General features: G+C 42.5%; 4 protein-coding genes and 4 long non-coding RNA genes across 13 annotated transcripts; 5 read left to right on the top strand and 3 right to left on the bottom strand.

Moving 5' to 3' along the window:
* Positions 1 to 31188: 31188 nt before the first annotated feature.
* LOC120726637 lies at positions 31189 to 39580 on the top strand. The gene is made up of 3 exons (XR_005694354.1): positions 31189 to 31216; positions 33129 to 33130; positions 39126 to 39580. It is a non-coding gene; the product is annotated as an uncharacterized LOC120726637 (long non-coding RNA).
* Positions 39581 to 65591: 26011 nt separating this feature from the next.
* LOC120726632 lies at positions 65592 to 66250 on the bottom strand. 2 transcript variants are annotated; one of them, XR_005694351.1, is made up of 3 exons: positions 66048 to 66249; positions 65837 to 65954; positions 65592 to 65747 (listed from the first exon to the last, which is right to left on the bottom strand). It is a non-coding gene; the product is annotated as an uncharacterized LOC120726632 (long non-coding RNA). The 2 variants fall into 2 exon arrangements; XR_005694350.1 differs by having other exon boundaries at positions 65837 to 66250.
* Positions 66251 to 81061: 14811 nt separating this feature from the next.
* Positions 81062 to 85369, bottom strand: LOC120726628. Of its 2 annotated transcripts, XM_040020346.1 has the most exons (6): positions 84740 to 85369; positions 83691 to 83755; positions 82563 to 83555; positions 82319 to 82480; positions 82073 to 82168; positions 81062 to 81786 (listed from the first exon to the last, which is right to left on the bottom strand). In XM_040020346.1, the coding sequence occupies exons 3-6, from the start codon at positions 83538 to 83540 to the stop codon at positions 81553 to 81555; spliced, it is 1470 nt and encodes a 489-aa protein (XP_039876280.1). In that variant the 5' UTR covers positions 83541 to 83555; positions 83691 to 83755; positions 84740 to 85369; the 3' UTR covers positions 81062 to 81552. The 2 variants fall into 2 exon arrangements, with proteins under 2 accessions (XP_039876280.1, XP_039876281.1); XM_040020347.1 differs by lacking the exons at positions 83691 to 83755; positions 84740 to 85369 and having other exon boundaries at positions 82563 to 83649.
* Positions 85370 to 86125: 756 nt separating this feature from the next.
* LOC120726635 lies at positions 86126 to 110278 on the bottom strand. Its single transcript, XR_005694352.1, has 4 exons — positions 110268 to 110278; positions 102954 to 102960; positions 95544 to 95552; positions 86126 to 87553 (listed from the first exon to the last, which is right to left on the bottom strand). It is a non-coding gene; the product is annotated as an uncharacterized LOC120726635 (long non-coding RNA).
* On the top strand, positions 88004 to 112286 carry LOC120726631 (CMP-N-acetylneuraminate-beta-galactosamide-alpha-2,3-sialyltransferase 1-like). 2 transcript variants are annotated; one of them, XM_040020351.1, is made up of 8 exons: positions 88004 to 88171; positions 95262 to 95325; positions 95706 to 95974; positions 97712 to 97911; positions 98073 to 98240; positions 98588 to 98633; positions 99079 to 99198; positions 111713 to 112286. In XM_040020351.1, exons 3-8 carry the CDS (start codon positions 95723 to 95725, stop codon positions 111878 to 111880), a joined length of 954 nt encoding a protein of 317 aa, XP_039876285.1. In that variant the 5' UTR covers positions 88004 to 88171; positions 95262 to 95325; positions 95706 to 95722; the 3' UTR covers positions 111881 to 112286. The 2 variants fall into 2 exon arrangements, with proteins under 2 accessions (XP_039876285.1, XP_039876286.1); XM_040020352.1 differs by lacking the exon at positions 95262 to 95325.
* On the top strand, positions 107955 to 111156 carry LOC120726636. The gene is made up of 2 exons (XR_005694353.1): positions 107955 to 109645; positions 109691 to 111156. It is a non-coding gene; the product is annotated as an uncharacterized LOC120726636 (long non-coding RNA).
* A 9577-nt stretch (positions 112287 to 121863) lies between the features above and the next one.
* LOC120726627 lies at positions 121864 to 124757 on the top strand. Its single transcript, XM_040020345.1, has 2 exons — positions 121864 to 121920; positions 122584 to 124757. The coding sequence occupies exon 2, from the start codon at positions 122592 to 122594 to the stop codon at positions 124734 to 124736; it is 2145 nt and encodes a 714-aa protein (XP_039876279.1). The 5' UTR covers positions 121864 to 121920; positions 122584 to 122591; the 3' UTR covers positions 124737 to 124757.
* LOC120726630 lies at positions 122601 to 126815 on the top strand. 3 transcript variants are annotated; one of them, XM_040020349.1, is made up of 2 exons: positions 122601 to 122656; positions 125496 to 126584. In XM_040020349.1, the coding sequence occupies exon 2, from the start codon at positions 125525 to 125527 to the stop codon at positions 126554 to 126556; it is 1032 nt and encodes a 343-aa protein (XP_039876283.1). In that variant the 5' UTR covers positions 122601 to 122656; positions 125496 to 125524; the 3' UTR covers positions 126557 to 126584. The 3 variants fall into 3 exon arrangements, with proteins under 3 accessions (XP_039876283.1, XP_039876284.1, XP_039876282.1); XM_040020350.1 differs by lacking the exon at positions 122601 to 122656 and adding an exon at positions 125154 to 125245; XM_040020348.1 differs by lacking the exon at positions 122601 to 122656 and adding an exon at positions 126640 to 126815 and having other exon boundaries at positions 125172 to 126557.
* The last annotated feature ends 17364 nt before the right edge of the window (positions 126816 to 144179 follow it).

Raw genomic sequence — 144179 nt, 5'->3', positions numbered from 1 at the left:
AATTGTCAGGGGTTGTGTGTGGAGGCGAGGAAGAAAGAACCCAAACGCAGGTGTAGGTTTCCTGCGAATGGAGCCTTAGCTTGACGCTCCACTTAGTCCCTCTTTCCATATTCAAAAAAAAAAAAAACAACAGTCCTTGATAGTTTCTCAATAGTGACTTCAAAGGTCCAAACAGGTAGACAGCAACAAAATTCCAAATTATGAAAACTTATAAAGCTCAATTCAAAATGGATGAAGAGAGATTGCGAGGTCTTCCTGTTTTTTCTGAACTATCAAAATAAAAGCATACATTTCAAATTAAAACTACACGTAGGCTCCTACATTACCGGCCCCTAATTGTTATTAACTCATTAACTGCCAGCCATTGGCAGTGAATGAGTTAAACCCATTGACTCATTCACTGCCATTGACGGCTATAGCCGTCAATGGCAGTGAATGAGTTAATGTCTTTGAAACAATTACTCCAATATCTTTAACTTAAATTAGAGGTCTATGGCTACATTACTTAATTGAACTTCAACTATCTTAAAGAAATCTTCTTTCACTTTCCTCCACTCAGAGGAAACTAGTTCTTGACCTTTGAAGAGTGCATCAATTATCTTCAGCTTCTTGCAAAAGGCACAGCTTTGTAACTGGTCGACAAAGCTCATTGGTCTTGGTCTTTACTTTCACGTGACGCACCAGACCTTTCTGCTCTGGAAAGATCTCTACAACTCTTCCTAGTGGCCATGAATTTCTGGCTGCTGTATCATCTACGATCAGCACAACATCACCAACATGGAAATTTCTCTTAGGTGTAGTCCATCGTTGACGTTCTTGGGGCTGCATGAGGTATTCCTTACACCAGCGTTTCCAAAAAATGTCTGCAAGATATTGGATTTGTCTCCACCTGCGATTTACATACTGGGCATCCTTGTTGAAGATTCCTGGGGGTAATTCTGGCTTAACCTTTAGCAACAGGAGATGGTTGGGTGTTAAAGCCTCCAGGTCATTGGGATCTGAAGATTCCTTTGTAATAGGCCTGCTGTTTATAATAGCCTCAGCTTCACACAGCAAGGTGTGGAGACCTTCTTCATCCAACAGTTGTTCTTTTACTGTGACATTCAAAGTTTTTCTCACTGAGTGGATGAGTCTCTCCCAGCTTCCTCCATGGTGAGATCCCGCTGGTGGATTGAAATGCCATTGGATCCCCCTTTGCTGCAATGATTTTATGATCATACTGGAGTTCCATTCTTTAATTGCTTTCTTTAACTCACTGTTAGCTGATCGGAAGTTGGTTCCATTATCCGAGTACATCTCTTTAACTTGTCCTCCTCTGGCAAGGAATCTTCTGATGGCGTTGAGACACGCATCAGTGTCAAGCGAAGATGCAACCTCCAGATGTACAGCTCTTCTGGTAAGACATGTGAAAATGACACCATATCTCTTTACTTGACTTCTTCCCCTTTTTACCAGGAATGGACCAAAGTAGTCAACACCTACTTTGGTGAACGGAGGGTCATCAGGCAGGATCCTGCATTTTGGTAAATCTGCCATTATCTGTTTGCCAGTACTTCTGTGTAGCCTTTTACAGGTGACACATTTTGACAAGAACCTTCTAATGGCTCCATTTGCTCCAGGGATCCAGAATTTTTGACGCAGGTGAGCCAACATGTGATTCTGTCCAGCGTGAGCTGTAACATCATGGATATGTCTTAACACAAGTTGTGTGATATGTGACTCCTTTGGCAAGATGACTTGCTGCTTAGCATCATCTGGCATCGCTGCTCGACTCAACCTTCCTCCAACTCTTATGACTCCATCTTGCAGTACTGGAGTCAACCTGTAGAGAGAGCTGCTTTTCTTCACCCTTTGATGTTCTTTCAGCATTGCCAAGTCCTGTTCAAAACTTTGCTTCTGACAGTACGTCACAATTTCCATTTCTGCTTCAGGCAAATCATCACAGGTTAGATTTTTTTCCCTTGAAAGTTTTCTTGAATTGGCTCATCCTGATTTCCTCACTAATTGTGCTTGCTTCCTTTCTCTTTGCTATTAATTCCTTAAGCAAACTCTTAAGTTTCATGAACCAGGCTACAGCACGCTTTAGCTTTGTCCAGGATGAGTAGAGATTCCTCAGCTGGTCTACTGAGTCTTTGAGCCCTTGCATCTGAATGACATATGTCTGAGCTTCTCTTTTGACCTCTAAGTCATCAAAATCCAGCATTCTGGGATCTGGATTCTTGGGCCAATGATCTTCTGAGCAGAATAGGAAACTTGGTCCCGAAAGCCAATTGCCACATTTTAAGAATGCTGCAACAGTCTGTCCTCTAGAGACATGATCTGCTGGATTGAAAGTGGTATTGACATATCTCCACTGCCGAATGTGAGAATGGCTCAAGATTACTGAGATCCTATTAGAAACAAAGGTCTTGAATCTTGTGCCTTCACTATTCAAGTACTTTAGCACAGCCATGCTATCTGTCCAAAAAACAGATTCATGCAGTTCCACTTCTAGTTCCTTCTTTAGAAGTTTATCCATCTTTACTGCAACTGTTGCGGCAATCAATTCCATTCGTGGCATGGTTGAACACTTTAAAGGTGCAACCCTTGCCTTTGCCATTACCAAGGTGGATTGAGTCTCGCCACTTGCATTGCGCAGCAACAGGTAGCTTGCTGTTCTATAAGCGTCTTCGCCTGCGTCAGCAAAATGATGCAGCTGCGCAAAGACTGGTGCACCAAAATGCTTTGACTTGATGCTCCTGTCAACTCCAAAGTTGTCAAGCCTTTGCAAATCTGCAACCCACTTATTCCAGCTCTTAATGACATCCTCTGGTAGGGATTCATCCCAGCCGTATTTCCTCCGACATAAATCGTGCAAGATTTTTTTTTGCACACAGAATTACCGGAGCAACAAATTCCAGTGGATCAAAGATGGAGCTGAGAAGGGAAAGCAGTCCTCTTCTAGTGTTTGGTCTGTCTTTAAGGTTGATCTTGAACTTGAACTGATCTGATTCAGCACACCACTGAATTCCCAATGCTCTTTCCATCGGCAAATTACTCTCGTCCAGATTCAGAACTTTAAATCCTTGTGCTCTTTCTTCATCAGGAATTGAGTTGAGCAACTTTCTGCTATTGCTTGACCATTTTGTTAGTCGAAATCCGCCTTTTGCCAACATGTTCTTCAAGTCAGAACACAGGTTGACTTAAGACAGTCGTCCACATAAAATTTTTTCTTGACTGTCCTTGCAGCTTCTTGACCAAATTCCCTTTCGAAATCAGTAGCTCATTTCTGAAGTGCAAAAGATGCAACACTTGGCGAAGAGGTGGCACCAAAGATGTGGACCAACATTTTGTGTTCTGCAAGCTTCCCCTTGTAATTGCCATCAGGCCACCAAAGAAACCTGAGGAGATCTGTATCTTCCTTGCTGACTCTGACCTGCTGGAACATGGCCTCCACGTCAGCCATTACTGCCACAGTCTCCTGTTGAAACCTCAGGAGGACTCCGACCAGTGAGCTTGTCAAATCCGGTCCCTGCAAGAGATGCTGGTTTAGCGATGTTCCTTGAAAGCTTGCCCCGCAGTCGAAGACAACATGTAACTTTTGCTTGACTGGATGTCTGACTCCATGATGAGGCAAATACCATGTTCGTCCCTCCAGTGACTTACATTCAGCATTGTTCAGTTTGATCGCATAGCCCCTTTTTAGGATATTATCCATATATGCAACATATTCCTCGTAAAACTTGACATCTCTGGTGAATCTTTTCTGTAAGTTCAGCGCACGTTGCACTGCAACTTCTCTCTTGTTTGGCAAGCACAGTGCCTTGTCTCTCACTGGAAGACAAATACTATTATGACCATCCTCCAGTTTTGCAGACTGAGACACCATGTTCAGAAACTGACGAACTTCCTTGGACATTCAAGATTTTCGTCTTGTCCCACATCAGGAAAGTCCTGCTTAAACTGTAGCTGCCAGAGCTCTTCCAACCTGGCAACTGATATCCTATTCACAGTCACTTGTGCCAATCTGTTTCTCCCACTCATGTCGCCTCCACTCCTAAGTGGTCCATTTATTGTCCAACCTAATATTGTTCTCACTGCGTAGGGTCCACTGTCCACACTGTTTACCACATTAAGCGGTTCTATGGCTTTGGGAACATTCACTCCTATGAGTAATCCAACATCCGCTTGGATAGTGGGAAGTTTCACTTCCGTCAGGTGAGACCACCTGTCAACATCCTCCTGGCATGGGATATTGTTTTTACTTACAGGAATGTGGTTTTGTGCATACACCTCTGAAAGTTTAATAAACTGGCTACCGTCCAGACTACTGACTTCCAGTCCAGTCACAATGCAGGTGTTCACAACAGATTCATTTCCCATCGTTCGAAGTGAGATTTTCGTAGTTCGTCCGTTCAGGTTCAGTTGTTTTATCAGTGACTCTGTCACAAAGGTGGCTGAGCTGCCTTGATCTAAGAATGCATATGTTGTTACTGTCTTGGTTCCTTTCTGGGCCTTGACACGTACTGGAACGATTGGAAGAATACAATCTTCCTTACCTGCCCCAGTCATGCTGAAAGTTGCTGTTGTTTGTACAAGAGCACTTGATACGAACTGTTGAGCAGTCTCCCTTGCTGTTTCTTCTTGTGAGTCCCTATTGGTGATGTGCAGCAGGGTAGGATGCAGTCGAGAGCATTCTTGACAATGGAGCTTGTCTTTGCAACTGCTACTCATGTGACCATGTTTCAAACAGGCGAAACACAGTCCTATGTTTCTCAAAAACTCAATCTTGTCCTTATGAGGCTTGTCCTTGAGCTTTCTGCAGATTTGGAGGTTGTGTTGCTCTCCCTTGCAATAAACACAAGGTTTGCTGCTTGAATCCACTGGGACAGTCCGTGTTTTTGATGCCACTTGTTTGGCACTTTCTGTCTTGTTTTCCATTTGAGGGTCAGCGATGGCTGTTGTAAACACTTTCTTTGGTTTGAATGTCTCTGGGTATTGTGGCTTTACTCTTTGTCTGAATGAGTCCTTCACACCTGTTGTAGTTTCCTTTATATTTGCATAAAATGGGTGTAGCACGTACCTAACTTGCTGATTCATAAAGTTGACAAAATCCTTGAACTTGACTCTTTTCTTTGTTTTGTCTTGCAGGTCACAAGCATACTTTCGCCATGATTCTTTAAGTTGGTAAGGAAGCTTGTTAGCTAATGCCCGTAGGTTAGACGTATTATCCAAGTCTTCCATGTAGTTAACATCTGTCATTGCATTGTAGCAGCCGGTGAGAAACAATGCAAAGGACTGTAGTGCAGTGCCGTCTTCTGGCTTAATTGTCTGCCAATCCAGGGCCTCTTTTATGTAGGCTTCAGCTATCTTAAAGTCATCTCCAAAAAACTCTTTGAGCATTTGTTTTGCCTTTGTATAACCCACTGAAGGTTACATGTGGATGCAACTTTTAACCAACTCATGGGTTGTCCACTCGTGTACTGCAGCAAGATGACGTGTACTGTAGATGATCACAATTATTATCAGTACGGTTTTCAATTCCATGTTCAATGGAACCGATAAAAGAGTTGTATTCAAGTGGATCTCCGTTGAAAGTTGGAATGGAGATGTCAGGTAATAGAGATGCTTTGTGATTCTTTACCAGGTACTCAGTGACGTTAACTTGCTGAGAAATGGCTTGACACAAACTCTCGAGCACAGGTTCACCAGCCCTTTCAGTGTTTGGCGCAGGAACTGTCCTTTCTTGCATTGGTGTCTGCACATCGTCGTCGTTGTAGGGTGCAGATGAGACATAATGCGATGTTGGGTGGAATGTGGTTTTAATCTCAATTTTGCCATTCTGATCATCATCTGCAAAAATGCTCATGTCTGTATCTTCAAATTTTTGCAAAACGTTTTGCATGTGACTCAGCAAGGGCAGTCTGCATAGCATGCATTTCCTTTTTAGCCTTTATTGCAGCCTGTCTTTGTTTTTCTTCTGCCTGTAATTGAGCCTCCTCTCCTTTCATTTCTGCATACCAATCCGCTTCTTCCTTTTCTATTGCCAAACTCTTCTCCAGAGCTGCAGCCTTTGCCTTTAATGCAGCACGCTCCATTTCTACCTTTAATCTAATAGAGGAAGATGTAGAGGAAATGCTTCCACGTTGTGATCCAGATCTACTGGAGCATTTGCTTGCCGACTTTGATGATAAGGACCTATTATCTGCCTGCTTTCCTATGTCATCCTCTGTTCTGTTCAGAGCGTTTCATGACTTCATTTATCCACCCTTCACATTTCCAAAAAGAATCATTCAGGAACTTGTTCTTTGGATCATACCAACTATTTTGATCTTCCAAAAATTCATCTTCACTCATAAGTTGTTGCAGTTCAGAATTTAGGCTAGTAAAGTCTTGCTGCAAAGAGCTAAAGTCAACTCGTAATTTATTTTTAACAAGGTCAACATTTGCATCATTTTCCATTAATGGCTCAATTTCTTTTTTCATGCATGTTAATCGGGAGAGCTTATGTTGACGTGCGTTGACATGTCTAGTCTTACAGCCTTCTCAGTCATTTTTACAATCCCTTTTTTTTTTTTTTTTTTTTTTTTTGTGTCCCGTTTGGATCTTTAGCCATCAGAATTGTTGTCTTAAGGCCAAGAAAGATGCCAAGCGGATTTATTTTACCAAGTGGATCATCATGGCCTTGCCATATTGGTCCATTTGATTGACCTTTATTATAATTATGAATTTATTTTATTTTCAGTTGCTACAAACGGGACAGACATGACTGGGGGATAGGACAGGGAGAAAGAATGAAAGAAAGAGAGGGAGAGAAAGAAAACCAAAGGGGAGAAGAGACAGTGAGAAGGGGGGGTAGAAAGAAAAGAAAAAAAAAAAAAGAAAGAAAAACAAACAAAACCCCTGGATCACCTGTATGGAGAAAAAAAACAGAAGAGAAAGCAAATAACAAAGAGCAACATAATAAAAAAAACCCGCACCATCACAATAAACTAGCTAGCAGTTGATAACAGTAGATACTAAATAATAAACGATATTGTGCAGCACGCAAGATAGACAGCGCACAATGTGCTTTGAGGCAGCAACCAAGAAAGGTGTAGTCCGCATCTGTGAACACCCGTGTGTACACCTGTGTGCACACCTGTGTGGATCAGCATGCTTGTATTCCAAAGGTTTCTCCATGTAACGATCTGCTAGGGAGTGTGGGGAGCCATAGCCCCATCCACCAGGATATGAAGCAGGTATGGAGGAGATCCAAGCCCCAGATATCCAGAGGCCCCAGAGTACAAGGACCCGAGGAGGACCACCAAAGGGGGGGGAACCGTGCCACCCTCCTGGGAAGAGCTGAGTAGAGCCCCAAAGGAGAGGTCACCCCGGAGCTACGGAGCAGAGGCCAGAGGGGGTTGCAGTGGCGTGCCCGCGGGCTCTGCCGGCAGCCAGCTGTGCCAGAGAGGACCGAGCTTCAGGCCCAGAGGCCTGAGGGCATCCCACCCCCCGGAAGGAGCCCAGCCGGGCCACAGGCGCCCGGCCCCGCCAATCGGCCACCAGGAGTGAGCCGGTACATACATGAGCGCCCAGCCCCAGACGACAAGGACCACCAACACACCAACGTTTGAGGGCATCAGCCACCGGCAGGGAGTGTGGTGAGGGGAGATAGGCCTCCGTACTTTAGAGGGCCTGAGATGTACCCAGAGAGGTTGAGTCTAAGACCCAACCTGACATATAGACACAGACGAACAGGCGCACGCAGACACAAACATGCATTCCTACCCCCATATACACAACCAAATACTCGACACTCACCCAACATGTAGACAGACACAAATAAACACTGCACAGACAGTCACACTCCCCAAACATACTCTATATCCCAGGTCCAGGTACCCCCGCCCCCAGAGGGGCAAGCCGCACCTAGACCCAGGAGATGTAACCCTTCTCTCTGGGGTGGAGGCAAGCGGACCACCTCCTTATCTGCAGTAGCAGGGAGGCCCCGCATCCCAGACCCCAGTCTGACGGCCAGCACCTCCTCCCAGCCCCTCAGCCCTGACGGCTAACAGAACCGGGGTGAGTGAAGACCTCAAACCTTTACAATCCTTTTTCAATACACATGCACCTCAGCAAATTGAAAAAAAAAAGGCAAGGCAACTTAAAACTTACGGTTTTCCATCCTCAGTTTTTCTTCGGTTCGGTATTTCCTTCTTTCTTTATAGTCAGGCGTTTTCAAACTCCATTAATCCGTGAAGAGCAGGTTTTTTGACTATTGTAGGTTTCCTGCGAATGGAGCTTGAAGCTCCGCTTAGTCCCTCTTTCCATATTCAAAAAAAAAAAAAAAAAAACAACAGCCCTTGATAGTTTCTCAATATTTACTTCAAAAGTCCAAACAGGTACACAGCAACAAAATTCCAAATTATGAAAACTTATAAAGCTCAATTCAAAATAGATAAAGAGAGATTGCGAAGTCAAAAAAACATGTGGCTCCACTCTCCTCTCGCCCAACTTCCTGTTTTTTCTGCACTATCAAAATAAAAGCATACATTTCAAATTAAACTACATGTAGGCTCCTACAGCAGGACTTGCAGGTAGGTGAGGACTGGTGATTTATTGCAGAGAACGGAGGAATGAACAGAACATGAGATGGCTGACTGACTGGCCAACTGAAAGGCTGACTGAATGGCTGACTGAGTATACGGCACACACGGGAATGACAACATCAATGACACGACGGTGAACAAGTGGAAACAGAAGACTTAAATACACAGACTGATGAGGATGATAATGAGAGACCCATGAGTACACATCTGAACACAATCTGGCTAATGACACATGGAACGAGATGGCACAGGAAAAACAGGAAGTGAAAAATACAGTGAACATGAATGAACTGAAAATACTGGGTAAGCAACCGAGGAACCCTGACAAGAATTAGACAGGGAGAACTGTTTTCGTTTCGCTCCTTCTGAGCTAGCAAAAGACAATCATATAATTTCCTCTTACTTTTGCTTCTACAAAGATAAAAAAATCACTCTTCCTGTACAGGTCTCTCTCTCAGTGTACTTCAAGAACAGTTTTCTATCTCAAATCTTTGTTTTCTGCATTATTCGTTGGCTTATTATGCGCAAGTCATGTATAGCGCTGTTGGCTGCTGTTTTTGTTTGTTGTTGTTTTTTCCAAAAATGACTTACAACAAAGCCTTATTTCTGCTGATTAAAGCAAATAAATTGTAACTTTTTTAAATGATGCCAAATTGCAAAACGCTTAGCTGTGCATGGATATCTGTTGATGGTCTTTGTTGGCAGCTGATCACATGCTAAAACACCCAGAAAATGAGTCCCCATTACTAATTATTTTAACGACGCTGGTTAGTCCTATAGTACTCATTTTTGAGTCTGTTGTAGTAGTAGTAGTACTTGTCTCATGTTTGATATCTCAATGACTGAATCAAAAACAGAATAACAAATGAGTGTGACTGTACGATTTCTGAAACGGGTTTCTAACCTTATGTTGCTCATTTTAATTAACAACACATTCCCTGAATGACCTACATCAGCTTCCAGGTTAAAGCAGAACAATGAGTAACCGGCACCAAAATCCTCATAAGCAGAGGTATCAGTTCTGGAGGGTGTAATATTTAAAGCCATTGTGTCTACAAATCACCAAAGACCAATGTAAACAGTATCACGACGTGTGTTTGGCAGAGAAAAAGCTTAAGATCGTTTCTAAACATTTGGTTTATAGCTAACACTTGACTGAGTGGAGAGATTTTAGGACAAAGTTTTAGCACTGTGCTCACAGCTGTGACCCATCCACACATTACAACTATGCACTTGTGTTGATAATATTTTTGCCCATCATTCCAAAAAAACAGACGCTCATAGAAGCAGTTACCACAGCCACAACAGATGCTAAAAATTGCCTGCTGCAAGCCTTAGGGAATCACATTTGTGTGATTCATTTACAAATTCTTCTCTTGAAAGATAAACTCTTACAAATAAATTTGCCATAAGGCCGGGGGTTAAAATATACCCCCAATCATAAAATTGAGGTGAACTGTACTGAACTACAATGCACTTTTGTAGTCCAGCTCCTGCACATCTGTAGATAATTACAGGGCTTCATTCATTCATTTCATTCATTTATTTGTTCATTTCAGGCACAACAAAAATACATATATTGACCATAAAGTGCACAAAACAAAAAACAAAAATTACCTGAAAAGGAGTGGGACGAAGAAAACTTATTAAATCCCACCCCTATACTCACTCATCAACAAAAAACAATAAGCTTCCCACAGCTACGCCCATCGTTGCAACCAAACAAACCATCAACAGCCCCGAGCACATGCAAGCATCTCAACGGCAGCTCGCAAACAACAAATAGAACCTTCATAACTGAATACAGAATATATATTAATTATAAATTGCGTTACCACAGGTAACAGGCAATAATAATTACATAGTGACAAACACACATACATATACATACATACATACATATATATCTACACACACATGTACATATATGTACATACATACGCACACACTCACCACAAGGAGGAAGCAGTTCTGAGTATGGCAGGATACTGCAAGTCTTTACCACAAGGTAAAGTTTTTCAGACAAGAAAGAGACTGCAGACTGATCACATCTCACAACTACTCTCTCCACTTTCTTTGTATAAAACAGGTTAGTGTTTTCTGATCTCAACACATTTATAACGACACATAACTGTTTTCTATGTTATTATAATGGAGTTTTTATTTTATCATTATTTCTATTTTATTTTTTCTCAAATGTAGCTCCTAGACACTTTTTCTGTCCTAATTTGTATCAAAAGTCTTGAATAGATTGACAGATCTAATTTCCATATGATAGAATGATCACTCATATGATTCACTACTATAAATACAGGGAGTGCAGAATTATTAGGCAAATGAGTATTTTGTCCACATCATCCTCTTCATGCATGTTGTCTTACTCCAAGCTGTATAGGCTCGAAAGCCTACTACCAATTAAGCATATTAGGTGATGTGCATCTCTGTAATGACAAGGGGTGTGGTCTAATGACATCAACACCCTATATCAGGTGTGCATAATTATTAGGCAACTTCCTTTCCTTTGGCAAAATGGGTCAAAAGAAGGACTTGACATGCTCAGAAAAGTCAAAAATAGTGAGATATCTTGCAGAGGGATGCAGCAGTCTCAAAATTGCAAAGCTTCTGAAGCGTGATCATCGAACAATCAAGTGTTTCATTCAAAATAGTCAACAGGGTCGCAAGAAGCGTGTGGAAAAACCAAGGCGCAAAATAACTGCCCATGAACTGAGAAAAGTCAAGCGTGCAGCTGCCAAGATGCCACTTGCCACCAGTTTGGCCATATTTCAGAGCTGCAACATCACTGGAGTGCCCAAAAGCACAAGGTGTGCAATACTCAGAGACATGGCTAAGGTAAGAAAGGCTGAAAGACGACCACCACTGAACAAGACACACAAGCTGAAACGTCAAGACTGGGCCAAGAAATATCTCAAGACTGATTTTTCTAAGGTTTTATGGACTGATGAAATGAGAGTGAGTCTTGATGGGCCAGATGGATGGGCCCGTGGCTGGATTGGTAATGGGCAGAGAGCTCCAGTCCGACTCAGACGCCAGCAAGGTGGAGGTGGAGTACTGGTTTGGGCTGGTATCATCAAAGATGAGCTTGTGGGGCCTTTTCGGGTTGAGGATGGAGTCAAGCTCAACTCCCAGTCCTACTGCCAGTTTCTGGAAGACACCTTCTTCAAGCAGTGGTACAGGAAGAAGTCTGCATCCTTCAAGAAAAACATGATTTTCATGCAGGACAATGCTCCATCACACGCGTCCAAGTACTCCACAGCGTGGCTGGCAAGAAAGGGTATAAAAGAAGAAAAACTAATGACATGGCCACCTTGTTCACCTGATCTGAACCCCATTGAGAACCTGTGGTCCATCATCAAATGTGAGATTTACAAGGAGGGAAAACAGTACACCTCTCTGAACAGTGTTTGGGAGGCTGTGGTTGCTGCTGCACGCAATGTTGATGGTGAACAGATCAAAACACTGACAGAATCCATGGATGGCAGGCTTTTGAGTGTCCTTGCAAAGAAAGGTGGCTATATTGGTCGCTGATTTGTTTTTGTTTTGTTTTTGAATGTCAGAAATGTATATTTGTGAATGTGGAGATGTTATATTGGTTTCACTGGTAAAAATAAATAATTGAAATGGGTATATATTTCCATCCATCCATTCGCTTCCGCTTATCCTTTTCAGGGTCGCGGGGGGCGCTGGATCCTATCCCAGCTGTCATAGGGCGAGAGGCGGGGTACACCCTGGACAGGTCGCCAGTCTGTTGCAGGGCCAACACACAGGGACAGACAACCATTCGCACTCACATTCATACCTAGTGACAATTTGGATTATCCAATTAACCTATCCCCACAAGCTGCATGTCTTTGGATGGTGGGAGGAAGCCAGAGTACCCGGAGGAAACCCACGCAAACACGGGGAGAACATGCAAACTCCACACAGAAAGACCCCAGCCTGATGTTGGAATTGAACTCAGGACCTTCTTGCTGTGCGGCAACAGTGCTAACCACCGTGCCACCGTGCTGCCTGGGTATATATTTGTTTTTTGTTAAGTTGCCTAATAATTATGCACAGTAATAGTCACCTGCACACACAGATATCCCCCTAAAATAGCTAAAACTAAAAACAAACTAAAAACTACTTCCAAAAACATTCAGCTTTGATATTAATGAGTTTTTTGGGTTCATTGAGAACATGGTTGTTGTTCAATAATAAAATTATTCCTCAAAAATACAACTTGCCTAATAATTCTGCACTCCCTGTAGGGTGTCATGTACTTTTATTTTGGGAGATGACTCAATGTGTTTTTGTTTATTTATTTCTGTTAGTTCTTTTTACATATAATAAGATTAAACAGATGGTTTTAAAAAGATTACAAATTAGGTAATCCCATTGTTAGCGTTGCTGCACAGATATATTGGTTAAGCTGGACCAGTGCAGAGTTCAGCTGCAAGTTTCAGATGCGACAGATACTTTGAAATCAGACAGATAACATTAACCTCCTAGGACCTGGCGTCCACATACACTCTCAGAAATAGGGGTACCAAAGTGTACCAAAAAGGGTACAAATGCTTGTCGCTGGGGGTGTTCCTTTTTGAAGGACATTTCTGTACCCTTTAGGCTTGGTACATTTTTGTACCTTATGAAGTTGTACCATCTGAAGTACAATCATGTACTTTCCTAAGACATAAATGTACCTTGAAACTATAGTACAGAAATGTTCCCTTGAAAAGGGTACAATAGGGTACCTATGAGGGTACCCCCCCAGCGACAACCTATTTCGTACCTAAAGAGACAAAAATGTACCCCAATAGTCCAAAATATTTGGTTATTTAACCATTTATTTTCAATAATAGAATCACATCAAAGCATTTTATACAACCACAGGAATACATCCTTGATTACATTCGTATATTGCCATAGGACATGTCAAGAAAAATACATTCATTTAAAAAAAAAAAAAAAGTAAACAATCACATAAAGACATTAAACACCTGAACACAATGGAAAATGTGCTTGCAATCACGTCACACAGAATACCTCAAGGACACAAACAGCCTATCATCAACTAAATAGGTGTCTAGAGCTTGAAAGTCTAATTCATTTCCTGGATTGAACAGGATCCAGTCATTGTCAACTGCCACTTGGTAAGCATGGAAATGACATTCATAAGTGCAAGGAAGTAACAGTTTCCCACACAATACCCAACAAGTATCAACATTCAAAATATACTTGATTTTAAGGAATATAGGTATGGCTTCAGTGTGTACATGGCCAACTACAAAAACATCCTCAAGTTCATATTTGACACTGCTGACAGATATAGCAGACACACGCTGAAGCACTTTATCCTGAAAATGCACATCTGTAAAACTTTTGTTCATTTCCAGAGCATTCTGTAAGTCACCTGGCAGAGATGAAAATGGCACACTGACACTTGTGCTGAGTGAATGTTCAAAGTCAACAAGCAACTTATCTGAAGAAAACTCCCAGCACTGTTTCATTTGATGACGATTGTTAAGAGTTGCAGTGATGTTTACAAAGTTTTTGCATTTACTCGCTAGATTTTTGAAATATTGATGCTTGCTTTCATATCCCATACACCACAAAGGGCGAAGAGGACCATACATCAAAATCAGCCTTGGGTAGTGAATAAGGTAGTGACACTTGGGTGGGGGCATATTTAATAGAGTTGGTTAAGTACCCTGGTGACACTTACTGGCAGGGGTTTGTCTCCCTGGTCTCCTATGTTGACAATGCAGTTCTGAAGAAAGACAAGTGTTTTCTTGAAGTATGCAGGGTAGGTCATGTTGAACACGAAGAAGGTGGAGAATGCTGAGATGTAGGCCTCATCCAGCGAGCGGCACGAGCAAACATCCACTCCTTCAACTGTCACAACACAGCGACACTGTCTTAAGAGGGCAGGGCCCTATTTCAGGAAGCCGGTTTAGTGCAAACTCTGAGTAAGTATACCCTGAGTTAACGAAAACTCTGGGTTTTCGGTTTCACAAAGCAAGTTTAGATTAATTCTGAGTGAGTTACTATGACGACACACTCCGTGAAGCTAACCTGCCCCCCAGCAGGTTTACTTCAACTAACCCTGACTTTCTCCGCCTCTTTGTCGGAAACCTGACTGTAGGAAGTGTCAGACATGGCGTGCCCCTTCCTTGAAGAGCCAGTAGATGTTGAAGCCCAAATTCTCCGCAGAGCTCTCCGCCGGGAGAGAGTGATTAGAGCGCGTTCGGACATTTTATCATTTCCTGATGATTTCCTGTGTGAACGTTACAGTTTTTCAGCACAATCTATAATTCATTTGAATAACATCCTCAGGCCTAATATTGCTCATGTGACACATCGCGGAAATTCTCTCAGTTCTGTACATATTATTTGTATTGCACTTCGGTTCTTTGCAAACGGGAGCTTTCTGTATAATATTGGTGACACTGAGCACGTTTCCAAGGCTACCGTCTGTCGGGCAGTCAGGAATGTTACAGTTGCACTGAAACGTCTCCTGTACTCGTTTGTGGTGTTCCCCGGTCATAGACCCACAAGATTTATCAAAAAGGGATTCCACAAAATTGCAGGTATCAGGATGAACAAAACTTAATTCATGATGTGGTGATACTTGAACTACTACTTAAATTTTACATTTATGTTCACGGTTCCCAGGCGTGATTGGCTGTATAGATGGCACTCACATTCCAATCATTGCTCCTTCAGTAAATGAAGGAGACTATGTGAACAGGAAGTCTTTCCACAGCGTTAATGTACAGGTACATAGTTCCCTGTAGCATTTCAAACTAACAAATTATTTCATTATAGTAATGGATGCTGCTTTGTGTTCTCTGCACTGTGAAGATCACATGTGATGCTGCCAACATTATCACAAATGTGGAAGCCAACTGCTCAGCCTCTGTGAGTGGTGGTGGTGGAGGACCCCCACCTGTTTTTCGGGCCTCCGCTTTTTTTTCTGTTGGCTATAATGGGTCGCATTTGAGCATACAGAGTAAGCAAATATGTACTTGTAATGTGCTCAGATAATTTCAATAAGTGCTTACAGAGGGGAAATTAATGTAGCCTCTAACTGCAATTGATTTACATCGGACAAACAGACCAAACACTATAGCTCATAATACAATTACACCTCACCTGTTTGGACTATATTTTTATATTTCATTTTTACTTGCTGCCAGGAACGTTTCGGGCCTGTTGGGTTGCACCTGCGCTCAAATCACATCACAAAATCAAATGTATAAAATAAAAAATAAAATAAAATATAATAAAATAACGTGTTAAATGGGTGGAAATCCCTAGATCAATGTTTAAATTAACACTCACGCATTGACTCTGTCGGCTTTGTTTTGCCATGCATGCTCCCTTTCTTTTGCAGCTGAGGCTGTGTTACTTTTTTTCCGCGGAATTTGCATGTTATCGGCATATGCTGCCATCAGAATTTCGGCCTCAAGCGCTGTAAAATACATTGACCGCGCCTTCTTTCCCTCCGTCTCCATGGTGACTCGCTTAATCTGTGCTCCACTAATCACGGCTTTATGTATCCTCGTGCGCGCGCTTAACTTGGGGTTAAAGCAACTCCGCGTTGATTGAACTAATTGTTATCAGCCTTTCTGAAACCAAATATTCCGAGTTGGACAGTTCGGGGTTACTCAACCCTGAGTATCGTTTTTCACTCTGAGTTTTCTAAACCGGCTTCCTGAAATAGGGCCCAGTTGTCCAACTCTTATCCTTCATTCGAATGGTTGGGTATGGACTCGTGGGAGTATTCTGCAGAAGAGGAAGAAAAACATTAGTATACAGTATGTTTAAGCAATATGTGCCAAGTGGATTTTCAACAGATTCCTCAAATTACCTTCTTTATTTGCTGCAAAACAAAACTGTCTATTCTGATAACCTGTAAACATGGCCCCTACTCCAAACAAAAAGCTTCTTGACCAATGACTGTTGTGGTAGTGTTTGATAAGCTGCTAAAGTTTGACATAATATTCAAGGGCAAAAGCAATCACCCCTGACAGTGACAGTACCTGTGAAGAAGAATTTCCCTAAGGGGACAATAAAGGTCTATCTATCTATATAAACACCAGACAAAACCCAAGAGCACAGCAGCACTGTGGATTAACAGCAGTGTTTCCCCTACATTAGCTTAGCTGTGATGCTGAACCGCAGCTGAATTCAGCTCCATGCCAACAAAACACCGAGAATGAAACTTGTGGCCAAAGGCTATGCATTGCATCATGCATTTACCTCTCCAAGGATGATGAAATCTTCCATCTTCTCCTTGAAGATGGATGGCAAGAGAAGTGCCCCCTTGAAGTCAATTCCTAGGTCATACAGATGCAAATGCACTTCATTAGATTTTGATAGCATGCAAATTCCCATTAACATGCTCTTCACATGACACTATGGTACATCAATTATCTTTGGAAGAGAGAGCAAATGAATTGTCACAAAATTTACTATTTGTATGAGGTCAAATTAGCACCTGTAATGTCTTCAGCCAGTGCATTCTCTCTTGCCTCCATGTAGACCTTCTTCAGTGGCAAATCCTTGGTCATTTGAAGAACAGCAGTGAAGTTTTTGCTAAAGCGGCGACAGATGTTGTCTTGGCAGGGATGCATTAAATCAACCTCATCACACAACTGGAAATGAAAAGAGCAGAATAGACAAAAGAATGACATTTTACATTGAGGATTTAAACTTTTGACATGTTTAAAGACACAGACTGGAGATAAATGTAAAGTGCTTTAACCCTTGAACAAAAAATTCTAAAGCTAATAAACAGATTGATTAATCAGTTAGTACAGAAAATAATAATAATCAGATTTAGAGACAAAAAAAATCATTAGCTGTTTCCCCAATCATCTTAACAATTCTTGGGTTGCAGACAGTGTCCCTGCGCAGAGCTTACAGCTCTCATATTCGAAAATCCCAAATCCCACTAAGTAGGTGAAATGGTACAAATGTGTACCTTCCATTGTTTAAAATCCCTTTGAGCGGGAAACAAGTTAGATGCGATAAATTTTGCTTAGAAAACGTTTTTGTTAATAGCTATATTTACATACTAGCATGTTTTGAGAAATTATTGATTTTTTTACATTGTTGTACACGGTTAGTCACTATTTATTGATAAAACACTGGAATACGGCGGGCAGACAGATGTTGACCATTCCACCAACAGTCTAAATAGTCCACATTTGTACCTTTCTTTGTTTAAAACTTAGCTAACTGCTAGCATTCACCCATGTTAAAGCTAGCTCTTCGGACTTTTGCTAACTCTACTGTAAAATTACACGTTGTAATTTTTATAAAAACACAAAATCACACCCGACTTACCTCTAAACCTTTGCGCCTCCTCGTCTGACACATCAATGCCTTCTCCCATCAACTTTTTAAGGAGCTCCTCCATCGATAACCCCCTGAGAGTCATTTTCTGCGTCAACACTAGTCAGCGCGGAGGTGGAGCACTCATCACTGCTGGCTTTTGCTTGGGCTTTTCAGCCTTTGGGATTAATGCGCGTTGCGAACTTGACACATGAAAATACAACATTGTGGTATTAATGCGCAGTTGTTTAGAAACCGTTATGCTGTCTTGGCGAACTATATTTGTAACTTACAAAATGTAGTCACCGTAACATAAAAATCTGCTTGACATTTTAACTTCCAAAGAACCTCGGTTTAACTTGATGTTGCAAATTCCATAAAAACCTCCCAATTAATGAACAATTCTAGGATGTAGTAAAAGCGAAAAAGTAAATGGCCAAACATAACAGTAAAATGATTTCACGTTTTTGAAAGATTTAAAACATTAAAAAATTATAACTGGAACTTAATAAAATGGAAATGGACCAGTTTTTTTTAACATCATTTGGTTGTGCCTGCATGTCATTGTGTGTTTTTTTAAATATAATTTAACATAACTTACACAAAGGTAGGTTACAGATATTCTTTGCATCATAGGATAATTTACGTACAGAGGAGAGGACCAACAGATTTGATTATAACATGTAGCTTTTATGAGCACACTCACATCTCATATGAATTTTACAATTAACCAGGCCCATCCAGATTTTCCCATGCTGACCCATTACCACATTCTGCCACTGTCACTGCAGTACAGGTCAAAATGGTACAGATTTGTACTTTATTTCAAATTGTACCTTTAAAGGGGCATTTCTGGACTTTTAAAGACCAGTATTGTACTTTTAAGGGAACATTTTTAAAAAATGTACCTATAGGTACAAAAATGTTCTTCTCTCGTACCTCTATTTCTGAGAGTGTATGTGGACATCACATTTTGGGTTGTCTAGACCAGTGCTTCCCAAACTTTTTCCAGCCATGTACCCCTTGAGACATGTCACCCTCAGCCGCATACCCCTTGCTACGAACGACTCTTAATTAGCCTCTAGAAATACATTGCAATACCGCATGCCTAAAAATAAATACTGCAGTCTATTATTTCTCACCACCAAATGAATTTATTAATATATTTTAGTTATGACAGAATTTTAATAACGAACTTTACTACTTAATACTAGCAGTGTATCAAAAGATTTATTAGAATTCACCGTTTTGTTGAGAGCACAAAATAGAACACAAAAGCAAAGCCACACCTCTTGGCACGTAACACCCCCACCCTTTAAGAACCAAACTCAAGGTTTGGTGACATCTCTAAAGAGCACGGGAGAGTGCATCTGCTACAATGTTTTCTGAACCTTTTTTGTGATGGATATTGAGGGGATAATTCTGAATAATCAGTGACCAACGCATAAGCCGCTGGTTGTGATTATACATTCTAGAGAGGAAAACTAAAGGGTTGTGATCTGTGAATACTTGAACTGAACTCTGACCTGACTCTGTATAGACTTCAAAATGTTGCAAGGCCCACAACAAAGCAAGGGTCTCCTTTTCAATGGTAGAATACCTGAGCTGATGTTTATCAAACTTCCGAGAGAAGTAACTTACAGGATGGTCAATGCCCTGGGTATCCTCCTGGAGAAGCACCGCTCCTGCCCCAACTGCGCTGGCATCTATTTCCAGTTTGAATGGTAAAGAGAAGTTAGGAGCAGACAAAACAGGGTTGCAACAAAGTAAGCCCTTAAGGCTTTCGAAAGCCTGCTGGCAACTCTCAGACCAAATAAACGGCTTTGAGGGACTGGTTAAGTCGGTGAGAGGGGCAGCAACAGAAGAGAAATTCTTACAAAATCGTCGGTAATATCCTGTCATCCCAAGGAAACGCCGCAGTTCTCTCCTGGTGGTTGGTTGGGGGAACTCCCTAATCGCAGTGACTTTGGCATCTGCAGGGCGCACTTTTCCTAGACAAACTTGCTGGCCAAGGTACAGGACACTGCCTCTAGCAAAATCACATTTGGCAAGGTTCAAAGTGAGTGTAACAGGGCGGCCCTTAGCGGCTGGAAACACAGTGAGATGGACCAAGGCAAGTGTAGTGGAACAAAGTATTTATTTGCTATACAGCTCTCCTTACAACAATTAATTTGTCGAGCTTCTTCACAGCACAAAAATCCATCCTCTAATGACAACTGGCAGCCCTAAATATGTTCAGCTGTCACAGATTTAACCATTATTCCACTCTCAGGTAAATTCTTAAATCCCAACCTTCCACCACAGTATACAATATATTAATTAGAATAAATAAATACATAAATACATTTTCACATTTACATATTAATAAATATTTCACATTTTAATGTTACACCAAACCCAATATTATAAAAACCCAGAAACCCAAGCACAACAAGATTCACCACACTCTCTTTACCAGTGGTCTCTCCCGGAACCTTTAAATGGTGTCTGGACCCCCGGGGAAACATTTGCCCAAACACCTTGAAGAGGACACAGGCAAGAAAGGTGAGTAATCATTATCTTACAAACACTTATTTGCACCACTTTTATCCCTAGATTTCACACACAAATTTGCATTAGTTTTCCTTACTGGTAAACCTTGATCACAACCACCATTCTTCTCTCCTGACAGACAACCACCACATTCCTTGATGAGGAGCAGCTGTGCAGGATCTGAAATAAGGCTACCAACTGATTTTAAAATTCCCAATAAATAGTCAATAAATATTTAAACTTCTTGTGTGCAAATCCATGCTTAAAGTGCAATGCTAAATAAAGTGCTTGATAAGGTGCTTTTAATAAAGTGAAAGGTGTGCTCTAAAGTAGTGATGGGCAGATGAAGCTTCATGAAGCACTGAAGCTTTTCATCCAATTGGTTCACCCCAGCGCAAAGCTTCTTGAAGCTTCATTTGCTCTAGTAGGACACCTACTGGACGTAAAAATATTAGTTGGCATGAATTTGAAGAGTGTGGCCTTTTGCACACAGCCTGTAAATGTCAACAACAAAAGGAGTGTAACACATGTATATTGTAGTGATGGCAGTATACTGTGTATATGTATACTGGCAGTATGGAAAATGATCATTTGGAAATGCTTAAAATGGAAATGATCATTTACTGTGAGGTGAGGTGTGGTTGGGGTGTGGACAGTAGTTGTGCTTTTGTAACGTTGAGGTATGGACAGCTACACACTGAGGCTTTGAGCCTCAGTCCTGCCCACATTTTATTCTGTAAAAACTAAATTTCCACTGCTTTAATGGCCTTTTTAGTGGGGAGAACATAGCTAGGATTTAACGATTTAACAAATCTTTTAAATCCTTTGTCCTCCACAATGCTAAATGGCTGGGAGTCCTCAATCACCATGCTAACCAGGTCTTCATCTATTTGAGATTGCTCTGCTGAGGAAAGACATCAAAAACAAAGCACAAATATAAATATCACACACGTAACTTATTACAGTTGTATAATATTGTTATATCATTTAGTAACATTACTGCATGCTCTATTATCATGGCATTTGATGGCTCACCTGGTCTTGCTCCACAATCGTTGTTCCCCTTATTCTCATGCAAAGCTCTGTAGTGCCTAAGCATGGATGAGGTGTTGTTGTTATATCCCAGCTCCCTGGCACATAGCAAACACTTCACCTTGTACAAAAGTAAAGACAGCTTAACATAAATTGTATTGCACCATCAGTATTATGAAAATACATCTTCTGTAGAAATCTACATACCTTGTTGGGAGGAATAAGATCAAAATGTCCCCACACAGGGGAGGACATCCTCCTCTTCTTAGCTGGCTCCATTCTCTCCTGACTTTCTCTCCTCACTCTCATAAACCTCCAAACTGTCTACAAACTCTCACTAACCGCAGCTCTCCATCAAACACCCACATTTTGAACAAGTCTGAGGGGTTTATATCGCTGTCATAGCTCGCGGCAAAGTTCAAACCACTTCATGAACCAGTTACGTGGTACAGCCGGGCAGCGAGGCTTCGGATGTCATCATTTTCAGCTCCTCCCATAAATGAAGCAAGCCTCGATACGCGCATCGCGGAAATGCCCCCTCGATTACTTGACACAAGCTTCGAAGCCTCGATACAGAACGTCACATCACTACTCTAAAGTGCTATACAGTGGGGCAAAAAAGTATTTAGTCAGCCACCGATTGTGCAAGTTCCCCCACTTAAAATGATGACAGAGGTCAGTAATTTGCACCAGAGGTACACTTCAACTGTGAGAGACAGAATGTGAAAAAAAAATCCATGAATTCACATGGTAGGATTTGTAAAGAATTTATTCGTAAATTAGGGTGGAAAATAAGTATTTCGTCACCTCAAACAAGGAAAATCTCTGGCTCTCACAGACCTGTAACGTCTTCTGTAAGAAGCTTTTCTGTCCCCCACTCGTTACCTGTATGAATGGCACCTGTTTGAACCCATCATCTGTATAAAAGACACCTGTCCACAGCCTCAAACAGTCAGACTCCAAACTCCGCCATGGCCAAGACCAAAGAGCTTTCGAAGGACACCAGGAAAAGTATTGTAGACCTGCACCAGACTGGAAAGAGTGAATCTACAATAGGCAAGCAGCTTGGTGTGAAAAAATCAACTGTGGGAGCAATCATCAGAAAATGGAAGACATACAAGACCACTGATAATCTCCCTCAATCTGGGGCTCCACGCAAGATCTCATCCCGTGGGGTCAAAATGATCATGAGAATGGTGAGCAAAGATCCCAGAACTACACGGGGGGACCTGGTGAATGACCTGCAGAGAGCTGGGACCAAAGTAACAAAGGTCACCATCAGTAACACACTACAACGGCAGGGAATCAAATCCCGCAGTGCCAGACGTGTTCCGCTGCTGAAGCCAGTGCATGTCCAGGCCCGTCTGAAGTTTGCCAGAGAGCACATGGATGATACAGCAGAGGATTGGGAGAATGTCATGTGGTCAGATGAAACCAAAGTAGAACTTTTTGGTATAAACTCAACTCGTCGTGTTTGGAGGAAGAAGAATACCGAGTTGCATCCCAAGAACACCATACCTACTGTGAAGCATGGGGGTGGAAACATCATGCTATGGGGCTGTTTTTCTGCCAAGGGGACAGGACGACTGATCCGTGTTAAGGACAGAATGAATGGGGCCATGTATCGTGAGATTTTGAGCCAAAACCTCCTTCCATCAGTGAGAACTCTGAAGATGAAACGAGGCTGGGTCTTCCAACATGACAATGATCCAAAACACACCGCCCGGGCAACAAATGAGTGGCTCCGTAAGAAGCATTTGAAAGTCCTGGAGTGGCCTAGCCAGTCTCCAGACCTCAAACCCCAGTTTGTCTTTCCCTCCAAGGTTTGGAGGCCTATCTCCCCCTACCACCACTTCCCCTGCCAGTGGCGGACTCCCTCAGACATCGGTGCGTTGGTTGTTCTTTGTGTCCGGGGATGGGCGTCCAGGTACACACCGGCTCACTCCTTGGCGGCCGCTTATCGGGGCCTGGAGCCTGGGGCTCGCTCGGGCCACTTCGGAGGTGGGGTGCCCCCGGCCTCTCGGCCTGGGGCTCGGTCACTCAGGCGCGGCTGGCTGCCGGCGGAGCTCACGGGCACGTCACTGCAACTCCCCCTGGCTTCTGCTCCGCGGCTGCTGAGTGAGCCCTCATCTGGGACTCTCCTCAGCTCTTTCTGGGACAGTGGCGCGGCTGCCCCTCTGTTGGTCTTCCTTGGTCTCTTGTGTTCTGGGGGCCTCTGGATGTCTGGAGTTTTGATCTCCTCCATACCTGCTTCCTGCCCTGGAGGATGGGGCTGTGGCCCCCCCACACCCTCTAGCAGATCATTACATGAAGAAACCTTTAAAAAAAAAAAAAAACAAGCGCGTCCATGCTCACAGGTGTACACACGGGTGATCACACCCACAAACTACACCCTTTTTGGCTCCTACCTCAAAGCACACTGTGTTCTGTTGATCTTATGTGCTGCACAATAATGTTTAATATTTAGTATTTACTGTCATATTCCCATATATCATTGTGATGTTGTTTATTCTATTACTCTTGTTCTCTTCTGCTTGTTTTCTTTTTTCTTTCTTAGCAGGTGATCCAGGTGATTGATATATGCATTTTTTTTCCTTTTTTTTTCTGCTCATTCTTTTGGTTTGTCTTTTGCCCTTCTCCCCCGTCCCTCTTCTCAGCTGTTTCTCTTTCCCTCTTTCTTTCTCCCCTTCTTTCCCCCAGTCAAGTCTGTCCCGTATTCAGTAAGTGAAAATAAAATAAACAATAAAAGGTGAATCAAATGGACCATTACGGCAAGGCTGGGATGGTCAATTTGGTAAAGTAAATCCGTTGGGCATCTTTCTTTGCCTTTAGACAACAATTCTGATGTCAAAAGAGCCAAACGGGACAGGCGCAAGAAAAAAAAAAAAAAAAAAAAAAAGGAATGGGCCAAAATACCAGCTACTGTGTGTGCAAACCTGGTAAAGACCTATAGTAAACGTTTGACCTCTGTTATTGCCAACAAAGGTTATGTTACAAAGTATTGAGTTGTATTTTTGTTATTGACCAAATACTTATTTTCCACCCTAATTCACGAATAAATTCTTTACAAATCCTACCATGTGGATTCATGGATTTTTTTTTCACATTCTGTCTCTCACAGTTGAAGTGTACCTCTGGTGCAAATTACTGACCTCTGTCATCATTTTAAGTGGGGGAACTTGCACAATCGGTGGCTGACTAAATACTTTTTTGCCCCACTGTACATATAATATAATATAAATAAATATAGTAAGGGAGTCCTCTTCCTTACAGTGAGAGATGCATTTTCTAGGCTAATGAAGACTTCTTCCAATGTAGCCATGTGGGTTGACCAGTCACTGCTATACACAACGATGTCATCCAAGTATGCTCTGCAGTTGGGGATGCTTCCCAACACTTTATTGACCAGTCTCTGAAATGTTGCAGGGGCATTGCACATGCCAAAAGGCATAACTGTATACTGCAGGAAGTGGTCAGGGGTGACAAAAGCTGAAATGTCAGATGCTTGCTGTGTCAAAGGCACTTGCCAATACCCTTTTAACATATCAAGTTTAGTGATGTATTTTGCAGGCCCAATTTCATCAATGTAGTCATCGATAAGAGGTAAGGGATGTGCATCTGGTACAGTGACAGAGTTCACCTTTCGGAAGTCAGTACAGAATCTTGGGCTTCCATCTGACTTTGTGTCTAAGAGACATGGTGAACTCCAAGAGCTGGAGCTTGGCACCGCAAATCCATTCTGAAGAAGATACTCAACTTCCTGTTTTATGATTTCTCTCTTTGCTGGACTAACCTGATAAGTGCGCTGTTTGATTGGTGTAGGGTTAGTCAGCACCACATCATGTTTTATGACAGTGGTTTGAGACGGGATGTCATTGTTGTTTTTTTTTTTTTTTTTTTTTTTTTTTTTTGTGTCCCGTTTGGATCTTTAGCCATCAGAATTGTTGTCTTAAGGCCAAGAAAGATGCCAAGCGGATTTATTTTACCAAGTGGATCATCATGGCCTTGCCATATTGGTCCATTTGATTGACCTTTATTATAATTATGAATTTATTTTATTTTCAGTTGCTACAAACGGGACAGACATGACTGGGGGATAGGACAGGGAGAGAGAATGAAAGAAAGAGAGGGAGAGAGAGAAAACCAAAGGGGAGAAGAGACGGTGAGAAGGGGGGGAAGAAAGAAAAAAAAACAAAAAAAAACAAAAAAACACAACACCTGGGTCACCTGTATGGAGAAAAAAAACAGAAGAGAAAGCAAACAACAAAGAGCAACATAATAAAAAAAAACAGCACCATCACAATAAACTAGCTAGCAGTAGATAACAGTAGATACTAAATAATAAACGATATTGTGCAGCACGCAAGATAGACAGCGCACAATGTGCTTTGAGGCAGCAGCCAAGAAAGCTGTAGTCCGCTTCTGTGAATACCCGTGTGTACACCTGTGTGCATACCTGTGTGGATCAGCATGCTTGCATTCCAAAGGTTTCTCCATGTAACGATCTGCTAGGGAGTGTGGGGAGCCACAGCCCCATCCTCCAGGGTATGAAGCAGGTATGGAGGAGATCAAAACTCCAGACATCCAGAGGCCCCCAGAACACAAGAGACCAAGGAAGACCAACAGAGGGGCAGCCCCGCCACTGTCCCAGTAAGAGCTGAGGAGAGTCCCAGATGAGGGCTCACTCAGCAGCCGCGGAGCTTTGATAACGTCACCAAAGGGATCTGACCTCAAAAAGGAATCGGCCAGGTCAGGACCATACTTTTTTGTCTGGGCCCTCGTAACTACACAAGCTGGAAAAATGGCAGGCTGGTCTTGGGCTGGGTCAGAATCCCGGCTCAGCTCGGGTCTGTCTAACACCTCAGGAATGGGTGTGACCTTACCTCCAGCAAGGTCATTACCTAGGATGAAGTCAATGCTTGGTATGGGCAACGCAGAACGAATAGCCACTTTAACAACTCCGCTGACTAATGTTGACTGAATGTGAATAGTGTGCAAAGGGGCAGACACAAATCCGAGTTCTACTCCCTGGACAATGACACTAGACTGGCAAAATGACTCCTCTGAAAACGGTAAGACATTTTCTTTAATGATGGACTGAGAGGCCCCTGTATCTCTCAGTATTTTTACTGGTTGATGATCTTTTGTATTCCCAGTCAATGAAACCACTCCCTCTAGAATGAATGGTTTGAAACAGGGATCAGGGTGGTTATTGTTCGGTTGAAGTGCCCTCCCGTTCTCTGTAGCTTTAATCAGTCCCACCCCTTTTGGTTGCGAGGATAGTTGCTGTTTACGCTTTAATGCCTGACAATCTGCAATAAGATGACCCTTTTTATGGCAATAAAAGCATTCACGCTCACCATGGGGAGGTGAAGGTAACCTCACTGGCCTCGCAGCAGAGCAACTAGACTCAAGCCGTGCTGAGCGCAAGGTTGTGGGCCTATCTGGATGGGAAATAGGGATAAAAACATTCTTATGTGTCAACACAAACTCATCGGTCCAACACAGCTGCTTTTGACATTGACGTCACCTTCTGTTCATTTAAGAACATTATGACTCTCTCAGGTAATGAATTTTTAAAATCCTCCAGTAGCATTAACTCGCGCAGAGACTCATAATCATCCCCAACTCCGTTAGCAGCACACCACTTATCAAAAAGAGCCCCTTTTTCATGTGCAAACTCCACATATGTTTGACTGCTGGACTTCTTGTGGTTCCTAAATTTCTGCCTGTAGGCCTCAGGTACCAGTTCATAGGCACGTACAATTGTTTCCTTCAACACTTCATATTTCATGCTCTGCTCTAACGAAAGTGAAGCTACTACCTCCTGAGCTTTGCCCACTAATTTACACTGAAGTAAAATAGGCCACATATCTCTTGGCCAGTTCAGAGCAGTAGCTACCTTTTCAAAAGCGTTGAAATATGAATCTACTTCAGTCTCACGAAAGGTAGGTACTAGAGCAATATCTTTGCTAACATCAAAACTTTTTGGGGAGACTTTTGGGGTTTCTTTGGTGGCATCTGTTTTCTGCCCTGATGACAGCTTCAGTGCTTCTACTTCAAGCTGCTTTAACCTGATTTCCTTTTCAGCTTCTATCTCAAGCCTACAGACCTCCAGCCGGAGATCATAATCTGCTTTACGCACCTTATCCTTCTCTTGTGCCTCCAACTGTAAACGTAGTAAGCGAACCTTAAGCTTTGCATCACTGCCAGATGTCTGGGATTCTGGAGTGAAAGGCTTAAAGCGAGGCAGAGTTTGGGGAGCCACATCTGATTTAACTTGGGCACCCGGAGGTGTAGCAAGTAGAGCTTGCGCTTCAGTTCTCTCTGGAGAAGCTGGATTAGCAGAGGCTCCAGGGGAAGCTAAGGAGTCCTGAGAAGGTACCTCAGTTGTAGCAGGGCTAATTAAGATACCCAACTCGATTAACCCCTCCAACAAAGCCTGCTTAATATCCTTCTTCACTCCATATTTTGGTACGGAAAGGTTATACTGGGCAGCAATACTTAACAAGTCGTCTTTGCGACACAAGTCAATTTTTTTCAACGCTAGGCTGATTAACAAAATCAAGCAGGTCAAAACTCATCTTCAACCGCAACCATGAAACGTGGCCACCCTAAAATCACGGTGCACTTCCATTAATTTAGGTTGTCCACAGCATAAAATGATCCCGGACGAGCCCCCACTTGTGTTATGTCCCCCCGACCATGGTGGAGGCAAAGGTAGGAAGGAGACAGTAATACTGGACAACCACAATCAAAGAAGGAGGAAGACCACAGAACAGTTAAGTATCAGGCAGGATTTATTGGTTGCTTGCCTGGATAGTCAAACTTAACAACAGAAAAGAGGTGGGGGAGGAGGACTGGGCGGTTGATCCAAATCAAAGAAATTAATAAAACAAAAAGAGGTCGATAGCTTCCAGGGCCTAACTGAAAGAAAAAATGCAAAACAAAAGGCCTACCTAGCTACTCGACAAAAGGTCAATGAAAACATACAAGAGTGGCATCAACCGCATAACCTAGTGTGACTAACAGAGTAAAACCTACAACCAGTGTATAGGGTACCCCAGCTTACCTGTCCAGCCTCCCACCACACACAATATAAAGAAGCCTGTTCGCAAATGTTTGTCAAAGCGGAAGCCAGCAGCCAGCAGCTGGCCAGGGGAGCTGCTCATTTGTAGTAATCCTCGGCGTGTGATTGGCCAACTGGACTCAGACCAGCCAATAGACACATGGCAATCAACTTCGAATTGGCCAATAGGTGGAGGCTTGACACCTGAAAGATAAATAGAACACAAAAGCAAAGCCACACCTCTTGGCACATAACAGGGTGGTATATAGTCATGTATTTGATAGCCACATAAAACTGCATTAGCGCAAATTTCGGCTTTTAAAATTTTTGATTCCCACTCCAACCCCGATCCGTGTATCCCCTACAGCCACTTGCGTACCCCCGAGGGTACGCGTACACTAGTTTGGGAACTACTGCCTTAGAGGGCTTGAGATGTTGCCAGTGGGGTGGAGACATATAGACACAGACGAACAGGTACACACAGACACAAATGTTTCAACTTTGATAGTTTGTTAAGTTAACATTTTATTTATTCCAACTGTTAGTTTGCCTAGTTTACTTTGGTTGAACTCCCCTTACTTACCTGTGTTCCAGGAGCAAAAGGAGGAAGTGCTGTCTCACTTCCTGTATTTATAGGTTCCTATTTAGTTCTGATGTCACAGGAAGGGGCCAGGTGAGGGGGTAGTTTGGGGGGGGGGGGGTGTAGTTTAATAAAGTCAAGGATTTGTTTGCTTGAGAGTTATATGTGTTGTTGTAAAATGTAAGAGCTATATCTTAGAAGTGTGTTTTATTGCTGGTAAAGAGGAGCATCATAAGTAAATGATTATGATAGTAATGTTTAGTCTTCTCAATTGAATGGAATAGGCCATAGGAGAACATTGTATTTGGATAGCTTGAACTAGAACTAGTGATGGCCAAACGAAGCTTTCTGAAGCATTGAAGCTTCATTAAGGTTCATTAATCGAAGCGTTTCAAGATAGTCCTCTCTGGTGACATCTGGTGGCCAAAAATATGAAGAACGTCTTGAATGTAGAAATTAAAGTGTACTGCTTCATTATGACTGCCCACTCTACAGAGTGGACTTCACAATTCTGTCTTATACCGGGCTAACGTTGTGTTGCTTTGAACATGTATTTTTTTTGGCTGTTTTTTTTTCTATTTGTTTAATAAATACATTTGATCAATAAACTTTTTTTTAGTTAAACATGTACCATGGTGTAGTTGCTCTTTGCTTGATGTTGGTAAAAACAATAATATTGTATTAGGCCAATTTTCCTTCACATATTTTTCACCTAGGGGTAGAATTAATTGTGAACTGGAAAGGGAAAATGCTTATAAACTCGTAAAGTAAAGAAAATATGCATTTAAGGTTATCCTGTTTGGTTTTTATTTAAAAAGAGAATTTGTTCCACGGTGCAATGGCCAAGTCTGTTTCCTTTCTGGGAGATCCCTGGGTCCCCCAGACTATCACCTAAAAAGAATAAGCTGATTAAATTTAAAGCGTAAAATGGTAGTCTTTCTAAAGTAATTTAATGATACTTATATTATGAAAATGTGATTGTTGTTTTGTTAAAACATTTTCTCACGTTTACAGATAAAAATAAACACACACAAAACAAAAGCAAACAACAAGAACAGAAACCTAGCAAACCCACCCGACTGACCAAAATCAACTCAAAATACTTGCATGTGACTAAACCACCTCTCTTCCTCACTGGCTCCGTATCTCTCAATAGAATGATCAGTGGATTGATCAAATCCCACGAGTGATTATCTTCCTTATAAACCAGTGTATCAGGTACCGAAGTAGTTACGGCCATTCTGACACCCATGCCTCCCTCTTTCTTTCATACTTCCAAGGCAGAAGAACAGATCACAAACAGGGCAACTAAAGTTTTTCTATTTGATAGAAATTATAATGTACAAATTAGTTATTTTATAGAATAACAAGGTTTTAATTTCAATCGGGGGGAATCTGAACCAATAACCAATACTTAAATAGACAGCAGACTCATCTGCTTATAGTAAGCCAGAAACTAATCTTTCTTCTTATGATGTCTGCTTAATTTTCAATTGAGGCTCTCCGATCGCAAGCTGCTCTTGGCCTTGAAGGACTCCAATTGCTTGGTGGCTTAGCCATTGTATGTGTCCATACATAAGATGACCACTCTGTATTTAATTTCATGCTGTGTTCCCTTTATCGTAGACTTGGATATTGCTACGCCCACCTCCTGCAGAGTGTTTTTTATTTGGTTGGCTGCTGTGAAGGGATATCTCGTCAACATGGAAATGATTCTGCGATCATTCACCACTAGTGTGGCAGTATTTTCTTTCTTTCTAAGGATGTGCCAAAAAACTAATATTGTAACAATTTCTCTGTTTTGTTTTTTCTGTTTTTGAAACTTAAGGATGGCTAGTTAGAATAGAATAGAATAGAATAGAATAGAATAAACCTTTGTTATCCCACGGATGAGAAATTTCAGTGTTACAGAGCTCTTACAGCAAGGGAAAATAAAATATAAAAGGAAGACACTGGGTGGTCCTATAAACATAAGCAACCGAAGTTCATATATACAGGTATATACAGGTAACAATGTACAGAATATGTATAGAAAATTGAAGATTGAAAAATGTTTTTAAAAAAATGTACGGAGATATATATAAAATGTACAGGGTTATGCAGGGTTATGTTTCACCTGCATGGAGAGTTCCTTTGTTGTCTGTTCACAGCAAAATCTTCCAAATACAAGCATCACATCTTAAATCAACTCCAGGCCTTTTATCTGTTTAATTGATAATGACATAAAGAAGAAAATGCCCACACCAGCCACGGAAGAGCCTTTGAGTCAAATATCCAATTAGGTTCGGTCCCTTTAAACAGAGGGTAGCACATGTTCGGGAGCTGGAACGAGTAAACCCTTCATCCAATTCGAATGTGGATACCCTCAAATAAAAAGTGAGAGTCTACACATTATACCCATTTCCATTATATAACTATAATTGAAATATGTTTTAGTAAACAGGTAAAAAAACAAAAGTTGTCTCAGTGTCCAGGTATGGCCCTAACATCATGTCCCAGAGGATTGCAAGTTCGATTCCTGCCTGGGGCGTCTGTATCCAGTAAGGGTCCTAAGGCTAGACCCCCTATGCTAAGCGAGCCTACCGCAGACATGAGCGAGACAGATAAATATGAAGGCATGCCGGCTCGGACGTTGCCCGGATCCACAAGGTCCGCGTCAGGTGTTGAGGAACCAGGGCACCCTGACGACAAGTGGGCTACTGGAACAAGAAGGCATCGGTGGGCAAGAGACGAAAACAGGGCGTTGTTGGAATGCTACTATGCAAGTAACCCTGGCAGAAGGGGCTACATGAATGGTGTACTCTCAGTGGCAAGGGAACAATAAGAGAACAGCACCACCAAGGCTGGAGACGAAGCAATACTGGAAGAGCATATGGGAGAAGGACACAACCCATAACAGTGGCTAGTGGATCTGAGGGCAGACCATAGCGACCTTCCTGAACAGGGTCCAGTAACCATCACAGTGGCAGATATCCAAGAAAGGGTCTCCAGTATGAAGAGTTGGACAGCACCAGGGCCCGACATGGTTCACGCCTACTGGCTGAAGAAGCTGACTGCACTCCACGAGCGTCTGGCAGCACAAATAAACCAGCTGCTAGTTAACGAGAGACACCCAGAATGGCTAACCGAAGGTTGAACGGTCCTGATCCCCAAGGACCCCAAGAAGGGACCGGTCCCATCCAACTACCGACCAATAACCTGCCTCAGTACTACATGGAAGCTCCTGTCAGGCATCATATCGGCTAAGATGAACAGGCACATGGGTCAATACATGAGTGGGGCACAGAAAGGGATTGGCAAGAATACCAGAGGCACAAAACACCAGCTACTGGTAGACAGAACAGTCAGCCGAGACTGCAAGACCAGACTGACCAACCTGTGCACTGCCTGGGTTGATTACAAGAAGGCCTATGACTCAATGCTCCACAGCTGGATACTGGAATGCTTAGAATTGTACAAGATCAACAGGACCCTAAGAGCCTTCATCAGGAACTCAATGGGGATATGGCGTACAACACTAGAGGCCAACTCCAAGCCCATAGCACAAGTCACCATCAAGTGTGGGATCTACCAAGGAGATGCTCTGTCCCCACTGCTGTTCTGCATAGGCCTGAACCCCCTCAGTGAGATCATTAACAAGACTGGCTACGGATACTGGCTACGGATACCGACTACGGAACGGAGCAGTTGTCAGCCACCTCCTGTACATGGATGATATCAAGCTGTATGCCAAGAGTGAACGAGACATCGATTCACTGATCCACACTACCAGGCTATACAGCAATGACATTGGAATGTCGTTCGGACTGGAGAAGTGTAGTCGAATGGTAACAAAGAGAGGGAAGGTAGTCAGAACTGAGGGGATTGAACTACCAGAAGGCAACATTGCAGACATAGAGGACAGTTACAAGTACCTGGGGATCCCGCAGGCGAATGGGAACCATGAAGAGGCCGCTAGAAAGGCTGCAACCACCAAGTACCTGCAGAGGGTCAGGCAAGTCCTGAGGAGTCAGCTGAACGGTAAGAACAAGATCCGGGCCATCAACACCTATGCCCTGCCCGTGATCAGGTACCCTGCTGGGGTAATAGGCTGGCCAAAGGAGGAGATAGAAGACGCTGACATCAAGACAAGAAAGCTCCTTACCATGCATGGAGGGTTTCACCCCAAGTCCAGCACCCTGAGGCTGTACGCTAAGCGGAAGGAAGGCGGCCGGGGACTGGTGAGTGTCGGCACCACAATCCAGGATGAGACAACGAACATCCAAGAATACATTGGGAAGATGGCCCCAACTGACCGAGTGCTCAGTGAATTCCTCAGGCAGCAGAAACCCAAGAAAGAGGAGGGAGACGAGGAACCATCATGGAAGGACAGGGCCCTGCACGGTATGTACCACCGGCAGATAGAGGAGGTGGCTGATATCCAGAAATCCTACCAGTGGCTGGACAAAGCTGGACTGAAAGACAGCACAGAGGCACTAATCATGGCAGCACAAGAACAAGCTCTGAGTACAAGATCCATAGAGGCTGGGGTCTATCACACTAGGCAAGACCCCAGGTGCAGCCTGTGTAAAGATGCCCCAGAGACAATCCAGCACATAACAGCAGGGTGCAAGACGCTAGCAGGCAAGGCATACATGGAACGCCATAACCAAGTGGCCAGCATAGTTTACAGGAACATCTGTGCCGAGTATAACCTGGAAGTCCCAAGGTCAAAATGGGAGATGCCCTCAAGGGTGGTGGAGAATGAGCGAGCTAAGATCCTGTGGGACTTCCAGATACAGACGGACAAAATGGTGGTGGCTAACCAACCGGACATAGTGGTGGTAGACAAACAGAAGAAGACGGCCGTAGTGATCGATGTAGCGGTTCCGAATGACAGCAATATCAGGCAGAAGGAACACGAGAAGCTGGAGAAATACCAAGGGCTCAGAGAAGAGCTCGAGAGGATGTGGAGGGTGAATCAGAATCAGAATCAGAATACTTTATTAATCCCGAGGGAAATTAGGGTTACAGCAGGCAGCACGCTAATGGCGCATGCGCACTTACAAAGGAACCTTCTGACCAACTTTACACAAACATCACATTGGGGAGACATGTCAGAAAGGTAGGCTGATAGGAAAAAACAACGAAAATACACTACATGAGGTAAGAGGAGGAGAAAAAAAACTCCACTCAGACTGAGCTCCTAGTGGGAGAACAGTTTGATAACAGAAAAAACACCTCAGCACAAAAGCACATGACTATCAATACACCATAGAAACACAAGACAAGCAACAGGGGCGGGTAAGGGGTAAGAGAGAGCCGGTGTAGACAGCGCATCCGGTCCTGCAGCATATCTGCGCTGGTCCAGTTGACTGCCATCTTCCCCGGTAGGGCACAAGCATCGAAGGCGTATGGAAAGGGAGGGGGGATCAGTGTGTGCATATCAGTGTATGTGTGTGTGTGTGTGTGTGTGTATCCAGAGTTCAGCTGAGACAGTGTCCTTCGCCCCGACAGGCTAAGTAAACAGTCTTCCAGCCAACTCAGGTGGCCTTGCATGGGATGGGAAGAACAGTCATAACACAGTCGTTATCAGGGAGTGATTGTTCGGCTCCAGCCTTGGGCCTGCAGCTGGCGCCGTGATGGGGGTCCGCAATTTTGATATTGATTTTGTAAATTTCCATACGAGCAGCCCAGGAGAATTTTCAGGCTGCTCTTTAACACTCCGACGCTGGTCTCTCAATCTACCGTTGGAGAGCCGCGAGCCTCCCCATGATGGTATCAAACTTCTGTTCCATGGTGTTGTCATTCTTTGATTCTGAGACCTCACAACTGCAGTGATCCATTCCGCGATGTGTTCCAACTGTTGCTCAAGGGTCTCATTCTGAGCAGGCCTCTCTCTGATGTATCCCCCCATACGCTCAATGGTGTTATTTTGAGCCTTCACAGCAGCTGTAAGCGTCTCCAAGGTGTTAACCATATTACGTTCATTGTGAGAGGTCGCGCCTCGTCCCATCGCCTCGATTACTGAAGGTAACAGTGGTCCCCGTGGTAATCGGAGCACTAGGTGCGGTGACTCCCAAGCTAGGCGAGTGGCTCCAGCAGATCCCGGGAATAACATTGGAGATCTCTGTCCAGAAGAGCGCAGTCCTGGGAACAGCTAAGATACTGCGCAGGACCCTCAAGCTCCCAGGCCTCTGGTAGAGGACCCGAGCTTGAAGGATAAACCGCCCGCAGGGGCGTGCTGGGTGTTTTTTATATATATATATATATATATATATATATATATATATATGTAAGTGTATGTAACACTTCCACATTTTTTAAAGGAGCCTCGTGTGATTTAGCTCTTTGTATTTTTTTTCTGCACAGACAGAGGCCACTGCCGTGTTTTTGTGTTTTGTATTTTATTTCATTTCCTTTAGTCCTCGTATTGTATTGGTGCATCTTTGTTTAATCGGTTATTCTGTTACTTTGCCACGTTACCTCTCATGCTGTCGATGTTCAGTACAAGTCCATATGGCCACTATTTGACAAAAGTAAAGGTCAAAGGACATTTTTGTTTATTCAGTCGTCATTGACAATAAAACTACACATTAAGAACCCAAGTAATTGTGTCCTGTGTGACTAACCCATTTCCCAGGCTACATAAGAGACAAATATTGTTCGTTTAATATGTTGGCATTATTACATTTAATATGTTGGCATTATTACATTTGGTTCAATGCGCAATGTGTAAAAAAAATGTACGAGCTTTGATAACTGTTTCTGATAGAATGAAGAGTAGACCGATATATTAAATATTCCTTTATTGGGTGAGAAAATCATACCATGTCAAACTGCTTTAAGTCATACAGAATAGATATCAGAGCCTTAAACAGGCTGACTTCTGCTAAATGAGTCAAACTGGGCAGAAAGTCTACAAACACATAACATCCTTATAGAATATGATGTAACACTATAGATCAACTTACCTCAGACTATGTAAAGCATATAAACAATTACAGTAATATGATGCAACAAACACAGCAGTACTACTAATCCAAAATACTCAAAGCTTCATAGAACTGAAACAAACATTTATTTTTAGGTCCATTCTGCTGCTGATACATACTTTAGGTTTCTGAACATTAAACTTGTTTCTGTCATGGTCCTGGGTCGGTGACCCAGCGCTTTAAGTTTATTATTATCATTTTCTAGTTTATTATTATGATGATTATTATTGTTTGAGTTCTCTTCGGTCTGCCTCTGAGTCTGCGTCTGTATCTCTGTCTATCTATGGTGTCACCCCGTCTGTTTGTGAATCTCTGTTCAGTTCAGCGTCTTGTCTGGTTCCCTGTGTCTGAGCTTCCTGTTTTATTGTGAAGGTCTGTGTCTTATGTGAGTGTGCTCAGTTTACTATTCCCCTGTCTCGTCAGCTGTAATTGCTCCCAGCTGTGTCTCCCTCCTGTGGCCCATGCCCTGATTACTCCCCGTGTATTTAAGCCCTGTGTTTTCCTGTGCTCTCTGTCGTGTCGTCTGTTTAACTTCATGTCTGTCTGTGTTTCTCTGTGAATCTCCCGTGTAGTCTACATTATTCCATGTTTCTTTGTGTCTCTCTGCTCCTCGCTCCATGTCCTCCATTTTGTATTAGTTTTCCCAGGTTAGGTTTATGTTCGGTTCTGCCCACACCTTAGGTTTTGTGCACTGTAAATAAAACCCACTTGCACCTCCCCCATTGTCTGCTATTGGATCCTCCTTTCTCACCCTCCACACGACTGCCGCCCCAGCCGTGACAGTTTCTGCCTTTCATAGTGTTTAACTTGAAGGCCCTGAGTACTTTCTCCCACAGTGAAAACACTGGAATGATAAAATATTTTGAACATTACCTAATAACACTGATTCAGGACAGACAATTAGTTATTTTAAACTTTTCTAGCAGTCCTTCACAAACAGGGAACAGTCTGTCTATTCTCTCTATCTGTCAGCTGCTGCTGGCTCTTCCTCCTCCTCTTCCTCACACACTGCTGAGTTTGTCCTGGTGGATCATCAGGGGTGCAAAGCCTCACAGATGATGTGCAGCAGTGGGTCCCTCAGTCTGTCCTCAATCTGGACACTTGCAGTTGTCACACATGGAAATCAAATGTGTGATAAGCTGCAGGAATCAAACACAAGTGTAACTTATAAATACATGTTCATACTTTTATTCCACAATCAGAGAGAAAGAAAAAGAGAGAGAGTGCAGGACAGACAGACAGGTGACAGTCTCAGGTGTATACACTGCTACAAAACAGCACAAGAGTAGGAAGATTTAGTGTTTGTGTTATTACGAGTGCTAAACAAGAAGAGTTCCCAGATGGTACAGTGGACACATGTGTGACTCCTGTGATTAAAGCATCTTTCTTTCAGCTTAACGAGTGAACCGTCAGCTCATTCAAACACACGTTAAAGTCCGTTTGGCTCGACACCACCGAACAGAGGCAGCAATATAACATAGCTAACATTAACAGTGCAGTGGATCCTGCTTGTGCCGCGATATTCAGGACTGCAAACCAAGCAGCATCACTGACTTTCAGCTTGTTGTGTTTGTGGATATATGCCTGACTTTAATTATCCATAAAATCATCACATTCTCTGTAAGATTAGGGCCAACTATATATATATTTTGAAGTAGAGGCTTTAAAACCAAGTTAACGCTAAAAGTACACACATCACTAATGTCACATAACTTTGCCGACATGTGGCCAACAGTAATGTTTTAATGTTCTTCATTATTAAACATTCGCACATAAATAAGTAGTGATGGGTACCGGTATCCGGTGCCATTATGGCCGCTTTGAAAAAAGCGGTCGGATAAAACCTAAACAATACCCATCCCTATAAATAAGTGACATCATATTCAGTACTTACTTTTGACAGTTCACTCTTCGGCCGCTCCCTTCTGTCGTCTGCCGTATTTTGCGGCAAAATTATCCACACCCACCGCCACGCTATGGATTGTGGGATATATGGGACCACGAAGCGTGCACCGGACCACGCTTGATATTTGGGGAAATCAACGGCGCATTTGGAGTATCCATTTGAAGTACACTTCGAATTGGGACAGCCATCGCCGCGTGGCGGTGACATAATCGCACTCAAAATGCGTACTTCAAGCGTGCGGTCTCTTAATTGGGACACAGCCTGTGACACCTGTGCTGTAATTGTGGTTAACTTCTGCCTTCTGTCTATCAGCATTGCACATGCACGAAGGACATCCTGTTTGTACAATAATCCAGTCTAGAAATAATAGATTCATTACCACGTTTTTCAGCATCACTCTGGACAGACAGGATATTTCTAATACTTTTAATATTGATATTTTTCCATTTTAGAGATATTGTGCAAATGTAAGAAAGAATTCTCACTCCATGGACTTGTTGCCACTGATTTCAGTGTATGTCTTCTCTCTTCCCTGTTTCTTAGCGGGTTAAACATGAGCTAAAGGCGAGAGCCTAAAAACTGGCTCAGGGGAAAATTTAGGTAACACGTCACTTTGTATGAAACAAAAAGAATCACTAGAGGTTCACAACAATCTATGAAACTACACTGTGAGATACTACCAGTAGTACTAACAAAAATGCTATGAACATTTCTATAAGTCACTTTAATACCAAGAGTACAAAGAATCACAAGAATACACTGGATTTTCTAAACTATGAGTGTTTGTTTCAGCTGTTTGATCAAAGACTGCTGTCCTGAAAGAGCAGGCATCCAAAATTAAAGTTTTCCCTCTTTATAGGACACTTGCAAACACTGGACAGCTGCTTCATCCAGCCATGCTTCACAAAACCCAAGACATTTACATCTAGAACAAATAAGAAGAGTTAGGATTAAAACCAGAAAACCAATTAGCCTTCCTGTCGTGTTCGGGTCAAATCTGAAATTTACAACTTAAAACCACTCATAAATATTTTGTTTTACATCTGATTGCCTCAAGGCCTTATGACATCCTCCTTGAACATATAACAGTGATGATCACCTCTTTTATTGAATTTTATTGAAGACAAACAAGCTGATGAGTAAGATAACCAAAAAAATGTGAAACTCTATTATAGAGTCTGACAGCTGCTGGTAAGAATGACCTGCGGTAGCGCTCCTTCCTACACTGTGGGTGTAAAAGTCTACTGCTGAACGAGCTGCTCAGTGCTCGTACAGTCTCATGCAGGGGGTGGGAGGTGTTGTCCATGATGGATGTTAGCTTAGACAACATCCCCAACCTGCTCGATGGACTTCAGCGGACAGTGCAGGACAGAGCTGGACCTCTTGGTTAAGTGTCCCCCTGTCCCTCTCTGCTATTCGTATGTATTATTGTAGGGTCTACCTTACAATATAAAGCACCTTGAGGCGACTGTTGTTGTAATTTGGCACTATATAAATAAAATTGAATTGAATTGCTATTCCACCACTCCAGCAGACCACAGCATAAAAGAGAGCAGATGCCACCACAGTGTCGTAAAGCCTCCTTAGAAGAGTGTTGTTCATCGTAAAGGATTTCAGCCACCATAGCAGGTGGAGACGACTTAGACTCTTTTTGTAGAGTGCATTTGTGTTTGTGGACCAGTCCAATTTATTATTGAGGTGAACACCCAGGTAATTTTACTGCTCCACCGTTTCACTGTCCAAACCCTGGATGTTCACTGGTGTAATAGGGGGTGGCTTTTTGCTGAAGTCAATCACCAGCTCCTTCGTCTTGCTGGCATTAATGTGAAGATGGTTCTGTTCACACCAGCTGATGAAGTCATTGATAACCCCCCTGTATTCCAGTTCTTTTCCCTCCGACATCCGACCCACAATGGCAGTGTCGTCTGACAACTGTCCATGTCATAACGGAAGTCTGCAGTGTACAGGCTGAAGAGGAAAGGGGCGAGTACTGTTCCTTGTGGGGCCCCCGTGCTACAGACTTCCACCTCAGACACACAGTCCCGCAGCCTCACATACTGGGATCTACTGGTAAGGTAGTCAACAATCCACAAGGACAACTTATGGTCCACTCCCTGTAGCTTTTCCCTTAGCACTGAGGGCTGGATTGTGTTGATGGCACTGGAGAATTAAAAAACACGACTCTCACAGTGCACCTGGCACTCTCCAGATGAGAGAAGGCCTGATGCTGCATTTAGATGACAGTGTCATTCACCTCGATGTTCGGCGAGGTGAACATAGGTGAACTGGTGGACATGTATGCTACCATGAAAGTAAACAGTTTATTTTTGAGCCATCATCTGGTGTTCACATTCTGTGGAGATTTTCACATTAGTCAGATATGAAAATAATAAAACACAGCTACAAGTTAGGGGCTCCTTGAAGCCAGTCTCAGACATAGAGTTCTCTAGCATATCGAGACTATCTCTCCATACCGTTACATATTCCATATGTACGGGGTACAACCCCCCTTGGTCGTGGCGTGTGGATATTTCTTTAAGACGTCTTGATGCATTCTCAATCATCCAGGAAAATAAATCTCCAAAAGTTGATTCTGTTCATCTGGACGTAGCGTTTTCTGGGAGAAACGTTTCGTCACTCATCCAAGTGACTTCTTCAGTCTCAGCTGACTGCAGGTTTCCCCAACCTTATAAACAGCACATTTGCATAATGACTGAAACCAGCCCACTGAAGGAACAATGGGCTGTGAGGTCAGTTCCTTAATCATAATTATGCAAATTCTCATGACCATTGATCAACAACCACTGACCAAAACCCACTGATCAAAGACCACTGATCAATGGCCATGAGTACCCTTCACATTAACTCGGTGGACCGACACATCAAATTCACCAGGGAGAATATGAAAAGTGGCAGGTTAGCCTTCTTAGACGGGGAGATTGTCACATCTTGCAGGAGCTTTCCTCTCTGCAGGAGGGGGAGATACAGGAGAGGTGGAGGAAGATCTCAGCCTGGGCGTCTATTGTCTTATGTAGTCTGGAAGATGAGTGGATGGTGGGGTGGGTGCAGTTTTCTCTGTGGTGGGGTTGGGTGGACTGTCCCGGGCTCTGTGGGGCCGGGAGGCGCTGCTGCACTGGGCCCCGGTCTGGATGGGCCTGGGCCCCCTTTCCCTGGCGGGTCGCGGAGTATGGGGGTGCCTACTGGGGTCAGCGGGGGAGCTGGCCCCAGGGAGGGGTCACTTGCCCCTCCCTTCCTTCCCTCCCCATCTCCAGCTGCCTCCCTCTTCCCGCTCCACCACAACCACCCACACATGCAGGGCCTTGGAGTAGGGGTATGTCACCAGGGTGCAGAAGAGGCTACCCCCCCCCCCCCCCCCCGTCCCCTTCTGGCTGCCTCTGCCTCAATTTTATCCCACAACTTAGACATTCACATTACTCACCCTCTCATTACACTTACATATAGGATCTTGGGGGTGGGCACGATACACGGAATCCAAATTACCATCAGGGTGTACACCTCACCCCTGGCGTCGTTGCCCACCTCTCAATTTTAAATACACGTAGACATTGAGGGCTAGCAGGGGGGACTATGCGCTTACCTGCTGCTCTCTGGCAGGTAGTTCCATGCCCTCCTGGGTTTTAAATGCACCTTAGAACACACATGCATCAACACTACAATGAGCGGGTGGAGGGAGGTTTGGAGTCTTCTCTCACCCCCGTTCTCTGCGGCCTGCTGGAGCGGGGGGGCTAGGAGGAGAAGTTGGCCGTCCGACTGCGGTCTGGAGTGTGGGGCCTCCCTGCTGCTGCGGAGTCGGGGCGGTCTGCCTCTCCCCACCGCAGGGAAAAGGGTAACACCACCTGGGTCTGGGTGCAGTTCCCCCCTCCAGGGGCAAGGGTACCTTGACCCGGTTCGTAGAGTACGCTTGGGGAGTGTGATCGTGTGTACAGCATCTCTTTATGTCTGTCTCCACGTTGGTTGAGTGTGGAGTAAGTGCATATGAGAGCATGAGGGTGGGCATGGATGTTTGTATCTGTGTGTGCCTGTATGTCTGTGTCTATATGTCAGGTTGGGTATCAGACGCCACCTCTCTGGGGACATCTCAGGCCCTCCAAGGTTTGGAGGTCTATCTCCCCCCACCACCACTTCCCCTGCCAGTGGCGGACTCCCTCAGACATCGGTGCGTTGGTGGTTCTTTGTGTCTGGGGATGGGCGTCCAGGTACACACCGGCTCACTCCTTGGCGGCCGCTTATCGGGGCCTCTCGGCCTGGGGCTCGGTCACTCAGGCACAGCTGGCTGCCGGCGGAGCTCGCGGGCGCGTCACTGCAACTCCCCCTGGCTTCTGCTCCGCGGCTGCTGAGTGAGCCCTCATCTGGGACTCTCCTCAGCTCTTTCTGGGACAGTGGTGCGGCTGCCCCTCTGTTGGTCTTCCTTGGTCTCTTGTGTTCTGGGGGCCTCTGGATGTCTGGAGTTTTGATCTCCTCCATACCTGCTTCATGCCCTGGAGGACGGGGCTGTGGCCCCCCCACACCCTCTAGCAGATCATTACATGAAGGAACCTTTTAAAAAAAACAAGCGCGTCCATGCTCACAGGTGTACACACGGGTGATCACACCCACAAACTACACCCTTTTTGGCTCCTACCTCAAAGCACACTGTGTTCTGTTGATCTTATGTGCTGCACAATAATGTTTAATATTTAGTATTTACTGTCATATTCCCATATATCATTGTGATGTTGTTTATTCTATTACTCTTGTTCTCTTCTGCTTGTTTTCTTTTTTCTTTCTCAACAGGTGACCCAGGTGATCGATATATGCATTTTTTTTCTTTTTTTTTTCTGCCCATTCTGTTGGTTTTTGTTTTTTGCCCTTCTCCCCCGTCCCTCTTCTCAGCTGTTTCTCTTTCCCTCTTTCTTTCTCCCCTTCTTTCCCCCAGTCAAGTCTGTCCCGTATTCAGCAAGTGAAAATAAAATAAACAATAAAAGGTGAATCAAATGGACCATTATGGCAAGGCTGGGATGGTCAATTTGGTAAAGTAAATCCGTTGGGCATCTTTCTTTGCCTTTAGACAATAATTCTGATGGCAAAAGAGCCAAACGGGACAGGCAAAAAAAGAAAAAAAAAAGAAAAGAGGATGATGGCTGCAGCGTTCCCTCCCAGGGCCCCGCCTCCGCGAGGCGGGGCCGGTGGAGGTTGATTATTGTGAGGTGGATGTTGAAGAAGCTTCAATCCCCTCTGGCTGCCACTGGGGTAGGGTCCGGACGGGTGAACCCATGTCTGGGTTCCCTGGTTCTGGGGCCCTCCCATGGCATTCCCACCCATGGCCCCGCCTCCTTGAGGCCTGTGCTGGTGGAGGTTGATGGTCAGGAGGTTGATGTTTATGACGCTTGGCTCCGGTCAGACGACTAGGGTTGCCTGATGGAACTGTCTGTCTGGCCTGCGGCCACCTCGCTTTGAAGAAGCTGAGGGGTCTCTGCAGGTGTGCAGAGACGGCCGTGTTCAGTTGAGGTGGGGAGGACTCGGAGCCTAGGCTCAGCTGTCCTCCAGCCGCTCTCCTCCCTCCTGACATCCTTTGAGTTGGGCCTAGTGGCCAGCTCTGCTGCAGGCTGTGTTCCCCTGGCCTATTGCCCGCGCTTCGCCGGTTCATACGCCAGTCGGACCTCGCTGTGTCTGACGGCTCGGCAAGCAGTTGACAGTTCTCCGGCCTGCGGCGCTGGCTCTCTGTCTGGCACATTGCCCAAATGTTGCGGGTTTATGTGGCTGGCAGGGCCTGCTCAGTGAGCTGACACCCCCGGTGAGTCACGTCCCTGGCTGCACTGCAGCTCTGGGCAGTCTTCCCCTGGCATGTTGCCTGCATTCGCTGGCTTACACGCCAGTTGGACCTCGCTGCAGCGAGTTTGCGTTCTCCAGCCTATTTTAGCCGGATTCTCTCTGGCATGTCAGCTGCTGCAGCTCCTGGCTTTGTTCCCTTGGCGTGTTGCCTGCACTTCGCCAGTTTACACGCCAGCCGGGCCTCGCTGTGTCTGATTATTCGGCCAGCGAGTGGGTGTTCTCCGGCCTGCGACGCTGTGCATGGGTGTCTCGTTTTCGAAGTTCACTCTTGCTGCTCCCCTGTCTGTGGACAGCGCTAGCGACCGCTCAGCCCTGGGGCAGACCTTCGGGTTAAGTCCCCACTTGGCTTTCAGTGGGCTAGACCGCCAGCCCTCCGTCTGCGGATGGCTGGGCGGCTCCGTGGTTGGATGGACCCTACAGGTTGCTTCCCAGCCTTGGCCCTGCGTCTTTGCAGCTGTACTGCTGCTGTATTCCTCTGGCTTATAACCCCCCGTTCGCTGACTCACATGCCAGTCGGCCCTCGCTGTGTCTGATACGTCAGCCGGTGAGTGGGTGTTCTCCAGCACGCAGCGCTGGCTCTGTCTAATGGGTTGCCCCTGTATCGCGGGTCACCTGGCCAGAGCAGGTGCCCGCTCAGTGAGCTGACACCTCCTGTCATTCCGTTAGTGTCTCATCAGGCCCACTCTGCTGGCCCCCTGTCTATAGACACCGCGGAGTGGTTGCTATGCCCTAGTGATGAAGCCACCAGCACCTCCCTTGTCGTGGATGGTCCAGGTCAGCTGCTCTACTCCTGGGACAGGCCCTGGGCCTCATCCTACCTTGGCCATCCTCTGAGTGGCCGAGCTGCTGCGACAGGCTCTCTCTCTCCCTGGCTCTGTGTCACTGCCTAGTGCCAGGCAGGGATCTGTTGTGAATTGACTTCTCCAGCTGGCGGCTCTGCCTTCCCTTCTGGGGCGTCATCCGCATATCGCGGGGCTTCTGTCATAGCAATAGCCAGCTGCTGTGCTCGAGTGGCTTGGTAGGCTGTGTTGCCCTGGCGTTTTGCACGCGTTCACCGGCTTACATGCCAGTCGCACCTCGCTGCAGCAAGTGCCTTCTCCAGCCTAGTGTAGCCTGTCCTGTCTTGCGTGTTGCCCGCAGTGCGCGGTTCACGCGGCCAGCAGGGCTCGATTTTTGTTCCTCGATTGGGACGGCTTCTCGGCTCTGACCGCAGGTTAAGCCGCTGCCGCTGCTGCTGCTGTTGCTGCTGCAGCTGCTGCAGCTGCAGGCTGTGTTTCCCTGGCGTATTGCCCACGCTTCGCCAGTTTACGCGCCAGCTGGACCTCGCTGTGTCTGATGCTATGCCAATGAATGAGTGTTCTCCAGCCTGCAGCGCCAGGCTCTCTGCATGCGGTTCACCCGTTACACATTAGCCTGGCCTCGCTGTGTCTGATAAGCCAGCCAGCGAGTGTGTTGTGTTCCAGCCTGCAGTGCTGGCTGTACTCGAGTGTCCTGTCCTCGAGTTCACTCTTGTGGCTCCCCTGTCTACGGACAGCGCTCGGCAGCCACTTGGTCCTGGGGTGACTTGCAGGTTGGGTCCCTGGCTTGGCCCTCCTCTCCAGCGGCTGCACTGCAGCTGCCGGCTGTGTTCTCTGGCGTGGTGCCCGCATTCGCTGGCTTGCCCGCCAGTCGGTCCTCGCTGTGTCTGATACGTCAGCCAGCGCATGTGTGTTCTCCAGCCTCCTCAGCCAGTCTTTGTCTGGCATATAGGCTGCTGCGGCTGCAGGCTGTGTTCCCCTGGCGCGTTGCCGCATTCGCCAACTTGCCCGCCAGTCGGTCCTCGCTGTGTCTAATGCCCCAGCCAGCGGGTGAGTGTTCTCCAGCCTGCGGCGCTGGCTCCCTGTCTGGCGTTGCCCGCTTCTTGCAGGCACCCAGTAGGGTCTCCTCTCAGCGGCTCGATGAGCTACGCTTCCTCTCCTCTCTCTGCTCCTGGGATTCCAGGTTCGGGCCCTGGGCTCCGAAGGCTCCAGCTGGGGATCCTTGGGGAGCGCATGCGCGGGCTCGTCCTAGCCGACTGCCCGTGCTTCTGGCCTTTTGTCGCTCCAACCGCATGCCGCGGGTTGAGCTTGCCAGACCTTGCTGTGTCTGACATTTTGGCCAGTGAGGGAGAGGTCCCCAGCCTGCGATGCTGACTCCCGGTTGGTGCTTTGCCTGTGCTTACATTGTCAGCACGGGGACGCCCAGTAGTTGGGACTTTGTGTCTGACCTCGAGTGTCTCATTGTGAGTTCACTCTTGAGGCTCCACTGTCTGCGGACATGCACGTGGTGACGGTGCTGGGGGTAGACCGTCGGGTCATCCCCTTGCTCAGCCCTCCACTTATGTAGGCTAGGCTGCCAGCCCCCCTCCCTGTATGTGAACAGCTCGGGGTGGCTTCAGCTTTGAGGATGGACGGCTCACATCCCCAGCTTCACCTGTGGTTGCTGGCTGTGTTCCCCTGGCGTGTTGCCCGCTTCGCCGGCGCCAGTCGGACCTCGCTGTAGCGAGTGAGAGTTCTCAAGCTGTAGTGCCGACTCTCTGTCTGGCATTGCCCGCATGTCGTAGCCCTATGCGACCAACGGGCTGTTACTTGGCGGCTTGGTGTGCTGCGTTTCCTGGCTATCTGCCTCACGGTTCCCGGGCTGACCTTGAGCGGCCGATCACTTGCGGTCCTGCATCCTGCATGACTGGTTCAGGCCAGTCTGGCATCTGCAGACTGCTGCCTCCACCCCCTGGCTCGGCCTTCGCATTGCGAAGCCCTGATCAGGGTGATGTCTCTATTGGTGCGTAGTCACTGACTCCCGGCACCTTCACTCTCGGCGGTGCATTGTCTCCTTGCGGGGTGTCTTACAGAGTTACCCTGTACATATGGAATATGTAACGGTGTGGAGAGATAGTCTTGATATGCTAGAGAACGTACGGTTACAGTGTAACCTTGGTTCTCTTAGTGAGAGACTATCTCTCCACTGTGAGGCCACTCGGAGACGCGTTCCGATCAAACTATCACCGGTGTCACATCCACACAGCTGTTTTATACGTAAGCTGTGGGGCGTAGCCGGGCGTGCCGGAGTGTCTTAAAGAAATATCCGCACGCCATGACCAAGGGGAGTCGTACCCCGTACATATGGAATAAGTAACGGTGTGGAGAGATAGTCTCTCACTAAGAGAACCAAGGTTACACTGTAACCGTACGATACCGTAAAAGTCAATTTATTTCTCTGCATTTAGGGAGGATTTTTTTCAGAGAACTGGTTCTCAGTAGTTCAGTTCATTGGATTGTGCTTATCGGTTACTATCGCACTTGTACAATTAACAGATTTCAGTTGTGTGCCAGAGGAAGAAAACAGTGGTGCATTCTACAGCAGGGATATGGACAATATTTTGTTTTTTCACCTTTTAACAAAGGGGGAAATCCCTCCAACATGTACAAACATTTGAACACACAGCATGCAATTAATTTGCATGTTAGCAATGTCTTTGATATGCTGCCAAGTGATGGTAAGCCAATGAAAACCCAATAAGAATCCATAAGAGAATCAATAAGGAATTAAATTGCTAAGTGATACTGATATGGGAAAACAGCCCTTATTTGTCGAAGCATGGACTCCACTAGACCCCTGAAAGAGTGCTGTAGTATCTGACACAAAGATGTTAGTAATAGATAGATAGTACCCACCCAGACAGATCTGGCCCAGATCTGGTGTCAAGCCGGCACTGCTGCCTGACTTCTGGCATGGTAAGTGGTATGTGATCCAGATATGGGCCAGGCCTGGCATAGATGGCACTGTTTGTGTGATGGCATGCCACATCTGGCCCGATTTCGGTTTGGTTTACATGGTCCAGGCTCATAGAAAACAGGTCTGGCCTGAATCCGGCATCAAGCTGGCACTTCTGACTGGCTGGTGTCATGGCAGGGTGTATGTCAACCAGATGTGGGCCAGGTCTGAAAATGATGGCACTATTTGTCTGTGAAGGTTCTCAGTCATCCAGGTCATCGTAGTCAAAGGAGCTTGCAAAGAAAAGCGTCTGGACTTCTTTAAGTTGCTTGAAGACGTTTCACCTCTCATCCGAGAAGCTTCTTCAGTTCTAAAGTCAAATGGTGGGGAGTCCCAGATTTAAACCTAATGGGAGAATATCCCCCCACAGAGGGACAAAAGGACCCCCTGATGATCCTATCTATTTTAGTTAGAAGACCTAAGTGCTACGTTGCAATACTATACTGCTATGGTAGCCAACGTTTCAAATGCAGGTTTGACAGGTTTGTGAGTGTTTACTTTATCAAAAACCTAGTGTTATGGCATGTTGTATAGAGCACCGTAAGTAATCCAGGAAAGCAGAAAAGCCCTATGTAAGAATCAGTCCATTCCCTGTCTGAATAGAGTTTTGCCATGTTTCTTTTGCACTATTATGTTTTTATTACATGGCTTTGTTAAGGTACACATTAGACTGACATCTGGGGCCAGAGCTGAAACTGTTCTGAGCCAGCACAGGGCCAGCATAGTGTCTGCAACTGGCCCGTGGCTGCACACAACTTACACATGGCCAAAATACCAAAAAGAATGACGACACTTTGGCGGCCCAGATCAGGTTTGCCAGAGGTAAACCACACATGGGCGACCAAAGGGCCGTCATTCTTTGTGGTATGCTGGCTATGTGTAAGCACATTGTGGGGGCCAGATCCAGGCCATACCAATTTTGCTATGTGGGTAATAGGTGCTGTAAGCTGTGAGGTGGCGGCTCCATGGAGCTGACTTGCTTGTCCAGCATATCCATTGGCCCTTTTCACACTCACTTAAATCCTTACACTTGCCCATTTTTCCTGGTTTTAACAAATCAGTGCTAAACTGCAAAATTCAGAAATTAAAAAAAAAAAGCAAATCAGTGCTGAGGACAAAATGTTCACTTGCTCCCTAATGTATCCCACTTACTAACAGGAGTTATAATGTAGAGATAAACAAATTATAACTATAATTATATAAAATAATGTAAATAATAGTTATTGATATATTTCACTTTCAACAGAGACAGTGGAACAGCCACACCATTCTGCATGGTTAGAACAGAATTTGCCTCAAAGGAACCAGTAAACATGCTAACATACAGTAGTTTTGACTAGCACTGGATGAAACCATGCAAAAATGACTCATGTGTTATGCATGATAAGTTTTTCAAACATGTGACTAGCCAGGAAGCAGTTGGCACTCCCTTGTAATATAATACATGTAAGTACTGCTCACCCGGTCTTCACCAGCCCTGACATAGAAGCAGGAAAAAAAGGCATCACAGGGCCTCTGGTTAAAAGCCTGTGTGGGCAAACTAGCAGGGATCGTCACCAGGCTGTTCAACCTCTCCCTGACTCATGCCACTGTTCTTACCTGTCTGAAGGCCCACACCATCATTCCCATCCCCCAAAAGACTGGAATAGACAGCCTCAACGACTAAAGACCTATAGACCTCACACCTGTGGTCATGAAGTGTTTCGAGTGATTAGGTTAGGTTGATTAGGAACATCAGAGACTGCCTAAATCCCTCTCTCAACCCCCACCCCGTTTGCTTACAGAGCGTATCTGGCCACGGGGGAATACCATCACAATCACCCTTCACAGAGCGGTGGGAAATCTGGAGAACAGGTAGAGCTATGTGAGGATCTTTGTGGACTACAGCTAGCATTCAACACCAAAATTCTCACTACCAAACTGTACCACCTTCAGATCTCCCCTGCCACCTGCTCCTGGATCAAAGACTCCTCACCAATTTGGACTGTCAATAAACACTATGTTACTGGCATGTGAGAAGCAGCAAGTTGGAACAGTGTCCTGACCCTGTTCATATGTACAATCTGTACTAATGTTTATTCAACATCAATATCAAGCTTTATTTTGACAAAGCAGTCCCTGCGTGAATGGAAACCTTACAGTAACACAAAGCACTGGGGTTCAAGTCAGAGATCGGAGCGTAAGAAAAACACTGAAATGTACAAACAACGGGAAGTACAAGAGGAAAAAAAGAGACCTCCACTCATGCTGTGCTTCATGGCAGGACAGCACGAGAAAGCGGGGAAACAAAAACTTCCTCTGGCACAGAAAAAGCACATGGAATTTCCACAGCACAACATTGTACAAGACTTGACAAGCCACAGGGTTGGGTAGGGGGTTGAGGAGTAATCCGAAGGCAACACAGCAGCCTCCGGCAACGGCGCCGTCTCCAGCGCGGGCCCAGACCGCCTCGTGTTCCAGGGGGCAACAAAGCATCGAAGGCGGTGGAAAGGGAGGGGGGATGAGTGAGTGCTTATCAGTTAAGTGTATGGGTGTGCGTGTCCATATTTCACTGGAACAGTGTCCGTCGCCCTAATCAGGCAAGTAAACAGTCCTCCAGACAATCCGGTGGCTTGCATGGGATGGAAGAATAGTCAGCACCAGTCGCATTAGGGAGTCTTTGTCCGGCTCCAGCCTGGCAGGCAGCTGGCCCCACCCCGGGGCCGTGGTGGTGGCCCCGCATTACGATGTTGATTTTGTTGATTTTTCTTTTATGCAAGCAGCCCAGGAGAATTTCAAGCTGCTCTTTAACACTCTGACGCTGGTCTCTCAATCTCCCGTTGGAAAGCCGCAAAAAAAACAAAACATAATAAAGTCAAATTTAAACAGCAAACTGTAATGAATTCAGAGACCATCAAAAGACAGTAACTTTAAGCCTAAAAAAATTAAAGAACTAAAGTAGTATAAAAAATTCTACAAGAAATCAGCCAAAAGCCTGATCCAAAAGAACCTATATCATAAAACTTAAAGCACTGGCTTGGAGAGCAGGATGAATGAAAAATCAACCGAGCAAGTGTTCAACTTTAGCTTAGTATGCTTTCATACACTTATGCTACGCTTGTTGCATGGCATGCATAGTGACAAATAAATGAGCATTAAAAAATACATGCTGCCTTAAAATTACTCTTAATGGTAGTTTTTGTACTGGCAATTAAATGGTTGAATAAATTCATCCATATAGAACGACTCTGGCCTCCCTGACTGTACTGAGCATTCCGGGCAACTAAGGTGCTCATCAGTTATGCCTGTGATGTTGATTAGTTTTAGGGAAAAACTCTGTTCCGATGGAATAACAGCGCCAATGACAGTGGCGAAGATCCCCTGGAGTCATGGCCAGAGGGCAATATAAGCAAAAGGTGGCAGAACACCAGAAGTGTTATACCATGGCTTCAATTATATGGTTCTTTCAAGCAGCTAACCCCAACCCCCATTAACCAGGCAGACCAGAAACATGACAGATAAGACACAATAAACAACAAGGGGAACTTTAACACATGGGATGATGACCCAAGGAGACCTACTAAACAATTAACAATAACTACAACTAAGGAACCTAGGATCTAATGCCAAAAGGACTAACTATAACCAATGAATATCAAAATACAAGAAAACACAAAGCGCTGGGTCATACGACCCAGGACTGTGACATCTGATTTGTGAAATATCTAAAAACCCAAAAGAATACATATACAAAATAACTTTTATCTTGTGTCCTGATTCGTGATTTGAGATAAGAGACAAACGACTGGAGGTCCATTGTGCGTCAAAACAATGATTTTATTTACACACACGTGTGTGGGAAAGACGAGCTCTGCAAAACATCAGCCTCAATCTCCCCAGAACAATAACAACAAGTCTAGATACTGTGTATGTGTGCAGGCAGACTATGTGTCTTGACCTCAGTGCATGACCTCACTCGACAAACAAAGACCTTTTAGAAGTATACTTCCTGACTCCGTTTGAGTCATCTGTTACCAGGCAAACTCCAATGCAGCAGGCTGCTGAGCGCACACAGGCCTCTATTCTGTTTTTATATAATATGTGGTGAATTGTAAGCATCTATGCAATCCTTTCATGGCTCCAGGTCACCTTAACTTCCTATTGATTGGCCAGACGTCGCGCTGACCGAAACTTCAGACCATTAATTAACTTGACCGAGCTTCAACTCTTTAATTAGCACAAAAATGCAATGTGTATAACATGATTACAGTTGCACCTGCAATGAAAGATAATTATGTAATTAAGCTCACACCTGAAATACAGACTTTAATGTAACATCAACAGTTTCAATAAATGCTGTAATGAAATGATAATAATAAATGATAAGTGATGCAACAGTAATGATAATGGTTATGAATAGTAACAGTAAAATAATATTCCTATCTCTACACTTGTCAACAGTGTCAATAGTGAAATGGTCTAAAATACACTAAGATGACATTTGTCAGCATACCTTGAGGTCCAACAGGAAGAGCAAATTTTGTTTCAGATGGCACTTAATGATGATCTCCATCTGATTGAGTCTGAATCTGACACATTTTCTTTTAAAATCTCCTTCTGTATCCAAAGAATCTGTCATTCTTTATGATTTTCCTAAGGTTTTTCTAAGCTTCAGTTTCTGAATGACTGCTTAGATTTGATCAAATGTTGGATGGCTGCAAATGTCCTCCAACTCAATGAGGGGAAAACTGAAGTCCTTATATGTGCTCCTGACAGATCTTTATCCCATAGTGAAAGCCCTTGGTCCTCTCTCAGTTTATGTTAAATCCTCTGTCAGGAATTTAAGTGTCACTGTTGACTCGACTCTCACACTGGACGGTCATGCTAAATCTCTGGTTCAGTCTTGTTTTTATCACTTAAGAAATGTAGCTAAGTTAAGCCCTATTTTATCTCGCTCTGAACTGGAAACTGGATTGCTATACATGCATTTATTTCCTCACACTTGGACTATTGTAACTCACTGTTTATGTGTCTAAGCAAAGGTGATCTGGATTGTCTGCAGGTTGTGCAAAACGCTGCAGCTAGGCTTTTGACAAAGTCCATTTTAAGATCCTGGTCTTGACTTTTAAAGCTTTGCACAGATTGGCACCAGCTTAAATCTCTGATCTGCTACAGCCCTAAGTCCCTAGCAGGTCCCTGAGGTCATCTGATCAGGGCTTACTTGCTATAAAAAACTAAGATGAGAACTAAGGGTGGTAGAGCTTTTGCGATTGTGGCCCGTAGACTGTGGAACTCTCTCCTTCAAACCTTAAGAACTCTGGACTCTTTTGCTTTTGCTTATTTCTAGCCTTTTTTATATTTTCAGTTTTATCTTTTTATGACTTGTTATCTTATGTGCAGCACTTTGTGATTCTGTCTAGAAAGGTGCTATATAAATAAAAATTTAATTGATAATTTTTCCAGCTTTATTTGCCCTAAAAATAAATGCATACCATTAGACCATTACAGCCCAACAGAAGAATTTTGCCCAGGAACCCCATATCCAGTTAATTGGGCTATGGTTAACAGTAATGATAATTACTCACTACTGATAATTATACTGCTAATTGGGGATAACATCGATAAACATAACATCGATTAACATAATCTTGATCATGTGACATTTATAAGGAAAAGATTCATAATCGGGGAAAATCATAATCGGGGTGTGTCCACATTAATAAGTGACAGAGAGCGGAACTAATATGCCAAGATCTTTATCGGACAGAAAGATGAATATATGTGGATTGTGGACGTGTTTTTATAGTTAACAGTATTTGTTCGTTTGTCGCGAGGTGCAACCCTCTCATTGTTCAATAAAAAAAATTATTGAAATATAGCTCGTCCGGTGGTTACTCACACTTTAACGAACTTAGGCACTCTATATGGACACGAAAGCAGCCACAGAGAAAAGGGATTTTCTTCATTTATGTAATCTGTAATCTGTGATGCAATAAACAAGATACAACTTTGTCCTGGTGTGAATAACTATCTAACTATCCTTTACAAAATGGGTGAAGCGGTTTCCAAACCTGAACATGGGTACATAAGGAAATCCTCACAAACCACACTTCTCCACATTTTTGTCAGAGATGAAGGTATCATGTTCTCGGTTAGCAAATGAGTATAGATGTGACGCTTGTTACCTGAAAGTCTTTCTGTAATGTATTCCATGAAGACACCACACCACTGAGACCACATCCTTTTTTCTTTTGCCTTTTTTTTTCTTTGCCTGTCCCGTTTGGAGTGGATCATCATGGCCTTGCCATATTGGTCCATTTGATTGACCTTTATTATAATTATGTATTTATTTTATTTTTGTTTTTTAAAGACGGGACAGACATGACTGGGGGATAGGACAGGGAGAAAGAATGAAAGAAAGAGAGGGAGAGAAAGAAAAATAGAGGGGAGAAGAGATGGGAAGAAAAAAAAAGAAAAACAAACAAAACACCTGGATCACCTGTATGGAGATAAAAAACCAGAAGAGAAAAACAAACAACAAAGAGCAACATAATAAAAACTACACCATCACAATAAACTAGCTAGCAATAGATAAGAGTAGATACTTTTTTAATTTCACCTGTTGAGAATGAAAAAAGAAAACAAGCAGAAGAAAACGAGAGCAATACAATAAACAAGATCACGATGATATATGGGAATATAACAGTAAATACTAAATATTAAACATTATTGTGCAGCACGTAAGATCGACAGCGCATAGTGTGCTTTGAGGTAGGAGCCAAAAAGGGCGTAATTTGTATGTGTGAGCACCCGTGTTTACACCTGTGAGCATGGACGCGCTTGTTTTTTTAAAAGATTCCTTCATGTAATGATCTGCTAGAGGGTGTGGGGAGCCACTGCCCCGTCCACCAGGGCATGAAGCAGGTATGGAGGAGATCAAAACTCCAGACATCCAGAGGCCCTCAGAACACAAGAGACCAAGGAAGACCAACAGAGGGGCAGCCGCACCACTATCCCAGAAGGAGCTGAGGAGAGCCCCAGATGAGGGCTCACTCAGCAGCCGTGGAGCAGAAGCCGGGGGGTTGCAGTGACGTGCCTGTGAGCTCCGCCGGCAGCCAGCTGTGCCAGAGTGACCGAGCCCCAGGCCGAGAGGCCGAGGGCAGCCAACCCCCGAAGTGGCTCCAGGCCCCGATAAGCAGCCACCAAGGAGTGAGCTGGTGTGCACAAAGAACCACCAACGAATCGATGTCTGAGGGCGTCTGCCACTGGTAGGGGAAGTGGTGGTGGGTGGAGATAGGCCTCCATACCTTGGAAGACCTGGGATGTCCCCAGAGAGGTGGCGTCTGATACCCGACCTGACATATGGACACAGACAAACAAGCACACACAGATACAAACATCCATTCCCACCCTCATGCTCTCATATGCAATTAATCAACACTCACCCAACGTGGAGACAGACATAGAGAGACACTGTACACACAATCACACTCCCCAAAACTGCACCCAGGCCCCACATTCCAGACCCCAGTCGGACGGCCAACTTCTCCTCCTAGCCCCCCCGCTCCAGCAGGCCGCAGAGAACGGGGGTGTGCGAAGACTCTAAACCTCCCTCCGCCCGCTCATTGTAGTGTTGATGCATGTGTGTTCTAAGGTGCCTTTAAAACCCAGGAGGGCATGGAGCTACCTGCCAGAGAGCAGCAGGTAAGCGCATAGCCCCCCTGCTAGCCCTCAATGTCTACGTGTATTTAAAATTGAGAGGTGGGCAACGACGCCAGGGGTGAGGTTGTACACCCTGATGGTCTTTTGGATTCCGTGTAGCGTGCCCACCCCCAAGATCCTATATGTATGTGTTATGAGAGTGTGAGTAATGTGAATGTCTAAGTTGTGAGATAAAATTGAGGCACAGGCAGCCAGAAGGGGACAGAGGGGGGATGCCTCCCCTACACCCTGGTGACACATCTTTACCCCAAGGCCCTGCATGTGTGGGTGATTGTGGTGGAGCGGGAAGAGGGAGGCAGCTGGAGATGGGGAGGGAAGGAAGGGAGGGGCAAGTGACCCCTCCCTGGGGCCAGCTCCCCTGCTGACCCCAGTAGGCACCCCCATACTCTGCAACCCGCCAGGGAAAGGGGGCCCAGGCCCATCTGGACCGGGGCCCAGAACAGCAGCACCGCCCGGCCCTACAGAGCCCGGGACAGCCCACCCGACCCCACCTCAGAGAAAACTGCACCCACCCCACCATCCACTCATCTTCCAGACTACACAAGACAATAGGCGCCCAGGCTGAGATCTTCCTCCACCTCTCCTGCAGAGTGAGTTCCTGAAGTTTTATTTTCAACTTTAATTTATATATTTTATCTTATTCTCCCAGTTAAATTTACCCTTCATTCTAATTTGTGTTGTACAGTTATTTCATTTTTAACCTTAATTTATATGTTATTCCTTCCTAGTTAAATTTACCCTTTTAATTTTTCATATTTTTTCCTATCTTATTCATAGCCTTTTCCTTTTTTGTTTTCTTTAGGTCACGAGCAGTTGTCCAAGCATTTCACTACATATCGTACTGTGTATGACTGTGTACGTGACAAATAAAATTTGAATTTGAATTTGAATTTGAAGAGAGGAGAGCTCCTGCAAGATGTAACAACCTCCCCCACTGAGACCACATTCTATTACTAAATTATTTCCGCAACATGCAGTCTGATAAAGAGTCCTCATAACAACTCATTTTACTTCAGTTCATTTAAGTATGCTTTTGTACTGTTCCTTAGGATTGTGACTTTTCTCAAATAAAGACTCTTAATACTTGTTGATCGGTTATGTTATGTAAAACATTTTTAGGCATTTGTGCAGCCACTTTTTATGCCATCTGTGTTTGGGCACATGAGCCTGAAAATCATACTCAACATTTTCTAATTTAGTTCATTTTGTTTCAGATAAAATATTCTGATTTCATCTGAGCTTGCCCAGCTTTCTTCTTGGTCCCTCCAATGCCACCCCAGTTTTTAAAAAAAATGACAATCTTCTGTAGGTTTAGATGTTACAGTCAGCATACACTACCTTCTTCTCTCCCAGCTGCTAAAATTACCGACACCTGCTACTAAGCAAAGTATCTCAAAAGATTTCCCCTAGATTGTCTTGCAGCACAGAATTTACATCAAATGCAAAAATAGAATGCCAGTGCATGAATTCAACATGTACGCAGATTAAAAGTATTTGGCTGATGGATGTAGTGTGAGGTGAAATAAGGTGAATTTCTGTATCAAACCATTACTCTGATCCTTCTCTGTGTTCAAGACGGACCATGCCTTTTTTAGCTTTGTTTTTGTTAAACACCTACTTTATATTTTTCAATGTCATGCTGTTTCCAACAGGTCATATATGCCAGTGAAATCAAAGATCAAAACTAACAAGGATTTGGTGAGTAACGTCAATGGCAAAGCTTCCTGGTGGCAATGGTAATATTTAAAAATAAAAGATGTTTAATAATTAATTTGTTTGATTCTTGCACTTCACATTTGTGATGAGGTAAGTAGAAAGTTTTCAGTCTCTAAAGTGCCAGAAGTACGAAGTAAAATATGTTTTTTATAGTGCTGTCATCGTTAATCTCACACCCCGTGCGTGGGGCTGAATCGCGCTAACATGTTGACACCGTGCAGCCCCACGCACTGGGTGATCTGCGCTAACTCGCTAATGGAGATTTGCCGTGTTAATGCGGTTATGGCATTAACGTCATTTTAACGAGATTAACACTGACAGCACTAGTTTTTTATTGTCATACAAGCTGTTCCATTTGAGTCTTTGCTAATCTGTTCATCATTTTTTTTGTATTGCCCTTTTAAATAGATATGCATTTCAAAAGTTATTCAAAAGTTCAAAACGTCTTTGGTGAAGATCAGAACGGGTTTAAACACCAGTATCACTTGATTAAAGAACTCTGGTTAAATCTGTGAATCGTTAAATTTCAATTCACATGCCCTATGAAAGTGAACGCTTCTGCAAGTCTTTCTGATGCTTCCCGTTCTTGATGTGACTAGACTACAATGTAGAGGACAGTCCTTCATGGAAAGCTTTTTAGCTAATCTTCTCAATAAGAGGTTTTGTCATTGTATAATCATGGTGTTTCCATTTAGTGCTTGCCCAGGTCGCTGTCCAACTGTTCATTTCATTTTTCAGCAGCCATTGTCTGGAGTTTGGTTAAAAAACGGACATTTTGTTCATGTATTTGTTTCCCATTCATTCATATGTTCATTTTTTGTCTTCCTAGGTTGATGTGTTTGGTTATGGTGCTGACCGTGATGGAAACTGGAGTCACTACTGGAAAATACTCACACAATACTAACATAAGGTTAAGAACTGGAGTACATCCTGGAAATTATAAGTATAACATCATCCAGCAACTAGCTCAGCAACAAAAAATTAAGTTCTATGAAGGCCTAATGAAAAAAATGTGATTGAATGCCATACACTCAGTGGGGAAAGAACTGAAAGCCAATATGTCTGTGAAGGTTCTCAGTCATCCAGGTCATCGTAGTCAAAGGAGCTTGCAAAGAAAAGTGTCTGGACTTCTTTAAGTTACTTGAAGACGTTTCACCTCTCATCCGAGAAGCTTCTTCAGTTCTAAGGTCAAATGGTGGAGAGTCCCAGATAAAAACCTAGTGGGAGTATCCCCCCACAGAGGGACAAAAGGACCCCCTGATGATCCTCTAATCGCCTGAGCCAAGGTGTGAAACTGGGTGTGGGTCCCAATCAGCCAGAGTTTCGGGTGAGTTCATTGTGAAACCTGGCCCCACCTTATCATGCGAATTCCTGAGATCAGATGGCCCAGGATGTGAGTGGGCGTTAAGGCGTCTGGGAAGGGATCTCAAAACTGGATTATAGATGGCAGACAGTTGGTGTCGTAAACCCCCGCCTCTGTTCAAAGATGGTCGCTCACAGTGGACATAGATGGCTTCTTTCACTCCTCTTTCAAACCATCTGTCCTCTCTGTCCAAAATGTGAACATTAGCATCCTCGAAAAAGTGTCCTTTATCCTTAAGATGCAGATGGACAGCTGAGTCTTGTCCTGTGGAGGTGGCTCTTCTGTGTTGTGCCATGCGCTTGTGAAGTGGCTGTTTGGTCTCTCCAATGTAGAGGTCTGGGCATTCCTCGCTGCACTGTACAGCATACACCACATTGTTAAGTCTGTGTTTTGGCGTTTTGTCTTTCGGGTGAACCAGTTTTTGTCTGAGCGTGTTGCTGGGTCTGAAATGCACCGGGATGTCATGCTTGGAGAAAACTCTCCTGAGTTTTTCTGATACACCGGCTACATAGGGGATGACAATGTTGTTGCGTCTGTCCTTCTTATCCTCCCTCGCTGGTGTCTGATCTTCTTTTCTGTGCCTCTTTGCTGACTTTAAGAACCCCCATTTAGGATAGCCGCACGTTTTGAGTGCTTCCTTTACATGTGTGTGTTCCTTCTTTTTTCCTTCAGGCTTAGAGGGAACATGTTCTGCTCGGTGGTGTAGGGTCCTAATTACTCCAAGTTTGTGTTCCAGAGGGTGATGGGAGTCAAAGAGGAGGTACTGGTCCGTGTGTGTGGGCTTCCGATAAACTTCAATGTTGAGGTTGCCGTTCTCTTCAATGTGCACAGCGCAGTCCAGGAAAGGCAAACAGTTGTCCTTTGTGTCTTCCCTGGTGAACTTGATGTTTTTATCCACAGCGTTAATGTGCACAGTGAAGGATTCCACTTCTTGTGTCTTGATTTTGACCCAGGTGTCGTCTACATATCTGTACCAGTGGCTGGGTACTCTTCCTTTGAAAGAGCCAAGAGCCTTCCTTTCCACTTCCTCCATGTAAAGGTTGGCTACAATAGGTGACACGGGGGAGCCCATGGCACAGCCATGTTTTTGTCTGTAAAAGCCTTCGTTGTATTTGAAATATGTAGTGGTGAGGCAGAGGTCTAACAGTGTGCAAATCTGATCGGGTGTGAAGTTGGTCCTGTCCTCCAAGGAGCTGTCTTCTTGTAGTCGTTTTCTGACAGTCTCCACGGCCTCCGTGGTGGGTATGCAAGTGAAGAGAGAGACTACATCAAAGGACACCATGGTTTCATCTGGATCCAGGGTACGTTTCTGGACCTTGTCGGTGAAGTCGGTGGAGTTCTTGATGTGGTGTGGGGTGTTCCCCACGAGAGGAGCAAGGATGGTAGCAAGGTGTTTAGCAATGTTATAAGTGGCTGAGTTTATGCTACTGACTATGGGTCTGAGTGGGACAGCTTCCTTGTGGATTTTAGGAAGTCCATAAATGCAGGGTATGGCATCCCCTGGGTAAAGGCGGTGATATGTAAGGCGGTCAATAATTTTGTTCTTTTCAAAGTCTTGAAGGCAAGCTATAACTTTCTTTTTGTAGCTGCTTGTGGGGTCTCGCTTTAAGGCTTCGTAGGTATTGTTGTCACTGAGGAGAGTAGTGATCTTTGTATGGTAATCTGTAGTGTTTAGGACCACGGTGCATCTTCCCTTATCAGCTGGTAAAACAGTGATGTTGTGGTCTTTGCTCAGGGAAGCGACGGACTCTCCACCATTTGACCTTAAAACTGAAGAAGCTTCTCGGATGGGAGGTGAAACGTCTTCAAGTAACTTAAAGAAGTCCAGACGCTTTTCTTTGCAAGCTCCTTTGACAACTGAAAGCCAAATGGATGTGTATCTATAACTATAGTTATTTCCTAACCCTCCTAACTGAAACTGATATTGAGATTTATTAGGAAGGATGACAATTAATCTCTAAAAGGATTTTCTTTCCTAATCCGTTGCTTAATTTAAATATGTAAATAAATGCACCCAGGAGTTATACTATATGGTAGTTTCTAACACATGAGGTGTCAGGTGTACTGGATTACACAGATGGATTACGTGGCAGAAACACACACACGGACGCAAAAATAGTTTGTGATGCAAGTTTATATACACGAGTAAGGGGGATATTTACAAGGGAAGGGGCTATATACAGTGATGGATAAAAATGTGCCAGGAGATAAACACCGAGGAGATGAGACGGAGCCGAGGCATGCAGGTAGGCAGCAGACGCACCGGAGCTTCCTGACAACAAGGAACAAAACAGAGCTTAGGGCGTACCGTTGATAGCCGAACGTTAAACACAAGTGGACGGAGAGAGTTGGAGAGCTTACTTGACCACCCAAACCACAGCCGCTGCGGTGATCGTAGCCTGATGAAACGTGGCACTCCGTCGCGGATCCACACTAGCCAACACAAAATCCTAGGTAGGCGGGCAGGCGATGGAACAGGCTAAGACAAAGAGAAGCAGGCAAAACGTGGATCCTTAAAACATACAGCTCCACAGCGTAAAATCAACAGATGCAGCCTGTGCTAACTCGTTACCACTTATGACAGCGACAATACTCCGACACCAGACGTCCGTGACTCTGCTCCCTAAAAGCGCTCACTGATGACGTCCGATGCGTCGCAGGTGTGTTGGAATGCCATCAAGCCCCGCCTCGCCTACCTATAACCAAAAAGAAAACAAAAACCCAAACAACAACAATACACCTACCCACCACCTCCTAACAGTATCCCCCCCTCAAGGAACGCCACCCGGCGGTCCTCCAGGCTTGTCAGGATGCCTCCTGTAAAAATCCACAATAAGCGCCGGGTCCACAATGAAGGCCCTAGAGACCCAGGAGCGCTCCTCCGGGCCATACCCCTCCCAGTCCACCAGAAACTGGAAACCTCGGCCACGACGGCGCACATCCAGCAGCCGCCGGACCGAATAGACAGGACCCCCGTCCACCACCCGGGCGGGCGGAGGAGGTTCCACGGGCGGGCACAGCGGGCTGCGAGAAACTGGCTGCAGTTGAGAAACATGGAACGTAGGATGAATCCTCATGGAGGCCGGTAGTTGCAGCCTCACGGAAACAGGATTGATGATGCGTTGGATGGTGAAAGGACCCAGGAAGCGAGGGGCAAGCTTCCTGGCCACGCACTTCAAAGGAACATTTGCAGAGGACAGCCAAACCTGTTGGCCCACGGTGTATTGAGGCGCAGGCGTTCTCCTCCGATCAGCAGCCCGGCGAGTCTGAGACACGGTCCGGAGCAGCGCCGCCTTAGTCCGGCGCCAAATCCTCCGACTGCGACGTAGATGATCCCGCACGGCCGGAACCGCAATCTCCGCCTCCTGAGAAGGAAACAGCGGCGGCTGATATCCCAGACAGACCTCAAACGGAGAAAACCCAGTAGCTGCCGAGGTGAGAGAGTTATAAGCATACTCAATCCAAGCAAGATGACCACTCCAGGAAGCGGGGTCAGAGGAGGCCACACAGCGCAAGGCGGACTCCAACTGCTGATTGGCCCTTTCAGTCTGTCCATTAGACTGCGGGTGATAGCCCGAGGAAAGGCTCACCCCCACCCCCAAAGCAGTACAAAAAGCCTTCCACACCCGAGAAACAAACTGAGGCCCCCTGTCCGACACAATATCCAAAGGAATCCCATGTAACCGAAAAACGTGATCCACGAGCACGCGAGCAGTTTCCAGGGCAGAAGGAAGTTTAGACAAAGGGACAAAATGCACCGCCTTGGAGAACCTGTCCACAATGGTGAGGATCACCGAGTGACCAGCGGAACGCGGCAACCCGGTAACAAAGTCAACTGCAATATGCGACCAAGGTCGACCAGGGACAGGCAGGGGATGCAGCAACCCGGGAGGGGCCAAATGACGGCTCTTATTGCGCGCACAAGTGTCACAGGCCAGCACATACTCGCGGGCATCACTCGCCAAAGCGGGCCACCAAAAGAAGCGCCGTAACAGGGAAACCGTACGACGCACGCCGGGATGACAAGCAAAATGAGACGCGTGCACCCAGTGCAAGACACGCGCGCGCACGGCCGCCGGAACAAACAGTTTACCCGGCGGGCCCGAACCCGGGTCCGGATCCTGCCGCTGCGCCTGGCGCACCAGGCTCTCGATCTCCCATGTCACGGCCCCCACCACGCAAGATGAGGGGATGATCGGAACCACCCCCGTAGACTCAGACGCGGGGGAAAACTGACGGGACAAGGCGTCCGGCTTAACATTGCGAGAACCCGGGCGAAACGAGATCGTAAAATGGAACCGGCTAAAAAACAGCTGCCACCTGGCCTGCCTGGAGTTAAGCCGCTTCGCACTCCGAATGTAAGAGAGATTCTTATGGTCCGTCCAAACCACAAACGGCTGTTCCGCCCCCTCCAACCAGTGACGCCACTCTTCCAAAGCCAGCTTAACCGCCAGCAGCTCACGATTACCCACGTCATAGTTCCGCTCAGCCGGAGAAAACCGCCGCGAAAAAAACGCGCACGGATGGAGACGGCCATCATCGGGCGAGCGCTGCGACAGCACCGCCCCCGCACCCACATCAGAAGCATCCACCTCCACCACAAACTGTCTGGCACCATCCGGGTGGGCGAGAATGGGCGCGGAACAAAACAACTCCTTCAACCGAGCAAACGCCTGCCTCGGCCTCAGGAGACCAACTGAAAACTCGAGCCGAGGACGTAAGCCGGGTGAGCGGAAGGGTGATCTGACTGAAGTTCTTAATAAATCGGCGATAAAAATTAGCAAACCCCAAAAACCTCTGCAGGTGTTTGCGCGAGGAAGGAGTCGGCCAATCAGCAATCGCTCTGATTTTGCCAGGATCAGGCCCCACCCGCCCCTTAGCAAGGACATAGCCCAGGAACGACACAGAATGAGCATGAAACACACACTTCTCCGCTTTCACAAAGAGTTTGTTTTCCAGAAGGCGCTGCAAAACGCTGCGCACCTGCTGAACATGGTCCTCAAAAGACCGCGAAAAAACAAGGATGTCATCCAAATAAACGAACACACACCGATTCAAAAAGTCCCGAAGCACATCATTAATCAATGCTTGAAAGACTGCCGGCGCATTCGTCAGGCCAAAAGGCATTACCAGATATTCGTAATGTCCACGGTGAGTGTTAAAGGCAGTCTTCCACTCATCTCCCTGGCGCATGCGCACCAGATGGTACGCATTGCGAAGGTCCAGCTTCGTAAAAACGACCGCGTCCTGTAAAGGTTCAAAAGCAGAAGAGATCAGGGGAAGAGGATATTTGTTCTTCACAGTAATGTCATTAAGACCCCGAAAATCAATGCAGGGTCGGAGAGATCCATCTTTCTTATCCACAAAGAAAAAACCCGCCGCCAACGGCGAAGACGATGGACGAATCAGGCCCGCCTCCAGCGACTCCGAAATATACTTCTCCATGGCTGCCTTCTCCGGACCAGAGAGGTTATACAGCCGGCTGGTGGGCAAAGGAGCTCCAGGTAACAGTTCAATGCCACAATCATAAGGACGATGGGGGGGAAGCGAGAGCGCACAGCGTTTACTGAAAACCGCCCCCAGATCATGATATTGTTCAGGTACAGACGAAAGATCCACCTCCTCAGGCGCCAGCTTAGACGAGCAGACAGGCGAAGGCGGAAGAGCAGACTGTAAACAGTGAGACAAGCAGTGGCTACTCCAACTCTCAATGCGACGGGAGGACCAATTGATATGAGGATTATGACGCTCGAACCACGGGTAACCTAAAACGATGGGAGACTCCGGAGAGGAAAAAACAAAGAAACGAAGAACCTCACGATGATTACCAGAAAGAATCAACGAAACCGGTTCAGTCTCATGAGTGACGGAGGGCAGTAACTGACCGGTGAGAGCCACAACGGAGACGGGAACCTGCAGGGGTTTCGTCTCAATACCGAGACGCCGCGTAAGACCGCCGTCAATAAAATTCTGCTCAGCGCCAGAATCCAAAAGTGCGTTAGTGGAGAAAGTGCCAGAAGCGGCGTTCACGATAGCAGGAAGCTGCATGCGGGGAATTTGGGAAAGAGAGGAGGTGCCACCCACCAGTACCCCCACCGTTACTGGTGGGCACCGCCTTTTGGCCGCAACGGGCAGGTGGACACAAAATGGCCCGACTGGCCACAATACAAACACAACCGTCCCTCAAACCGCCTCCGACGCTCCTCCAGCGTCAGCCGTGTACGACCCAACTGCATAGGCTCCTCAGCGGCGGGCGCCGGAGGAGACCGTGCGCGGGCCGAACCGGGAGGAGGGGGACGGGATACTGTGCGCCCCGCGGTGCGCTCACCACTCCCAGCACGGAACCGGCCACCCCTCTCCCTCTCACGCTCGCGAAGGCGATTATCGATACAAATAGCCAGATTAACTAGAGCCTCGAAACTCTCCGGTTCGTCACGAGTGGCGAGCTCATCCTTCATGCGATCATTCAATCCGATGATGAAAGCCCCGCGCAACGCGTCATCACCCCACCCCGTCTCTGCAGCCTTAACCCGGAAATCAATAGAAAACTCCGCCACCGACCGGCCCCCTTGGCGGAGCCCGTGCAGTTGCCGCGCGGCCTCATCCGAGCGCAGGGGGTGATGAAAAACAGCCTTAAAATCCCGAACAAACTGCTCATACGTGACAGTCTCCACGGGATGCAGAGCGAGATAAGACTCGGCCCAGTCCAAAGCACGATCACGAAGGGCACCAATAACATGAGAAATCTTAAAAGCATCATCGGAAAACGCTTGGGGATACCGCTGAAAAAGCAGAGAAACCTGAATCAAAAAACCCCCGCAACGGCCCAACTCTCCCGTAAAAGGCACCAGAGCCGGGGGAGCGGGGTCACGAACCGAGCCCAAACCCCGTGAGGCAGCCGGTACGGGCGGGGGGGCAGGAGCAGCGGGAACAGTAGGAGGAACTAACCGAGCCAAAGTCTCTTGAATGGCTGACAGGGTCTCATTAACCCGGCCCGCCCATTGCTCGGACGCCGCCAACTGCCGAGACAAGCTTGACAAAGACTCCTCGTGTTTCTGGAGTAAATCGCCGGACGCGGGACCTGTGTGTTCTGCCGAATCCATCAAAGTGGTCGGAGTATTCTGTCAGGTGTACTGGATTACACAGATGGATTACGTGGCAGAAACACACACACGGACGCAAAAATAGTTTGTGATGCAAGTTTATATACACGAGTAAGGGGGATATTTACAAGGGAAGGGGCTATATACAGTGATGGATAAAAATGTGCCAGGAGATAAACACCGAGGAGATGAGACGGAGCCGAGGCATGCAGGTAGGCAGCAGACGCACCGGAGCTTCCTGACAACAAGGAACAAAACAGAGCTTAGGGCGTACCGTTGATAGCCGAACGTTAAACACAAGTGGACGGAGAGAGTTGGAGAGCTTACTTGACCACCCAAACCACAGCCGCTGCGGTGATCGCAGCCTGATGAAACGTGGCACTCCGTCGCGGATCCACACTAGCCAACACAAAATCCTAGGTAGGCGGGCAGGCGATGGAACAGGCTAAGACAAAGAGAAGCAGGCAAAACGTGGATCCTTAAAACATACAGCTCCACAGCGTAAAATCAACAGATGCAGCCTGTGCTAACTCGTTACCACTTATGACAGCGACAATACTCCGACACCAGACGTCCGTGACTCTGCTCCCTAAAAGCGCTCACTGATGACGTCCGATGCGTCGCAGGTGTGTTGGAATGCCATCAAGCCCCGCCTCGCCTACCTATAACCAAAAAGAAAACAAAAACCCAAACAACAACAATACACCTACCCACCACCTCCTAACATGAGGTTTTTAAGAAATGAAGTATTTTCTTAAGAGTTGGTGGAATTACAAGAAGACAAACGACAGCAGGCAAGCTGTCGGATGTCTAAACATGTACATAATATGTTGTGTTTAACTGAAATACTATGCTGTATTATTCTTAGTTAAAATAAGCTGGTTACATGAAAAGAAACATTTTACAGTTATGGTAAAGTAACTTATTAAGAGAGGGGGCGTTTATGTTCATGTACTGAATATTGTCTGCATTTTCTTTCATTTTTTGTTTCCTGTCCTGTTCAGTACTTCAGCAATCAGAATTGTTGTGTGAATACAATACAATACGATATTATTTATATAGCACGTTTAATAGTGATGTGTCCTGTGTGTCGAAGCGTCGAATCGTGTGTCGGGTAATCTCGGGGGCGTTTTTGTGAAGCGCGTATCGAGGCTTGCCTTGATTACGTATGCAGTGACGTTCGAGGCCTCGCGGACAGTCCGTACCACGTGACTGATTCAGGGACTGGTTCACCGGTTCGCGCCAGATTCGAAATAAAATGGGCAGAAAAACAGCTGATTCCCCATCACACTGTGTTGTGGAATTGGATTACATACGTGCTACATAGTTACTTGAGCATTTCTTCTTCGATGGAACCAGCAAGGAAGAGATGTTTTTTTAAATTTTGTCTCTCCTAATAAAGTATGCACACAGTAATAAATATCACAAATGATAAATACCATAATATAAATAAACAACACTACACATCTATAATCTGATTTCTGTCTTTTAGTTTATTAAAAAGTGAAGCACCAAACACTAGTTTGTGTCATTATCCAGATGTACATAAGCATGATTACACAGGTACTAGGAGTGGGTTTTGATTATCGATTAAAATCAATTCTAGCTTGGATAACGTGATATCAATTCATTAAAATCCTGAATCGATTTTTAATATAAATATTACTACAATTCAACCACCACCAAACAACTGAAACAGTAAATGAGAGGAGGTACACCGATTCTGCACAAAGACGTAAACACAAGGCGCAGACCGCGGATCAGAATCAGTGAGATGTCGCCTTTCTCACCAGACAGCACGGACACGGTCGGGGCTGAAAGCCGACAGTTCACTGATTCTGATCCGTCGGCGGGTCCGTGCTTGGTGTTTACGCCTTTTTTGCGCTGATTCTGAAGCTGCAGGTTTTATTTCTCTTCAAACAATATTGACCGAACCAGCAAAAAAAAAAAAAAAGATCCAAACTACGCTTCACATAAACATCGTCATGAATTTCCTCTGACTTTTGCTGTTTTGCTTTCACCAGGATAAAAATCACACTTCATGCACAGCTTTCTCTCTCTCTCACACACACACACACACACACAGTATACTTCAAGAACAGTTTCCCGTCTAAAAATCTGTTTTCTGCATTATTCGCTTGTTTGTTACGCATAAGACCTCCGTTGTTTGTCAGCCGCTGTTCTTTCCCATTTAAATACTTCCGAAAAGAAAACCTAATTTCTGCCGTTCAATAGGCTACTAAAATAATTGAAACTTTTTAACATTATGCAAAATTGCAAAACGCTAAAGGTGTGTCTCTAATAAAACCTCTATTTGCTCTGCTTCAATTCAGCAGCATCAGGTAATGTTCATTTGTTGATTGATGGTTTTCTTTCGGTTTTGATCTACTGCTGAATATTTTTATAAAATCGTTTTTCTGTTTTAGCCTCAGCTATGTTGACACAAAGGCATCTGCTGTGATGCTTACACATTAGATAAAGTCTCGAAAGTGTCAGCTTTTTTATAGTTAAACAAATGTACAGATCTATGATCGGAATTATACTATTGACTGACTGTCTGAGGCTGACAGTTACACAATCATACCAAAACGCTGTCCTGATACTTTCCACTTTCTCTTTTGTATCACACATACTGAGACAATATTCGAGATAAATAACCAAGAAAACAATTTATTCAGTTTAGAGGTTTACACATCATTACAATCACAGAGCCCGCTTCACGTGAATTGTCCACTTGATGGCACAGTAGAGCAAATGAATCATCACAATGCTTCGAACCCAACCCGTTCTCACTCCCAAAGCGTAACATTTTACGCTAGGTGACAAATCGTCACCATATTACGTTTTCGGCTACCCACCACGTTCCTAAATGACGAGCTCGGAAAAAGAGGAAATATGAGAACCGTCTGGACTGAACCTACACATGTTCGCTCTTTTTCTTCAAATCGCTTAGAAACACGCTATTTAACATCATTAAAGTCCTGGTTAAGGTCAGGAATAAGGTTATGGTCAGGGCTAGGGATAAGGTTAGGTTTAGGGCTGGAATACAGGGCTGGAACGTCTACTACCGTGGGAGCGTCATTGCACTGGATTCCAGCCATAACCCACCGCATACCATAAGAACGCCGAAGGTCTCCTTTCGCGTTCCTCAGGAACGCCGCGGGACGTGACAAAACGTCGACATGTTACGCCTCGGGAGTGAGAACTCTCTGTCGAACCATGAGTCGACCAATTGGGTGGAAAGCTTCAGTTCATCATGAGGCTTCATCTCACCATCACTAACGTTTAAAACCAGGGGGTACACCAAAGTGCTTCACAGTAAGGAATAACGGTAAATCATTAAAACAAGGTAAAATAGACAAAATAGAGAAAACAAACAAAAAGCTTAAGTAGAGATAGGGAGAAATCATGATTATCCAGAGAAATGAGTAGCGATACAGCAATTAATGTGCTTCAGCACCCCCAAAGATTCCTTACTTTTTTGACAATATTTGCTGTTTGTGGGACACACTACTAAAAATATATTAAAAAAAAAAAAAAGAAAAAAAAAAATACAGTACGTAATTGAGATGGAACATTTTAACAACAAAAGTATAGATACTCTGGCTCTAGCTCTGTTGCTGCCAGAGAGATGGTGGCTGAAACGCAGTGGAGCGGAGGTGGAAGCGCCTGCCTTAAAACAGGACATATTAGCTGCATTTAACCTTCAGTTACTGTCAGGGCTCTGTGTGCGGGCAGGCAGAGATGAGGATCCAAATGCAGGATTGGGAAAACGGAATGCAACTCAAAACCTCAGCTTAATTGCTGGCAAGAAAACAAAACATGAAGTGAGGACTGAACACTGAGCCCAAAAAACACACAGGCATAATCTGATGGTACGACACGACACCGAGCATGGGAAAACACAGGGCTTATATACACAGGGTAGTAATGAGGGAATGGGCAACAGGAGGGAGACACAGCTGGGAGAGATCAGGGCTAACGAGACGGGGAACAAAGCTGCACACACTAACCTAAGACAAAGACTTTCTCAATAAAACAGGAAACATGAAACACTACTAAAAGACACGGACAGAAAATAATACATGAAACCACAATTCCTAAAACATGGATAAACAGAAACATGAAACTCTAATAATAAACATCATCACCACAACAAGAGAATGAGAAAACAATCCAAAACACCAAGATAACTGAAACAAAGTACCAGAGAAACAAAGAATAATCCATGATGCAAAAGTAAACCAAAACATAATAAACTCAATTGCTGGGTCCAACGGACCCAGAACCGTGACAGTACCCCCCCTCTAAGGGCTGGCTCCCGACAGCCCCAAACAAAAAAAAAGCACAACAAAGCACCAGGCCAGGGGGGGGCGGAGGGGGTCCAGGATGGAGGGACAGAAACCAAACAAAAAAAAAAAAAAAAAAACAAGGACCATAAGAGTCCAAAAATGCAGGAAAACACATCAAAAACGAAACTAGAGCTCACCAAGAGTCCATGAAAAGTTCAGGGGGTTGACAACACAAGGACGAAGACAGTTCTGGAGGCCGGCCGTGCACACGGCAATGGCGGCGACGCAGGTAAACCCAATCAGGAGGCCGACCACATGGAAGGCAGTGGCGGCCACTGAGCAGGTCCAGAGGTCGGCCGCGATGCCAGCGGCGGCGACGAACTCTTTCCGGAGGCCGTCCCCGAAGGCCATGATGCCAACTTAGAGGCCTGGAAAACGGCCGGCAGAGGCTAAGCGGAACAGGTCGAGCTGGCTCTGACGGCGTGGACGAAGGCACAGAGGCAGGACCAGGCGTGGACGAAGGCACAGAGGCAGGACCAGGCGTGGACGAAGGCACAGAGGCAGGACCAGGCGTGGACGAAGGCGGGACGGCTGCGGAACCTGACGGCAGCGATGCTGCAGGCGGTGATGTAGAAGTCGCGGGGGATGATTCAGCAGATGACGGCTGAACAGACTTCCCTGGACCGTCAGCAGACATGAGGATGTGCTTGCTGGGTCCTCCAGGACCCCCAGCTGACTTGGCTTGAAGCTGGACGGGCCCCTCGGACCCACCAGCTGACGTGGCATGAGGCTGGCTGGGTTCTCCCGAACCCCCAGCTGACGAAACTTGAGGCTGGACGGGCTCCTCGGGCCCTCCAGCTGGAGCAGATGCAGGACCAGAGGCAATTGGGACCCCTGGCTGAGGGTGAAGATGAGTGGCTGAGCAGATGACAACACTGATGATTCCTCCACTAACTGCGCTACTGACTGGGCTATGGACTGTAACAAGGTTTGGAGAAAGTCTGATTGTGGTAGAGCCTGAGCTATGGGTAGAGGGGGTGAAGACTGAGCTACGGGTGACTGAATTTGAGATGAAAGCGGTGGTGGAGTAGGTGACAGGGCTACAGGTGGCTGCTGAGCAGGGGACACTGAGCTGAGGGTGGCTGCTGAGCAGGGGACACTGAGCTGAGGGTGGCTGCTGATCAGCTGAGGGTGGCTGCTGATCAGCTGAGGGTGGCTGCTGATCAGCTGAGGGTGGCTGCTGATCAGCTGAGGGTGGCTGCTGATCAGCTGACTGAGCTGAAGGTGGTTGCTGATCAGCTGACTGAGCTGAAGGAGTGGAAATGAAAACTGCACCAGTCCGTACTACAGGAGAGAATGGAAGTGTGGTTGGGTGATGATGGCGAGGGTTGCATTTCTTCTTCAAGGATGGATCAAACGATTTGGCGATAAACCACCAAGTGGTGAGGGCCTCCAGGAGAACTACTGAAATCTCTTTCCCTGGGCCGCCCATGCCAAACAGTTCAAAACTGTTCAAAACTTAGCCTCGCTTTTAGAGCTGTTATTATTTGTTTGAGTCCATTTATATTTAGAAAACTGACAGTGGAGGCAGTGGATGACAAAAAATTATCAAAAAAATACTACCTCCAGCTGCCTCTTGTAGGGGCTCGTGGCATGGACTACCCTCCAACAGTAATCCCAAAGGAGCGCGAGATTCTCTCCCTCAGAGGCAAAGCGTGAGTCCGCTGGATCCATTACTGGTCGCGTCGTTCTGTCAGGGCTCTGTGTGCGGGCAGGCAGAGATGAGGATCCAAATGCAGGACTTGGAAAACGGAATGCAACTCAAAACCTCAGCTTTATTGCTGGCAAGAAAACAAAACATGAAGTGAGGACTGAACACTGAGCCCAAAAAACACACAGGCATAATCTGATGGTACGACACGACACCGAGCATGGGAAAACACAGGGCTTATATACACAGGGTAGTAATGAGGGAATGGGCAACAGGAGGGAGGCACAGCTGGGAGAGATCAGGGCTAACGAGACAGGGGGAACAAAGCTGCACACACTAACCTAAGACAAAGACTTTCACAATAAAACAGGAAACATGAAACACTACTAAAAGACACGGACAGAAAATAATCATGAAACCACAATTCCTAAAACATGGATAAACAGAAACATGAAACTCTAATAATAATCATCATCATCATCATCACAACAAGAGAATGAGAAAACAATCCAAAACACCAAGATAACTGAAACACAAAGTACCAGAGAAACATAAAGAATAATCCATGATGCAAAAGTAAACCAAAACATAATAAACTCAATTGCTGGGTCCAACGGACCCAGAACCGTGACAGTTACTCTTTATATAGTTAGGTAGGAGTCGGGCCATGTTTCTTTTTAGCTTAAAAACATTACACCCAGGTAACCTGCTGGGTTGAAAACATGTTTCCCGACTATGTTTGCTACCCTACAATCTGTCCTGCTCTGTAGTAAAATCAGCGATATTTGACCGTCCTGTTGCTCCCATTGAAATTTATATAGCCTATTTAAAGTCTAAAATTTAACATTGTCCGTAGCCTGCTGTTGTTACCACTGTCCTGTTTGAAATGTGGCACTGCATTACCATATTGAACTTCAGTCAGAGGAAGTCACGGTTGCCAAAAACTTTTTGAAGCTCAAGAGTGAGGCTGGTGCCATTCCAGGTATGTTAACATTGTACAGTCTTCTGGATAATTCCCACACTGAAAACTGTTATTCAGGTTGCCCTAACAAACCCAGTTAGCAGCTGTAGCTGTGAAAGGTCTTTTACTGTCTTAAGTCAGCTCCATACCTGGCTGAGAAGGACCATGGGTCAAAGCAGACTCCAGCACCTGGCTGTGATGTCAGTTGAGAAAGAGATGCTTGAGAGACTTGACCACCAAAATGTGACATAGACAGATTTGCCAACCTCAAGGTGAGGTGACATAGGTTAAAAGACAAGAAAAAATCTGCAGAGCCATAGTAGTATCTGCAGTAAAGATCTTTTCATACATTGTATACATTGTACCATAGGCCAAGGTGTCTCAATTTTTCAAATTTTTTAATAATACTTTGTACATTTCAAGGACTCTTCTACTTTTGGAGTGTATTTTTATGTGTCTGTATTATATTATACATACACTTTAAAAGTGAATCTCTGTCCAAGAAATGTACTCAGTTTACTTTTTACGCACTATGAGCATCATTCATTATTCTCCCGCAGTAATTAAGGTTAGGATATGCATTTTTTTTTTTTTACATTCCAATCCATTCTTCTTTGGCAGTAGTAGTCTTTAGCAGCATTTAAATAACCTTTATCAGATTTGATGGTTTTGTTACAGACTTTTCAAAAAAGTGTTTTGCTTTTCTTTCACAAATGTGGGGATTAAATTGTGTTAAAATGTACAAAACAGTGATGTCATGTTTTGTAGTGAGGACCCAGGCACAGAGAGACTTGATGAATTTAAGAATCTTATACTTTAATAAAGAAATTTGCAGACCTGCACAGAGAGGATAAAATTATGATGACTGATAATGGAGATGAAGACAACAGATGATGAGGACAGAGAGGAACAGGGGTTTAAATGCACCAAGGAGACAGTCAGAACTTGGGACAACTGGAGACATTTAAGGATGCAGGGACTGACAGAGACGGGGAAGAACTCTCAACGTGACGAGTAAAGTTTACCTTGCCTGGATGGGCAGCTCTCTGGGTGCTCAGCACCCCCCAAAGCCCTGATCCTAGAATTGCCCCTGATCCAGGCAAACAACTAGATTACTTACAGTATCTGTAAGAAAGCAAGCAAAGGGACCAAATCGGGCAACTAGCTGGTCTCATGAAGTGTGACTATCAAACACCATAATCTCAGTTTTTTTCTCATTTAAAATGAGAGAATTGGCTGACAGCCACTCAGTCTGTAACCTCAGACAAACAATTCAATGAAGCTGACAGGTCATCAGACAATTGGAAATAGATTTGAATGTCATCAGCATAACAGTGGTAGGAGATCTGATATTTGTCAAAGATAAAACCCAGGGGTAGCATGTAGGCTACAAGGCAAACAGTAGAGGGCCCAGCACAGACCCCTGTGGTACTCCACAACAAAGAGGGGCGGACGAGTTACAGTCCATCATGACAGAGAAAGTCCTACCCGAGAGGTAGGATTTAAACCAATTAATAACATGTTCCAGTCTCTCTAAAAGAATTTTATGGTCTACCATATCAAAAGCAGTGGACAGATCCAATAAAATTAAAATGGCAGGGCAACCTGAGTCGGTAATTAAAAGAAAATTGTTGAAAACCCTCAGCAATCCTGTTTCAGTGCTGTGGTGAGGTTTAAAATCAGACTGAAATTTGTCACTAATGTTATTTGCATTTAAGTAGGCCTGTAGTTGTAAGAGGACAGTTCTCTTTAATATTTTAGATAAAAATGGAAGTTTAGAGATTGGTCTAAAATTTTCAAGGTCAGTATGGTTGAGGCTGGTTTTCTTTAGGACAGGTTGCCCCACTGCATGTTTAAATGCAGATGGGACACGGCCCGTGAGTAATGATAAGTTAATCAATGATAAGAAATGAGGCCCAATCCGGATTTTAAAGGATTGAACCCATCCTTTAAAATCCGGAATGGGAGGAAATGATGAGCCGAGTTCGAACTTCTCAATTGATCAATTATACTTTTAAAAGTAAAAGTGAAACTGGTAGAAGTTGGACAGAGATTCACCAGGAGGAAGAGGATTCACTACAGGAAGATGTGGGAGTGAGGTTTTTAGAAGTGAAATCTTCACAGTTATTTGTGATGCTCAGAATGAGCGCGTATATGATAGTAAAACCATAAATAGCATCTTCAAAGAATTTTATTGTAGACTATATACAGCTGAACAATCAGTTGATGCACTGGAATTAATGGAGGATTTCTTCTCCAGGCTTAGTCTGCCTACTATAACAAATAAACAACAGACTACCCTTAATGCTCCCATTTCTAGAGAGGAAGTACTAAACGCTATAAAAACTTTAAAGAACGGAAAAGCCCCAGGACCTGATGGTTTTTGTAGTGAATTTTATAAAGAATTTAGTGAGCTGTTAATAGACCCATTACTTAATATGTTTAATTATTAATTAATAATTTCACCCATGTGCCTCAAATGTAAGACAGAAATTGGTACCCTAACTCACAGCTTCTGGTCATGTTTGAAATTGCAAGAATATTGGTCTAATGTGTTATCTGAAATGGAGAAGATTTTCGGTTGTGAATTGGAGATGGACCCTCTGTCTCTCATACTGGGCCTCCCCAGCCGGCGATTAATATCCAAGAATAATAGGAGATTGTACTGTGTTCTCACCTATGCGGCAAGGAAGAATATACTACTCCAATGGATTTATGAAAAGGCACCAACTATTAAAGGTTGGCAAAGAGTAGTGTTGGATCTAGTGCCATTGGAATATCTTACATGTGTACTGCACTCAAAAACAGATCAATTCTTTAAGGTGTGGGAACCATACTTGAACTATGTGGAACCTGATGTTTCTAATATTATGTTACAAGGATTCTCTTGAGTGTTCAAACTGCAACGTAATACTGGGACCACAGGTATTGTACTGTATTGTATTCTCTCTTTATTTATTTATTTATTTATTTATTTTTTAGATAGAACTGAGCTGGTGTTCTGTGCTTAGTTATCAGTCTGTTTGTTTTTGTTTTTGTTTTGTTTATTTGTTTTTGTTTGTTTTTTATTTATTTATTTATTTTTGGTTCTGAATTGTACACTTTATTATGTTATGTAATTATGTACTATTTGTGAAAACAGAAAAACTAATACAAAAATATTGAAAAAAAAAAAAAAAAAGAAAAAAAAAAAAGAAGTGAAATCTTCCGTGTAAAATAATTTAAAAACTGCTCACAGAGAGCTGGGGGGCAAAGTCTAGTTTATCAGGGCAAGGATTGATGGCAGAATTGAAATTTTAGACAGGGCCCGGGGGTTATGGCTATTAGTCGTGATGATGTTGGACAAAAAAGCAGCTTTAGAAGTCTTAACACCATCCTGATATATAGTGCAGCTGCTACGTAAAACGTTGTAAAATGTCTGAAGGTGAGGAAAGAGCCCAGCTGATTTATTTTTTCAAGTGGAGAAAAAATGCCAATGCCATATTGTCTAATACAGTCACCAAATATTTAGATATTTAGAATTTTACAAGGTTGATCTCCTGAAATTTGTGTTATTGTTAATATCTGTGGAGAGTGGAGAGTTGTCATACCCTGAGAGCAGGCAAAACTCTAACACGCACAAACAGTCAGAGACAGGGAGGCAAGAGAGCTAAGGTGGAGAGCAAGGAAAACTGTCAGCAGTATGCACACACACACACACACACACACACACACACACACACCCGATAAAGGTTGGTGGATCACCCAGCTTTGACAATGTATGGTATGCTGCTTTTCAAGAGGTGGACCCTTGGACTGTCGACCAGATTATGGTCCACAGTACTTTCCAAATTAAATATATACCCAGCAATATAGGCAATAGAGGATTAATGATTTAATGACCTCCAGAAAATCATTACCACCAATCAGAGTGAAAAGAAACACTTGTTCAAAATTACTCAAATGAAATAAAAGGGACATAAAAGAAAACAAAGGGGCTTATTAAACATCTATCCATTTCTACATGCACATTTTGAATAAAGAGGCTCACATGGAAGTGCTGAAGTGTTTTGCAATTACAAAATTTAAATTAGAATCCCCAAAATTGGACTTTTAGACTGATGAATCACAAAAGGTTAAAGTTAGATGTCATTATATATGATGATACATAGAGGGCGCTCTTTTACTACTTAATAGAGCAGAAGAAACTTGACACCCTAACCCTGTTAAACATAACAGGTAGGGTTATGTTAGACATAACACGTAGGGTTATGTTTAACTCTAAACCTACACAAAAAAGTGTCTTTTCTCTAAGGACTTATACTCCCAGGAGGCAGTATTTTTCCAAAGTCATGGCTTAATTTTAGTTCTGTAAATTATTTATTATTTATTAATATTTAAAATATTGTAAATGAGAACAAGAAAAAAGAAAAAAAGAAATCATTTTATATATAAAGCGAGTGGTTCAGTTTCCCTGATGTGGATCAGGCCTAGTTTGAGAATAAAATGGTTATCACTGACATTTATCACACTGACACGAGACACAGACTTTCAAAGTAAAACAGGAAATATAACATAGAGACTTGACACTGAGACAGAGTCATGACTGACCGGAGAGACAGGGGGAACATGAAGCACAGAGAAAAAGGGTAACCACAACATAGGTAAGGTACAGAAACTCCAAGTTTCTTTAAGAATAACCAAGAAGTATAAATCAAACACAAAACACTGGGTCACAGCCAGGACCATGACAGCAATGACGAGAATGCAAAAGACAAACAATGAAAACCTGGAAAGCCAGTTGCCTGGTAATCAAAGGGCTAACATAGAGACAGACAACCACTCAAGCTACCATTCACACCTGCAGCCAATTTAAAATAACACTTCACCTAGAATCCACCCAGTTACAAATAGATCATCAGTTGTAAGAAATTTGAAAAAATTAAAAGCTTATTTGTACTTTACATGTACTACCTGACGTTCTAACACAAAAGCTGACAAAACATTCAGTTTTCCATGCTCAAATAAAGAGACGAAAAAAGGGCATATGACCAAAATAATTTGTTTGTTTGTATGACCAGAGTAAAATGTTGTACCTTGGTATACAACATTGGAATTATATGACAGTTGTTTAGCAGGTCAGATGAACACACTGGGAAATTGCTTCTTTTTAGAGAATCCATCTTAAAACCTATTACACCTTCCTGTGTTTTGGCACAAAAAGCAAGTACCACACAAAAGATCTAACGCCCACAGCATGCAAGACTGAAGGGTGGTTTTTGCAGCGCTTTCCCAACACCTTTGCTTTAAAGACAAAACCAGGAACTAAGAACTCAAATTAATTACAAATTAAAGGTAAGACAAACTAAACAACTGCAAGCAGCTGTAAAGTCAACCACACAGGATAAATACAATGGAAAAGACAAAAGAGAAAAGCTAAACAGACTAAAACTCAAACTGAACATAATTCAGCATAAACAGAAATTGGGAGTCCAAAAATACAAAAATGCTTGGTCCAAAACCCAGAACAGTGGTTCCCAGAACCCAGAACAGATACAAGATGAAATTGGAAGAGAAGACCAACAAAAACATTAGAGCAGAAGTTATACATATATATATGAAATTTTCTCTTTGATCAATACAAGAATCTGTATTCCATCACAGAAATGGAAATAGGATTTAAAGTTTACCCCTGATGTCAACCAATTATTTATATACAGTGGGGCAAAAAAGTATTTAGTCAGCCACCGATTGTGCAAGTTCCCCCACTTAAAATGATGACAGAGGTCAGTAATTTGCACCAGAGGTACACTTCAACTGTGAGAGACAGAATGTGAAAAAAAAATCCATGAATTCACATGGTAGGATTTGTAAAGAATTTATTCGTAAATCAGGGTGGAAAATAAGTATTTGGTCACCTCAAACAAGGAAAATCTCTGGCTCTCACAGACCTGTAACGTCTTCTGTAAGAAGCTTTTCTGTCCCCCACTCGTTACCTGTATGAATGGCACCTGTTTGAACTCATCATCTGTATAAAAGACACCTGTCCACAGCCTCAAACAGTCAGACTCCAAACGCCGCCATGGCCAAGACCAAAGAGCTTTCGAAGGACACCAGGAAAAGTATTGTAGACCTGCACCAGACTGGGAAGAGTGAATCTACAATAGGCAAGCAGCTTGGTGTGAAAAAATCAACTGTGGGAGCAATCATCAGAAAATGGAAGACATACAAGACCACTGATAATCTCCCTCGATCTGGGGCTCCACGCAAGATCTCATCCCGTGGGGTCAAAATGATCATGAGAACGGTGAGCAAAGATCCCAGAACCACACGGGGGGACCTGGTGAATGACCTGCAGAGAGCTGGGACCAAAGTAACAAAGGTCACCATCAGTAACACACTACAACGGCAGGGAATCAAATCCCGCAGTGCCAGACGTGTTCCGCTGCTGAAGCCAGTGCATGTCCAGGCCCGTCTGAAGTTTGCCAGAGAGCACATGGATGATACAGCAGAGGATTGGGAGAATGTCATGTGGTCAGATGAAACCAAAGTAGAACTTTTTGGTATAAACTCAACTCGTCGTGTTTGGAGGAAGAAGAATACTGAGTTGCATCCCAAGAACACCATACCTACTGTGAAGCATGGGGGTGGAAACATCATGCTATGGGGCTGTTTTTCTGCCAAGGGGACAGGACGACTGATCCGTGTTAAGGACAGAATGAATGGGGCCATGTATCGTGAGATTTTGAGCCAAAACCTCCTTCCATCAGTGAGAACTTTGAAGATGAAACGAGGCTGGGTCTTCCAACATGACAATGATCCAACAAAGGAGTGGCTCCGTAAGAAGCATTTGAAAGTCCTGGAGTGGCCTAGCCAGTCTCCAGACCTCAACCCCATAGAAAATCTGTGGCGGGAGTTGAAAGTCCGTGTTGCTCGGCGACAGCCCCAAAACATCACTGCTCTCGAGAAGATCTGCATGGAGGAATGGGCCAAAATACCAGCTACTGTGTGTGCAAACCTGGTAAAGACCTATAGTAAACGTTTGACCTCTGTTATTGCCAACAAAGGTTATGTTACAAAGTATTGAGTTGTATTTTTGTTATTGACCAAATACTTATTTTCCACCCTGATTTACGAATAAATTCTTTACAAATCCTACCATGTGGATTCATGGATTTTTTTTCACATTCTGTCTGTCACAGTTGAAGTGTACCTCTGGTGCAAATTACTGACCTCTGTCATCATTTTAGGTGGGGGAACTTGCACAATCGGTGGCTGACTAAATACTTTTTTGCCCCACTGTAAGTATACAATACAGGGAACATACAGACTGCCAGTGGGGTCATGTAGTGGTATCTGGTTAAATTTGCTGGATATGATGTCACGGTCCTGGGTCGGTGACCCAGTGTTTTGAGTTTCGTACTTTTACTTTTGATTTTATCATGGATTATGACTGTTTGTGTTTTGGTTTCTGTCCCATATTTCAGGTCTCTATGTTCTGTCTCCCTAGTCTCTGTTAAGTTTACGTGTCTAGATTTCAGTCGGTGTGTTTCCTGTTTTACATTTATAGTCCCTGTCCTGTGTGTATTGTGTCTGGTCTTGCTCCCCCTTGTCTCGTCACCCCTGATTTGACCCATCTGTGTTTCCCTCCTGTCTGTCATCCCCTGATTGCTCCCTCTGTGTATTTAAGGCCTGTTTTCTCTGTGTCAGTGTTGGGTCGTTCATGTCTGCTCGCCCTCATACTATGCTGTGTGTTCTGTTTATCTGCTTGCCAGTCTGCTAGTTTATTTCTCTCCAGAATAGCTAGTTTTCTGTCCGGTCCGCAACTCGCAATAAAGCTGTGCATTTTGAGTTCACCTTGCCTCTGTGAGTCCTGCATTTTGGGTCCTTTTCCCTGCCTGCCTGCACACAGCCATGACATATGACATATCTACACTGTAAAACCTGACCAGTTAAGTTAACTCAAATGATTTGGGGAAACCGATTGCACCAATTGATTCAAGTTTTATAACTTAAACAGTTTTGGGTTATTTAAGTACTTTATTAGAGTCCCGAGAACCCAAAGCAAATATGATAATGTAACTCAAATGCATTATGTTTATTTACTCATTGTTTTTAGTATGTTTTAACTTAAACCATTAAATTTGTTGTACTAAGATGCTGTATTTATTCAAACTTATTTAAAGTGTTACATGCTCATATTCAAATTAAGTTAAATTAACTTAAATAGTTGTATTTAAACAACTTAATCCATTTGGGGAAACCGATTGCACCAAATGGTTCAAGTACTATTAACACAAAACCAAGCTATTGTTCTTTCCATTCAGTTTTTATTAACTTTAACTGCAGAGAAAATACAGAATGAATACAACCATACTTTGAGTCATAACCTATGACTGCTAAAGCCATTATCAAACAAACAAATAATTAGGCATTTTAAAACTTGCGCTTTTAGGGAATTTTGAATGTTTTTTGTAGCATTTTGAAAATCAATTAAATATACAAAACACAAATTTAGGTGTACATCATATAAAAAACAATAGTCTAGAGGCAATTAGAGCCATAACAATCACAATTTTAAGTAACATTTAGTATAATAATTAAATCAGATGCACTACAGCAATGCAACTATAGAAAACAGCTGAACTAACAAAAAATATTCTCAAAGGTATTTGTGGCTTCTCAACAGTTTTGCCCAGACCTCGAATCAAGTAAACTGGCACTCATCACACAATTAAAAAATAAAGCATGAAAGTATACTGTACATATTGACTAATTATCAGTTATCTTCCAAAAGATTTCCATGTAACTAAAAGGTGTTTTTAGAAATAAGCTTAAGATTACACACTATGTAAAGATTTTTTTCAATCACAAACAAAACATCAAATATGGATTGTCTCCTTATTCTTAGCTTTCTCCACATTGCTTTTTAGAAAGCTAATTACCCTGAACAAATAAAACTATTGAAGCCATTCACAGATAACTGAAAAAGCACGACTATACTGACAGTGAAAAACAAACATCATCTACACAAGCTCATTTTTTAGTGTCTGCAATTTTGGTTTTAGTTGCTTTCTCTCATCGTCTAGCTTCAGCAACACTACTTGAATGAACTCAAAAAGCCAGTACACTTCTCAGGATAGCTCAGATGCAGAGCATAGATTAGCCCAAACAAACACACCAGGGCATCAGTCCATGAGTGATGAGTCATAACAACCTGATCTTCAAGTACTATGAACACTTGGCGTGGTGAGAAAGGAACTCCTCCAGGCACCTCCTCTTCATCGACATCAGCAACCAGAGCAGTTGTGGCTTCATAGAACTCAATTTCCTCCTATAATACACAGTGCACAATTATTCATCTGTAATACCTCTGTTAAAAGTATAAATACAAATGGTCAAGCACCTTTCTTCAGTTTTTCAAATTCTATATATCATAACATGTTTTAAATTGACAGTGAAGGTTCATTTTTCATTCATCCAGTCAAATCAAGGATAAAAGAAGTTTATCAGTCATTCAACTTCACGTCTTCAACTTTCAACCCAAGTCCAGATGACTTATAAACTCCTTTCAACCTTTTTTAAATTCAAATGTGCAAATTATTGTAATACCCAAGTACCTTGCATGTTTTGAAAATCTCTGAAGAATCCTCCTTGAGGTACATTGGTAGGCCGGCCAGAGCTGCTGTTCTAGTTGCATAGATGTCGTTTTTGTCCTAAAAATAAATAAATAAATAAAATAAAGATATATATATATATATATATATATATATATATATATATATATATATATATATATATATATATATAAACATAACAATGGCAACTGCCAAGCAAGCCGAATAATAATTAGTATTTTTAAATACCTGTTTTCCATATGCCAACAAAAGCTGCTCCATCCTTTCACAGACCCGTCCAGTTTTCCTCTTTTTGTAAAGTCCAATCAGCTGAGGAGCATAATCATCCAGTGCAGCATAAAACACATGTGGCAGATTCTGATTGGTGATCCGATGAAATTCAAAGTAGAGCTGAGGAGAATTCCAAAAATATTATAAGCAAAACACAGCATACTATATGAACAGCAAATGTTATATATGTAGTTGTACTTACCTGTGTCTCATGAAAGAGTGCTGGCCATCTGTCCTTGAGCTCTGATACAGGAGGAGAAGTGGTGACAATCTCTTCACGCCGGAGGGCAAAAGTGCGCATCATATGCTGGTGAATAAGAGGGATGTCTCTTTCTGCTGAGGTCTTCTTGAACTCCTCTACCATCTCAAGTCTTCTGGTTTCCAGAGACTCCCTTGTTTCTCCAGAAGGATAAGAAGGAAGGAAGTTGACCTCACCTCTCCTAGGTCTTTTAATATTGGCCCTTGGTGAAGCTCCATCTGGGTTTGTTCTGCTGCGCTTTCCAGCATTCACAGCAACATCCATGATGCCAGCTTTAGCCAACTTCTTTCTTTGGTTTCCCATTTTATATCTCAGGCTATTCTTCCACCCTTCCCACCCAGTGTCAGAATTCCTCTCTTTCAGACAGGGATGTTTTCTGACTAAAGCTTCTGCAGCCTTGCCAATTTGTGTTGTACTAGGGTATGCTTTTAGTTTGTAGATTTCTTCCCCCATTGTCTCAAGTATGTTGTGTTTTTGATCTCGTGTCAGCGTAATTACTTTCCCATTTTTATCAAATGCTGCATTACCCTCTCTTAATACATGTTCCACTTCATAAGAAAATGGCGGAACAATAAAAACTTCTGGCCATCTACTAATACGCTCTGGTGAATCTATGGTATCAGTGCTATCAGTCTGAAGGATTGTGTCATCAGTGCTCGTTGAAATCCGGTCCAGCTCAACTAACCTGACAACTTTAACAGATGCTATAGCTGACAGGTCTTCTATTTTAACCAAATTACACAAGGCATTATCAAAATCTGGGTCATGAAACTGAAGCCGAAAGTCAAAAGTAAAATTTAGCCTAGATTTGATCTCATCTATGAGGGCTTGCACACTGTTTGGACGAGATGGCAAAATAAGTTTTTCAGCGTTATCCTTATCAAGGATGACCCTTAGCTTCAATATTCCTGTTGCCTCCATCTGAATTTGTTATTTCTGTAACAGACAGGTTTCACATATTATAGTGGCATTTTAATACATGTTTGTGTTTACAGTTATTTACAAAATATTAATTGTGCAAAAATATAAAAACATTTATGTGAATACAAAAAAACTGAATAGATGAATTACCTTTGCATTGGTTCAGAAATTGGTGGAATCAGCTGATGTCTCAGTTCTGTTTCTTTAGTCAGACACTGGAATGAAATGGTTTGTTGTTAGAATGAGTTCATTTGCTATCTTGTAAGCAACATGCGGCATGTGGTCAGACAGTTGGCACAGAGATTTTACACTGTGACGGAGACCCCTCTGTTGATTCTCTGCTACTTCATATGAACGCAAGTGCTCAACGTAATAAGTGTCATAGTCTTTCAAGAGAAAATAAATGTTGTTTCTGATGAGCAGTACATTAAGAATCTCTTTGAACTCTGGCAATGCAGCATAAGCACCTGTGCATACAAACATGCCAATTGCAAAGTTTGTGCCATTAATTGTAACCTTTTTTGTTGCATATATTGTGTCACTGTCAGCAATACCTGAAATAAATAATTGTATATCTGCAGGTAATGATGAAATGTACAAAGACTCCATTTTGGATGTTTGCACAGGTGGTTTGAAAAACGTTGATGAGGACAAATAAAATGCCATCATGCTTTGATGTCTCTCTGCCAAAGTTTTTAGCACATTTTTGTAGTTGTGAGTGTCATGAACTATTTTTTTGAAAACCTTATGCTTTCCCTCAAATCTCATTGTCCAAAGATGAACTAAGGGACCAAAGCACTTTATTAAGTGTGGGTAATGCTCGATGTAATGATGCTTTGGCCTGAATCGAACATTAGGAAACACTTCCTGAAAGAGTTGTCTGTGATCTAATATTTTACAGGCCATGTACTGAATGGTCTCGTCACTAAAAGTATGAGACATGGCAAGCTGAACTACATCCTTTAAATCCATTAGCACTTCCCAAAAAGTGTCTCTTTCTGGAACTTTGGAGCCAATGAGAAGAGGCAACAGTCTAAGAAGGGCATGATTTTCATGCCCGTTCCCACCAATGGTCCCTCGCCTGGCAAAATTTGAGGGTATTGGATGAGGGTGATCAACTTTGTCAGAATGTTGGTAGGGAAAGCGCAGAATTGCTCTGTTTAAGTCTTCTAAGGTAAAATATCTCTTAGAAATCAAACCTTTTAAACAATGTGCCAACTCCACAGGAACGACACCTTCAAACAGGTCGTGTAAGAGGTCAGGTGGGAAGCCTGTGACAGGATGGAAGAAAGAGAGATGGTCAGAAAGAACACAGGGGTTTTTAACACCATAGTTTTCCTCAATGTCATCATTCTGAAGCTCTTGCACAAGATTATCATGAGCATCTTTTGTTCTCATTACATAATTCCCTGTAACAGCATTTTCTGTTTGCATTTCTGTTTGGGTGGCATGACAAAACCTACAGAAATATGTAGACCTGAAACTCTCATTGAAACCAGCAAGTCCATGGGCAGCAAGGTTGTCTGCCACAACAGAGTAGACAGTGCCTTTAAGACATGCACCAAGAGTCTCAATGTAGACACCTACTTCTTCAAGAGTTTTCAGATCATTTAAGAGTGGTGACAACATTTCCTTATACCCAAACTGGCGTACATCATTGGAATTGCACAGCAGAGCAAGCTGAGTGCAGTGTAGAGCAGAACGAGATTTAACTGGAAAGTTTGCCAGTGTCCAATAAACTGCAAAGACTTTATGTATTTTCTTTGAGGTACCAAGTGGGTTTGCGATTTCAAAATCATCCACATAAAGTATTATTGATAATTTCTGTCCCTCTTGTGACAGTAGAACATTTTCCTGGTAGTAGGATCCATCACAAAATAACATGAAATGTCCAGGAATCTGTGTGGGTGCTTGTTTAATTTCTTCAAGCACATCATTTTTTTTCAACAACAATTGCAAAGATGTGAGAATAGGCACATACATATAAGTGTGCTTTGACGATTCAATTAAATACTCCACAGGTTTGACATATGGAAAATTTGCTTCGTAATATGATTTCCTCCTCTTTGCTGTAGATAGTGGTCCTTCAGATGTGACACATTTATGTAAAACATTACTATCAGAAACTGCCTGACAAATCTCATCCACCAGTTTGTCCGTATATGTACAGTTGTGCTTTTTCAGTATATCTACAACTGATTTTCTAACCAGAGGTACCGATAACAAAAACAACTGATCAATATGCTCAATAATCTCCTGTGTTGCTCTCTGGGACACATGGAGAATGGTCTGCATTTTCAAGAAAAATCCAGCCAGATTGTATTGCAACTGCTCTTCTAAACCCTCAATTCCACTGATTTCACTGGTGGATGCCACTTGATTGTCATCTGATGACTCTATTGAATCAAGTTGCATGTCATCTTTTTGTTCTACATTTATAACACTTTGCACAATGCCTTCATTGTAACTTGTTGAATTTTGGTGGTCTCTGCATTTGTGGGCATTGAAGGTTGAGTATACATTGGTTTTAAAATTGCAGTTCTTGAAAGGACATGGAACAGTTTCTTTTCATTTTAAATGCCCCCTCAGATGGATAAACATTTGGCTTTCAATAAATGGCTGCTTAAAATTACACACAGGGCAACAAAATCCATATTTATTCAAATCTAGATAAGAACCGTCTTTTCTTTGTGTGGGAGTGTGCATTCTTGACATGTGTATCTTTAATGAATTAAATGTACTAAATGTACACATGCATGTGTTGTAGAGACAGGGTAAGGGTGAAATTGTGGAGTACTGACCATGGTTGAGCCGATAATGCTTCAACAACATGACTTTTATGGCAGTAGAAAAACTACACAACTTGCAATTCCACATTTTGATGCCAAATCGTTTTAAAATCATCTTTACTGGCCGTCTTTAGTGCAGTGCTGGATGATCTCTCGCATGCTACTGCTCCTTCAATCGTCAGACTGTAATAACACAAAAGCCATGAGGACAGAATGCTAGCAGAACAGTTTTTACTTTTAGACTTTTACTTCACTTAAAAACAGTCAACCTGGATAACACAAGCTTTGAAAACAGTAACTACAGTTCATTTTCAATTCAGGTTGGTCAACTACTCTAAATGTTATAAAATAATAAAGCAATTTTACATAAGTGAAGTACACAATAGGCTAACCCTTGGAAAGTACAGAGTCAGAAACGTTTAGGTTTGGTGCAGTGCAGCTTTGAAAAGGTAAATTATTTCACGACTAAAATGCCACTAACCATCATATTTTAAATTTGTGAAGGTGAACTTGTCCAGTAAACTCTTAAAATGAACACTAAATAAATCTTCTACTATTTTCACTGTGTCAAAAGTAGGCTACATTTGAACTTGATAAAGTTCAGAGTCAGAAAAGCCTAAACACTGATTTTACCAAAAGTTTTGTGCCATGCAGTTTGCAAAAATTAGACTACTTACCAACTATTTGATTGAAACAAGCCACCAACCGTTAATTTTTTAAATTGTGAAGGCAGACTTCATACAGCGCTAGGCGGGAATTGTGTGCTGGCAAGCTAAGTTACGAGCTACTACAACAAAGTAGTATGATAAATTACAACAAAGTGCAACTAAAACAAAGCAGTCTGATAAATGTACGTTTTGTATGCTAGAAGTAAGCATTAACAAAAAAACATAAAAATAACGTTTATCTTGTACTTTCCACTCTTGCAAAATTTCTCTTGACTAGTGTCTCATGGCCAACAAGTCCAGGCAAAACGCTGGGGGCGGGGCTGTGGATGATGACTAATACAAATGAATTAACACTACTTAAACAGTTTAAAGCAACAGTACTTAAAACATTACAAAAACATCATGTGTACTTATTACAATAAAGTTATTATAACATATGTATACTTTTGGGTCTACCTAACACAATTCATGAAAGTTACTTTAACTATTTTTCAGAACTGAGTAAGAACAACTTACTTCTTTTAGTAAGATGCACTGTTGGGTTTTACAGTGTAGTCTTTGATTTTCCATGTTACAAGATACTTTCTACTTCAGCAAATTAAGACAAGGCATCAGGTTTCACTTTAAGCACCATAGCTTAAAGTGAAACTGAATCGACCAAAAACTAGCTGCCATCTGACTGGATGGGAGTTCAACTGTTTTTTTTGCAGGTTGAACAGGTTTCTTTGTTCTGCCCAAACAATGAACGGTAGCGCGGTCCTCTCTAGCCTCTGATCTGACAAAGTTATATAAAAGTAATATATAATCTGAATGCTTATCTGCTGATTATATTGTTTTATGTATAAGAGAGGGCCAGTTTTGAGTTTGAGTTAAAAGTACTGACAGGAAACTATGCTTTTGCAAAAATAGGACCTGCAGCCAGAAAGTGAAAGTAAGCAGAGTCTTTGATCTAAACTTGAAGTGTGTGTGACGTCTAGAGGAATTATATAAATGACTAAGCTTCCTGTTTTGCTTCAGACTTTGGCTGACATGTCTGTGTGTCTGCTGAGTCTCCATATTCCGGAATATGTAAAATTAAAGATCATTTTTTGAGTTTGACCACTTTGAGCTTTGTGTCTTTTTTGGCCGTAAAGAATACAAAGAACTGGGATTTAATACGCCTCTGCACAAAAAAGTAAGGAGAGCTCAATTCTCACTGTTTAACCGCTCTGGCTCCTGTTTCAGGCGTTCTGTCCCGGACAGGACTCTCACTGTGAACTTTGATTATGTTATTGTAAACAAACTGATTGTAAACTCGATCGCTTCTGTGCATTGTGTCTGCTTTTGGGTCAATTTCTGTGCCATCTGTGACAAAGTTATCATCTTCCAGATTATAATAAATAGGTAGATAAGTACCTTAAAAATGTAATCCATAGTGTAATTGGAGTTGTATATACATTGCTACACAACTAATAAATGGCTTAATATCAGTATTATTCATTTTTAATTCAAAAATTCAGTATCTAGGAAGTATTAAAATGTATGCTAGTATCCTTTTTTGGAAGTGTTTCTTTTACTCCAATATTGTGACGGATTTGAACATTTGTCAGTGTCGTAAATAGCATACAAATCATCATCAGTTTTAATAATAGAGTACTTTTACTTATTTAGAGACCTCTTTATAGTGATGATATGTTTATATCACAGTCACTGTTGACTTCTTTGTCTACTAAACCACTGAATCACTCACAAACCATGAAATATGCATATTGTATTCGTTAGTCAGTAGTTAACAGCTATTATTATTGCAAGCAGCTGACAAACCTTTTAACATGTCAGCAGTCATACTGGTCACAAAATAAAGTAAAAGTTTAGAACTTTAGAACTTTAGAAAGCAAATTTAACGCATTATTACCAGTCCTTTCTTCTGTACTATTGACACTTCATCTTCAATCTGTATCTTAATTCAAAAATATCATATAACACTACTGTTTTGTAAATATTAAATAAATTGCTTTCCAGTGTTTAAGTCAAATTAGTTAGTATGACAAATAGTTATTTTAAAATTTACTTGAAAAAAAACCCCAAACAACTATTTTATTTTTTAATAATTTTATTAAATCTATTTTTGTGGATGATAGAAGCCACTTATGAAGCATGTCAATGAAAAAAAAAGATTAGGTTTTGGAAGAAGTATTTTGCAAACTAAAACACAAAATGTGACACACTCTGGGCAGAGAGACATCCATAAAGAATGGCTTAATGCTGGATGAGGACAAAAACACACAATTGGTTGAAATAAATACCCAAAGTTTCACCTGAAGACATCAATGTGAAAACAAAATAAAACAAAAAAAACATCACAGTAAGAACAGTGGCAGAGGTCAGAAATAACTGCATCAAAGGGGCCCAATGTACCGTGTTTTTCGGACCATAAGGCGCACTGGATTATAAGGCACATTAAGCAAAACAAAACAGTCAGATAAGTCAAATTGTATTCAACTCATTCTTCTTGCTTTCTCCACTTCCATACCATTGATTCATTAATGTTGATTTTTCATTAATACTTAGGCAAGACCCCTTTATATCTCATTGGGATGTACCATATTTTCCGCACTATAAATATGATGAGTTCTGAAAAAATGAAAACGTACAGCTCTGCCATCACTTCCAACATAAATTAAGACAGAAAACTAAATAGCAGTGATGTTTGTAGGGTTACTGAAGTTGGGCTAGCTGGTATATAATGATGTGCTGCGTAGGGATGGGTACCGGTGTCCGGTGCCATGATGGCACCGGTTCTGACATAAACGGTAGTAACCAGACCGAAAAGCAGCGCACATTTCGGTGCTTCATTTCGGTGCTTTTTTTTCCTGAGCTGTGATACACTTCTAGCCAATCATTTTACGTTTCCGAGGATAGTAGGCGGGCCAGGTACGTACGTTCTTTTAGAGCAGAGCTACAGATTAAAAATGCCCAAGGCGAAGCGGTCAAAAGTCTGGCTGTACTTCACAGCAAAATATGCAAACTCAGCAGCCTGCAACAAGTGCTTTAAGCTGATACTGTGATACTGTCAAAGGAGGTAACACCTCAAATCCGATGAAACACCTGGCGACGCATAGCGTTTTTTTTAAAAGCCCAGAAATGCGCCGTATTTGATAGCTTGCTGCGAGACCTCACACCGAGCACATCTACTGCGGGTGGGTTGTCTGTTATGCAACATCCCCCAAAAACACGAAGAGGAGAGTCCTGGCCCCTAGCCCTGCCAGTGTAGCAGAAATGATGACGGATGATGATGGCAGCAGCAGCCGTTCTTCTCTGCGTGAGTAGCTTAATGTTGTTCGTGTGTAATTTACGTTGAGTAGGCTAACCACGTTATTACATTAATGCATGTAAGGTGAACTAGCAAACATCATCATAGCTACATGCGGCTGTCCTCTTGTTTGATGGCAGATACTCCCTTCACCCTGGCCAAAAGGCTAAAATGACCAAAGAAAAAGTGGAAAACAGTTAAACATGAGAGGTTTAGGACAAAGTTTGTGTTTTTTTCCATTGTTTAAGCGCTGCTTCCAGCCAAGAGTGATACCATATATGCCCCATAGCTGCAGAAAAGGCTAACATTGTTATCTTTTTACAAAAAACAGCTGAACATGAGAGGTTTTTGGACCAATTTTGTGTTCTCCATTCTTTAAGCCACCGGTTTGAGCACCGTTTGAGCACCGGCACCGTTTAAAAAGTACCAATTTGGCACCGGTATCGGATAAAACCTAAACGATACCCATCCCTAGTGCTGCGTGATCGCTAGCAACACAGCTATGTTAGCATAACATAAACACAGTGAAGCTGGAGGATGAACGCTAACTTTTTTCCAGAGGAGAACAGCTGAGATAATCCATCCACAATACAAGGTTAGTCATTAATATACTGCAACAACATGGGAATAGAGCAGCTGTGAGAGAATTCAACATTAATCAATCAATGGTACAGAAGAGACAGTTCAGGTGGGCGGCCACGTGGCCCGCGGCCGAGACGAGACAGTTCAGGGGGCCGACCGTGCGGACGGCAACGGCGGCGACGTGGACACAGTTCGGGAGGCCGACCGTGCGGAAGGCAACGCCAGCGACGCGGACACAGTTCGGGAGGCCAACCGTGCGGAAGGCAACGGCGGCGACGCGGACACAGTTCGGGGGGCCGGCCGTGCGGAAGGCAACGGCGGCCACTCAGGCGAAGGCGGTCCGGGGGCCGGCCGTGCGGAAGGCAACGGCGGCCACTCAGGCGAAGGCGGTCCGGTGGTCGACCACGCCGGCGACGAGGAGAAGGCGGCCGAGGAGCAGCTGCAGGAGGCGGCACGGGAGCCGGCGGAGACTGAGGAGCAGCTGTAGGACCAGGCGAAGCAGAAGCCGAGTCTGAGGCCAGACCAGGCGAAGCAGAGGCAGAGTCTGAGGCCGGACCAGGCGAAGCAGAGGCAGAGTCTGAGGCCGGACCAGGCGAAGCAGAGGCAGAGTCTGAGGCCGGACCAGGCGAGGCAGAGGCCGAGGCAGAGTCAGAGGCCGGACCAGGCGAGGCAGAGGCCGAGGCAGAGTCAGAGGCCGGACCAGGCGAGGCAGAAGCAGAGGCCGAGGCAGAGTCTGAGGCCGGACCAGGCGAAGCAGAGGCAGAGTCTGAGGCCGGACCAGGCGAGGCAGAGGCAGAGTCTGAGGCCGGACCAGGCGAGGCAGAGGCAGAGTCTGAGGCCGGACCAGGCGAGGCAGAGGCCGAGGCAGAGTCAGAGGCCGGACCAGGCGAGGCAGAGGCTGAGGCAGAGTCAGAGGCCGGACCAGGCGAGGCAGAAGCAGAGGCCGAGGCAGAGTCAGAGGCCGGACCAGGCGAGGCAGAAGCAGAGGCCGAGGCAGAGTCTGAGGCCGGACCAGGCGAAGCAGAAGCAGAGCTAGGTGACAGCAAGGCAGCCGCAGGTGGTGGCTGGATGGGCTCCTCGGGCCCTCCAGCTGACGTGGCAGGAGGCTGGACGGGCCCCTTGGGCCCTCCAGCTGACGAGGACGGTTGCCGGACGGGCTCCTCGGGCCCTCCAGCTGACGAGGCATGAGGCTGGTGCAGTTCTCCTGAACCCCCAGCTGACGAGGAAGGTTGCCGGACGGGCTCCTCGGGCCCTCCAGCTGACGAGGCATGAGGCTGGTGCAGTTCTCCTGAACCCCCAGCTGACGAGGAAGGTTGCCGGACCGGCTCCTCGGGCCCTCCAGCGAAAACGGTCTCAGAACCAGTGGGGCACTGGAGCCCCTGGCACACACAGGACAGGGCCAGCGGGTGCGGAAACCCCTGGCTGAGGAGCGGCCGGGCCAGCGGGTGCGGAATGAATGAATGAATGAATGAATGCTTTATTGGCCATATGCAGGTTGCCCCACAGAGGAATAGGACCCCCCCCCGACTTACACACACAACAAAGACATCACATGGGAATACAGTCAGAGATCGGCAGCGTTGCAGAGAATAACACTGAAAAAAAAAAAAATTACACAACAATGGGAAAGGTACAAGAGGAAAAAAAGAGACCTCTTCACACGCTGGGCAACCTATGGGAGGACAGCATGAGAACAGGAAACAAAAAAAACTCCTCTGCACAGAGAGCACATTAATGTCCACAGCACAACAGTAGAACACGTGACAAGCCACAGGGGATGGAAAGGGGGGTGGGGGGTAAACGAAGGAACACAGCAGTCGTCCTACACCATGCTATCATTTCAGCGCGGTGCGCAGACCCGCTATCTCCCCCCGCAGGAAACAAGCATCAAAGGCGTTTGGAAGGGAGGGGGATGAGTGCGTGCTTATCAGTGTAAGTGTATGTGTATGCGTGTCCAGAGTTCAGCGGAGACAGTGTCCTTCGCTCTATCAGGGCTAAGTAAACAGTCTGCCAGCCAACCCAGGTGGCCTTCGTGGGACGGGAAGAATAGTCATCACACAGTCGTTATCAGGGAGTTGTTTTGGTGGGCTCCAGCTTTGGGCCTAGCAGCTGGCGCCGTGGTGTCCAAATGTTGAATATTGTTGATTTCTCCTTTGTGAGCAGCTCGAAACCCCTGGCTGAGCAGCAGGGTAGCTCACAGCAGGCTCTGGGTACTGAACAGGATGGTGGACGGGCGACTGGACTACTGACTGGAGGACCGGAGGCGACTGGACTACAGGGCACTGGGCGGCAGACTGGACAGGCTGGAGGACGGGCGACTGGGGGACGGGAGCAGACTGAGCTACAGGTGACTGGATGGGAGCAGACTGAGCTACAGGTGAGTGAACTGATTGGGCTGGAAGCTGAACAGCAGGTGAGGGAACTGACTGAATTGAAAGCTGAACAGCAGGTGAGGGAACTGACTGGAGTGGGGATGCTAAAGGAGGAACAGAGGTAGGTGAGGCTGACGACGGAGCCGAGGTTGGTGTGGCTGATGGCTGAGCTAATGACGGAGATAAAATTACGGCTTGGGCTAGTAAGGCTGGTGCCTGGGCAGGGGACAGTTCAGCTAATCTAACGAGGGATAGTGCGAGGGCGTGAAAGGCTGGGTCAGGAGGTGGATGAAGTGGTGACGTAGCAGGTGAACCGGTTAGCTCTTCCTCGCCTCTAGGGGGGTCAGGCTGGGTTCTGGCTGCCCTCTGCCTGGGTGCTGGGACAGGCACGGGAGGTGGCTGGACACCAGTCACCCCCACCCGAGAAACAGAAGCGGGTGTGGAGGTAGACTGGGTCACAGCTGCCCTCGTCCTGGGAGCTGACACAGGTTTGGGTGTAGGCTGACGGATAGGGGTGGAAATAACGACTGGGTGGGTGAATCTGCCAGGTTTTTCAGGGATTATGCTGGTCCTACTGCCACCACTATTTACAGTCTTTGGGGGAGCGGAGCAGAACAAATCTTCCCAGTCCACAGAATCCTCCAGGAGGGAAACATCCCATGAATGAGAGATGGGTTTATTATTGGGTTTACGTGGAGAGTTAAATGAGGGTGGAAAACAGTCACTGGAACTCACCACCGGGAATTGCTGGAAATAGTCCATTTTATGGCGGCGTGTGCGCCGATTTCTCCGGGAGGAGGAAGCGGGCGGGGTACACGTCCGAGCCTCTGGCACGGGAGCCTCTGTTGAGCCGAGGTGGAAGGCGGAGCCGCTGTGCCGTGGCGAGGTTGAAGGTCCGGTGAATGAGGCAGGTGATGTGTGAGCGTGGAGCGGAGTGGCGAGAGAGGGAGCGGCCGAAGCACGGCGTGAAACGTCCACTCTCCGCGGCAGATGCTCCGGTGCAGGTGAGGCAGCAAGTGGGGGAACGCGGCGTCTCCGAGGCCCGCCCAGAGCCAAGCGAGTGCCCTCGAAGACGTGCTCTCGCTCCGCGAAGAGCCGCTGTCTCTCCTTGAGCTTTTCCGCCCACAAGGAGAGCGCTACCTCCTGCCGCTCATAGAGGTCCGAGTCCGCTGGGTTCCAAACGTGTCTTCGTGGCACGGGTCGTGTCATTCTGTCAGCGGTGTGTGGAGGCGAGGAGGAAGGAACCCAAACGCAGGACTCGCAGGTAGGTGAAGACTGGTGAAGGTTTATTATAAGGAGTGGATGAACAGAACAGAGGTAGAAAATGGCTGGCTGGACGACTGAATGAATGAATGAATGAATGAATGAATGGCTGGCTGGCTGGCTGGCTGGCTGACTGAACTGAACTGAACTGAACGACATCATCAATGACACGACAGTGAATGGGTAGAAACAGAGGGCTTAAATACACAGACTGGTGATAATGATAATGAGAGACCGGTGAGTACACAGCTGAACATAATGAACTAATGGGAAGAGGACTGAACATAATGCACACAGACCAAGGCTAACACAATAAAACAGGAAGTGGAACAGGCAGTAGATAAACAGTGAACAAGAACTGAAAATACTGGGTCACCGACCCAGGAACCCTGACAGTAGCTACATGGATAGCTTAATAGATATATCCTACAAGTTCTTCTTGACTCATATTCCTGGTTTTTTAATGTGTTTTTGGTAAGATGCATTAAATTTACACTCTGTCTTATCTCACACTAATCTGTAGCGAACCTCTGAAGTGTGTTTGCATTTATTTAGTATGCATTTCCCAGATTTCTTTTTTTCCTATTTTTTCTAACAGTTTAGCAATTTATCTTGTTCTGCCTCAAATAGAGTGGCCTCATATTGTGTAGTCAAATTCTTCAGAAGCAAATGGGATAATTTTAATGAGTGCCATTTTGAGTTGTTTTGCTTTTTAATCATTGTGTTGTTTTTGTTGCTATGTTACTTCATTTTAGGTTAATCAGCACCAGAACCACAATGAAAGTTTAACTGAATGGGAGTTTTTCAACAGCAACAGAGGTAAGCAGAGACAACAATGAGATAAACAGTTCATGCAAATGCAGAATCTGACCAAGATCTGGAAATATTTTGTACTGTGTGTTTTCCATTCTGTTGGGTGTCATACTGTTTTATTCAACTTCAAACAACAGATCTTGTTACTTACATGAACTAATAATGTGGGAGGTGATTTATGCTGGTAAATGCTATCTGTTCAAATGCCATGAATATAAGAGGACACTAACCAACTTTTTATGCTTATCCAATTTTGTGCATTCCAGTGCAATGCTGTTAATATGCTGCAAACTATAAATATTTATAAGTAAAGAGTTATTGTTTCTATTACTGTATTCTAAAGGCTTAGTCCTATTTTTCACATTCACACATGTATTTGTTCTCAGATTGGAACTCTGCCAAGATGTATTTCAAATGGGGAAGATCCAGAGTTAGCATTTTCCCGCTACTGAGTATCACAGCAATTGTTTTGGTCTCCAATCTTTTATGGAGTTTTTCTGGATATACCTTCTGTCATCGCGAGCCGAGTCTTTGTGGCTGTCAGAAATGTCTAAGAGACAGTGATCCTTGGTTTAATGACATCATCAGTGAAGCTCCTGAACCCTTTCTGTCACAGAAACATATACCTTCAGAGAAAGACTTCCTCTGGTGGAAGGTAAATAATAAAAAAAAAATCAACATATCACTTTTTTGGCTTCTGTGGTGATGTTAAAGGTATTATTATTGTTAAAGAGCAGTATATTCAAGTATGTCATGACATTTAACAACATATTGCTGCTGTTAAATGACACGGTCTACCTTCATCCAAAAAACAAGCACAAATATTCCTCTATTGTGTAAGTAAACAAACTACACAAATTTAAAGCACCTTGTACTATCTTTTATTTTTTTAAATATACTGCACTCTTCATCCTCCTGTATTTCTACCTGAAGAATGGTAAAATCCTTATCATTTACTGGCAATGACAAGTTCTGGAAAACTGTTTTAGTTCCTTTAGTGAAAGTCGCAATATCACAATATGAAAGCGCCTCCCTACGCATAAAACTGGATCATTGGCATTTTTTTTTAAAGGGCCAGATTTACTAAATGGGGCAAAATAGCATGTGAGCAAATTCCCACTTACCAGTAAGACAATCAGTAAGGCAATTGTTTTGGTCTGCAACCTTTTATGGAGTTTTTCTGGATATAACTTCTGTCAAAAGAAATGGCTTAATATGGCAATGAGTATTTTTTTGTTTCTCTCAAGAAAGGGGTAGCGTTCAGGCCCAGGGGTTGAGGTTCTCACTAATGATAACTTAGAGCTCTGAGGTAAAACTGTGACTCTATCTGAATTGAAAGACAAAAAATATTATTTGAATCTACAGTATATGTTTGTGTAAGTACTGTTCATAATCTATCATTGCATAAATGTGCACAACTCATATGCTTGAAGAAAATCTCATATCCAGATATAAGAATTCTATCGTCCTGATAACGATATAAATCACAAAAATGTGACATTTTCTGTAAATTCTGTGAATCTCGGACAGCTCGACTTGCGGAAAGTGTTTCCAGCTGCGCGTCATGTAGCTGGAGTCGAGTGTTTTAACCGATGCACGAAACGATACATTTTTAGACATAAGTTGTAACGGCTGCCGTTTACTTTGTGAGTATTTAGTACACGGCGTGCTGCGGAGAAAAGCCTGTTCTAACGTTTGAGTCTAAGGTTTATTTTTTAGCACCTGGCGGCTCTTTTTTACTACTCATGCGTAAATAATCTGCTTTTTCGCGTGGTTCAGTTTATTTTGAAAAGTCTCAACAGGATCATGAGCTTTATTGTGAAAGGTTTATGTGGAACATAAACAAACGGACACGCGATGGTGTTACCGTCGTTGTTGCTAACCACCATAAAAACCATAAAAACAGGCGCTTGTCCGCCCGAAGTGTATATTACATATATTAAATATAAGAGAAAGAGAGAACTTTAAGAAATTAATATAGCCACTACAGTGACCATCAAAACAATGAAAAAATATTGCTGTAAAAAGTTCATTTTGCAACACCACGAAACAAATGATAGCGTAAAATGAAACGATAGACGTTTTTATATCGTCATCCAATATATATCAGCCCTAATTCTAAATATCAAATTAAAGTACTGAAATAAACTTCAGGCCTAATAAGATTTTTGCCTAAATCAGTATACATTTTTTACTCTTGAGCTTCAGTGATCTTTCACAGTTGTTGTAAATGGCGCATCATAATATTGATGCTGATATGGAAAAATGTTTGAAAGGGTCTTTCCCAGAGTTACTGGTGACTCATGAACTTGTAATCATTGGGAAATTCTATAATATTTTTGTTCTGTGGGGAAGTTTGATTTTTTTTCAATAACTTTCTCCTCTTTGTCAGAACTTACAGGGGGCAAGACTTCAGAACTTGACTTTGTACAATAAAACTCTAGAGAGGCTATTTCAGACAATAACACCAATTGCAGATATTGGAGAACCTCGTCCTGATCACTGCAGGAGTTGTGCCGTGGTGGGGAATTCTGGAAATTTGAGAGGATCGCATTATGGACCTCTTATTGATTCCCATGATATCGTAATAAGGTAATAATCATTTAACACAAACACAAAATCTAATGTAAACAATGTTCTTGCGAGACAAAAAGTATAATATAATATAGTATAATATAATATAAGTCTATGTATATTTATGTATCTAAAATGCAAAAATGTGTGCTAAATATGTATCCTTCTGTATTATTTAGAATGAATCGGGGGCGTACCAAAGGCTATGAAAGAGATGTTGGAACCAAAACAACTCATCATGTCATGTATCCAGAGAGTTCTACTAGACTGGACAATACCACTCATCTCTTGTTTTTTCCTTTCAAAACACGTGACTTTTTGTGGCTCATGAAGGACTTAAATCGAGGGTAGGCTAAAAGGGCTACTGTCTTAAAACCTATGTTGCTAGAAATTGTATTGCAACTGTTTTGCTCTGAATAGCAGATTTTAACTGCTTTGCAACATAGTTTCAGCTAATTGTAAGGAAAAATGCAGTATAGTTTTGGTTTTTTTTTGTTGTTAGAACAACCAAATTAAACAAAACAGTTTTTGAGACAACCCATCAGAGGTCAGCCTTTCTTTTTTTAAACAGCAAAAAGTGCAGAAAGTTATATGAATTGTTATATGAACAACTTAATCTTTTGTTGTGATGTGCTAGTCTTAGGTAATTATTAGCATTTATTTATGTAATCAGTTCATTTCATCTTTTTAACAGGGAAAATGGTGCTCCAAACTTAAAGAAGATAGCTAACAAAGATTTGGTGAGTATTTTAGGTTTACATGAACAAAACTGGCATATAAGCTACCATTAATTCAGGCAGGAAACAAAGTCAGTTGATTTTACACACTGAACTGGATAATCTCATATACAGTAGGTTTTACTATTAACCCGATTTAGCATATCCACTATTGCTACAGATGTGCAAGCCATTTCACAAGTCACCTGCACCTCAGCTTTTTCTTTGTTGCAGTATTTACTGTTTACTCTGCTCTGTATTGGGTATTGTTATGGTTTTCCCAATCTCTCATACTTGGCATTTATGTGCCTGGAAGGTCATGCAGGTCAATAGTCAAAGCCATACCACCAAAAACAAATACTGGCTTCTTTTAGCTACAGTCGTGCTAATGTAAAGTATTTTGTGAATTCATTGCAGAAAGTAATAGTTCATAGAACTCAGATTTAAGGCTATGTCTGATTCATAATAGATCTGGATCCTCCATCCGGCTTTCATGAAATATGTTCATCAAGAATGGCTGGGAAAGAAGGGTGCTTATCCATCCACTGGCTTTCTTGCTGTGGTTCTCAGCCTAGTGATGTGTGATGAGGTATGTTCACTTTAAACAATTTGTACATTATGCATCTGACTGACAGTGGTGGTAGTTAAACACTGAGAAACACTGATTTACCAGCAAAGCTGAGAAAAGTCTGCCTTAGATGACTACATGACTAAAACAGAAATGTATCTATGGTTATTTCAAGAAGAGTCAAGAAGAGTGGACATCTGATGGTTGACACATTTACCTGCAAACCAAAGGCAGCAACTACTCTAGCTAAAGACACATCATACACACAAGACACAGACTCTTTTAGGGTTGTGTTTAAAGGTGGTACCATGAAGGATATCAAGTGTTAAAAGTTTTGCCAAACCGAACATGTAGAGCCTACCCGCTTGTGTCAAAAGAGCAGCTGAAAGTAGTTTTACATAACTCTTGGATAGCAATGTGTAAAAATGCCATACTTGGTATTGATTCAATGCCAAGTACAGGGCCAGTGTTGGAGTCAAACAGATTCAACAATTAGTTTTAACTTGGCAAGAACAGTGTAACTGTGTGTGATTTTTGAGCTGAATGAGCTACAATGTAGCTTGCCATCACCAGTGTGTGAATGTGTGCGTGAATGGGTGGATGACTGAATGTGTAAAGCGCTTTGGGGCCCTTAGGGACTAGTAAAGCGCTATACAAATACAGGCCATTTACCATTTAAATGTATTATATAAATAAAATTAAGTTGACATTTAAAAATCAACGGTTACTACATTCAGAAATTTCCTTAGTTTATGTTTGATGTACAGTGTGGGCCATTTATATGGATACACCGTAATAAAATGGGAATGGTTGGTGATATTAAAGTCCTGTTTGTGGCACATTAGTATATGTGAGGGGGCAAACTCCTCAAGATGGGTGGTGACCATGGTGGCCATTTAGAAGTCAGCCATCTTGGATACAACTTTTGTTTTTTCAATAGGAAGAGGGCCATGTGACACATCAAACTTATTGGTAATGTCACAAGAAAAATAATGGTGTGCTTGGTTTCAACCTAACTTTATTCTTTCATGAGTTATTTACAAGTTTCTGACCACTTATAAAATGTGTTCAATGTGCTGCCCATGTTTGATTATCAATGCAACCCTCTTCTCCCACCCTTCACACACTGATAGCAACATCGCAGTAGAAATGCCAGCACAGGCATCCAGTATCCGTAGTTTCAGGTGCTACACATCTCGTATCTTCACACCATAGACAATTGGCTTCAGATGACCCCAAAGATAAAAGTATAAGGGGGTCAGATTGGGAGACCTTGGGGGCCATTCAACCGGCCCACGATGACCAATTCACTTTCCAGGAAACTGTTCATCTAGGAATGCTCGGACCTGGCACCCATAATGTGGTGGTGCACCATCTTGCTGGAAAAACTCAGGGAACGTGCCAGCTTCAGTGCATAAAGAGGGAAACACATCATCATGTAACAATTTCAAATATCCAGTGGCCTTGAGGTTTCCATTGATTAAGAATGGACCCACTATCGTTGTACCCCATATACCACACCAAACCATCACTTTTGTTATTCCAACAGTCTTGGAGGGATCCATCCAATGTGGGATAGTGTCAGTGTTATGGGTTCAGTTCTACGGTGGTGATCGCAGGGTGTGCACAGGTCAAGTGCCACTATGACCCTCCAGAAAATAACGAGGACAGGGGATGATCGTTCAGCTCTTTAATGGCAGATTTAATGTGGGTGTGGGTATGTGTGCGTGGTTCTACAAACAGAATGGAAAAACAGAACACAAATTACAATCAAATTATAGACAACAATAATCACCATATAACATATTACAGCCACATACTTGTCTTATAGGCCCTACTACTAAGCTGGCGGCTTTTACTTATAGTCTGAAGTCTGAACCATATTTGGCAAAAAGAAAATAAACATCTTCCCATCACTTAACTCTTGTGCCCCACTCACCTATGATGCCAACTAAAGAAGGCAAATACACATAACAAATCACCAACTCAAACCAAACTCAGTTTGGGCTAGGCGAACTTGGCTTAGCTTAGCCCGCTTAGCTTAGCGATAACTTAACTTATAGAAAATGTACAGAGGATGTCCAGAGCGATAAAACATACAGGCTATCCTTCTTACACAAGAAATATCCTGTAACTCACCAGTCTTATGGACACACACTCACTGAACCCACATAAACTGCTCCCGAGCATGATTCACACTGCCTCCACGAACACCATTTTTCATCCCAGTCAAAACATTGCTCACAAAACGGCCGCGCCCTCTAGTGGCGAGGCAGAAAACTGCATCACAGTCATGCCATTAGAACAGTCAGACCAATAGCGGTGGTTTTGTTTGTTAGCTTCACCATTTACATTAAAGTTTGCCTCATCACTAAACAAAATCTTCTGCGTGAACTGAGGGTCCTGTTCCAATTTTTGTTTTGCCCATTCTGCAAATTCTGTGCGCCGATCTGGGTCATCCTCGTTGAGATACTGCAGTAGCTGGAGTTTCTAAGGCTGCCATTTGTGAGTAGCTAATATCCGCCGAAGGGATGTTCGACTAATGCCACTCTCCAGTGACATGCGGCGAGTGCTACGCTGTGGGCGCTTGCTGAATGAAGCTAGGACAGCCACTGATGTTTCTTCATTAGTGACAGTTTTCTTGCGTCCACATTTTGGCAAATCCAACACTGAACCAGTTTCACAAAACTTAGCAAGCAGTTTGCTAACTGTAGCATGGGAGATGGGTGGTCTTGTAGGGTGTCTTGCATTGAAATCTGCTGCAATGACCCGGTTACTGCGTTCACCAGATATCAACATAATTTCGATCCGCTCCTCACGTGTTAACCTCTTCGACATGTCAATGGCTGTGAACAAAGAGAAACTTGTAAATAGCTCATGAAAGAATGAAGTTGCGTTGAAACCAAGCACACCATTGTTTTTCTTGTGACATTACCAATAAGTTTGATGTGTCACATGGCCCTCTTCCTATTGAAAAAACAAAAGTTGTATCCAAGATGGGCGACTTCTAAATGGCCACCATGGTCACCACCTATCTTGAGGAGTTTGCCCCCTCACATATACTAATGTGCCACAAACAGGACTTTAATATCACCAACCATTCCCATGTTATTACGGTGTATCCATATAAATGGCCCACCCTGTATATATTTTTTCAGTTCTAATAAAATATTTTATTTAACATCTAACAGTTAGCTGAATATATTTAAATGTCTGAATATAATCTGTAGGCAATAAGTCTGCTAAAGTAACAAGTATGATGATCACTTACACATTGAAAATTAACATTAACTCAATCTAAACATTAAAACATTATTTTCATACCAAAATATACAGGCTGTTTGGGAAGTATCACAGCCCTTCATTTGTTATTGTTCCAAACTCATTTTTCAGAATTTCACACACAATATGCACAATATAATGACAAAGTGAAAAAATTTGCTCAAAATTCTACCAAATGTATAAAAAAACCAAAATCATTAAGTCATGATACCAGCTGAAATCTATCAGTAACTGGAAATCCTGCCACTTAGTACAAATTAAAATCAGTTGGTTCAGTTCCAACTCGTAAACTATAAAAAGGTGTCCCATTACCAACGTGTCACACAAGAAACATTTCATGATGTGTAAAACCAACAAGCTCGCTCAAGATCTCCACAACCTTATTTTTGAAAGCATACTGATGTCATTGTTTGAGGAAGAATTTCTAAACTGCTGAAGGTTCCTGTGAGCACTGTTGAGGCCATGATCCGAAAGTGGAAAGAACATAATTTCACCATAAACCTACCACAACCAGGTGCTCCCCACAGGATTTCAGACAGGAGTGAAAAGATTTATCAGAAGAGTTGCCCGAGAGTCACTTGTGGAGAGCTACAGAATGGAATCAGCTGCACTCGCCCACCATGGCCTGTTCTCGTTCTCATTCTCAAAGGCATGTTGAAATGCATTGAAAGTCTGCTGAACAACATTTAGAAAACCCTGTGAAATACTGGGGAAAGCTGGGGAAAATAAATATAATAATGAGAAGACAGGAGGAAACAAAACTGAACACACTAACATAGGATGCAACACTGTCAAAGTAAAACAGGGAACACTAAGACAGAGACTAAGAATTAATGGCTAGACACAGGCTGGGAAGAAGGAATCCACAGGGGAACAAGACAGACTGGGGAAACAAAGGGAGGAGACAAAAAGGGAAACACGGAAACTATTACGGATGATGAGACAGAGAAGGAGCGAGAGATAGCCAGAGAGAGCGAGAGACAGAAGGCACGAGAGAGAGAGAAGGAGAAGGAGAGAGAGCAGCAGCATACATGAACGCACATGACAGAAAAAGGAAAACGTAACAAAACACGGGAAGAGAAACATGTAAACAGGAAGGGGAGACAAGACACATCGAAAAGACAACATGGAAACCGAAATATAACTAAACATAGCAGCAATACGAAGACTAACTCAATACTAAATAATACAAAACTAAAACATTACAACAAAAAAGAATTTGGAAAAACACCATAAACTCAAAATGCTGGGTCCAATGATCCAGAACCATGACAGGGGGAATATAGTCTGGTCAGATAAGACCAGAATTAAACTTTTTCAATGCCATAATACACACCATGTTTGGAGGTCAAATGTTACTGCATATCACCCAAAAACATCATATCAACTGTGAATTTTGGATGTCGGAACATTATGGTGTGGGGTTGTCTTTTAGCATACAGCACTGGCATGTTTCGTATAACTGATGGTAGGTTGAATGGAAAAACATACAGAGACATTTCTGATAAAAATCTGCTGCTGTCTATCAGAATAATGAAGATGAAAATAAAGTAGATGTTTCAGCAAGACAATGATCCCAAACACACAGCTAAGGAAACTCTCAAATGTTTTTAGAGAAAGAAAATAAATGGCCCATCCAGTCGCCTGACCTGAATCCAACTGAAATCTATGTGATGACCTAAAGCTCTGAATTCATAGAAGGGGCCCCCAGAGCCCTCGGGATTTCAAGGCTGTTAGGAAGAATTGGCCAAAATCACACCTGAGCAATGCACGCGACTAGTTTCTCCATTCAGGAGACATGTTGAAACCATTGTCATCCACAACGGTTTCTGTACAAAGCAGGGCTCTAGACTAACTTTATGCCATGGTTGCACTGGTGCGCCTTACTGTTTTTTCTTAGGTGCACCAATACAAATTTTTCAAACACATAGCTTAACACTGTAGCTTCATATGTTCACTTTAAAAAAAAAAAAAAAAAAAAAGTTGCAGTCCATACAGACCATATTGATTTGTAAATGATTAACTAACAATCTTGTTAACACAAAGTTCTTTGTTTCTACAAGAATACTAAGTTTCCGTATTTTTTGGACCATAAGGCATACCAGAACCAAACAGTCAGATAAGCCAAACTTTACTCAACTCATTCTTCTTGCTTCCTCCACTTCAGTAAAATTGATTCATTAATGTTGAATTCTCCCGCAGCTGCTCTACAGGGAGTGCAGAATTATTAGGCAAGTTGTATTTTTGAGGAATAATTTTATTATTGAACAACAACCATGTTCTCAATGAACCCAAAAAACTCATTAATATCAAAGCTGAATGTTTTTGGAAGTAGTTTTTAGTTTGTTTTTAGTTTTAGCTATTTTAGGGGGCCATCTGTGTGTGCAGGTGACTATTACTGTGCATAATTATTAGGCAACTTAACAAAAAACAAATATATACCCATTTCAATTATTTATTTTTACCAGTGAAACCAATATAACATCTCCACATTCACAAATATACATTTCTGACATTCAAAAACAAAACAAAAACAAATCAGCGACCAATATAGCCACCTTTCTTTGCAAGGACACTCAAAAGCCTGCCATCCATGGATTCTGTTAGTGTTTTGATCTGTTCACCATCAACATTGCGTGCAGCAGCAACCACAGCCTCCCAGACACTGTTCAGAGAGGTGTACTGTTTTCCCTCCTTGTAAATCTCACATTTGATGATGGACCACAGGTTCTCAATGGGGTTCAGATCAGGTGAACAAGGAGGCCATGTCATTAGTTTTTCTTCTTTTATACCCTTTCTTCCCAGCCATGCTGTGGAGTACTTGGACGCGTGTGATGGAGCATTGTCCTGCATGAAAATCATGTTTTTCTTGAAGGATGCAGACTTCTTCCTGTACCACTGCTTGAAGAAGGTGTCTTCCAGAAACTGGCAGTAGGACTGGGAGTTGAGCTTGACTCCATCCTCAACCCGAAAAGGCCCCACAAGCTCATCTTTGATGATACCAGCCCAAACTAGTACTCCACCTCCACCTTGCTGGCGTCTGAGTCGGACTGGAGCTCTCTGCCCTTTACCAATCCAGCCACGGGCCCATCCATCTGGCCCATCAAGACTCACTCTCATTTCATCAGTCCATAAAACCTTAGAAAAACCAGTCTTGAGATATTTCTTGGCCCAGCCTTGACGTTTCAGCTTGTGTGTCTTGTTCAGTGGTGGTCGTCTTTCAGCCTTTCTTACCTTGGCCATGTCTCCGAGTATTGCACACCTTGTGCTTTTGGGCACTCCAGTGATGTTGCAGCTCTGAAATATGGCCAAACTGGTGGCAAGTGGCATCTTGGCAGCTGCACGCTTGACTTTTCTCAGTTCATGGGCAGTTATTTTGCGCCTTTTTGACCTTGCTGACCCAGTATGAACCTTCCAGATCCCTCAGGTCATCTGGATCTGGTCTTTTATCAGTTCCCAGAGTCAGAACCAGACACGGAGAAGCTGCATTCAGCTTTTATGCTCCTTATATCTGGAATAAACTCCCAGAAGGCCTCAGATCAGCTGAAACACTCAGTTTATTTAAATCCAGGTTGAAGACACACCTGTTCTCAGCTGCATTTGAATAAAGCACCAAATCCACACTTTTAAGCTTAAATTTCAAAACTTACATTTTTTTTTTCCCAAATTTTATTTTTGCATTTAAATTAAACATAACATGCTTATACAAAATCAACCAAGAACAATTACTGTTTTTAACATTTGTGAACTTATAAGCATGAAAGGAAAAAAAAAAGAAAGGAAAAAAGAAGAAAAAGAAGAGGAAGAGAAAAAAAAACAACAAAAAAAAACAACAAATAAAATAATTCACGCGGAGTGTGAGGCATGAATTATGATCAGTTAGTTTTTTAAGAATTCTAGAAATGGTTGCCAAATCATACAAAAACTCGCCAGTTTCCCCTCTCTATCAAATCTTATCTGCTCCACCCTGGCCACAGACACCATCTCATTAAGCCACCTGTTAAAACACGGGGCCGAAGAAGACCGCCACTGTAAAAGAATAAGTTTCTTTGCAGCCAGCATACCCATTGTAATTATCTGTTTTTGTGAAAAGGAAAAAGATTCGACTGGTGCAAATGATCCAAGTATAGCCAATGTACCATCACGTGGTACTTTTTTCCTAAATTGGTTTGAAAACCACATAAAAATCCAGCTCCAAAAAGCATTCAAAACCAGGCAATGCCAAAATATATGTCACATAAGGGGGATACAGAATTATAGATCCGGTTAAGTTTAAGTTTAGAAAAGTGTAGTCTATGAATGACTTTAAACTGGATTAGTTTATATCTGGCATTTATTGAGCCTTTCTGAATATTGGACAAACAATTTGACCACTGATCTTCAGACAGAGGGACCCCGAGGTCTTCAGCCCATGTTTTCTTAATTCGGTCGGAATCAACTGGGATTGTAAAGCACTTAACAAACTGAGATATCAAATGTTTAAAATCTGCTTTCCGAATTATATCAAAGTAAGTATAACTTCGTGGCTTCAGTGGAAAGTCTGAAAAGTTTTGTTGAACAAAATTCCTTATTTGAAGATAACGAAAAAAATGTGATTGAGGTAATTGAAACTTTTCTTGAAGTTGAAGGAAGGACATAAATTTGTCATCTGTATATAAGTCCTCAATATATTTCAATCCCTTTCAAAACTTACATTTTAACTACTGATTTTATCTATTGTTCTGATTTTATCTGTTTTGATTTTATATCCTGTTTTGTTTGTTTGTTAGTTTGTTAATTAGTTTGTTTGTTTGTTTGCTTGTTTTAATCAATTTTAAATCATGCTTTTATTTGTTTTTGTTTCTAATGTCTCTGTAAAGCGCTTTGAATCACCTTGTTGTTGAATTGTGCTATACAAATAAACTTGCCTTGCCTTGCCTTGCCTTGGTTTTTCCACACGCTTCTTGCGACCCTGTTGACTATTTTGAATGAAACGCTTGATTGTTTGATGATCACGCTTCAGAAGCTTTGCAATTTTGAGACTGCTGCATCCCTCTGCAAGATATCTCACTATTTTTTACTTTTCTGAGCCTGTCAAGTCCTTCTTTTGACCCATTTTGCCAAAGGAAAGGACGTTGCCTAATAATTATGCACACCTGATATAGGGTGTTGATGTCATTAGACCACACCCCTTGTCATTACAGAGATGCACATCACCTAATATGCTTAATTGGTAGTAGGCTTTCGAGCCTATACAGCTTGGAGTAAGACAACATGCATGAAGAGGATGAAGTGGACAAAATACTCATTTGCCTAATAATTCTGCACTCCCTGTATTCCCAGAGTTTGATAGAGTTTGAAATCTGCTTCCTAAGCATGTGTCTTAACAGGTGTAATTTTGGGATCCTTATACACACGCAATACGGTAATATTATGTTAAAGCACAGTACGTATCACTCTGCGAGGCTCCTGACTACGGTAGCCGTAATGCTCCAACAATCCATCAAGCGGTGCGCTTTCATAGCTTACCAAAGTTGTACTAAATCATTTTGACAGATTTTTGAGCGCCATGTACCACATAAAATCAGTTTGCAGTCAGTAAGCACAACCAGAATGTATACATAAGGCATACTTTTGAGAATATGAAAGGATTATGTAGTCCCAAAAATACTGTACTGAAAAAGTTCTTGTGCTTAAAGTGCTTCATTGAGTGGAAATTTAAACTTAAAATATCTCAAGATATATAAAGTAAAAAGACAGTCAAAATTAGAAGTACTTCAAATGCTTCGAACTGAACATTTCAATATCTGAACATTTTACCTTGGGCATGGACATCTAAGAGGTTCTGCCCTTGACTATCTCTAATTGGTTTAGACGACGACATTGGCATAATGTGTGTCTGTTGTTGACCACACAAAGACTTTCAGAGTTGCAGAGACTTTTTTTTTAATTGAACGGCTGGTCGCACCAATGCGACCTAGTATTTTCTTGGCGGAATGTTGAATGTGCAAGCGTCGCTGTGCGTTATTGGATTATTGTGGGAATTCCCAGCATCATTTCCCTTTTCTGCACATCTGTGCAGAGACACGTGCGTGACAGATAAATTGATCGAACAGCAGCAGCACGGAGTCGGTGCTGCGGTGCTTCAGTGGCATGTCAATCATGAAGGTGCTACTCTAAGCAGCACCTTCATGATTGGTTTAGGTCATGATATATATATATATATATATATATATATATATATATATATATATATATATAAATTTACCACTTGCCAATATGGCAACAGCCCCACCAAGGCTGAAGATTTAACTAAAGTGGAAGTGCATATGAGAGGAGGATGCAACCTATAACAACAATGTTCAGTGGCTAGTGGAGCTAAGATCCCAGCAACAGAAATTGTGAAAATTGTACTTAGTGTATTCAATAGAGATGTAGTGAACAACAATACAGGCAAACTTCAAGCCAGTTGCACAAGTTTTATCAAATGTGCCATTTACCAACAAGATGCTCTGTCCCCACTGTTGTTCTGCATAAGCTCAAACCCCCTTAGCCAGTTCATTAACAAGACTGGCTATGGAAACCAACTACAGAATAGTGCAACTGTTATTCAACAACTCAATCTGGATGACATCAAGCTGTATGTAGCCTTTGCCAAACCAAATTGTTTATTTTGATTACTGAAAAAGTGATCTCAGGTCAAAGCAAAGCTCGTATGGTCTCTTCTGCTGATTTGAGTTGTGGATTTAGTGTGACTGTGGATTTTGTGTGTCGTGGCTGAACCCTGCTGGCAGCCTTGATGCCCTTTTTCCCACCTGTCCCTTTGAATTGTCAGAAGCTCTGAATATTGATGTTGGCATGTGCCTTTTATTTTATTGGTTGTTTACAAGTGAAGCAGCCACAGTGCACCCCAGCCATGATTTAGGCCTGCAACAAGGGTTTTATTTTTAAGAACGTCTGGGACTGAGTGTGCGTGGGCTACCCGCGCATTTGCGTACATAAGATTTTCTGGAGGAGGACAGACATTTGTTTAGAACTCTTAAAGATGTCGAAGAAGCAAGCTCCTTTAAGCAATTACTTTGGTGTTCCTCCACTTCCAAAGAAATGTCAGAAGGAGTCTGAACCCGCAAAAGAAGCGCATATTCTTGGAAAAGTGGTTGCAGGAGGTGAGCTGGCTTCAAACAAATGATGAACGCACAGAGAAGTGGTGCAGAATATGCCGTGAAAATCCCACTATAGCGAACAAAAACAGTGTCTTTTATATGTACGCAAGCGCGCGTTGCAACTTCTTATCTGGTGCACGTCTTTTATTTTGACAGTGCATGCGCACCTGCGGACCACTTATGTGCACCCCTGATCATAGTGAATGAAATGTAGTGAACACCACTTTATCAGTTCTACATATTAATTTACCACTAAACTCAAATGTTTTTACTTAATTTCGTTTTTTTCTTTTTACTGGGAATCACTCACTAAAGTGAAGTGCATTTCAATTGATATGCTTGTCTTGTTGCTTGTTGATTTATATTTTGGGTTATAAGCATGAACAAGAGAATATCAAAAGCAAATTACACCTTTGAGACCCAGGCCCCACTCACAGCTACATGAGACAGGTGTTACATGTATGCCAGGAGTGACATCAATTCTCTTGGATGTACAACAATGACATTGGAATGTCATTCAGACGGAAGAACTGTTGTCAGATGGTAATAAAGAGAGGGAAACTACTCAGAACCAAGGGAATCGCACTACCAGAACATTGTAGACACTGAGGATAGCCACAAGTACCAGGGACTTCAACAGGCAAATAGGAACCATGAAGAGGCCACTGGAAAAGCTGCAACTCAGCCACCTGAGACACTGTCCTAAGAAGGGAAGGTGACCAAGGTCTATTGAGTGTCAGAACCACTGACTAGGATGAAACAAAAGATCCATGAGTACATCGGCAAGATAGACACAACATATTGGTTAGTTATACCAAGTGATAGCAACCTCAGGAAAAGGGAACACGAGAAGCTTGAGATCCTCAGCCCTAGATACCTAGGGCTGAGAAAGGACCTTGAGAAGATCTGGTGGGTGAAGGCAACACAACAAAGTGGGCAAGTGGCCTCAGTGTCATGAACTCGCTGTGTGCAGGCAGGAATAGGACCCAAAAGCAGACTCCCAGAAGCAGGAAGTGAACTCAAAAAACACAGATTTATTGCTGGAAAAAGGAAAAATCGTACAGAACTAAACTGGGGAATTCTAATAATCATTCACACAGGGAAACACAGGGAGAGTCACAAAGCTATGAGGACACGGAACTGAGGGAGATGCGGACATAAATACACAGACGGATCATGAGGGAAGTGAGAACACATGGAAAGCACAGCTGACATGAATAACCATAAAGAGACAGGGGAAGAGCAAACACAACATAACGCACACTGACGGGAGACTATCAAAGTATGGAGGAGAGGCAACCAAGAGGGAGCGAGGGAGAGAGAGAGCAAAAATGATGGACTAGGGAAATATGAAGGAATAAAACACAAGGAGGGGAAACAAGACACAAGGACTCACACTGTATAAACACAGACATTCAGGTGAGACAGAGAACAAAGACACAAGGGGAGATCTAATAAACCATACTAAACAGAATAAGCTAGGAACCATAGAATACAAGTGAACTCAAAAATAATACAGAATGACCAAAAATGCACAACGCCCCCCCCCCCCCCCCCCACCAAAAAAAAAACCAAACAAAAAAAAAAACTGGGTCAAAAGGACCCAGAAACATGACACTTAGGGGATCCCAGGACTGAGAAGTGATTATCAATGCTTATCAGTCATGCTCCAGTCTGGAATCTGGCTGTACCACTCAAGGACATTTACAGAGTGGTCAAGAAGTCACTTTTTTGTTATCTTGGTTGCATGCTTAGGGTTGTTGTACTGTTAGAAGAACCTTCACTCCAGTGAGTGCTCTCATTAATGCTAAAACTGTCAGTGAAGATACTACCCATCCCTATTCCTTTTGCAGAATCCCTGTCATCACAGCATTTATGCATAAAGTGCTCTATGGGCTGATTTTCATTAACTCCTCAGTCAGCTTTGTGGTATAACTTAAACAAGCTACTAAGAGACCGATTCTTCATGTCCTCAATAGGACATGGAGATAATGATTTCTTTTAAGAATGCTATTAGTTAATATATAAAAGAATGAATGAATAAACAAATAAATAGAATGCTCCTAGTGGAAACAATACATTAAATCTTTACTTCAATTTTTTTCCCCCAGGTCACTATCTTTGGGTTTGGAGCAGACAGCGGGGGAAGCTGGAGCCATTACTTTGAAATCCTCAAAAACAAAAAATTTAAAACAGGAGCACATCCAGGAGAAGAAGAATATAAAATGATAGAGAAATTACACAAAAAGAAGACAATTGTTTTTTTTAAAGGATGGTAATTTCTTTTTGATGTTTTCATTTCTGTCTTTATCAGTTGCAAATCATCTAACCATAGACCTGTGTTATAAAAATGAATAAGTGATAGTAATTGCCCCCCCCCCCCCTTCAAAATAAACACCACTATATACTAACTTTATCTATATTTGACTTTATCACTAGTAACCTTATATACATAGCTGGACTGGCCATCAGGCATACCGGGCATTTGCCCGGTGGGCCGATGGTAATTTTTTGTTTTAAAAGGGCCGATGTTTTGTTGTTGTTGTTGTCTTTTTTTCGTAACCGTGTAAACAGTGAAAGGTGGCGGATTGGACAGATGCTGGCAGACGTGTAAAATTAACTCAATTGTTTGGTAGTGGCTATGGTGGAGCTTTCACAGATTCAGTAAAATTAGCGAGTGGTGGAGGCCAGCAGGTGGATGGGGGAAAGGGGAGGCGGAGGTAGAGAGACCCATGGCAGCCGCCGGTCCGACTGTCAGGTGAAATGAGCTTCAGGTAAGAAGTTATGACCTGCAGTCTATCTGGGTCAGATATAAACCAAGTTTAGGTGTAGTTTATTTTCGTTGTGCTAACTTTTTACAGTCAGTTACAATAACTCGTACTGTGTACTAGCTAGCATGACGGAGTTTTTATACAGCTGGGTGGGTGCTATATGTTACTGGTGAACTTTATTTTATTCATATGGTTAATTAGTAGAGTTGTCTACCATCCTGTAAAAAACGGAATCCTCTGGTATTCAGAGTTAATATTACGCGTTTCGTATTGAGCTGAAAATAAATGCGATTTGTCCCGTACTTCAGCTACAATAAAGAAAAAGACAAAAAGCTGGAGTTATTCTGTGTCTTTACGCTGTCAGCTGCCTCTTCTTCTCTCATTCTCCCCCCTCCCTCTCCTGCTGCTACTTCAATCATGAAACTGATCAATGATCAGCTGATCGGCGTTTCTGCCGCAAGTCCCGTCTCTCTTGCTTGTTTATCTCCCGCTTTGCGCCAGAAAGAGGAAACTAGCGGAGGTCGCGTTAAACAGCAGAAGCGCCTTTAAACTTGATAAGCTGTTGTTAGAATTTATTTAATATTACTTTCTAGTATCAGCTGATGTTTGTTGGAGCCATAAAAGCTGCTGGTCATGATATCGGTTTGGTTATCTGGTGAGAGGGAAACATGAAGATAAAACCAGGAGATGTCCTTACTGAATCATCAGAGCTGAACAGGTGATGGAGAAACTGGTTTACCTTTTGGCTGACATGAATGGGTTGAAGGAAAGCCATGAACTGTTTCTGAGAGACAACTTACACCAGGATCCTTTTCTATGTAGCTGACAGCTGTTAACTGTGCAGGGGCGGGTCTAGCAAAGTTTTGCCATGGGGCCAGGTAGAGCATTAACAGGGAAATGGGGGCACAAAGAAATACTTTTCTCTCTTATTCTCATTTAAAATTTCTAGCTTTTAACAAATAATTATCCGAATCTTACAACCAAAGTTTTCATCTGATGTCAAATTTATAGAAATCCATTTTTTTCAGGGTCCCAACATAATTTCTTCAGAAGAAAGTACTGTACATGATGCCAGTATTTTCCCACATTTTCTAGATACTGTACTAGTACTTTGTGTAAAATGCCATCAAAAAGTCAGTTAAGTTTTATTCTTTCTCACCTGTCTTTCTTTGGTTGCCATGTTAGAAAAAATATTTTGCCCTGCCATGCTGTTTATTGATGTGGTAAATAAATAATTTATGAAAATATCACTAAATCTGTCATTTATTATTTTTAATATTCAGTAATGATCATGTCTCACCTCTAGTCTTCTCTGTCTTAATTTCAGGTTTCCACCATATGTTGTAGATAGTTCAGGAAGTTAACTCAACCAAGCAGCCTTTGGGTTTCGGCTAAGTACTGTTTAGAATACCAGAATAGGGAGGATGGTGTAGGTTTAAGTTTATTAGATTGATACATATGTACCAACAAGACAGTGTACATCACTGTCACAACGACGTTTGTTTTCATTCAAAGGCTTTATGGTTTTTCCTATAATACCTGGTGGGCCGGTCTCTAGTCAAAATGCCCGGGCTGATTTTTTGTTCCAGTCCAGCCCTGCTTATATACATTTTGCCTCCAAAATAATAGAAAATACAATGCAAAATCCAAAGTGCAGTCATAATCCCCTGTAACTTGTTCATGAAAAAAAAAAGAAAAGTATAGATGTTTGTTGCTAAAGGGTTATTGAATACATTTGATAGTCATACTGGATACCTTTCAAGTATACCTTTCAAGACAAGTCATACCTTTCCATAATAAAGATTGAACAAGTCTTTAAATAAACAGATGTGCCTGAGAGCAGTGTGTTTGATTTGTGTTCTTTTTCCGAATGCCAATTTTCCGTCGATCCATTCTTGCTTATCCTTATCAGGGTTGTGGGGGATTTGGAGCATATGCCAGTTATCATAGGACAAGAGGCGGGGTTAACCCTGGACAGATTGCCAGTCTGTCACAGGAATATCACAGAGGAACACATAACAGTTTGCACTCGCTTTCACACCTATGGGCAAATTAGAATCACCAGTTAACCTAACCCTACTATGTATATCTTTTGGGGGAGAAAGCCAGAATACCCAAATAGAACCCAGGCAAATACGGGGAGAACATGCACGAAAGGCCCCAGCTGGATGATGGAATACATATTAGCCACCCATCTTAATCGTTTCTGACATAGATGTACCCTGGAATGCACTTTATATATTTAAGTCACTTAAATTATTAGTTATTTTAGTTATTTTGTATAAGAAAATTGTGTTTGTTGCTTTTATGTGTGTGTGATTATTTGTTATTGCTCAGCTTGTAAGATAACATAGTCATTGCCTCATAACAAGTTTACAATAGAAGGAACATGTTCTCATTTCACCTACCGATAATGATAAATGTGGGGGAAGCATACGGACCTTACTTCCAAAGATGAATCTGGGAAGTATTAACATAATGCCTTCAGTAGGGTACAACACTAAAAATGTTTATTTTTATAACGCTTTTCAACATATGGTTACACTGTACAGCCCAAAATGTACACCTGAACAATGAAAAGCAATATACCGTATTTTCACGACTATAAGGCGCACATAAAAGTCTTAGATTTTCTTCAAAAAGTCCGGCGCACCCTATAGTGCAGTGCGCCCTGTGTGTGTTGTTGTTGTAAGGAAGACGTAGTAGAGAACACCATGAGAACGCTAAAGGGGGAAGTGTGGGCGTTGATTGTATATTTATGAAGCGCCTTGAGGCGACTTTTGTTGTGATTTGGCGCTATATAAATAAAATTGAATTGAAATTGAATTGAAAATAAAAGAACAGGTATGTGCGTTATGCAGAACATCGTTGTTTTAACAACCCTGAAAATGGCAAAGAGACACGCTTATGAAGCACAGTTTAAACTGAAGGCCATCAGCTACGCGGAGGAACATGGAAATCGAGCAACCGCGAGCAACAGCCCTGCCGCAAAGCATGATGTAAGCGCTCTCTTAATGTTCTCGAAGGCTGCCTGCTGTGGGTGACCCCAGGTCCAACTGTTTTTGCTTTTAAGCAACTCGTACAGTGGCTGGCATACTCTGGCAAGAGCAGGAATATATCTGCCCAGGTAATTAACCATTCCTAGGATACGTTTAAGCTCTTGCACATTTTCTGGTGACGGCAGCTGAAGAATGGCGTTCACTTTCTCAGGGTCTGGCCTGACCCCAGAATAGTCGATCAGGTGCCCTAGGAAGCGAAGCTGGCTCTGTCTGAAGGAGCACTTCTCTCGGTTGAGCTTCAATCCGGCTAACTCAATGCACTGCAGCACCTTCTCAAGTCGGGTGTCGTGTTGTTCCATGGTGGCCCCATAGACCAGGATGTCATCCATAAAGACCTCCACACCTTCGAGCCCCTCTAAGGTCTCCAACATCTTTCGCTGAAAGATCTCTAGTGCACTTGTTATCCCAAAGGGCAGCCTCTTAAAGCAATACCTGCCAAATGGCGTGATGAATGTAGTTAGTTTGCAACTCTCGTGATGCAACGGGATCTGCCAAAATCCACTGGCTGCATCCAGCGAGGAGAAGACCGTTGCCCCACTCAACCTGGACATGGTTTCCTCAGGGGTAGGCAAGATATAGCGTTCTCTTTTGACAGACTTATTCAGTTTTGTCAGATCAACGCAGATCCTGGCCCTTGCTGTGTTCTTCTTCAAGACAGGCACCATTGGGGCACACCATTCGGTAGGTTGGGTCACCCTCTCAATGACACCATGGTTCTCCATTCTTTGTAGTTCCTCCTTCACTTTCTGCAGCATGGGGAAAGGCACACGGCGTGCCGTATGCACCGCGTATGGCACAGCATCGTCCCTTAACTGAATTTTGACTGGTTCAGTTTTTAGTGTTCCGTGTTCACCGTAAAGTGGTTGGTTCCTGGTGGCAGTGATCGTTGCTTCATCAATTCTTCTCACCAGGTTCATCTGCACTGACGAGAAGCGGCTGAGAAGGTTGCTAACTCTGCGTCCACGAACCACATACACCTTGGATAGGTAGTCTTTGCCTTTATAACTTATTGTGGCCTTCAAGTAGCCGAGACATAACAGCTCTCCTCCGGGGCTATCTAGAGGGAGATTAGAAGGCTCTACTGTTCTCTTATGAGCAAGTGTGTGGAACGTGTCTTCATTTATGATAATGACATCTGCTCCTGTGTCAATCTTAAATTCTATTGGGGCAGAGTCTAGCAGTAACTGCACAGTCCATGCTTCGCTATTTCCTTTTGCATTACACACTGAGCCTAGAAAATATGAGGCCTGCTCGCTTTTCTCTGTCTCTGTAACCTCATTCACTGATCTGGTGTTACGACACACCCTGGCCCAGTGTCCAATTTTTCGGCAGCCATGGCAAACAGATTTTGCTGCCGGGCACCTTTCATCCCTGGCATGCTGTGTCTTCCCACATTTACCGCATTTCTTGTCACGCCCCGCCCATTTTTTTTCCGCGGGTAGCCTGCCTCGCTGTTGTTGTTGTGATTTCCAGTCCATGCTTTTCTGCTTATCCCGTACCTCCTGTACTGAGCCTCCCGCATCTCTCTGCAAGCTGACCTGCGCTGCGACCTCCTCTGACTGTCTGACAATCTGGGTCGTTTGCGCCAATGTGAGGTCCTTCATCAGCTGTAGCCTGCGGGAGAGGTCCTTGTCTCGTATCCCGACCACAATACAATCGCGGATATTTTCCTCTTTACATGCACCAAACTCACAGTGCTCTGAGAGGTCATACAGGGCTCGGATAAAACTCTCTGCCGTTTCGCCTGGCCGCTGGACACGCTGGTGAAAACATGCTCTCTCATGTATAATGTTCCTCTGCGGGAAAAAATACTCGTCGAACTTCCTCATTACGACGGCGAAGTAGTCACGACTTTCATCGGCGGCAAAGGTGAGTGACTTGTAAATGTTCTCTGCTTCTTGTCCTTCGTCTTTGTGGAGTTTCGTTGCAATCCTGTAGCGCTCGAAACGCTGTTTCCAGTCGGGCCATTCCGTCGGCTTATCGAAGGGGAAGCTTGTCGGGGGATTAAAGTAAGCCATTCTGTTGTTTTCTCCTTTATGGCGTTATTCCGGCGATGGTCCGGGTCGCTTCTGACACCATGTAGAATGACCACTCGGTAGCTTTCTTATGTTGCTGCTTTATTGAACGTGTATCCAGCATGGGTTATAACAGCACAACAACGGGTGTGGCAGCTAAGAGAGGAACTGCACATTGACAGACCTGCCGCAAAGCATGTCATGGTGGCGTAAAGCCGCAACGCCCACCCGCTCAGCACAGGCAACCCAGTATATGACAGATGGAGACCACAGTTTCACTAAGAGTGGAAGGCCTAGCCCCTCCTACATTTTTATGTATGTGGCCCTCAGTGAAAAAAGTTTGGATACCCCTGGTGTAGACCAAAATACTAAATTTCGCTCTACAAGGACCTGATATCCACTTACGAGGACATTACACTGCCACTGTTCTATCGAAGTGAATTTCCTCTTATGTGGTATTATTTTTTCTCTGAAACAAAAATCAGGTAAAAAAAAAAGAATCTGGTAATTCTTGGTTTTTACATTCATCAGGTCCCAATCAGCCCAAATAGCAAAGAGAAATTTAAAATTCATGCCATGAAAGACTTCGGGTCTTAGGAGGATAGTGTATATACACTATGTTGTAGCCTTTATAGGTATTCAACACTGGACCATAAACAAATCTTTTCCTTTACAGTTTGGATGGTACAAGTCAAACAAAAAAATTTAAGTGAAACGCAGAGCTTTTACTGGTGGGGTGCCTGGGTTGTCGACCCAGAGTTTTCAGTTTTACATTATTATTGAACTTTGATATTATTTATAATTTCTAGTCTTTTGGTTCCTTAGAGTTCTCTGTCCTATGGTTTATGTCTCTGTGTTCCATAGTTGCTGTCTCCCCTGTCAGCTGTATCCCCTTGTCAAGTCCACGTCTCTGTGTTATGTTTCCTGTTTTACTTTGAATGTCCGTGTCTCATGTTAATGTATCTGGTTTTGCTTCCCTTGTCTCGTTAGCCCTGATTTGTCCCAGCTATGTTTCCCACCTGTCTCCCATTCCCTGATTGCTCACTCTGTGTATTTAAGCCCTGTGTTTTCTTCAGTCTGTGTTGTGATCTCCCTCATCCCACACTGTGTGGTCCATTTGCCAGCCTGCCTGTTTAGTTTACTGGTATTTTCAGATTAGTTATTTTATCTTCAGCAATAAAGCTGTTTTTGGAATACACTTTTTGCCTCCTGGAGTCCGCACATTGGGTCCTTCTCTCCTGCTGCACACATCACATGACAGAAGTCCAGAACATGGACCCAGCAGACTCTGTTTGGTATCAGCAGTTCGCAGTTTGTGCCTTCCCCAAGGAGAGGGTGAGGCAGGAGGCTAAGCATGCGCAGGAGCTCGAGTCAGCCTTCTACGGGTGTTGTTTGGCTCGGGGAGGGCCCCCCCCCCCCGATTATAAACTCACCTCAGAGACTTTTGGAATTTCATTTCTGAATGAAGAATTGTCAGGGGTTGTGTTTGGAGGCGAGGAAGAAAGAACTCAAACGCTTGACTTGCAGGTAGGTGAGGACTGGTGATTTATTGCAGAGAACGGAGGAATGAACAGAACATGAGGTTCAACATCGCAAGTGACCAATCACATTGTTGTGACGTTATTCTTTTGCGCGCCAAGCAATTGGTGGATTTATGAAATTACAATGTTTCAAGGACAATATCAAATCAAATGACTTTTATTGTCACATCACATGTAAAGGTACACTGGTACAGTACATGCGAGTGAAATTCTTGTGTGCGAGCTTCACAAGCAACAGAGGTGTGCAAAAAATACAATAACATAAAACAAGCAAAATATAAGAATGGCTAAATCTGAGAGTAATAAATATATGTACAATACAGGGAGTGCAGAATTATTAGGCAAGTTGTATTTTTGAGGAATAATTTTATTATTGAACAATAACCATGTTCTCAATGAACCCCAAAAAACTCATTAATATCAAAGCTGAATGTTTTTGGAAGTAGTTTTTAGTTTGATTTTAGTTTTAGCTATTTTAGGGGGATATCTGTGTGTGCAGGTGACTATTACTGTGCATAATTATTAGGCAACTTAACAAAAAACAAATATATACCCATTTCAATTATTTATTTTTACCAGTGAAACCAATATAACATCCCCACATTCACAAATATACATTTCTGACATTCAAAAACAAAACAAAAACAAATCAGTGACCAATATAGCCACCTTTCTTTGCAAGGACACTCAAAAGCCTGCCATCCATGGATTCTGTCAGTGTTTTGATCTGTTCACCATCAACATTGCGTGCAGCAGCAACCACAGCCTCCCAGACACTGTTCAGAGAGGTGTACTGTTTTCCCTCCTTGTAAATCTCACATTTGATGATGGACCACAGGTTCTCAATGGGGTTCAGATCAGGTGAACAAGGAGGCCATGTCATTAGTTTTTCTTCTTTTATACCCTTTCTTGCCAGCCACGCTGTGGAGTACTTGGACGCGTGTGATGGAGCATTGTCCTGCATGAAAATCATGTTTTTCTTGAAGGATGCAGACTTCTTCCTGTACCACTGCTTGAAGAAGGTGTCTTCCAGAAACTGGCAGTAGGACTGGGAGTTGAGCTTGACTCCATCCTCAACCCGAAAAGGCCCCACAAGCTCATCTTTGATGATACCAGCCCAAACTAGTACTCCACCTCCACCTTGCTGGCGTCTGAGTCGGACTGGAGCTCTCTGCCCTTTACCAATCCAGCCACGGGCCCATCCATCTGGCCCATCAAGACTCACTCTCATTTCATCAGTCCATAAAACCTTAGAAAAACCAGTCTTGAGATATTTCTTGGCCCAGTCTTGACGTTTCAGCTTGTGTGTCTTGTTCAGTGGTGGTCGTCTTTCAGCCTTTCTTACCTTGGCCATGTCTCTGAGTATTGCACACCTTGTGCTTTTGGGCACTCCAGTCTTCAGCTCTGAAATATGGCCAAACTGGTGGCAAGTGGCATCTTGGCAGCTGCACGCTTGACTTTTCTCAGTTCATGGGCAGTTATTTTGCGCCTTGGTTTTTCCACACGCTTCTTGCGACCCTGTTGACTATTTTGAATGAAACGCTTGATTGTTCGATGATCACGCTTCAGAAGCTTTGCAATTTTGAGACTGCTGCATCCCTCTGCAAGATATCTCACTATTTTTGACTTTTCTGAGCCTGTCAAGTCCTTCTTTTGACCCATTTTGCCAAAGGAAAGGACGTTGCCTAATAATTATGCACACCTGATATAGGGTGTTGATGTCATTAGACCACACCCCTTGTCATTACAGAGTTGTACATCACCTAATATGCTTAATTGGTAGTAGGCTTTCGAGCCTATACAGCTTGGAGTAAGACAACATGCATGAAGAGGATGATGTGGACAAAATACTCATTTGCCTAATAATTCTGCACTCCCTGTAGTGTAGGACAGAAAGTATAAAACAATCACTATAAAACTATTCCAATGTATTACTGTTGAAAACCAGTCAAGTGATACCAATAGATATATTTGTACTATAATTTGACTTTTAGACTTTAAAAATCCCCATCACTAAAGATATTGTTTTATACCTACACTGTTCTAGCTTGATAGCATAAAGCATGATAGTGTAGTATCACATCACAGTCACAGTGACATGCAGAGATGGGCAGTAACGCGTTACTTGTAATGTGTTACTGTAATCTGATTACTTTTTTAAAGTAACGAGTAAAGTAAGGGATTACTATCGCAAAAACGGTAATTAGATTACCGTTACCTTCCTGTAGGAACGCTGCGTTACTGCGTTACTAAAACCGTGATTTTTTTGTGAGAATGTCTCATGACAGTGACGTAAGCGAGTGCTACGTTTGTGACAACAGCTGTGTGCAGATCAACAATGGATAATATATCGAGTGCGGGAGAGAGTATGAGCGTGCAGCGTTTAAAGCGTGGAAGTATTGACCTTACTTTGAGTTTGATTCCATAAAAAGTGACAAAAACATTAGTGTCAGTTGTGCGTGGGAAGAAAACTTCTTTTTACAGCGAAAAAACCCCCCTAAACAAGCACCGAGTGCGCAATGACGTAATGGGAAATTAACAGAGAAACTCGCGGATTCTTCCACTGACCGCTGCGGCACACCTGCACCAGGGCACACCTCCGCCTACACTCAAAAAAATGAACTCAGCCTATCTCTGCTTTTACTAAAGTAGATTTTGTTGTTTGTTCTTAATAAACTCGATTTTGCAAAAATTCTTAAAGTGTTTGTGCAAATTTAATGAAATGTTGTTACTTTTTGTTGTTACACAAAGTCATTGAACTGTGTCAACGTAACATTGTTGAGTAAATTCACAGGTTTGTCCCTCTGCACATACTGCTGCGTGCAGAGCCCGCCTAAGTAAGGGCCAATGCGCATGCGCACCACCCTCTTTCTCAAGCTTGCTTTTTCTTCGCCATGTGGACTGGTTCAGCCGCATTTTTGTCCAAAAATCAGGTAAGAAGTCATTTTTCTTGTAAAGCCCGTCTACATATATATGTTCACACGTCAGTTAATGTCGCAAGTGCTACTAAGAAAAGAGTACAGGCAGGGTTTTGCCCGGTAAAGGTTTGCTAACGTGGACTTGCTGCACGTGAGTTTCCAAATGATTTTGGAGGGGACTCCATTGCAATAGCAAAGCTCTGTTTTCAGCCCAAATGTAGTGTAGCGCTAGCGTCGGTACGCGTCGGTACAGGCAGCGCATTCGGTCCGGTGTCGCACTTTCGCGCCGAGTTTATACTCGGATGCCTGACTGCGTTGCACTTTAGCCAACAACAGTGGAGAAGCGCTCCTCGCTAGCAGACAGGTTAGGGTTTATTTTCTGTCTAATATTTCAGCTTACGTTTTGATGTAGCTTGCAGAAAGCATTTAGTAAGCTGGTGTAAGATGAACTGCATTAATGTTGTACAATGTCCATGGGATTTCTCACTCGACTTTTAATGTCAGATTACACACACATTTACACAATATGCAGTGGTGATGATGTAGATCAATAAATTCATTTTTGTAGCATACAATATTAAAAATAAAACTGATTAATATGAAACATTAACAATGTGCAAATTATTTAGTTTTTTCAGGGACAGTGTAATGAAAATGTCTTTTGTGCTTCTCCCCCAGATACGTTGATGTGGCAGTGTAAATTGTGCAAAAAAGTGGTGTCATCACGAGCTCTGTTATTAAAACACTACAGGTTAGTTCATAGTAGACAGCAGTATCCATGTGCCTATTCTGATTGTGTCTGTGTTTTCAAAACATGGAATGCTCTACATAGCCACTTAAGCAGATCACATACCCAAAGAACTCTAGACAAGTCTGTGAGTTTGGCAACATTTAACTGCCATTTGTGTTCCTGCTGCAACATAGCTTCAGAGCAGGAGTATTTTTCTCACATTAACAACCATCTAAAATGTAACGAGACTGTGCATTGCATGTTTGAGGGTTGTTCTTTCAAAACAAATATCTATGGTACATTCAAGTCTCATCGAAATAGGAAACACAATCCTTATACCTTAAAAGACTTTAAAATCGGTATTGCTAACACTATTGTAGGCCAAACATCAGCTGATGACAGTACAGACACTATTGTAGAAGAGGACATAAGTGCAAATATTGATCACTATACAACTACAAGTGAGACTGAAGATTTGGCAAATGTAATAGAACTTAATTTTGCATCTCTTTTACTTAAGTTGGAAAACTATTTTCATGTTCCCAGCATAGCAATTGACGAGTTGCTTTCAGAATTGCACTACCTGATAAGCTGTGCATCAGTGCCTTTGACAAATCAAGTAATTGTAGACATACTCAAGAATCATAACCTTTGTCTAGACCAGCCTGTTATTGAAGAACTGACAAAGGCAGTTTCTTTTAACCCTTTGTTAAAAGCCATAGAAAAGGACGGCACACTTGCCACTGCCTTCAAACGCAGACAGTATTACAGAAAACATTTTGAAGTAATTGATCCAATTGAATACATTCTCGACTCCCAAAGCAAGAGGACCTTTCAGTATATTCCTATTCTAAAATCATTACAGCAGATATTTAAACAAGAAAACATACTGAACAAATTTGTCACTAGCCACAATCAGAATCCTTTTGTAAATAAGGAAAAGTATACATCATATAAAGATGGTCTACATTTTCAAAATAATGAGTTTTTCTCAGGCGGTGAACTAAGAATCTCTATTTGTCTTTATGTTGATGATTTCGAAATTTGCAATCCATTGGGGACATCACGGAAAAAGCATAAACTTTGCTCAGTTTACTGGATTTTAGGTAACTTGCCACCAGGTAGTCATTCATCCCTCTCTTCTATTTATTTGGCTCTCTTGTGCAAAAGTGAGGACCTTAGGACCTTTGGCTATCCAAAAATATTTGAGCCACTTTTGCAAGACCTTGTCATTTTAGAGCAGCAGGGAGTGTTCATTGACAATTTAGGGGTCAACTTTAAAGGCACTGTCCAATATGTAGTGGCAGACAGCCTCGGAGCTCATGGATTGGCCGGTTTTGTGGAAAGTTTTTCTGGAGATTACTTTTGCAGGTTTTGTACTGCTACACGCTCAGAGATTGAATCAAAAGCTACAAATAGTGACTTTTCTCTGAGAACTGAGGAGCTCCATCGTGTACACATAGCAACTGCACGTGAGACAGGGGTAGCTTGTTGTGGTGTGAAAAGCTCGTGTGTCTTGGCAGACAGTCTGTCTTTCTTCAAGGTCACTGCAGGATTCCCCCCTGATCTTGCACATGACCTTTTTGAAGGTATTGTGCCTTTTGAGATAGCTGAGTGCCTTCGAATACTAATAGGCAAGAAGTACATCACTTTTGAAAATCTAAGTAGACTTGTTCAGTCATTTCCCTACAAAGGAGGGGATCAGACTAATCGCCCTCAGAAACTGCCTCACAATTTTCTTAGTAAAAAAACTGTTGGTGGCAATGCACATGAAAATTGGTGTTTACTAAGACTTCTGCCACTTATTATTGGACAACACATACCTGAAAACGAACCAGCTTGGGAACTTCTACTAGATTTGAAGAATATTGTTGAGCTTGTTGTGTGTCCTGTTCATAACAGTGACTCAGTTGCATACCTGGAGAGTAAGATTTTAGACCACCATCAAAGGTACAAAGAAGTATGCCCAGATAGAAGACCATTGCCAAAACATCACTTTCTGGCTCATTATCCCTCAATAATTCGCCATTTTGGTCCACTTGCCTTATTATGGACAATCAGATTCGAGGCAAAGCACACATTTTTTTTAAAAAGTTGCTAGACACACAAACTGCTTCAAAAACATAACCCTGTCTTTGTCAACCAAACACCAGCTCATGATTGGCCATTACATGCATTCATCAGGCTGTAGCAAAGCCACTTTTGAGGTTTCACGAGTCTCGGCAGTCCCAGTAGAACTTCTCAAACATGAAATTGCACATTGTCTTGCTGAAAAGTACCCTGACACAGCTGTAGTTAGCCTTGCCCAGAGTGTGTCTGTTGCGGGCATCTACTACAGGAAGGGCATGTTAATAGTACATGGATCACTGGGGGGTCTGCCAGAGTTTGCTGAAATCCTGCAGATGTGTATTTTGGCAGATTCGTTGGTGTTTATAGTAAAAAAACTGAGCTCGTGGTACACTGAACACTATGGATCCTTCAAAATTGACCCATCTCCAAAGGAAATTTCTCTTGTTGCACACGAGGATCTGGTGGATTGTTATCCACTTTGTGACTACCAAGTCGGAGCTTCTCGCATGGTTACATTAAAGAGATACATACACTGTTCAGGTAATTTTAATGTCCATGTTGCCGATTTAATTTTTGTGCTGTATAGCAGTTCTTCTCAAAGTTTGGTTCTTAAAAATAGTTGGACCAGAACTTAAATCTACTCGGATATGTTTCAAGCCTTGTAAAAATACTAGAAAAAAAATTGTGCTGCAAAATTCTGAATACCACTAAAAAAATACCTGCTTCACCATTGTAACATGTACTGAAGTTTGGGAACCACCTGCTCATGTTCTTGCACTTATTTTTTTAGAGTAACAGTTGGAGATTGGGACATCAGAAATGACAGCCCCAACAAAGCTTCTGATAATCCTGGGGGAGAACAACGCACTCAAGTTAACCCTTCCTTTGGGGATACCAAAGACTGTTAACGAGCTCAAAGCGGAGATTGAAAATCAGTGCGGAATTTCTGAACAGTTCAGATTGCAGTACATGGACACAGATTTTAATCAGTTCCTTAACATGACATCCACATTTGATCTAAAAGACATGGACAAAATAAAAGTGATTAAAACAGGTGTACCAGAAACATCCACTGGTAGTAATGAAAGCAGTGTGTCCTCATTTAACTTGGGTAGCCCCTGCTCTGGCCACAACCCTGATTATGACACAGATATACTGTCATCGCCAGAATCCAGGTCATCAAGCTCCTCGAGCTCAGCAAACTCCACGCTGCGATCAGAAGCCTGGCCACTGGACTTTCGCATACCTGAGTTTAGCTTCGATGTAGAGCTGCAATTGACAAAAGGCAACCAGGAATTCCAAGCCAATGGAACACTTTTAACCCTAAAACCAAAGCTCAAGTCTGACATTTTAGAGAGCTTGTCTTCAGAAATTATGAAGTACAAAGCTTACCCTTCAGACAGCAATCTTAGTGATGTTTGCCAAGCTTTGGTTGTAAAGCATCCATGCTTGAAAGAGAAGGGTTCAGAAACTGGATTTTCTGCATGGAAGATCAGTTTGAAGTATAAAATGTCAAACTATCGTGGAAAACTGAAGAACTTAGGGTGTAGTGAGTTGGTCATCAATTCTCTCAAAAGAAGAGGGAACAGTAATGTGCATCCCAACCAAGTCAAGAAACCCAGGAGAGCGGAGGTGAATTTCTGCCCTGATTATCCAGCTGGAGAAACCCGAGAGAGTCAGGAAGAAGAAAGGTTGGTGCTGCTTTCAGAGTTCAAGAAGAAGAACAACGATGAAACCATCAAAGCAAAAATGGCCCAAACCTTTCCTCACCGGAGGCAAGAAATTCTTCAGGACATGCCCTTCGTAGCTGACTTTAAAAGCCGATGGCCAGCTCTTTTTTTCTCCACGTGAGGTAACTGAATCAGTTGATCTGCAAATGCACTCCACATGCAATATTTTAAACCCATCACGCTAAACATTTGTTTATTTTACAGATAAATGCTGAATTCCAGCGCATCACTACGGTCCCGCTAACATCCACATTTATGGCACAGCTGGACAACAACACAACCAAACTGACCAAAGTCTTCAGAAACAAGGGAGGAACATCTGGACGCAAGATCACAGAAATCATGGCTGCAATTGATGAGGTTTGGAATTATTTTTTTTGAATGCTTCATTCCCTCTTTTAATACATATGATTTTGTTGTCTCCTTCTATTGTAAGGTAAAGTTTAATGTTGGTATTATGGGATTGTTTATTCTTTGTCCTTTTCATGATAGTGTTGTCACAGTAATAAAGTTTTAAGTTGATTTGGATACTTCATAAAAAAAATTGCCAGAATTAAAAGCTGTTTTTACAGGACCGTAGCGTTTCCAAAACGGGATTTGCCGCAGCTCCCTGGGGAGAATTTTGGCAGAAAAGCTGAAGCTAGAATAAACTGCCATCAGGCACCTTTCAAACCAAGACGGGATAAAGGGAGGTCTCTGAGCGCGCCCCCCCCGCATGTGACGTACAGGGTCACGCATTCAGCGTCAATTGCAGCGACCATGGTAAACAGACAGTAGTTTTAGCTTGGAGCTCACCTGTTGTCTCTCCCGCTCCACGCTCCGCTCTGCGAGTGTTTTTACCACTCAATTGAACCGCTGGCTGTCTCTCACTGTCCCTAAACAGACGAGCGATCTGTCTTCTTAACGGCCAAAAGAACGTAGTATCACTGCGTCCGTCCAGTTGATCATAAACAAGCTGAGCAGCCCACGGTCTGCCTGTGTTATTTACTTCTGCTGTCAACCGAGGCAGCGCGCTGCTCTGGCTCCACTACGGGGGACTTCCCTCTGTGACAAGAACGCTTGATGTGCGTTCAGCGAACAAAGGTGAGGGACTCAAGCGGCAATATTACTACGAGGCAAAACGTATCAGAATCGAGTTTTATCACTTTTCACCTTTGCGCCTTGCCGCATTTACGCGGCTCACAGATTCGGATTTATCACTCTGTAATGATGCAATGGTCTGTCTTATAAAATCAGCTCAAAAGTAAAGCTATTGCACCAACATGCTTTACCTTACAAACAGTTTTGAATCTGGTACTTGTTGGTGTTGTCTGTAATATTCAGATTGTGGTCCTGGATGTCCTCTGCTGTTGGTTGTTTTGTGCCGGGATCACACCGTGCGTTTTTTCGGCCGTCGCACATGGCTGCCCATGCCACACTCTTAGGACTCTAGAGACGTGACACACTGTGCAACACACGAGTTCAGTGACCCAAACTCAAGCAGAGACATGGAAAACATGCAGAACAGTGGGCCCTGAGGACCAGGGTTATGGGAAACCCTGGCTTAGTACTACAACTGTTTTTTCATTTGTCCTTGCAAAACCTCCTGTTCAAGTCCTCCAAACACACCCACGTCACCCCGCTTCTCTTCCAGCGTCACTGGCTGCTGGTCAACTTCAAGATTCATTTCAAGATCCTGGTTCTGGTCCTTAGGGCCTTACATGGACAAGCACCATCATACAATGGAGATCTTCTCAGTCCCAACACCCCCAGCAGGTCCCTGAGGTCCAGTGATCAAAGCCTGGTAGTGCACAACAGTCTAAAGACCAAAAGTGACAGATCATTGCTGCTGTGGCCCCCAAACTCTGGAACTCTCCTCCTAAGCCTTAGATCAGTGGACTCAGTGGTTTACTTTAAAAAAAAAAAATCCTCTGTTCAGGCTGGCTTTGGTGTGACCTCTTGTTCATCCTCTTCCTCACTGGATTCTTCATGCTGCTGTTTTTGGTCGGGTTTCTGTTTTTTTTGGGATCCTGTGGTTACCTTTTTTTGCTCGTCACATTTTTTCAAATGATAATGTTCCTTCTTTCCTTAATTTTTTTTATTTTAAATTTTGTTGTTCTTCTGTAGTGTGTCATGGACTTTTTTTCTCAAAGCATTATATACATTTATTTTGCTGAAGTTAACTGAAAATGTCTTTAAAGTTTAGCTAAGTCAAATTTGCTTTTATGTTTTACAGAATGACACAGTTGCAATGAGAAGAGTGTGTACGCTGAAAGGACTTGCAGTCTACCTCAATGAAGATCCGAACAGCTTGATCAAAGAATATCAGGCAAGTAATCAAATAGAAACAATTTCCAGTAATAAAAATTTAACTGACGGTAATTTTTCCTCACACACATTCACTAGATTATAACAAAAAGTTTAAATTAGAACATTATTGGAGATATAAAAGCACAAGCTTATGCAGGAGTGACCCTTGCCATTACAGTTGGGGTGTAATGTGGGCTGAGTGTACTGTCTTTCTGCTTTGTTGTTCTGCCGTGTAATCTAGATGATGGACCAACACCTCTCATCTCGCTCTGAGCTGTCTACTGTTTTGCAGCTTAAAGGGATATTCCACCCCAAAGTGAAAATTGGTCTATTACCATATTACCCAGAGTAAGATAAGTGAGAAAAAATAATTTTGTAACCAGTGCAATAATTCTCCTGATCCGGCAGCAGTCTATTTGCTTTTGCCTAGCATTTAAAAAATGGAGTGAATGGGAACTATAAGCATTTTGGTTGCAAATGACTCTTTAATGGTACGAATTATTCCTGGTGAGCTCAATAATCATGTCGACTTTAAATGAAAAGTAATAAGTAACTTGAAGGATTTGGAGGAGTAGATTTAGACTTGGGAATACATTATGGTTACCACATACAACACTGTAAGCCGCCGCTGCATGGTGCATGGATATTCGAATATGTGTTTATTTATGGGAACCAGAGGCTTTTTCAACCACTGTTGTTGTATCCAAGTGCTATGCCATGGCGGGTTACAGGGTGCTTTGGCGTAACCGTAATGTAGGCCCAAGTCTAAATCGCCTCCTCCTGCAAATTCGTCGTGTTACTTTTTACTTTTCATTTGCAGTCGACATGATTATTGAGCTCACCAGGAACAATGGGTATAAGATCAGAAATGTACTGTGCTGGTTACAAAATGCTTTTTTTCTCACTTATCTAACTCTTGGCAATATGGTAATAGACAAATTTCCACTTTGGGTGGAATATCCCTTTAATTGATAAGAAACCCTGCAACTTGTATTATTATGTTTATTTATTTATTTATTTTTTTAGGATGTGGACTTCCATGAGGCCGAAAGTGAAATGGAGAAGACGCTCATTGGCATCTACGTCATCAAACCAGAAGGAGAGCGTGACCTTGACCCGGCAGAAGACATTGGTATCATAATTGAGGGTGTCGCTGTGCTCAGAGATCTTCCTGATGTTGCCACTGCTGTTGTGTTGTTGTTCGGCCTGATCTACACTTTAAACATGAGCTACCCATCCAACCTCAGGTACACTTTTGAGTTTTTTCAGAAAGTACTGATGGGACTTGATGCTAAGAAGCTATCAAACAAAGTTCAAGTGCTCAGAAACAAACTCGTTGAATAAAGAGGAGGAAGCGGGAGGCCCTTATTGCTTAACTTAGTTTGAATGCTTTACGTTCAGGTATAGTTAAGTTGTTCATAAACACTTTTTTTCATTGTCAGTACTGTTTCTTGGGAACATTCACCAGTTTTAGAGAACAATAATGTTCATTTGCATTTTAGCAAAATACTGTTACTTAAAAAATTGGTGTTGCACTTCTTCTACTGCTACTTGACAACATACAGAAAATGACAGACATTTTAAAAAGTTTTAGCGGTTAGGCCGCTGTGATTTGATATTTCAAAGAATGTGACATTTGGCAGCTGTCTGCAACTTGGGATGTAACCATAACTTGAAAAACTGAGTAGCACTGTTTTACAGTACAGTTTTTGAACAAAACAGCCAATTTTCACTGTTTTAAATGAGTTTAGTTTGCTCTTTCATGCTTATCAGTGTTTGAAAATAATTCCTGAAACGTCTTGTAAAATGTAGGATTTTTTTTGATAATTTGGATGCTTTCTTGACCAGTTGAAAGACAAGTTCGTTAGCACTTCACTGATCTTTGAAGTAAAATATTGTTTTATGCACAAAGTATTTAGTTAAAGTTGTAACAAGTTGTCTGCATTGATTGCACTTTGTGTTAAGCTACGGCTCTACAGTCTTTTCGGTCTGTCAACAAGTATTTAATATGCACTGAATGTGCTTAGTAAAGACAGGACTTTGTTGGATCATTTTTTAAATCATTTTAGTTTGACGACAAGTTGGTTAGCACTTTATACTGATCTACATTTTCTGCACAAAATATTCACTTGGAATTTGTAACAAGTTGCATTGATTGCACTATGTGTTAAGCTGTTGTGCTTGGAAAAAAGTATTTTATATGCACTGAATGTGCTTATTAAAGGCAGGATTGTGTTTGATAATTTGGGTGCCGTCTTCATTTCTTCCTAAAAGATCTCCCTAAGATTTACTTAAAAATGTTATGTCAAGTGGTTCCACATAACTGCTTTAAGTAACTTTTAAGAAACTTTGCTATTTTGTATGGAAGTAACCAGTGTAAATGATTTATTTGTAATTGTATTGAATAGAAATTACTTAACAATTTTATATAATTCAAAAGCAACAAAGTTATGTAGCAGCTACATAACAGTTTTACAAAGATACTACCTAACCAGGTTATGTCCTTCTAAAGCAGAAAAGTTATGTACCAGCTAAGTAACAGTATTACAAAGATATTGCCTAAACAAGTTATGTAGGCTTAAAGCAACAAAGATAAGTATCAGCTACGCATTGCAATTAAGTTACATTTAGCCAATACACTTACGTAAATCTAACTTAACAGTATTGAGTTCAAACTAAGTAACAACATTTCTTAAAAGTTACTTAAAGCAGTTGTGTGGAACCACTTGACATAACTTTTTTAAGTAAATCTAATGTTTTATTTTTTTGAGTGTACCCTATTCCTACTTTACAGGTGAAAATAGAGCAAAAGGACCGCTAGTCTTTGACTTTATTTATTTTCTGCTGTGTTTTACTTGCATCTATTTGAAAGACTGAGTGTAAACACAAAAAATATTTTATTTTATGTGCTGGAATGTGCAGAAAATAGGTTTAAATGTTAAACTAATTTCTTCAAGTCAGAGAATGGTGCATATAATTTAATTTTTACTTGATGCATAAAGTTAAAAGATTAAAACTGATAAAACAAGTTAAAAAAAAGAGACTTTTCCATTTGATTACATTTTGTATGATGGATTATGCAGAAAAAGTAGAATTGGGCTGAAAGATCTATCGCTTTATTACCTATTCAGGTTGTAAATCGTGTTTTTAAAAAGTAACTAAGTAACTAAGTAATTAATTACTTTTGAAAATAAGTAATCAGTAAAGTAACGGGATTACTTTTTTGGGGTAGTAATCAGTAATTAGTTACTGATTACTTTTTTCAAGTAACTTGACCAACACTGGTGACATGCTAGTGGTGTAGTAGAATGTTATGTAGAAAGTTCTGTATGAAAGCAAGATGCCCAAGGGCTTAGCATGGTTTTCTGTTGCGTTTGAGTGTGCGTGCTTACAGCAACACCTCAGAGGAGAGAACTTTTTAAATTAGTTAACTGACTTGCAACTTAACTTGTATCACTAGTGATCATTTTGGTGTCATATTTTGACTACAGTAAGAGATCATTTAAAAGTTCTTCTTTTCAGTGTATTAGCAACTCTTAAAAAAATGAAAATGCAAAGCCTGTTGCTGTGATGTTCCACCCTGATCTTCATCTGCTGACAGTGCTAGTGTTGGTCTCAGGAACACAGCTAGAACACAGTGTTCTAGTTTGTCAAATGTAATAAGATGAGTAACTATAGGACAAATGCCCATCCGTGCATTTTTCTGGTCTTTGCTGTTTGTTTGGTTTTTTTTGTTGTTCTCTCTCTGGGGAGGTAGAAATACTACCTCACCAGGCTTTCACTATGCCTACAGGTTGTCAAGGTACTGAGGAGGACTAACCCCTGAAAAGCAGGTGGCGCTGAAAACACCTCCATGCGTTGAGGTTATGTGCTACAGAGCTGGTTGAGGTGTTTACAGACGTTTTTAATTTGTCCCTCACCCAGTCAGCTGTACCCACATGCTTCAGGTCCACCACCATAGTGCCCCTCCCAAAGAAAAACAACATAACCGGTTTGAATGACTATTACCCCATCACACTCACTCCAACTGTAATGAAGTGTTTTGAGAGCATAGTCACGTCCATGTCCAAATGTGATAATTGCAAATACCTACTGTGTAATTTTCCCAGTCTTTCCAGTTTGGGCATGTTTTCTTTTGTTTTTGTCTTGCTTTGTTACACCTACTCATTTCCGCATTTCAGCTGCAGCATGAAATGCTGTTTCATTCAAAGTGTGTTTCAATGTGTTATCATTCTGAGTCAGTGCTTCTCATTACTTTTAACCTTTTGACGTCATTAAACATACCATTCAACAGATCAAAAATATGTAATTCTTGTAGAAGAAGTAAGCACAGAGGTAAGAGGTAAGAGGTAAAAAGGGGTGAATCCATTTAAGGTCTTTCAACAAAGCAACACAGGAAATAATGTAACTGTAGTTTTAAAAAATGTATAAACCAGTTCTTCTCTGGATGAAACCTGCATGCTCAACAAGCCCTAAAACAGTCCTTATCAGTTTTAGTTTAGTTTTGTTTTTTACAGTAGTTTTCACTCCCAAAATGTAGTGATGCATGTCTGCCTCTCAAACATTTTTAGATGTGTTCCTTTTATAGTAGAAACTCCCTCATCAAGCTGACTGATTTCGAACCATTAATTTGCATTGCTGCAAGTAGAATATAAAGTCATTATTGAACACAGTGTTCTTGTTTGCCAAATGTAATAACACGAGTGACTATTTTACAAATACCCATCCGTGCATTTTCTGGTCTTTCCAGTTTTTTGTTTTTTGTTTTGTTGTTCTCTCTCTCTCTTTTTTTTCCATGTGCATGTTCTCACAAAGACTGCTGAACCCTGCCCTTGACTACAGCCTTAAAAATCCTTGTTCGGTGTGTGATCTTGAATCAATACGTGTCCTTGTTTAAACCGAGGAATTCTGAGATGATGGCTGTCAACACACAGCCAAAAAAGGTGTGCTACTACTTTGTGGGGGATGAAGCACACAGGTGAATCATGCAAGGACATTTGTTTGCAGCTAAACTCCATGCCAGCTACAGAGCTAACTTGGCAGGGCATTTTTAAGGAGATTGTACACTTGTAAATGTACCCATGGATATTGACCCTATTATATTATCTTCTAGGTTACTTGGGGGATTCTGTTGGTGTCCTGTAGTGTGATGAGAATATTAGGTAATACATTATAACACAGCTGTAACTAAGTGTATTTTCAATGTCATTTATATCGAATTTACATTGTGATTGTATTTAAAAGTATATTCACTAGAAAAAGTGGTTGGCAAGTCAGGTTTTTACAGGAAAAAAGAAATACTACCTCACCAGGCCTTCACTATACCTACAGGTTGTCAAAGTACAACAGTGTTGTAAAAGAGCTGCAAACCAAGTATGATACATTCTTGGTCCATCAAATATAGCTGAACAGCACAACAGCAACTGTGCTTTACTTATGGTTAACTTCTGCCACCTACAGCTTTTTATGAGCATTGCATGTGCATTTGGAGCAATGTAAATGTATTTACGTCAAAGAACGTAACTTAGAACTGCAGTAATGCAAAAGCCTTTGTGGACTGGACAGAAGAGAGGCAAATGGGACACCTGAGGGGGGAAAAAGGATTGAACCATGTAAGAGAGTGAGTATGAGTGATCAACAATACAGTATCGCACCCATTAAGTTTGCTCTTTAGCTAGACTTTAAGTCTAGCTGTAACAGGTCTAAAATTAAGATTTCGACTCACTTTCTATTCTCAGCCTTTGGATGTCAATATCTGTTGATCTGTTGTCACTATGTTTGAAATCTGCCAATATTTTCATTATAACTTGCACTATTTGAACATGTTGTGTTTAAAACTACTCATATAGCAACATATTTAATATACTGCGGTAACCAGGAAAAGGAAACAGCCAAGTTATCATTATCGTCACCAGTGAGTTGTAGAATTAGACTGCTGATTGAATAGAAGCACGAACCTGACATCTAGTGGTGAACACAGTTACAGTGCATGACACCATGTACTAAAAGGTCAATCGTCATTAGATTCCTCATGTTGTTTTCCTTACAAACACGCTGATCATTTTTATTCTCTTGTACATGTATGAAATGCTGCAGCAGTGGTCTCAAAAGTAATTCTTTATTTTGATTTTTTTTTTTTAAGTAATGTAAACTTTTATGTGAGGGGAAAAAAAGGGAGTCTTAAATGTCTTGATGCATGCTCAACTCTTAAATGTTTTACTGCTCTTTAACATGACAGATAATGAAGTTCACAAATTTACTGTTTTGCCAGAAAAGCACATATACAGTACTAAAATATTGTCCAACACAAGGATGGTGTGACAGAGCAACACTAAGCTGTATGAAAAACTCATGTTTTACAAATCACTGTACCTAATTCATCAACTGATTTAACTGAGATATAGATATCTATATAGATAGATATCTATATATCTTGTTTGGTTGGTTTTATTAAACCCTGATTCTTTTGTCCCCATGATAGAACAGAGAAAACCGACTAACAGTGTGTTAAAACATTTATATTTATTTTTATTCAATCATCTTCCGGAAGAGAGAGACCCCTGCACAGCCCAAACGCCAGTTGCAGGATTTCTAACATTAGAATTATAAACTGTGCCTCATATAGGTTTTATTTTGGTACTCTACAAGTCACACAGTTTCAAACATTGCTTATATGGCAAAGCTCCTCTTTTCTGTGTCTTATCTATTAATATGCCTGTGCACTAAAACTTCCTGTTTTTCAGTCTGGCTGAGCACTTAGTTTGTGAGTCAAAAGTGGCCTTGCTCTACAAGCCTTCATTATTAAAGTACATAAAACAATATAATAAGAAAATAAGGATACTAATGATATTAATTTCATGACAGTTTCAGTTTTTTTGTTTTTTGAGTAGAGATGGTCACTGCCCTCCAAAGTCCTCTTTTTAAGATTGGAGAACAGTAGATGGACAGATCCATTTTGACGTCTAACAGCATGCTTTCAAAATACAGAGCCAATCAAATCAAATTAAAACAATGATCCAAATGTGTTCTGAAGTGAAATACTGAGCGGTTAGTATTATTGTACTACTAAACCATCCAGTTTCCCCTTTACCTGAAAGAAAGGGCAAATCATAACATACCACTGTGCCACAATAAGCAAAAAAGGTAATGAGTGTGTTTGTGTGTGATTAAGACTAGTTGTGTGTGATACAGCAATTTATCCAGGACCAAGTAAATATAGGAATGGTATTGCTGATACCAATACCAGTACAAATACTGATACTTTCAACTTATAAAGGCACCTTATGTAGGAGATCGATGTGTCACTTTGTCAAATCTGAACACAATTTAATGACACCTAAATCATTGTGATTTTGACTTTCCAGGATAATTAGTTAACACAATAAAACACACATGTCAGCTATCTTGCGTTTTGAAACTGTCTTTTTTGAAGACCTGTAATATAAATGTGTCTTTGTATCACTTTGAAACTGCTTCTGTTCATGTTTGAGCTATATATATTTTCATCTCCAATAAAATAATAAATTCATTTATTTAACAGAATTCAGTGGGCTGAATATATTATTTGAAGACCTGAATATAGTTTTTAGGTTGTCAGTCTGCTAAAGTAGCAACAATAACACTAACATTGAGTAATACTGAAGAACCGAACATGGGTCAAGACTGAAAAATTACGTTCATCCCTACGTGAGCTACATATTTAACCCTTGTGTGGTGTTACTCAGCCAGTGTTCATGGGTCTGGTGGACCCGCTAGAGTTTTGGCTTTCCAAATTAACACTATCAAACAATTTTACGTTAAATTACTCAACAGATGTTTACTTCATCCCAATTACACGCCATATGAACAGCAAACATGGTTAATTCTTTCCCTTTACCTTTGTTAGATCACATTTAGGAATTAATGTGCTTCTCGGTTTGTTGTGTTTTTTTTATTTTTTTTTTTTTTATGAAATGTTATTAAAAAAAATAAATCAGTTATAATCAAGTGGAGTGATTGGAAAGACACAACACATTTACACGTGAAGCAATATGTTTCACAACTAAATGGGATCAGCTGCTCATCAATGGTGACATTAGGCCCAGGGTTGTAAAACAGGGGGAGGTGGTGCACATACTTATCCCACACTGTCCTGATGGCAGCTAGCTTGTCTCTCTGCCGTCAAGCTGGTCTGTCGTCTCGGTTATCAAAACGGATAATCCTGGAAATTTTGTGGAAGTTTTCCAGAGACATTGATGCACGGAAAGGTTCTTGCCGGTTTCTGCATCCCACAGGGATTCTGTGGCCAAATGAATGAATTTCAGGTTGAAAAAATAATTAATTGTTTAATTTTTCTTTTGAAAAAAAATGAAAACGGGTCTCACAGACCCGAACACCATACAAGGGTTAATATTCTCATCTCTGAAAGGGCTGATAGACTTGAGTCCCTCTCTGAGCTCTGTCTTGGCCATTTGTGTCTGTCTGACAGATTTCCTTCCTCCCCTCTTCCCCCTTTTTCATAATTTCATGTCTTTATACAAGTTGATGGTGTTGCCACAATAGAAAATGTCCTTTCAGTACACATGACTGGTTGCAGTGTTTTCATTTACAGCTACAAATTTAACATGGAAGCATATATATATATATATATATATATATATATATATAACTACTCCTGTCTAATATTGACTGTTTGTGTGCTGACACATCCACACCTTCTCTGTCAACATTCATTTCAACAGAAATTTGACTTGAAGTTCCATCACAGCACATGTGTTACCAATACCCTGACACTGACTGTCAGTCATTATATCTCTCTTCAGTCTCTAAGTTCAAAATGAAAACTCTCACTAGAGGTAATTAATAATTTCAGCTTTCAATGCAAATACTGCACCCTGGTAAAGTCTCCATTATAATTTCAAAGGTAGGCTTTACACTCACCATAGAAAAACTATGCAACCTACCTAAGAATTATCTGTCCTATGCAGCAATCCGATTTTACGTAATAAGAAATCTTGAAATAAGACTTTTTAATCCAGAAATAAATGATTACATTTGAGAATTCAAGAGGGTTAAACAACATTTAAAAAGCTCAATTTTAGATAAAATTACTTAAAATGAATCTATTAAGCCCCCAAAGTAAGGTAAATATACTAAATGTAAGCCCTTCTCTATGTTTTGAATTGTTAATTGTAGAAAATGAATGCACTGCAACAAGAAAATTAGTTCTAATACAATGAAAATCTACTCAAGGTTAGTGAAGTATCATTAAGTTGTTTCTTGATTGGAGTTGGCTATTTCTTGACTTCTACTGAAATCACCCAAACCATTTGAATCAATGCATTCTTTTTGGCCAAGTGATGTACCGGAACAAACTAAGCAATTTCCTCCCTCTCCTTTTGAACAGTTCCTTATTTGTTGATAGCGCCATATATAGCTTGATAATTACATCATGCAAGTTTTTCTTGACTCATAAGATAAGATAAGATAAGACTTTATTGATCCCACAACGGGGAAATTTTTGCATCACCTCAGCTCAGGTACAGATATCAGAAGGAAATACAAAAATACAATAAGTACAATCAATGGAAAAAAAAGTAAGATAATACACTATATACAATGGTAGCATACACAGTATAATACACTATATACAATGGTAGCATACACAGTATGTGATTATGGATATGGTTGGAAATATGGAAGACATAAACTATATAGCTTGATATAGCTATTGTACCACCACTATTCCTGTTTATAGACATGTACACACACACATGTACACACTAAATATACATATGTATAGATATACATATGTGACATACCTGCACATGTCCATACACATGGAAGGTCCATTATGCATGAAGTGGTGACCATAGATGGGCAGTAACGCATCCAGTCGTTACTTGTAACGCGTTACTGTAATCCGATTACTTTTTTCAAGTAACGAGTAAAGTAAGGGATTACTATTGCAAAAACGGTAATTAGATTACCGTTACTTTCCCGTAGGAACGCTGCGTTACTAAAACCGTGATTTTTTTTGCGAGAATGTCTCATGACAGTGACGTAAGCAAGTGCGACGTTTGTGACAACAGCTGTCTGCAGATCAACAATGGATAATATATCGAGTGTGGGAGAGAGTATGAGCGTGCAGCGTTTAAAGCGTGGAAGTACTGACCTTACTTTAAGTTTGATTCCATAAAAAGTGACAAAAACATTAGTGTCCGTTGTGCGTGGGAAGAAAACTTCTTTTTACAGCGAAACCCCCCCTAAACTTCCAAGCAAGCACCCACTGCACGACGACGTAATGGGAAATTCACAGAGAAACTCGCGGATTCTTCCACTGACCGCCGCGGCACACCTGCACCAGGGTAAACCTCCGCCTACCCCACTCCTGCTTTACAGGTGAAAATAGAGCAAAAGGGCCGCTAGTCTTTGATTTTATTTATTTTCTGCTGTCTTTTACATGCATCTATTTGAAAGAGTGAGTGTAAACACACACAAAAAAAATTATGTGCTGGAATGTGCAGAAAATAGGTTTAAATATTAAACAAATTTCTTCCAGTCAGAGAATGTTGCATATAATTAAATTTTTGCTTGATGCATAAAGTTAAAAGATTAAAACTAATAAAAACAAGTTTAAAAAGAGACTTTTCCATTTGATTACATTTTGTATGATGGATTATGCAGAAAAAGTAGAATTGGGCTGAAAGATCTATCACTTTATCACCTATTCAGGTTGTAAATCGTGTTTTTAAAAAGTAACTAAGTAACTAAGTAATTAATTACTTTTGAAAATAAGTAATCAGTAAAGTAACGGGATTACTTTTTTGGGGTAGTAATCAGTAATTAGTTACTGATTACTTTTTTCAAGTAACTTGACCAACACTGGTGGTGTCCGTGGATGTTCACAGTGTCCAGTGACTTATGACATCGTGACATATGACATCTGCCTGTTGTTGGTTTTTTGTTTTTTAATGCAATCATTTTACTGACAATGCACATTGAACATTGAAAGAGTATTTGCATGTATTTAATTTTTTCATTCATTAACTTAAAAATTTATTTTAATCTGCCTCAAGTAGACAGTTCTTTGTGGAATTTCAATATATGTCATTTTGAGGTTGGGTTCTTTTTTTTTCATTTTGTAAAAAATAAAATCATCCTTTTTTTCCTTTTTGTGTTATTTAATTTTTGGTTACCTAAGACCAGCATCACAATGACAGTTTAACTGAAGAGCAGTTTTTCAAGTACCATAATACAAGACAACACTAACCCCTTTTTTGTACTTATGTGATGTTTGTGCATTCTACGGGCTTGGTATGGAGCAAACAATGAATACTTTTTAAGAATAAATATAATTTTGTTATTGTTTTCCTATGGGCTTACTCCTAGTTTCCATATTTGCACATTTGGTTCTCATTTGAATAGTCCACCACCAGAGGTGGGTAGTAACGAGTTACATTTACTCCATTACATTTACTCCATTACATTTACTTGAGTAAGTTTTTGAAAAAAAAAAGTACTTTTAAAGTACCTTTTTTGCACGATACTTTTTACTTTTACTTGAGTACGTTTTTGAAGAAGAAACGGTACTTTTACTCCGCTACATTTGCAAAATTCGACTTGTTACATTTTAAAAAACAATTAGTTTAACACATTAGATAACATGCTCCTGGGTGGATGACTGAATGTAATGTAAAGCACTCTGGGGTCCTTAGGGACTAAGTAAAGCGCTATACAAATCAAAGGCATAGATTTGGCATGGACGGAATATGCAGCTATTATTGAATTGTCCCCACCAATAATTTGTTTTCTTCAAGGAAAGAAAACCAAAACCGATAGAAAGAAAAAAAAAAAAACAATCTGTCAGCGTCTCATTCACCTACTACTAAGAGTTAAATTACGTTCTCTACTGTAGTCCTACCTCATGTGACAAATATGACCAATGTGATTGGCTGTGCCTTTCAGGAGCTCTGTTTAGTTTTAGCAGCGGCAAGCCTGCACTTCGAGTACTTGCAAGGAAGAGAGGAGGATGGCAGCAAAAAGGAAGAACCTGGATATAAGAAAGTCACTTAACGTCAAGTCAACTCATAAAATGTGTCTGTCATAATAACGTTACAGGCTATGCTAGCCTTTGGCCCACATCACATATTTTGTGATAGATAGATAGATAGATAAGTGTAAGTAGAAGTGTAAATGTCTGTCCTTATTTTTTGGATGGGGTGGGGGGGTGGGGGGGGGGGGTGGTGATTAAGAATCACTCCACATCTGGTAAAAAAAAAAAATGTAAGAGTGCCACAGCATGGATACAAAACAGTGTAATTCCAAAAAGAAAAAGTGAATTAATACCAACTAGTTGTAGGAGTATCTGGCTTCATCTGGTGGAAGGAGGGTAGTACTGCAGGTCACCTGCCAGCCTCTAGTGGACACAGGTAGGACAGAAATTACAATGGCAACTACAGTACTATCCATGCAGCACTCGAAGAAAAAACAATAAGGACTTCTCACAACTATTAGACAGGTCAAAGATTTTGTAAAGAATCGGATGTTGGAGGGAGCGAAGCAAAAACATAGAACATTAAGTCAGAGCAGTAAGGCTACTAAGGCTGGACAGGTAGCTGTAGAGGCCACATTTATGCCACCGCTTCTGCATCCATCCCAATTAAAGAAATTATGAAAGGACATCATTCAATAGGGATGGACTGATCCGATGTTACGTATCAGTATCAGTCCTATACTGACCTAAATTACTGGATTGGATATCAGAGAGAAATAAAAAATGTAATCTGATCCATTACATATCACAAAAGCACCTTACAAAACTTGTGGCATAACCTTAGCATAACCTTAGCACTAGCATTATGCGTCACGTGATAGGCGTGCCGTGCGAGACGTCTCGGCGTCTGGTTGAGCGAGGCTCTCGCTACCAAACCGGCATTTCATGTCCAAGAAAGTTATCCCAGAGAGAAGTAAAGGAAGTGTGGTAGTTCATCTCTGAATGTTTGTAAAGCATTCCCACTTAAGTTTAACAACAGATAAATGGAGCGACTACCTCTTCTCTCTCCCTCCCTCTCCTGTTGCTATTTCAATCATGAAACTGATTAATCATTGATTTTTCTGATGCAACTCCCATCTCTGTTGTTTGTTTTTGGCCCACTTTGCACCATTAATCTATTTTAAACAGAAAATGAATGTATTCCAGACAAAATGTTAACTTCTAACTTTAACAGAAAATATTTAATATTTTTATATTATCCCCAATTCTCCCTTTGGAAGAGAGAAGAGAAATTTCGTAATGATATGGTCCTCTCCATTCGCCAAAACCTCTATCACTGAAGAACAAGTGGTCACTGAATGAGTTGATGCCTAGTATTTTATGATCCAAATTAAATGCTACTGAATTCAGAATCATCTCTGGCATTTTTGCACCATGATCTTGCTATATATCTCATGCATTAACATTATGCATATATTTAATTTTGTTTGATTATAAATATTGAAACAGGTTTTAATCAGACTGGTACAAATGTTATCTCTTAGTTGCAGTGAAGCATATGACGAAAATTAAAAGCTATGCTTTAGCTATTAGCAATGCCTCGTGCCCTAAGTAGCCATTCATTTTACTTGAATCCTTGAATCTCTCCCTTCTTAATCTATTTTTTACCATGTTTACTTCATCTTCCTCCGCTTCATCCTTATATCTCGACAGGTGGTGGTGGCAGAAGCAGCCTTTTGTCACTGTGAGGCCTGTACCCCTATCTTTTTTTTTTTAAAGACTACTTGAAAATGCGTCCCACCTCAGCAGCGATGGCATGCTGTGAGAGACACTGCTTATGCAGTTCAACAGCCCAACCACGTTTAAAAAGAGAATATTTTTTGCCTTTGCCATCAGAACATCATGACAGTGTGACTACCTGACAGAAAATGGCAATGAATCCACATTTTTGCACACATTTGGTCTTTTAAAGGCATGTGGTCCTAAACTTTTGATCAGCTGTAAAACAGCTAGTTTCAGTTGAAGCGTTGTTTTCAATAAATTGCATGCTCAAAGAAATGTTTTGTCTCACTCTCATTTCTTCTGGTTGCATCTTGAGACTTTACTTGGAACCTTGTTAAGATCCAACCATGCAAAATGTGATTTTTTTTGCCATTTTTCAAGTGGTCTTAAACTTTTGATTGAGACTGTGGGAGCTCTTTGTAACATCTGTCACCAAAAGAAGAGCTTTTTTTTTCTTTATACTGGTTTTCATCTTGGGTTTGTGTGTATAACTGTAGTCATTAGCTTTATATTGTTAAATAGTAATTAAGAGACAGTGCATTTCAGGTCAAGTGAAAGTAGTATAACATGTCACTTAGTGGAGCCAACCCAATGAGAATCAATAAGAGAACTGATAAGGAATCAAATCATTAAGTGATTTGGATTATAGAATCTGAATCACTAAATATTTAGCAAATGTCATTTCTACTCAAAAGTTGAAATTTCTAGCTATTAAGTCTAAACCTTGCGATAATAACCAATTTTCTTTTATTCATATATACACGAAAACTTTTTCTTTAGTTGTTAAATGCACATGTTTTTTCAGTGACGTAAATAAACTTCTATAAAAAAAAAAAACGCTCTTGGACCATATGGGAATGCATTTTGGAAATCCTTGCACAAAGGCTGCAATATGACAAAAATGAATGAAAAGCAGTATAAGATGAAAGGTATATCACACTACCTTCAATTTGAATGCTGTTGCTTGAACTAGTGACTGATTTTGAACATTACAATTAAACCAAACCAATCAACAAGACGAGACAGAGGTAAAACTGAATACACTCACATGAGACGCAGACCTTCACAATAAAACAGGAAACAAGAGATCACTACACAAGGACGCAGACAGGACACAGAACTAAACTCACACAAAACATGAGAACACAAAACCTGTGGACAAAAACCCTAAACCAGAATCACAGTAATATATCACAAATAATCAAAACACCAGACCCCAAAACACTCCAACATGCAAAATAAACCAAAACATAAGGAACTCAAAATACTGGGTCGAAACTGACCCAGAACCGTGACAAAACTGATCAGTTTTGTTGTTTAGGGTTTATCTGTGCTGAATATAAAGTTTTATAGAAATCCCTAGAAATGTTGTTTATTCTTTCATGGCAGGGCTCGCAAAATCGCTAGCCCAACGTCCCGGGGCTAGCGATTTTTCCAGTCGGGCTACCAAAATCTATCTCTGCCCTGCCCGTCGGGCTATCATAGGAAGGAAAAATATATGTCAATGCTTTTGCATTCTTTCGGAAATGTAGCTGGGTAATTATGTCATTGGCATTGGTGAGCCACTGTCAATATGTAACATATTGAAATTGCGTTTGAATTTGCGCTTGTTTTTTGCTTTCACTTTGCAATCGCGCGAACTGTGTATAGAGAGCGACAGTACTGATTGGTGAGTAACGATAATTTGCGCACCAATTCC

Source organism: Simochromis diagramma, unplaced genomic scaffold (genome assembly GCF_900408965.1).
Source record: "Simochromis diagramma unplaced genomic scaffold, fSimDia1.1 OVJJ01000753.1, whole genome shotgun sequence".
NCBI classification, from domain to species: Eukaryota; Metazoa; Chordata; class Actinopteri; order Cichliformes; family Cichlidae; genus Simochromis; species Simochromis diagramma.
The sequence above is the reverse complement of the archived record's forward strand: the minus strand, read 5'-3'. Positions and strand labels throughout refer to the sequence as shown.

Bases quoted from the DNA above. Each gene is read 5' to 3' on its own strand.
- LOC120726628 (XM_040020346.1), bottom strand. From the start codon at position 83,540: ATGGAGGCAACAGGAATATTGAAGCTAAGGGTCATCCTTGATAAGGAT. The intron at 82,481-82,562 runs GTAAGTACAACT...AATTCTCCTCAG, and splicing joins CACTCTTTCATGAGACACAG to CTCTACTTTGAATTTCATCG. The intron at 82,169-82,318 runs GTATTTAAAAAT...ATTTATTTTTAG, and splicing joins TGTTGGCATATGGAAAACAG to GACAAAAACGACATCTATGC.
- LOC120726631 (XM_040020352.1), top strand. From the start codon at position 95,723: ATGTATTTCAAATGGGGAAGATCCAGAGTTAGCATTTTCCCGCTACTG. The intron at 98,634-99,078 runs GTGAGTATTTTA...GATTCATAATAG, and splicing joins AGATAGCTAACAAAGATTTG to ATCTGGATCCTCCATCCGGC. The intron at 99,199-111,712 runs GTATGTTCACTT...TTTTTCCCCCAG, and splicing joins GCCTAGTGATGTGTGATGAG to GTCACTATCTTTGGGTTTGG.
- LOC120726627 (XM_040020345.1), top strand. From the start codon at position 122,592: ATGTGGCAGTGTAAATTGTGCAAAAAAGTGGTGTCATCACGAGCTCTG.
- LOC120726630 (XM_040020348.1), top strand. From the start codon at position 125,525: ATGACAGCCCCAACAAAGCTTCTGATAATCCTGGGGGAGAACAACGCA.